Here is a 144,179-nt window from a genome sequence, read left to right as displayed (position 1 = left end):
AATTTATTAAGTGAATGATGCTAAATTTATTTTTTTTGTATGCTTTATATTTTAGGGAGTTTATATTTTAATGCTTATTTTTGTAATTTATTAAGTGAATGATGCTAAATCAGATTTTTTTTAATAAGCTTTAAATTTTAGAGTTTTGTATTTTAGATTTTAGAGTTTTGTATTTTAATCTTTAATTTTGGAATTTACTGAGTGAATGATGCTAAATCTGAAATTTTTGTGTTATGATTTAGATTTTAAGGATTTTGTATTTTAAACCTTATTTTCAAGTTATTGGGTGAATGATGCTAAATTTGATTTTTTATATATACTTTAGATTTTAAGAATTTTCTATTTTAATCTTTATTTTTTATAATTTATTCAGTGAATGATGCTAAACCTAATATTTTTTTTCAGTGTGCTTAGATTTTAAGAATTTTATATTTTGATCTTTAATTTTGTAATTTATTGAGTGAATGATACTAAATATGCTTTAAATTTTAAAGATTTTATATTTTAATTTTTTTTTTTATAATTTATTAAGTGAATGCATATTATCTGACCCATACTGTATATTTTTGTAAAAGTTTTTAGCAAAGATTAACTAGACACATGGACAGTAATGTTCTAATATAATCCCAAGTTACTGTGCATTTGTGTCCACCCTGACTTAAATTCCTGGCACACCCACTGCCTTATTATAGGCGTGCTAGCAAGGAGGTTGTTGAAGAATGCAGGAGTTACGATTGTCCTTGGAGTGGTCTGGGCTGACCCTGCTTCGACCAACAGAGCAACCACTGCAAGCACACAAATGAGCTCCTTTCAACTCCTCCATTTTGTATATTCTCCTCTCTTTGATGCTTGAACTCGTGTCCCAAACCCTGTATTTATAGGAGAGTAGGGCCACTGCTAGATAATGTCTTTTTTCTAGGAGTGTCAACGGGTTGGGTTGGGTTGGGTTTGGTTTGGACCGAGGTGGAACCAGACTTTGACCAGATTGCCCGCAGGAACAGAATGTCACGAGTTCAAAACCCATGGGTGTACCCCTTACCTCAAGGCTGAAGTTACAATTGTTGAACAAGATGGAATGAACTTTGTCCTCGTATCAAAGCAGAAGTTGAGTATATTTTTTCCTTTTTTTTTTATAAGCCAAATAAAAAACACCTCCATCACGGACCACATTGGTTGGCTTAAACTAGCTGAACGAACCGAACAGGGCATGTTCAGGCTTGGTTCGTTTACCATTGGATGGAGTTCCTAGAACAGCTCATATTCTCATTTAGGCGAGCCTAGCTCCAGCTGGTCTCTAAGTGAGATGAGCTGGATATGTAAAACCATTTTATGTTATTTATACATAGAATATATTTTTTATATATTACTTTTAAAATATATAAAAAAAAATTATATTATACTTAATAGTTCATGTTTCATGTTTATATATATATATATAGGTTTTGTTTAGTAGGAACAGCCTTATGAATAGCCAGAATCTAACATGTGGTGATCTAAAATCAATGGCTACCAGTTTTTTTTAGCTCAAAAAAACATGTTTTTTAAACAAAAAAAACATTATCCAAGAGTTGAATCCTGCTGGATCAAGTATATTAAACACATCTAACGATTCAGATCTATCATAAAACAATTACAACCTAAGCACCAATGAGCAGAACAAGAAATGGGGCCCTATATATATATATATATATATATATATATATATATATATATATATATATATATATATATATATAGAGAGAGAGAGAGAGAGAGAGAGAGAGAGAGAGAGAGAGAGAGAGTCAAATGTAGCTTGCATTGATGGGGAAGAAAGAAATTAAATTAACGCTAATAGACGAAGGGGATGACCCGCTTCCTGGAGGCTGGGTACTCCTCGGGGAACTTCTGCAGGTACCAGTCGTGGTTGCCGGCCGCCCGCGGCACCAGGTTCGCCGCGGTGTAGAGGAAGAACGCCAGCCCCGCCCACGACCACGTCATGACCGCCCACCCCATCCACTCCACCATCTCTCCCATGTAATTAGGGCAGCTCACCAGCTCAAACAGTCCCCCGCGCGGGATCCCGTACCCCCCGCCGCCGGCCGCCCTCTTCACCGCCACCAGCCTCCGGTCCGCCCAGACGTTCGCCGCCATCCCGGCGGCGAAAACGGCCGCCCCTGCCGCAAACCGCCTCGATCGTAGCCATCCCGGCGGGTAATCTCCGTAGTGGGAGACCCACCGCACCTGGAGGTAGGCATTCAGGAGGTTGAACGCGAATCCGGCGAGGGCAACCGTGAGAGGGAACCCTCCTCCGGCGCGGGGAGATCGGATGATTAGTGGGTAGATGAGGGTGCGGTGGGTGTAGTGGAAGAGATAGAAAGAGATGAGAGTGAGGGCGACGAGGTCGGACCGCCGGCGGCCGAACGGGAGGAGGAGGAGGGTGAACCAGAGGGTGGGGCTCTCCATGAGGAGCCAGGCGAGGGAGGTGGGAATGGTGGGGCCCCAGCCCTTGCGGGTGTGCCTTCCGTAGGGGGCGAGGAACTGGAGCTGTTGGAGCGGTAGGAAGGTGAGTGGACAGAGCAGGAACAGGGAAACAAGAGAGTAGGTGAAGAAGGCTTCGTCTCCGCTCTCTAGAAGGGAAGCCATCGCCGAAGGAACAGGTCGGACGGGACGGCCAATTTCTTTGCACCAAACTGAAAAGAAGTTGGCTTTTACTTTTTAGGAAGTGGAGAGAAAGAGAGGAGCCGGAAAGAAATATTTCAATAAAGGCCAATAAAGAAGCGTCAGTTATTTTTGGTCTGGTTAGGATTTGGGGTATCGGGAAAAAACGTTTTTTTCGGCAGGGTTAGTACCATACACAGTGACAAACGTTTTTTCGGCAAAATCTCGGTTATCAAAAACTCGCGAGAAATTTAAAAATTTTCATAAATATCGAATTTTTTCGGCAAAATATCGGCAATGATAAAATTAATTAAAAATAAAAAATATTTTTTATAATAAAATGTTAATAAAAAATATTTAAAAATAAAAATACATGATTTTTTCACTATAAATAGCCGTTTAAAACATAAATATCACGTTTAAATCATAATATTATGTTTTTTCATAATTCTCGCGATATTTTAAAATTTTCGCCAAAAATTGCTGTTTTAAACTTTCAGGCAAATTTTAGTAATTTCAGGCAAATTTTAGTATTAATTGGGCCTGGTTTACCCGGTCCCGACCCAAACCATATCCTATAGGGTTCGTGTACAGTGATAAATAAAAAGACTCGATTAAGATCCCGATCGAGACCTGAAGGTCCGATTAATACATAGACCTGGGTATAGTTTGTGAAATTTTTATACCAGACCGGGACCTCACCCGAGTTTTGATTAAGACCAGCAATTTTTCAATGTAAAAATGATAAAAAATATAGTTTTACTGGGTATGGTCCGGGTTTGGTTCATGTAGTTCTTATTAGGTTCGGGTATGATTTTTCTTATAGCGAACCCGATTAGACCCAGGTTCGGACCCAATACCCTACCCAAAAAATTGGTCCAAGTCGGGTTCCACCTGGGTCTGAACCAAACCCGACCCGTTGAGACACCCCCACATATGACATTAAAAAAAAGATTTAAAAAAAATTTACCTTATTAAAAAATATAAACAAAAATACTATGAATCAACCCTGAATCGGTCCTTTTGGAATCACCTTTGGGCCGATTTGACCAGTCGATTCTGACAATATTGGGTAGTACTGTTAAAAACAGAGTTATCAAAATCGGAATCCAATCGGCCCTTTTCCAATATCCTAGGCTGATTCAGGCTCGATTGAGCTGTATCAGCCCGGATTAGTTCGGCTTGCACAAATTCTTTTTTCTGTTTTTTAAATTAAATTTTTTATTTCTTTAAATAGAATAATTCAATTTTCATTCGATTTGGACCGATAAGCCAAAACCATATCCGATCATAATAGGATGCAAATATAGTTTTGATTTTTTGCTAGTGAATCCCAAAAATATCCAAATTTGATGGGTATCAAAATCCATTTACAAGTAAAAAAAAAACAGATCTAGTATGAGCTTTTCACCATCAAAATTTGAATCCATTTGACCAACATCCAATTAGTTGAATATGGTATTGGCCGCATCGGATCCAAATATGAATCATTTACATCTTTAACAGTGTTGCAAATGGTTCAGAAATGGGGATAGAGACTTTGCAAATTTTGGCTGTCCTGAATCCAAACCAAACCTACTCTCCAATGTATTATTTTATCCGAAATCCTAACAGTTTGCAACCCTAATCCTTAATTCCACTCCTATCCATTTCTTTCAAACTCCTTTCAAGTCATTGGCATTAGTTCCTCTCAATTATGAAAAAAAAAAAAACTTTTCTTCTATCTATCTATTTAAGGAATAAGAGAAGATTCCCTCTGGACCTGTTGTAAAAATGAAGGGGGCATACCAAAGCTGCCAGTATTTTCTTTATTAAAACAAAAAAGCGATTTGTTCATTAAATACCATTTCAAAAGAGTTTACAATATCGTCATTTATGAAAATAATGTATACAAATATCAATCACTGAACAAAACCCAAAAAGCCTAAAACAGCTCCGGATCCGTTGTCCAAACCCCGAGCTCAGTGAACCGATCCACCTAGACCGCACCTGAAACAACAACAACAACTACAACTACGCCTTCATCCCAAAACAATTGGGGTCGGCGATATGAACCAAAAAAGAAAATCATTCTGAGTCTTCCACATGAATCCTTCTCCTCCAATCATTTTTATCCAATGCCATGTTCTCGGTAAGGTTCAAAGCATTTATATTCTTTCTTATCACCTCCATTCAACCGATCCACCTAGGCCGCATCAGAAAAATATAAAAAAATTAAAGGATAACGCTACATGTCTATGTATGTCCCCCATAAACATAATTCCACTCTTATCATTAAGTCAGGCCCACAAGGTCAAAAACAACACAAATCAACCCACAAAACCTGTGGAGATAAGAAGCAAAGGACCAAACTGTCCAAAAATAAGTGCATAGTCATCCAGTGTATACATGATACATATGGCAAAGGTTGACCCTTTGGATTTGGCCTTGCAGGTCCATCAAAGAAAAGCACAATAACAAGGAAAATATTGACCCATCAGGTCACTCTCTAAAGAAAACACAACTCATTTAATTGTTTTTATTTTACATAATATATACTCGCACCAAAGGCGTAGCTAGGGGGGGGGGGGGGGGCAAGACTGGGCTGTAGCCCAGTCCTGCCTCAAGAAACAGTTAAAAAAAAAAAATTTAAAAGCCCAGCCCTAGCCCAGCCTTGATTCCATATGAAATAGATTTTTATCCATTTTTGTAACCCAGTCCAGTCCTAGCCCAGCCCTGACTGCAGCAAATAGTTTGATTTGTCCATATGAAATAGATTTTTATTAATAATTGTAGCCATTTTTTATTTTATCTCAAAAAAAAAAAAATTCGGGGGCGCTGCCCCCAACCCCGACTATTGCACAAATAATTTTTTTTTGCTACACCCATGTTTGCCCCCCCCCCCCCCCATGAATCCTAGCTACACCCCTGACTCGCACAACTTTAATTTTTCTTGCAATTACTCGCCACAACGGACACCAGCCTTATTGCTAACTATGAAAACCCCGGGCTACACAAGGAGGGTTCATTCAATCATACATGCTCATTTAACCCCAACTTTGGCCAATAGCTCCCTTATGAAAAAATTGAATTTGGAGTCTCAAGATCCTTTTTTTTCTATCTATTTAAGGAATAAGAGAAGGTTACTTTGGTGTCTCTGTTTCAAAACCAAGGGGTCTTAATTCCCCTAACTCCGTTAAGAAAAAATGAAAATTGGGGTCTCATGATCATTGTCCATATAATACTTTTTTTTATATTTACACGAAGAAACCGCACTCAAGATCATAGACCTAGCCATGCTGGCTCTGCCTGTTATACTTATGATCACTATTCTGGCCGTGCAAAACTCTGTGAGCATATCCCTTACCCCAAAAAGTCGTTCGGCTTGCAAGGAGTGATGGCCATAAAATTTGAATCTAGACTGCCTGCCTAGCAGCCAAAGGCTTCAATCCCACAAAGTCAAACCCCTTTGGGAACATTGTCCATATAATACTTTTTTTTATATTTAGACGAAGAAACCGCACTCAGGCAGTGCAAAACTCTGTGAGCTTACCCCAAAAAGTCGTTCGGCTTGCAAGGAGTGATGGCCATAAAATTTGAATCTAGACCGCCTGCCTAGCAGCCAAAGTCAAACCCCTTTGGGATCATTGTCCATATAATACTGTTTTTTCTTAATTCAATATTTTGTTGCAGCTAGCAGAAAGGGACCACAAAGGTAAGTGCCGATTTAAGAAGACTCACTTTCAATATCTTCAATCAATCTTTGGCGGTGCGTTATGTCACAAGCATATGCCTATGCCAAGCACATAATTCACTCAAGTTGGAAAAGTGTATTACATGCGATGGATTTTTTTTTAATAATGAATTATTTTTAATATTTTAATATTTTAATATTTTAATATTTTAATATTTTAATATTTTAATATTTTAATACATATTTTATTTAAATATTTTAAAATATTAAAAATTATTAAAAATACAAAAATCATCTCCTTACCAGCCAGAGTCATGTAAGCATGTCATAGTTTGCTTGAAACAGACAGTCAAAGCTATTCATTTTTTTATTTTTATAAATTATAATATGATGTCTATATATATTTTTTTGGCTTTTGGCTGGGTGAACGTGGTGATGGTCCCAGTGGGAATTGAACTTGAGGACCACCCCTTTCTGCCATTCCAGCCATCACTCAATGTCAAAAAAGCTGCTATCTGATTTTTGCCTGTTGGAATGGACTCAAATTGTTAAATGCTCCTCTTGATCCTCAGTCTTCTACTTAATATCCTATAGCATATTTTAGAGATGGGATCAGGTCAGAGTGCCTCTGATGGTAATAGCGTCAGAGCTACTTTGGATGCTATTGATCTCAAGATCAACGGCATTCAAATATGTATGAATGAGATGCCCATTTGGATGTAGGGATGCACACGAGCTGAGCTTGGGCTGGTTCAAACTTGGCTAGGTGCAAACTATATCTGTTGAAGCTCGGCTCGAGCTCGGAGATGAGCTTCAAGCCATTTAAAAAAAAATGTTTTTTTTAAATATTGTTGAAGGTGGTGCCCAAACCTCTCACAAGTTTCCCAAGTGACCCACATTTTAGTCATATACTCAAAGTACTCTATATTAACAGGATAAAAATCCATCAGCCTACCCTTTACATTAATATGACAAATAAAATTGCAAATATATTATCTATATATAAGGTCAAACTCAGCTTGGCTTGCCACAAGAACGAGCTCGGCTCGTTCAGCTTGTTAGCCAGCCCTAACCGAGGAACAAAAAATGAGGTCTATCCAAGCTTGAACATCTTACTTGCAGTGATTTGGATGCTATTCATTTTGAGATCAACGGCATCCAAGGGAGCTCTGATGGTATTTGTGGCCTCTGACCTGATCCAATCTCTTTTACATGGTTTCTTCTATGCATTCAACTGACACAACCTTGACTCGAGGGTTTAACCTAGTTGAAACGGGTCTTGGCTGTCGGGGTTTGATTCTCGCAGGGTGTTATCCCCCCTTGCATAAGCCGAAGCTAGTGGCTCCCTTGGATTGACCGGTGTGTTTGGGTTTACACTAGGGATGGCAGTGGACCGAGGGAAAATGGCCCCGCCCCGCCCCGCCCCATTTGGACCAGGGATGAAGGGCATGAAACATGAATGAAAGCAGGGATGAAAGTTAAAATCCATCCCCATGTAGGGATGGAGGCAGGGATGGACTTACGCTTTTCCCTGCCTGGCTTCGCCCCCGTTTGGACCGGGGATGGAGGACATGAAACAAGGATGGAGGCGGGGTGGAGGTTAAAATCCATCCCTAGCAGGGATGGAGGCGGCGACAGAGGTTCGGGTTTTGAGATGGGCGGGGGTGGAGACATTGTAACCTGCCCCACCTCCACCCCCACCCCCACCCCCACCCATTGCCATCCCTAGTTTACACCCCTTGGTGGGCAGTTTTCCTGTTTTTATTTAATAAAAAAAAAAAATAAAAGCTGGCACCAGCCTCTCACTTCCTACCAATTTATTTTGAATCCTGCAATGAGCAATAATTTATTGTCATATTAATTAATATAGCATTTTTTTACTGACGATATTGATGGGATCACAGTCTGGCGTTACTATAGAATAAAAGAATGATCGGTTCGTATTGAGTATAGCCATAAATTCTCGCAGAACAATCAACTTGGTGGACATGCACGTGGGCCCCACTCTCATGTGCCTAACGTCGAAGGCAGTGAATAGGGACGTCTACGGGTACGGGTCAGAAGTTATACAACATTTGACCGACACCAATTAGCCAGATTTTAGGGAGATCGAATCCAATTATGAATCCAATGTGGTTTAGTATTTATTAATTGAAGCTGACATATATACGGATATCCAAATCTAGTTACATACGTAATTAATTGAATTTTGTATTACGTTTTCTCCATTTGAATCAGAATTTAAAGCAAATTCCAATCAGGCAGTTGGATTTGGTATTAACCACATCTGACCTGAATTCAAACCACTCGTATCCCTAACTGTGAGAGTGCAAAAACACACTATGCCTAATGTTTTGGGGGAAAAAAGGAAATGACATTACTTGGCTGTGGCGCCTTTCCTCCTTAGGTATTGATGGATCGGCTCCAACAAGACCTTTGTATCATTGCTCCGTACCTCTTTTCAACATTTTGAAAATAAGAAAAGCGACGACAATGGTGCTAAACACCGTCTAAGCTAAAAAAAAATGCAAAAATATGAACAAAGTAGAACACTTAAGATAAAACCGAACTTATAGTTGTAAGGAAATGAAGTCCACAATTGAATGATGCTCACAACCAATTTCACAAAAGAACCACGAAGGTTCACAAATAGCGTACACTCACAAGAACTACTAGGGTTTATACACCAAACTCAAAAAGAGTGCAAAGCAAATGAAAATAAAAAAAACTTTAATTCAAGTGATGTTGGGAGAACGGCTCACTCTTCTTTGGTCAAAAAGCACAAAGGCTACCAAAAGTCTAAAAAAAAACTAAAAAACTATCTTAACCCTAACTAGACTATGTAACTAAAATAAAAAAAAATTACATATGAGGGATGTATTACATATGAGATAAGTTATGAGATTACAAATGAGATTATAAATGATAATTTTCTTTTAACACTTTTCCTCAAACTTGCGGTTGAATAATTGAAAGTTTGTCCAAGAGAAAGTAAAATCGAGGAGCCGCGAGAGGTTTGGTAAAGAAATCTGTCAGTTGATATTCTGAGGAGACGTATGAAAGATCAATGATGTCGTGTAAGAATTCCTCTCGTATGTAGTGACACTCCATCTCGATATGCTTAGTTCATTCATGGAATGTTCGGTTGCTGGCAATGTAAATAGAACTTTTGTTGTCGCAGCACAGTCGTGATGCTCCTGTACACATACACTACAAGAAAAACTGTAATTAGCGACGGAAATTGCCGACGGATTTTTTCCATCGCCAATTTGCGACGGATTAACTAGAGAAAACTATCTGTCGCTAACATTTGATTTATTTACGGTCTTAGCGACAAAAAAAACCCATCGAAAATACATCACGAATTAGCGACGGCAAAATTCTGTCACAACATTGCGACGGATCAGCATAAAAAAATTTCTGTCGCTACTCCGTCGCACATTTGCGACGAAATTTTGTCATCGCTAAATTTCTCGTAAATCCCTAATGTGAGCCCCTTTTCCCTTTTTATTTTGTCAATCGCCTGACCTCCGCCTGTCTGCCTCCTATCGCTTGGTTGTCGCCCGTTGTCCTGCCGTCGCCCGCCCGCCTCCAGGTGACCTGCCGTCGCCCGCCCGCCTCCAGGTGACCTCCCATCGCCCGCCAGACCGGCGACCTCCCGTTGCTCGCTCGACTGGCGCCCGATGACTTTCATTGGCTCGCCCGCCTGTTGCCCGTCGTCCTACCGTCACCCGCCCACCGACCTCCCATCGCCCGCCCGACCGGTGCCCGTCGACCTCCGTTTCCCCGACCGACCGGTGCCCGTTGACTTCTGTTGCTTCTTCTCGTTCTCTCTCTCTCTCTCTCTCGTTGCTCCCCCTCTGGATTTTTCGGCGAGCCCCATCTGGCTAGCCCCGAACACAGGTAAACATTCCCCTTTCCCTATGGTGTAGTCGCCCCCTTTCCCCTACAATTGTCGGAGGGCCAACAGAGGCCTGACAGCCTCTGTCGAGCCCTCCCCACCCCTGTGTAGTCGGCGGGGGGCTGGCAGAGGCCCCGATCGCCTCTTTTTCTCAGGCATGACAGGGGGCTTCACCCCTATCCTTTTGAATGCCGACAGCCCCCCCCCCCCTCTGTCATCTTGACTTTGCTGTCAGAGGGCCTTTGTCCTCTTGATCTTGCTGACAGACCCCCCCCCCCTTGTCCGCTGTCGGAGAATGATTGGCAGGGGGAGAAGCCCCCTGCCCTTTTGTTTTCTCTGGCAGGGGGTGGTTCGCCCCTCTCTCCTCGATAATTTTGATAGCGAATCCTCCTGCCATTTTGCCCGGCAGGGGGCGGATCTCCCTGCATGAAAATTTAGCCTCTGCAGGGGGCGAGACCCCCCTGCCTCATGATTGATACGAGAGGGGGCATGACCTCTTTGCCTTGACCTTACTGCCGATAGGGGCAGCGCCCCTGTCTGTCTCGCTTTCACCAGAGGGTTGTGTCTCTCTATCTGGTCTCGTTTTCGACAGGAGGCGTCACCCTCCTTGTTATCGGGTAATAAACTTCATTTTAACACAGTGTCACTTGCAGATTTCTCAACAGATCTCATTTGTGCCCCGCCACCCGTGGTAAGTGACAAAAGCAATGCAAATCGGGTAAATATCTGTGGTGAGTAAGTGATGCATGTGCATCACAGGTTATTTAATTTCTTGGATGCAACACTTTTTTGTTCACACACTCACTTAGTTATGGATATCTAAGACTGTTTTAATGGAGTTCGAAGATCATGTTGAGCATGATTTTAATGTATGAGAATAAAAATGTTCTTATTTTTGGAGTTCGAATTTCATACTAGTCATGGTAGTAGTTAGCGGGATATTGGAGTGTGTTTGTTGCAGGTACATGTTTGACATTGTTTTGATATGAATGATTTGAATGTATTGCAATGTTTGATGTAATTGTATCAATGCTTGCATGAAGTTACTTTTAATTTGATTATGACTTTCATGTGAAATAATATCATGAAACATGCTTCAAATGAATGTATCGTGTTATGAATAGTTTGCACATGAAAATATTAAGTTATCAATGCATACATTATAGTTCTTGTGATTGTATGACATTATATATATATATATATATATGTGTGTGTGTGTGTGTGTGTGTGAGAGAGAGAGAGAGATATCAAATCATTACATCTACCATGAATGCATGATAAATTTAATATTTTCTTCATCATAGCCTTCTGATAATTGTCTTTTAACTGGTTAGGATACTATTGGTAACATCATATGACAAAATGACTGCAAACCGTGAATGAATTTGTCGTAGGATAGTTGCCAATGAGGTATCACTTGAATATATGGATGGTGTTTAAAGTTTTATTGAATTTGCAACGGCAAGTGTCAGTACAGTAGATCCCACAGGTCGGATTAGGTGTCCCTGCAAGATTTGTAAGAACAATCGATTTGTAGAACCTCATGGTGTTAGACATCACCTATACAGGAAGGGTTTTGTGAGTGATTATCAAAATTTGATGTTTCGTGGTGAAGAATTTATGAACAATTTTGACGCACGGGTGGATGTGGTGCACGATAATCCTTATATGAATTTGATATTTGATGTCGCAGGACCAGAACTGGGTTCTGCTATAGGTCTTAGTGATGTAACAACTGGGGTAAAGAAAGAAGCATCAAACGATGTAGCTAGCAGATTGATAAATATGATATGCCTTCATGATGCATATATATGATACATGATAAAAATGATATGCTTTCATAAGATCTGATAAATGTAATATGCTTTCACATATGAAACTGAATTTGTTACATTATGACTGGATATGATGTGTTATGAATCTAACGTGTATTTGATGCAAGGATCTTTCACTTGAAGATAGTGAATGCTTTATATTCAAGTACAACATCCTGATGCAATCATACTCATGGATTGAAGAAAAAGCTTAATGAGCCAAAGAGGTGCATTAAAGACTATCCAAGATGATCGGCTACTTCAAGATATCTTTTTTCTTCTTTAGAGTCATATGTAACAGAATCTTCAGAAGCATGCATATTTCATATTAGATTATATGCTTTAAAATCATACAAGCTATTCATATATAAAAGACAAGCTTTCATAAAAAGAACGTTATATATATTATAGTATTTCAAAAATACCTTGCTTAGAGATGTTGATGAGCCACTTTGGAATGGTTGCGAGAGTCATACTATCTTGTTTGCAGTTCTTCAACTACTAAATTTGAAGTCCGAGTTTAATTTGAGACAATCATGTCCTAACCATTTGTGTTCTATTGTGAAGAGTATGTTGCCCAAAGATGAGAAATTGCCATAAAATTTCTATCGTGCGAAGGTTATGGTCAACACTCTAGGTATGAGGTATCAAAAGATTGATGCTTGTCCAAATCACTGCATGTTCTATTTCAAATATCAGAAAAATAGCAGATCATGCTCGTCATGTGGGCATCATCGGTTCAAGCTAAAGACAAGAGGCAATGGTAGCACGAGGTAAAAAAAAGTGTCATACAAGTCGCTCTGTTACTTCCCTCTCACCCATAGATTGCAACGATTGTATGTCTTCGAGAACAACTAAACACATGAGATGACATGCAAATAAAGTTTGACATGATGAAGACAAGATCACGCATCATGTTGATGCGAAAGCTTGGAAGCACTTTGATCATACTCATCAGAACTTTGCAATGAAAGTGAGAAATGTTAGGCTCGGTTTATGTACAGATGGATTTAATCCATTTGGGGGTAGATCAACTCCATACTCGTGTTGGCCAGTATTTGTAACTTCATCCAACTTTCTTCCAAGCTTGTGTATGAAGCGTCAAAATCTTTTTTTATCTCTATTGATCTCTGGTCTGACCTCTCTGGGTCAAAATCTTGATGTATATTTAAGGTCATTGATTGATGAACTGAAAGTACTGTGGGATGACGGCGTTCTCACGTACAATGCCCACAAAAAGCAAATTTTCAATATGAAGGTTGTTGCTCTATGGACAATCAGTGACTTCCCTGCATATGGTATGTAATCTGGTTCGAGCACACATGAGAGGTTGGCATGTCTGTACTGCTTGGAGGATACAAAATCATTTAGATTAACCCCTGGAAGGAAGCCATGCTGGTTTGAGTGTCACCGTCGATTTCTACACAGCGACCATCTGTTTTGACGACAAAAGAATATGTTTAGAGCAGGTATAACTGAAATGGAAGGTTCACCCACAAGATTGTCTGGCATATAGATTTTAAGAAGATTGTGATACTTTTCATATGGATTGACAAATGCCTGTAGCCCGACGCCCTTCCTTGGATTTGAGAAGAATCACAATTGGACAAAAAAATCTATATTTTGAGAACTACCATATTGGCCAACCTTATTGATACAACATAATTTGGATGTGATGCATGTGGAGAAAAATGTGTTTGATAATGTGTTCAATATAGTAATGAATGTTAAAAAAAAAATAAAGGATAATCTGAAGGCCCGTATGGATTTAAAAGTAATATGTAAAAGACCAGAATTGAAACTCAAAGAGTACAATAGCAAAGTATTGAAACCAAAGGCAAGGTACGTACTTGGACCAAATCAAATAAAGCAAGTATGTCAATGGTTAAGACAATTGAGATTTTCAGATGGATACGTCTCTAACATTGCTCGGGCTGTGAAGATAGACGAGAGACAATTATATGGGTTGAAGAGCCATGATTGTCATGTCTTTATGCAACCATTGATACCCCTAACATTCCATGATATGTTAGACAAACCTATATGAAGGGTATTATCTGAGTTGAGTAGATTTTTTAGAATATTGTGTGCATCGAAAGTCATAGTATCTGAGGTAAAGAATCTCGAGGATTCTGTCGTCACTACTATTTGTCAACTAGAGAAGATTTTTTGCCAGCATTTTTCGATGTTATGGAACATTTGATCATACATTTGCCATATGAACTAAGGGTTGGTGGTCCCGTGCAATATCGGTGGATGTACCCATTTGAAAGGTATATATTTTCTTATATTTGTCTCTTCAATGCTATTGAGAAATTTATTGTAATCCGAGATGTATATTTTTGACAGATGCATGTTTGACATAAAAAAAAGGTTCCGAATAAAGCAAGAGTAGAGGGCTCTATTTGTGAGGCATACACTTTAGAAGAGATTTCAAATTTCTCATCTATGTACTTTGAACCTCATATTCCAACACGTTACACATGCCCACCTCGTAACGATGATAAAGAACAATTTACTGTAGCTAACAAACTGTCGATATTTCAACCACTTGGGCATACCTTTGGCAGTTGCCGATCATGACTCTTGGAAGATCAAGAGCAAGATGCAACACAAATCTATATCCTTTTTAATTGCTCAGCGATCGACCCATACATCGAGTAAGTATATGTAGACGCAACACAAATCTATATCCTTTTATGTTCTATACATGCATACATGATTCAGTAATATAAGTATTTGATAAGTGCAAACGATTTGATCTGGAGTTGCGAAAAGAACTTTCATATCTCACTGATGCAGAAGTACAAAAAGAATGTGAAACTAAGTTTGTGGCATGGTAGAAAGAGTTGGTAAGGACAATGACATAAATTGTCTCTGTGTAAACAACAATAAGTTACTTAATTGGTCGTGATCACAATCATTGTTTATGTTTATAGGTCCGCCATGGTGATGTTAAAGATCAAGGAATATGTGATTTACAAAATGGTTCGACCAAAGTTGTGCAATGTTACAATGGGTACATCGTAGATGGTTATCGATTCCATACAAAAGACTACGGTGTAAACAAATCAATGATGAATAGTGACGTGTGTGTCAAGGGTAGCAGCTACGGTGAAAATGAACATGATTACTACGGTGTTATAGAAGAAATAATGGAGTTGACTTACTTAGACATAAATAATAGAGTAACTTTATTTAAGTGCCATTGGTTTGACCCACTGCAACAAGAGTCGACAAAGCCTTAGGCATTGTGGAGGTGAATCATAAATCAAGGTTTGGAACATATGAACCATTCATATTAGCCTCGCAAGCTCAACAAGTTTACTATACTTCATATCCGAGTACAAAAAAGTAAGATAGAAATGAATGGTGGGCAGTTTGCAAGGTGAAGTCCAAACTATACCCCGAGTATGATCAGTTACAGGAAGACAAGTTAACTGAAGAGAGTGATTATTATCAATCAGATGATATGTATGACTTCTCTTATGGTCACGATGTCGCGCATGGTATACATGTCATATCTTCATTGGTCGATGGAATATTCATGGAAGAATGTGATCCAAATGATATACCAAGTGGATGGGCAGACAAAAAAGAAGAAGAAGATGGAGAAGAAGAGGAGAAAGAAGAAGAATATGAAAGTCAAACAAGTGATGAGGAAGAATTCTCGAGCTAGTGAAATAAATCTTGCAATACAAACCTCTATTTGATGTGAATGATTTGAATGTATTGCAATGATTTGAAGGTATTGCAATGTTTAAATGTATTGCATGACATTTTTTATTCTTTGATTATGTATCTTCGATACATATAGAGTTATGATTTGAATGTATTGTAACATGTTTGAATTATTTGAATGCATTATAATATTTGATGTGAATGATTTAAATTATTTGAATGTATTAAAATATATTGCAATGATTTGAATGATTTGAACGTATTCCAATGTTTGAATGTATTGCATGACATTTTTTATTCTTTGATTACGTATCTTCGATACGTATAGAGTTATGATTTGAATGTATTGTAACATGTTTGAATGATTTGAATGTATTGCAATATTTGATGTGAATGATTTGAATTATTTAATTATATTGAAATGTATTGCAATGACTTGAATGATTTGAAGGTATTACAATGTTTGAATGTATTGCATGACTTTTTTTATTTGTTAGAATATATATTCGATACGTATAGAGTTATGATTTGAATGTATTGTAACATGTTTGAATGATTTGAATGTATTGCAATATTTGATGTGAATGATTTGAATTATTTGAATGTATTGACATGTATTGCAATGATTTGAAGGTATTACAATGTTTGAATGTATTGCATAACATTTTTTATTCTTTGATTATGTATCTTTGATACATATGTATCTTCGATACATATAGAGTTATGATTTGAATGTATTGTAACGTGTTTGAATGATTTGAATGTATTACAATATTTGATGTGAATGATTTGAATTATTTGAATGTGTTGAAATATATTGCAATGACTTGAATGATTTGAAGGTATTGCAATGTTTGAATGTATTGCATGACATTTTTTATTTGTTAGAATATGGTTCGTGGAGGTTACAGTGGTCGATCACCCAGTGGTAACCAGTCTCAACCTTTATCTTCACGGGCTGCTTCGATAGGTATATCATTTAACTAATTGTATACTTGATTAGTTTAAATGTGCGTTGTGTGAATTTTTAACTCATTTTTCTACAAATGATGTTTCGCATGCACATGACCTACTGATGTCTTCTTTTAAATCGTTGTAATTTTGAAAAGATTTTTATATGAAAAACATGTGAAAACCAGACATCAAATAATAAAAACCGGTTCTCACTAGTGGATGAGACCGGGTCGAACTCAGGGAACGGGAATATTTCGTATTCAAACACACAAGTCTAAACTATTCTTTATTGTCGAATTATTGAAATGTAAAGTGTTCAAGAAAAGTAAAAACAACTAACTATTACAACAAATGAATACCCTTCGCAGAGGGCGTAAAGTGCAATATTTACAAACCCAATTACATTCCTAAATCTAAACTAAAAAGTAAAAAAAAACTTTATTCTTCGTACTTCGTGTCACGTAATCGCTTCCGCTTCAGTCTGTGCTATCCTGCACAATTCAAAGGAACACGAGCAGTACCAGAGATAAAAGGAAAACTATACTAAACTAACTAAATGCTAAAAATACAAAAGAAATTAAGCAAGAAATCTAAATAACAAAATGCACTTGATTTCGAATTAAATCTAACTAACTAATTACCAACTAAGTACAAATGCTAATTATCTTATTTAACTAACAACTAACTAAGGCTCAATTAACTAATGTCTAACAGGAAAGTAAACTACTTACTAAAACAAAACAGAAACTTCATGTAATGAAATAAAGGCAAAACAAGAAATGAATATAAAGCAACAAGAAAATAATTGTGAATAAGAAATTTAGTGTATTGAAAACAAAAAATACATGAAACTAAAAATAGGAAATTAAGGATTAAAAAAAACTGGTAATCAGAATGTAAGAACAAAGAGGAAATTAGAGAAAACGAACAGAAAAAAAAAAAAAAACAGGAAATTATATTTGCAATTACTACAGACTATACTAAAAAAAAAAAACATAGATGCAGATCTATATTAACAATCAAAAACAAGAATTAAGGAGATTAAAACAAATGCTTTGAAATTAAAACATGAAATGCAACAAACAGGAAATCAATTAAAATGCTAAAAACAACAATAAGAAATCAGTAAAATGCAAAACAGGGAAAAGATGAATCAATTAGACAATTAAAAACATAAAATAAAAATAAAAACAAACTCTGGAAATGAACAAAACAGCAAAACAAGATTGAAACACAAACAGGAAAAACATCAAGTCATTAAAAAAATATGAAATCCAGGAAGAAATGCAACAAATGAAAACATGAAATAAAAAAAATGAAAATAGGAAAAAACTTACGCAACTTACCTGTTAACTAATGAATTAACAAAATTGCAAATGAAATCTAAAGAAAAACTTAACAAAATAACAGATCGACTGATGAAAAACAAAAACTAAAACACATCTATCGATTTTATTTCTTTTTTTGTTGTTCAGTTTTTCTTTTATTTTTTTTTAAATTTTTTTACTTTTACAGAAATAGCAACCAGCAACTAGAAGAATCACTGAAGAAGATCAATCGGAAGAAGAAGAAGAAGATGACTCAGCACTCACCGTGAACCTGAGGGATTAGAGAAGTTGGCCTCCACCGTCAACGCCGTCGGACTGAACATCTCCACCGAACTGAGGAAGAAGATAAAGAGGGAGAAGAGAAAGGCAAGGGAAAAGAGAGAGAGGGAAGAAAGGGAAGGGGAAATCCGGTGGAAGAAGGGGGAAAAGAGAGTGAACAGAGGGGAAAGAAGAAGGACTTGGCGTAAATGGGGAGACGCCCCCCTTCTCGTTTTTTCTGGGTTTTAAAAACAAGCAAACCGGTTTTGAACCGGTTTGCTGTTTGTTTTAACAAAATCCAAACCGGCTGGAACCGGTTTCCTTATTATAGTTTCAGTTTTCAGAAATGCAAACCGGTTCAAGCCGGTTTGTGTTATTTTTTTTCAGTTATTTTTCAATTTTCAAAAATTACAAACCATGTAATGGTTTGTTTTTATTAGTATTTTTTTTTCATTTTCAAAAATCAAGAAAACCGTATAAATCGGTTTATTATGAAAATTTTCAAAAACAAAACTATTTATTTATAAAGAAACTTCAAAAACTAATCTAACTATATATTTTTTTCTTTTCTAAAAAAAAACAAACACTTAAAATGAATATAAAACTATTTTCTCTATTTTTTTATTTTTTTATTTTTATTTTTAATTACAAACTAAAACTAAACTACTTATGAATATAACAAAAACTAAAATATGTATAAAAATGTAAAAATAAAACTATTTTTCATGCATTTTCTATTTTTAAATCATTTTAGCACATTTACTCGAAAACTAACATAAAATTGGGTTTTTGAAACATTATTTCATAAAATTATGCATATTTAAATGTTAATAAACTCTGAATTATATGCATGATCACCTACCTACACCAGTTGTTCATACAAGTCACGAGACAACGCTGGATGCAGGATCTTCTCAGTCTGACACAAGAAGACTCATTCAAATAGTGTATATCGATAATCAATCGTAAGTATTTCATTTTTACTTATCATATACTTATCTTATAAATATTGTATATTGATTGTTAATGTGTACCAATTCATGTGCAGCGAGAGGTTCGAGCCACAAGAAGTAATACGAGAGATTAGGAATTCACTAGTTCAATATCTACCAGGACCAGTCGCTCAATGAAAATAGTACCCGAAAGAGGTGTTGGACAGATTGTAGTCTTCATTCATGGTATACAATCGTTTCTCATAGTTAATGTGTTTTATATTTAATTTTTTGTTATAGTCATGTCTACTAACTTTCTGAAAATATTTGTAGGCTTCGAATCACTTTGCGACTACGATGGAGGAGCAGGATGCGAGGAAGGTGTGGCAGAAGGTGGCTGCCAATCGATTTGCAGACACGCTGCACAATATGAAGACTACAACAAGAAAAGCATCTAGCGGGATAGATGATCCACTGCAGTGGAAGGGCCATAGACCTTCTACTACCAGGTCAGATGTTTGGGATGCAATGTGCGACAAGTGGGCGAGGCATGAATTTGAAAACCGCTCAACGAAGGCTGCACAAAACTGAGCAAAATGCCTGATGCCCATCTACACACTGATGGATCTAGGACTTTTGGGAGCCACCTGAAGAAAATGGTAACTCATCAATTTATATATTGTCAATTTTATAAGTATTATTGCAAACCTGTTAAATAATTCTTATTATTTAACTTCGCAGGAAGCAGAAGAGGCATTGTGCCATACAAGGATGTGTTTGTTGAAACACATAAACGTAAAATCATGGGAGAGTTCGTATCAAAGAAGGCGAGAACGACAACGGTATGTATTTATTGTATTAATAAATATTATAATATACAAGTTATCATAAATATTGTAATTCTTAATTATTAATTCATACTGTAATCATTACTTTGTAGAAGTCATATGAGCAACAGATGGTAGAGCGATATGGCGATGACTCCACTCAGCATCCACCTTTTGATCCTACAGCATGGGTGACTGCAACAGGTGAACCCAAAAAGTGTTGTGTGTTCGGGTTTGGGAGTAATATGGACACCTCACCAGTCATTGCTTTCTCCAGTCACAGCTCACAGAGTTCTCCCGTTAGCATCAGCTACAAGCATCTGATTGACCCGCCTAATTTTTGGGATGGTGTATGCCAGCTCGTTAAGAACACAATGCGTGACTATTTACATGAAGCAATTTCTGATGTTGTTTGTAATTAGTTGTGCAGCTTTTTTTGGGACGGGGAAACTCCGTCTGCAGGTGCCTCTCAGGTATAAAAGTTTCATGTGATGTATTGCATGTTGTTAGATTTCATGTTACTTTGATTGCCTTAACTTAGGTGCATTGCATATAATTTATTTCATTATATTTTGTTTATCAATATAAACCTTTCTTTTCTCTTGTAGGTTGCTGGAGATAATCAACGTAGAGGAGCTGAAGGGGCAGATCAAGACAATGAAGAAGATGATGCCCAAAATCTTGGTGATGATTAAATTCATGTGTTGAATTTGTTGTACCTTCTTGTTGTTTCAAAAATGTAAATGTTCACTTGTAAATCAATAGAACTTGGCAAAAATTATAGTGGATCGATAAATTGTTTTAGTTGCTTTTTATATGTATTTTTTATGTGTACTTTATTTTTTATACACAGGAAATATAAATTGTATCACGAGAATTTTTTCTCAATATTTATGTTTTAAACAAATTTTTTTATTGTTTGTGATGGATTAACGACGGATATTTTCCGTTGCTATTTACTACTGGCATCCAATTTAGCAATGAATTAGGGACAAATATTAATCCGTCATAAATGTGAATCGGCCAATGTTTTTGCGATAGATTTTAATTCGTCGCTACAATAGCGACGAAATTAGCAACGAATTTTAATCCATCGCCAAACCAAAATCTTTGTATATTAGCGACGACCTTGCGACGAATCACAAAATTCGCTAATTCATCGCAAATTAGCGACAAAATTTGGGACAGATAGATTCTATCGCTAATTAGCGACTATAATTTTGAGATGGAAGCTATATGTCACTAAGCTGATGCTAATCCGTCGCTAAACTGTTTAGTGATGGATTGGCGATGGATTAGCGATGAATTTAGGTCATCGCTAATCCACAGATTTCTTGTAGTGATAACTCTCATGTCTTGAAGCAATCACCTTAGCCAAACTACTTTTATGGTGGTTATAGTCATGGCTCTATACTCGGCTTCTGTTGATGAAAGAGAGACCTTTTGTTGCTTCTTGCACCTCCATGAAATCAAAGATTCACCTAGAAACACATAAAAACCAATAGTTGAGTGTCGATCATTAGGATCACCTCCCCAATCTGCATTAGTATAAGCAGTTAATTCTAATGAGGAAGAAGCAGATAAAAAAAACTCCTCTAAAGATGAAAGTTTTAATGTATCTAATAATGCATAAAATAGCTCCCATATGAACAGTAGTAGGCGCATGCTGGAATTAACTTGCGGTGTGGACAGCATGCGCAATATCGGGTCTGGTAATAGACAGATAAGACAGTGCCCCGACAAGTTATCTGTAAGGTGTAGGATTTTTCAGTGGCTCTTCCTCATCAATCTTTATTTTGATGTTCACCACTTCAGGAGTGTCAACCTGGTTTTCATCAGAGATACCAGACCTGCCAATAATATCCAGGGCAAATTCAGACTGAGTTAACAAATAATCTCTAGAGGAATAAGCAACTTCTATACCAAGGAAAAATTTTTAAGAATCCCAAATCACTCATTTTAAAATGTGTTTTGAACATTTTTTTGATATTGTTAACTCTCTGTTTATCACTTCTTGTGATGATCATGTCGTCCTCATAAAGGAGAAGAATAATAATACATGCATCAGAATTCTTAACAAATAAAGTTGTGTCAGTAAGACAAGATTGAAAACCAAAATCAAGCATAACTTGACTGAATTTGTCATACCACGCCTTTGGGGCTTGCTTAAGGCCATACAAAGTATTATGTAAACGAAGAGCTTTCTCTTAAGGGATCTCAATGCCAGGAGGTGGTTTCATATATACTTCCTCGGCTAGGCTTTCATTGAGAAAAATATTCTTTACATCCATCTGGTATATATGCCATTTCTTTACAGATGCAAGAGCAATTAAGATCCTAATTGTGGTTATTCTGGCGACTGATGCGAAGATTTATTCATAGTCTATTCCATATTCTTGAGAATAACATTTGGCAATTAGTCGAGCTTTAAACCTCTCAAGAGTACCATCACTCTTGGTCTTAACTTTGTATACCCATCGGCATCCTATGAGCTTTTTACCTGACAAAATATCTTGAATAGACCATGTATTTGCCTTTTCTAATGCATTTAACTCTGCTGTCATAGCTTCGACCCATTCAGGGTGTTCTTTTGTTGTATCATAATTAGAAGGTTCTGTGTAGGAGTGTATTAAAGCGATGTAAGCTTGATGTTTTGGTGAGAAAGACTCATAGGATACAAATTTTCTGAGAACCTTTGACACCGTAAATGATCTTCTGGTTAATATTTGATCTTGTGCTTTAGTATATTTTTTTAGACCACAAGGTTGTTCAGAGTTGCCCCGTCTGAAGTATTGAATACAACTTTGATTATCATGAGATGATTCAGTACTTACTATGTCATTTTGATCTTTTAGATCAATATCACCTTCACTGATCTTTGGAGCTAAGTCCAATAGGAAAGAGTACTCATCTATTTCGCTAGAGTTCTTGACTTCAAAAAAACTTTCTTTTTTAAGAAAAGATACATTTCTTGATATATATAACTTTCTAGTTTTGAGATCAAAACATCTATAACCTTTTTTATGGTTTGCGTAGCCAAGAAACGCACACGGAATAGCACGAGGAGAGAGATTGTCATTTTTGTTAGAGAAAACAAAACATTTACACCCAAATACCTTTAATCTTGAATAATCTGGGATTTGTTTGAAAAGTTTTCAATAGGAGATATATTGTTTAGCGAAGATGATGGCATTCTATTAATGAGATATACTTCAGTTAGAGTAGCTTCGGCCCAAAAAAAAATTGGTACTTTGTGAGTAATGAGTAGAGTTCTTATTGTTTCTATAACATGTCTATGCTTTCTTTCTGCTAAACCATTTTGTTGTAGAGTATAGGGACATAACCTTTGATGTGTAATTTTATGTAAATTCAAATAGTCTTTAAATTCTTTTGATAAGTACTCTCCCCCTGAATCAGTGCGAAAAATAAAAATATCATCTTTAAACTGTATTTTAACTAAGTTGTGAAATATTTGAAACTGTAAGAAAACTTCAAACTTATGTTTGAGAAAATAAATCCAAGTATGCTTGTAAAGTCATCTACGAAAATGACATAATATGTAAAACCTCCTTCAAATATGACAGGTGCAGGGCCCCATACATCCGAATGAACTAACTCAAGTGGTTGAAAAGAGACAAAATTTCTTTCTTGAAAGAGTAATTTCTTTATTTTTCCAAGAATGCATTCTTCACATTTAAAGGTCTTAAAATTACAAAAATGCTTCATTTTTGAAAAAAAACTGAATCTTGGATATACTAGGATGGCCAAGCCTCTTGTGCCATAGATCCAAGTCCATTTTTTGAACATTACAACATAAATCATTCTTGGGAATTTCCAAAAATCCATGTAATATGAACCCTAGTGGTTCTTGTGAGTGTATGCTATTTGTGAACCTCCGTGGTTCTTTTACGAGATTGATTGTGAGCATCATTTGAAGATTCAATTGTAGACTTCATTTTCTTACATGGTATTAGAGCCATTGGAGCGATCAAGCTAAGGTTTCTTGGTGCATTGGGAAGTGTGTCATTCACAATTTCTTTTTTGAAAGAAAGAGGTGAAGTTCTTTACAAGTAGTGATCGTGTGAAAGCTTGGGAGATTAGAGGAATTCTTGTGCACATCATCCGTGGTGGAGTAACATTGCCTTTGGTCCTCTCTTTTTTCATATTCTTCTTTACTTTTCTCCTAGTCATTTCTTTTTCTCAATACTTATAAAATGGATGACAACAATAATGTCACCATTAAGCCCATCAAACTAAACGACTCAAACTATGTTACATGGGCTTCTATCATGAAGCATCTTATATGGGGAAAGGGCGTGTGAGGATTAGTGGATGGGATCGATTTGGAACTTACACTAATCCTCATAAAGATAGAAGGAGAGATAGAAATTCCTCTCACGGAAGTAAAAAAATTTAAAGTCATTGCGACTTACAAAAAAAATAGAAAGAATGGAGAATGGGACATGCCAAGATTATGTCTTAGCTTATATCTAGCGTGGACATCATGAAATGCTCAAGCCTTGCAAAATTTGAGCATGCCAATGATGCTTGAGATTATCTTAAGAGAATGTATTCTCTTAAAGATATTTCACATGTGTGCAACTTACAAATCAATGTTAAAAATATGGTTCAAGGAGACAAGAATATTAGAGAATACTATAATGGCTTATCGGAGTTATAGGAAGAGTTGACACTTCTTGAACCGAAGTGGCATTGCCCATAAGATATAGAACTCTGCCAAAACCAAATAAATGCAGAACACTTTTTTCAATTTATTAACGGATTAAGACCGAAGTTCAAATCTACTAAGTCTATTCTTCTTCATCGAGGGAAGGTGCCTTTGATAGAAGACACTATAGAAGAGCTAAGTATGGAAGAAAATAGACTCAAGAGTAGAATCACCAAGTGTGATGATGACTCGGTTCTTGCCGTATCCAGACCAGGAAATCATGTTCGAACATACAAACTCCCAAACTACGGAAGGACAAATGATGAAAGGCAAGAAACTAAATCTGAGAAAAGAAAAATTAATTGTTATTATTGTCGTGAACTAGGACATGTGAAAACTCATTGTTCAAAATTGAAGAGACCTTATGAGAAAAAGGTTGTCTCTGTTGGACCTCCACAAGAATCAAATGAATCTTCCATTGGAAGTGTGTCTTTAGCTCTGATACCATGTAAGAAAATGAAGTCCACAATTGAATCTTCAAATGATGCTGACAACTATAATCTCACAAAAGAACCACGAAGGTTCACAAATAGCATACACTCACAAGAACGACTAGGGTTCATACACCAAACTCAAAAAGAGTGCAAAGCAAATGAAAATAAAAAAGACCTTGATTCAAGTGGGAGAAAACCACACTCAAGAATACAAAATAAGGGGAGAATCCCCTATTTATAATACAAGAGAATGAGAGGGAAGAGGGAGTCATTGGGCTCTCAATGGCTCTATTAAGAGTTGTTGGGAGTCCAACGACTCACTCTTCTCTGTGCTTTTTGACTTTGGTCAAAAAGCACAAAAGCTACAAAAAGTCTAAAAAGAAACTAAAAAAGTAACTATCTTAACCCTAACTAGACTATGTAACTAAACTAAAAAAAGATTACATATGAGAAATGTATTATATATGAGATAAGCTATGAGATTACAAATGATAGTTTTCTTTTAACAATAGCAATAAACAAGACAAATAAGAAAAGTAAATGAAATAAAAGGAGGCGGTCACTACAAGCTTAGGTAGCCCTCCTCAATGACATGGCAAGCGCGGGGTAAATTCGGTAGAGCTTTCGCATGGCTGAGACTCTATAAACTTGGGTTGTGCAAAGTAGACCTAGTGGGCCAAGTGAGTTGATTTAGAACTAGTTGGATTGAGCTAGATGGTTCGACAAAGTATGGTTGACCTAAGCTAAGATGGGCTCACAATGCAATAGAGTCTCCTTAATCCAATTCTAAATGGCTAGAATAGGAAGAGAGACTCATATTTATAGAGTTCTAAATGGAATTTAAACATAGACAAATAAGATTTTGGATCAAGATATCCAGATTTAATTATTATGCGACAAACTGTTTATGATTTGGTGCAAAAGTGAGGTGGGATGCCATGATTGGTTGGGATTACATGACTTATCCTAAGGACTTCGCTTAGGGAAAAAGGAAAATGGTTTTGACATGATTACTAGGCTTATCCAAAATGGTAGGTTTAAAACATCTTTCACCATTTTTATCATATCTATCAAAATATAGCTGATATTAACATTTTACTTCATAAAATATTTGTTCTAATTAACATGCAAGAACAAAAGGTTCATCAGTGAAGCCAAACCCATCTTCTTTGATACCCTTACCTCGTGAGCTAAGACTAGCATACCACTCATATTTAAAGAAAACAAACTTCAAATCTTCGTGGTATTCTAATTCAATAATAGCAATTAGGATACCATAAAAAGTAACTTTGCCTATAACTGACCTATTATCTCTCGCGCTTGAATAGCTTAATGCTTTTGCAGTAACAACAACATGATAATGATGTCTTCTTTCATCTCTCTCTCGTGTAAAACCTAAAATCATTTATGGTAAAACTTTTGTTTTAATATCAAGGCCTAAAAATGTAATTTTTAGACCAAAATGTGTTCTAAGCGAGGCCTAACTAAAAATCAGGGTTTGTATTGGACATACTGTAGTTTTTTGTCCATAAATCCCTCCTAGGCATTTATTTTGACCAAATTTTGTTTTATTTAGAAATTAAGACATTTTAGAACATTTTTACTTATTGGTAAAAAGGTTGAAAATGTAATCTTGTAAGTCAAAATTATGTTCTAAGTCAATTATGTCATATTTTGGATCATAAACAACTTATTTGAGAGCCCAATCCAATATCCAATTTACCCAATATCCAAATAGGACAAAATTGGAGTGGCTACAGGGGTTCACTAGTTAGGAGCTATGTCTTCTTCCACCTCCTTCTTTTGCCTTGTTTACCATCTACCTCTGTCGAGTATGATCGACCTTCTTCCTTCTCTATTTTGGAGCAATATTGATGAATGAGCAGATCAACAAAAAATTAGGGTTCAATAGATCTATTTGGATTCAACTTTTATTTTAGGTTTTATTTAGATTTAATGGGTCTATCTTAGATAGAATTTGTGATTATGTTTTATATTATGCTCGTTATAATGATTTTGGTAGCAGACATCCCAGCTACCCCTTAGACCCCTCCATAGACTTAGATTAGTCTCTACCTATTTTTCAGATGTCGAAACTCGAAATTGCATTTTGCCGAGAACCTCGGCTTAACCATAAATCCATTTTGGCACCCCCTATGATGCTCTAATTTTTAAATTAAAAAAAATTATAAAACAATTATTGCTTTTAGGATGCAGTGGGAGACTCAGACTAATTTGAAAACTGATTTAAGGATTGGGCAGGTTATAATCTCAAACGCACACATACGAGACTAGAATCAATTTAATCAAACCATGCATTTAATTAATGACATATCAAATACTGAACTAGTCTCATAATCAATCAAAGTTTACATTTAAATAAAAAGTTTAAATCAAATAAAATTTTAATGGTAATCTAGAATTCACTATGAAACCTTGAAAAAAATTATGAATGATCTGGCACAACCCCGAGCTTCACGTCCTCACAAACCAACCTCACTGGTTACCTGCATGTAATATACGTCAAGTTGTTGAATGGCAATAAGGTTATACCAACTCATAAACATAAGGAGAAATCAATCACATAAGTTTTGCATTTTTTATAAGAAATCAAAGCATTCTAACACAAATTATCGCATAGCATAAGAATATACATATCAAGATTATAATATCTAGAATCACAATAGACATACCGACATTTACAAACCCCCCTTACTCACCAGTAATACATTAGTAATTAAGAGCACAAAAATCAATTATGCAAGATGAGATAATCAAGGCATGCAGACTCAACAAATATACATGGAATTCATATTAAGAACAAATAGAAACATAATGTTGTAAACCACCTTAACACATTATTACATTGTTCTTCTTTTTTTACCTGGAGGTACATTTTTAGGACTTTACTTCAACTCATCTATCGTAAGTGGTGTACATTTATGTGTGTGTCTTATTTCGCCAAGGATATGAAGGGTCTAAAATACCCAATATAGTAGCCTGTGGCCTTGAGAACCTCACAGTAGTCTATGCAAAATCTTGATTCCTACTCTCCAGAGCGATGAACTACCTACCTAGGCTTCTTTGGTAACCTGATTCCCTATAACTGACAACTAAGAACCAGGAGATGCTTTTGCTCTTCGAAAAACATGTGGTTAGTAGGTCATGTATACCGCCACCCTCTCCAAGGTAGGACTGTATTTAAATATGCTACTGAGTATTTATGACATTGGGCTCATTTTTAAACTCGGTGCATTAAGCACTGAGCTCTTAAGCCCTAGGTTTCACTCGCGGTAACCCATTATGATGTCTTACTAGACTTGAGCTCATTACCTCTATATCCGCTTGAAGGTATCATTAGCTAACTAAGATAGCCCATTTGAATATCTCATAGGTCACACTCCTACATCCACTCCAGGGCAACCCTAAGCTCTACCTCTTTAAGGCTCATATATAATACGCTTGAGCCCAATACCTCCGCATCCGCTCAAAGGTATCATTAGCTCACTAAAATAGCTCATTCAAATATTTCATAGGTCATGTCCCCACATTTGGTCTAGGGCGACCTCGAGTTCTACCTCTTTAAGGCTCATATGTATGTAATGAGTATTTTTACCCTTTTAAAATTACCAGATGTACTCTAACACCTGACCTAGATCAGCTATGAGTTGTGTATACATGCATTTCATAGCTTATTATACTATCACACTCTCGCACTTACACATCGTAATGCATGTAATCTAAACTCACATAACATGAACCACACACTTATGCAATCAACTCATTTATGCATTGCACCTACACGATTTATCTATTGCCTCTATCATGTAGACCAACATGCATTCATGCATAACTAAAACAAAATACTTACATGCCACATGAATATACATTTTACATCATAATCCAACCAATAAGAACATGCAAGCTAAATTTTACTTAAGTCTAAGCAAAAACATAAAACTTAGAACATGGTTTACATAACATTTGAGCTGTGTATGAAAGCATATCCATGTTGTCCACGACTTTGCAGCTTATTCTACAAAGCTCACACAAGTCCAACAAAATTTCAAGACATAACAAGGGATATCTGCTTTCATATCTAAGTGAAAGCTTGAAATAATTTCACCCCAACTGTCCATAAAAATTTTCAAGCTTTAGTGTATTTTTTTGTCCTGACCATACAAGTTAGAACACAATATTCAAAACAACTATTGAACAAATCATAATCCTACAAACAAAATCTATCACACATATTTTTTTATGATAGCTTGACTCAACAACATTCCAACGAATCAAATTTCATTGAAAAACTCATTGCCTTTTATTTTCTAGATTTTTCTAAACTAAAACCTATCTGAGCACAGTGCAGAATCCGAATTTGTGCAAAATCCAAAAAATCACCCAATTTGGGATAGCTTTTGGGCCTCACAGGTATGACATAAAATTTTTTATTTTATTTTTCTTTGATTTGCCTTCGAGTCGAGTAGACCTTATCCAAAATCAAACTCCTTTGAATTAAACATGATTTTATGGATTTTTCTCCATCCAATCTGCCCAAAATAGGTCTTGCGCATAGGACAACAAATCTTCTATCTATTGCATTATCTATTTGGGACACTTTTGAACACCAAATAGATTTTGTTTTTTTATCGCTCTTACATATTTGGGAAGTCTATAAATTTTATAATCGTCGGACGTCGTTTCTAATTTCTTTGATTTTTCCACCAATTTTGATCGGATAGAAAAATCATTATTGTATAAAACAACAAACAAGCACATTGCAAAATTAACACATTTCATGTTCAACATCATAAAACACATAAAAATCTTTAAGAAATTTATGCTCAAATATCCAATATTCATGTTTCCAGTATGATCAACATGCTTATAAGGTATGATAACAAAAATCAACTCTAAGCACACTCATTTGTATTTAGATCATGGCAAAATGTACCTCTTCCAAATAACATAAGTTTCATAAAAAAGAATAGGTTTTAACACTAACGCGTTTTTTGTCAAACTTTGAAAGTTACCATAACCAAGTACCATAAAACCTAGTCTTATTTTTTATAAAAAATCATATTCTAATCCATAAAAAATCTCTAAAAAGAGTGCTAATCTGATCCAACCTTAGATTTGATAAAACCCACTATGGAAAATGCATGATCTATGTGTTGAATCCCATATATATATATATATATATATATATATATATATATATATATATATATATATATATATATAAAGTAAGAAACCCTACCTCGTATCTACGTGTATAAGTTCTTACACCTTCGCCACTCATTGCAAAACTTCAAACCATGCAGCTCTAATGGATACACGCCTCCTCTATGTTGAACACGCGATAAAGAGAGATAAGAAAAAATGTCTAGGGAGTTTTCCTCCTTAAAAGAAGATAAGAGAGGGAAAAGATGAAAAGAATCCTCTTTTTAAGAAGAGGTGGTTTCCCAACCACCTTCCTCTCTCTAGTGTGAGGCCTACTACATAGGGGCGCCCAGCCCAATCCCCAAAAAAAGGGGAGAAGTGGTTTCCCAAACCACCTATAATCTCTATCCTTATGGACCCCACCAGGGGTCGACCCACCCAGTTTCCTTGGGATTTTTTTTACTTTTTTCTTCTAACCCCCACTAACTTAGTTAACCAAGTAACTACTCTAGTTAGCCTGTGAGGTTCACTATGGAGGGGGAAAATTCTCCAATTAAATGAATTAATTTGTTTATTTGAATTTCATTTACCTACTCAGTAAAAGAGAGAGTTACCAAACTTTATTTAGACAATCATTTCAAATTTCAAATGTTATGGGACCCACTTGAAAGCTCTCTATGTTGTGGGCTCCCACATTGACACGTGGTGCCCCACTGGGCTGGGCGTGATCCACTGGGCCCCATATGTCATCCTACAAGGACTCTAGATTGGGTCCAAAATATGGTCTAATCATTTTTCAAAACCGTTTTTTTTATCCAATCCAAGTTTTAAAAGAACCAAGATGGATGTTGGTCTATTTTGAAAATTTTATTTTTCTAATCCAACCAAAATCCAAAATTACTAATTTGGATCTCTTGCAAGATCCATGACCCATTTTGAATCTAAGTAGGGTCCAGATTCAATTTAACTTCTTAAATTTTGCTTGAGTTTAACTTGATTTTAACCTGAATTTAACCTAAATTTTGCTTGAATTTAAAAGTTAAATCAACCAAATTTTGCAGGTATTGCACCCCCTAAGGTCCAACAACCTTTTCTTCTATTCAACATGTGTCTCCAATCTTCTCGCATATCCCTAGACCTCCCTTGAGTCTCTAGACCAGGTCTTACGAGTTTTGGACCCTGAATCATATTAGATTAGCCAATTGAGTTCAAACTATCTTACCTAATTACTCATTTTGGCCCTGTCTTGCCCGTACCGTCTCGTTTGACACAATGAGAAGCCTTGAGACTTTTTTCAATTATGCTCATCCCCCAGCAGTCCCTTAGACCCTCGAAAACTGATCCCTCGTGCTTAATAAGCTTAAGCAACCAAATCCACTCACTTGGTTTCAAAAGTGTTTTGTTTTAGCCTACCAATTTACCTAGATGCCACCTGTACCCCACAAGTCTTGGGATCAATTTGTGTACCTAAAATTTGGGTTGCAGAATCGGTTAAAGGAAGTTCACATGAGGTATGTGCAAATTTTGGGACTGCCTCAATGAGCTAGAACCTTTCAATTAGAAAATATTGGCATAGGATTGTGAACCTCAAATGATGATTACATTTGATATGCCAAACTCTTTTGTTGGGATGAAAGTTAGCCATGTTTGCAATTTTTTTAATAAAAAGTTCACAAGGTCCACAAAATGATCATGTTTATTGAAAGGTTGTGACACCTATACAGGTTCGCTTGTGTCAAGAGTAAAAATGTCCTTAGAAAGTCAAGAATCAGAGATTTTGGAAATACGAAGGATTTTGGTAAATTAATAGGCATTTCGAGAAGAGCACCATTTTACAAAGATAGTACAATCATTTTTTGTTCTTAGAATTGGCAGCTACCATACCTCTACCTTGTGGTTGTTACCAAATCAATATTTCTCATAGTTGATTTTACATGGGACCCACATTGAGAATCAAGGCATCAAATATTGAAGATCAAAATAAGGGATTTTATGTTCAAATCTACAATGAGTAGGGATGCACATGAGCTGAGTTTGAACCGAGGCTGGGCTATTCAAACTCGGCTCAGTTCAAAATGACTTTGTCCAAGCTCGGCTCGAGCTCAAAGCCCAGCTTGTAAGGCATTGTCCGAACTCAACTCGGTTCCAAGCTTGAGCAGAGCTTCAACAAGATCTATTAAATTTTTTTGCAAAAGAGGGAGATAAAATAAGGGAATTTCATGTTCAAATCTACAGTGAGTAAGGATGCACACGAGCCGACTGTTCGAACTCGGTTTGGTTCAAAATGACTTTGTCCAAGCTCAGCTCAAGCTCGAAGCCGAGCTTGTAAGGCATTGTCCGAACTTGGCTCAGTTCTGAGCTCGAGCCGAGCTTCAACAAGATCTATTAAAAAAAATTATAAATGAGGGAATTGATCCCCTAGCCTCTCTAACAATAACCAAGTGACCCACCATTAAGCCAAAACATGTCTTTTTCATATTATTTTTGAAACAATTATATACATGAAGAAAAACTAACAATGCACTTGTAAAATTATTTGCAAAGATACTATACAGATTGAGTTTTATATCGGGCTTGACAAGTCGTTCAAGCTTGGCTCAATAGCTCGTCTGAGCTTCATACACTGGTTCAAGCTCTGCTCATTTACAAAGCGAATTAGCCCGACCCGGCTCTGTTCGGTGTGCATACCTAACAGTGAGTCTGCAAAGCTAAGTTTATCTATCATCCTCAGATCTCATGTTATTGTATGCTGGTCTGAGCAGGAATTTGCAGCGAGAACTTGAATTTCAGTAAAAATGTAGAGACACGCGATGACGTACAACTAGGGGTATCAATGGGTCGGGTTTGACCCAAACCCAACCCATACCAAACCCTATAAGGTCAGGGTTTGGTGATAAATAAGAAAGCCTGATTAAGATCTGTGTTGAACTCCAAGGGTCTGATTAATATATGGATCTGAGTATGGTTTATATGTGGGTCTGATTAGACCCGGGTCTGGTACCACAAGTTTGGGCATGATTCTACATGGGTCCAAATCAAACCTGACCCGTTGACACCCCCTACGTACGACCACTAAGAGGAGGTATTAGAACATGCAACAGCTGCTGCGGGAGCTTTAAACTTGATCTAAATGAAAGCAGTCACTGCTAAAAGTTAGAAATTGAAGAGTTTGGATATGCGAGGATTTCGGCAAATTGGTAGGCATTTGGCGGAGCTTGTTATTTTATAAGGACAATACAATTATTTTTCATTCTAAGAATTGGTAGCTTCTGCCACAGTAACAGTAGGGCTGGATGACTGGTTGCAGGTGATTTGTGGCCCGACCCAAACGGGTCAGTCTTGGACTTAGTTTTCAGAAGAAGGTCCGCCCTGAATCGGGCTTAAATCCAACATGGCAAAATTTAGGGTTGGGTCAAGTCAGCCCATGGGGTAACAAGCTGTCTGTGATATATATATATATATATGAAAACTGAAACCTAAAAAACTGGCACAATGCTTAATAAAACACGCTATTGGATGTTTGGTGTTTTTTTAATTTTCAACCCTATAGATGCATTTTGGATGAAAAAAATGGTATTTGAAGCTTCAAGAATTTATAAAAATTATAAGCGGTTGATTTTTGAAAACTTATAAAAGTCTATTCTTGCATTGAAATCAAATGCTTTAAGAAGTGATTCATATAAAAAAAACATATATATACCACATATGTATGGTCAGAATTTCAAAAAGAAAAAACACCAAAAATTCTATAGCATGTTTCCTTTAGCACCCTGCCCATTTTGTAGTTTTTTATTTCTCTCTCTCTCTCTCTCTCTCTCTCTCTCTCTCTCTCTCTCTCTATATATATATATATATATATATATATATATATATATATATATATATATATATATATATATATATATATTTGGTACTATTGAAGGCATGAAACTATTGAGCCTAAATCATTTTGTTTCATTTCTTTTTTGTAAATCGAACTTTATGGATATGATCTACAGGAATTTTTTAGTAAAAAAAATTAAATCATGTGATTGCGATGTGTTAGCAGGTTTTTTAAGGGATTCAAAAACCAACAACCCATAACGTGCTAAAATTTTATGTCTTAAAAAAACAAATGTTTGGATCAAAATGGCATGATCCGAGGTTTGATCCCTAGCAAACAAACCATGTTGAACACATCTTTGTGGTCAGATTGGGTCTTTAAAGCTTGAACCTGTGATTTCCAGTTCAATAGTTCAGGTATTCGAAAAATGGATTCATCTTGGATCTCATCTATTCTTTTACATTTTTAATTTTTTTGTTTAAAAAAAACTATAATTTTCAAGAAGGTGAATGAGAAATGTTGTGAATATACAATAACTTGCAACCCGACCTGATCTGAAGTAGGCCCATGAGCCTAATGGGCGGGTCATGGGTTTTGTATTAGATCTGGGCTCCACCTGGTTGGTCAACGGGTCGGGCTTAATTAGGCCCAGTCAAGTGAGTACACCTGGGCCACCAGCCCTCCCATTGTCCAGTCCTAGTTAGCAAAAGCTTCTTTTTACATGGGGAAGACGGCTTCTTTGAAGTGAGAAACTCCTAGCTTTCCTACAAATAAGGAAGCTATGTGAAATCCCCTCCCTAAATGTGAAAAACTTGCTTCTTTTAGTGGAAAGCCTGCTTCCCCTTCACTTCTCAAATCGATTCCCCTTGCTTTCCTTTAGGACCGGTTTGGAATCTCGGTGCTGGAATGGGCCTTTGGGCATTTGGTCATGGTGGTCTTGTTTCGAATCTCGGCGTTAGGATGGGTTTATGCATTTGGGATGGAAAGTGAGGCCCTTTTTTCCTTTGTATTTACACTAAATCATGAATTTAGCTGCCACTTCTTCAAATTCATAAACTCCATAAACGTCCATCCCAACTACATATTTCAAAAAGGCCCTAGAAAGACTTTTAGTTTACTTTACATCGCTTTCCACTCGCTCTCCCCTCACTTTGTAAGTTTTTCATATTAAAAAAAATGTTTTTTTAATAAGCTTTCATGTTGATTCTATATAGTTTTTTACTTATTTTCATGTAGTTTATTATATCCATAGTGACAAATATCGCGAGTTTTTTATAAATCTTGCAATAATATCGCAAGAAATTACTTGAAAGTTTAAAACAACAATTTCTTGTGAGATTTTCAAAATAATGCAAGATTTATGAACAAACATAAATACCATGATTTAAATGTGATATTTACGTTTTAAACGGCTATTTATAATGAAAAAACCATGTATTTTTATTTTTAAATAATTTTTATTACTATTTTTCTTATAAAAAATAATTTGTATATTTTTTAATTAAGTTTTTTATTGCCGAGATTTTGCCGAAAAAATGCGAGATTTATGAATTTTTTCTTCAAATTCTCACGAGTTTTTGTCGTTTTTAACGTTTGGCGCTATGGTTATATCGCTTTCTATTGCTTTATCGTGTGCTTCCTTAATCGCTTCACAACCGTATCACATTCATCAAGTCTCGGTGAAATCTCTCTCTCTCTCTCTCTATGATACTAATCATCACGTTAATGTTTGTAAGTTGGTCTCAAAGTGTAAATGGTAAACTTGATTCAAAAGCAGACACTCAATCCATCATATCTCGTCTCCTTATTGCACAAATGCAAGGACGCAAAGCAGCTGAGGTGCGTACATGCAAGATTAGTCATCAATGGAGTGGACAAAGAAAACGAAACCTTTCTTTGGAACTCCCTCATTAGAAGATACACACTTTGTTGCCATAGATCGCTGGAGCCTCTTTGTTTGTACCAGAAAATGATACGTAACAATGTAATTGCTGACAAGTTCACCTTCCCCTTCGTGCTCAAAGCGTGCACCAACCTTCGAGCAATCAAAGCAGGGCAGCAAATTCACTGCCAAGTCATCAAGAGTAGGCTTGTGTTGGACCGTTTTGTTCGAGGCTGCCTTGTTCATATGTATGCTAAGTGCGGTAGAATTGACGCTGCGCGCATTTGTTTTGATTCCATGCCTTACAAGAACTCTGTGTCTTGGAATTCCATGATTGATGGTTATGTCAAACATGGGGATGTTGATATTGCACGCCAATTGTTTGATAGAATGCCACAGGAGGAAAAGGATTTGTTTTCTTGGAATGTGATGATTGATGGTTATGCAAAAAATGGGCGGGTCGATTTGGCGCGCAAACTGTTTGATGAAATGCCTGAGAGAGATGTCGTGTCGTGGAACTCTATGATTGATGGGTATGCGAAGCGTGGTGATATGGCGGAAACGAGGGAGTTGTTTGATGCGATGCCATCGAGGGATGACGTATCGTGGGGGATCATGGTTTCTGGGTACGTGAATTGTGGTGACATTGAGATGGCTCGTCAGGTACTGGAGCTAATGCCGCGGAATAACTTGGCCTCCTGGAATGCTTTGATTGATGGATATGCTAGAAGCGGTAGTATCGACGTCATGCTACAATTGTTCGAGCAAATGCGAAGGAAAAACTTGGTCTCTTGGAATATTGTTCTCAATGCACTTGTGAAATGCAGAGATATGGAGATGGCGTGCCGAATGTTTGATAGGATGCCTGAAAGGGATATCATCTCTTGGAACACTATGATAGATGGGCATGCTAAATGTGGAAACACTGCAACTGCGCGCGAGTTGTTTGATGCCATGCCATTCAGGGATGTAGTATCCTGGAATTCAATAATTTCTGCATACAAAAACTTTGGTTGCCCTGAGGAAGCCATACGTCTCTTTCATAGCATGTTGGCATCAGGAACTACACCAGATTGCTCCACCCTTTCTGTTGTGCTTTCAGCAATTTCTGACTCAGGCATTCTTGCGGAAGGCAAATGGGTTCATGGTTATGTTGAGATGAACCAAGTACCATTGAGTGGTAATGTTGGTGTTGCACTTATAGACATGTACTCCAAGTGTGGGAATCTGGGGATTGCTACAGATATATTCTGGAGCATACCACAAAAGAGCATAGATCACTGGAATTCGATGATCGCTGGACATGCAGTTCATGGTTATGGCAGTTATGCCATTCGCTTGTTCAAAGAACTGCAACAATCAGCAATGGAGCCTGATGATATAAGCTTCATTGGTGTTTTGAGTGCATGTAGTCATGCCGGTTTAGTAGATGAGGGTCGTTATTACTTCAGCCTCATGAGTCTACAGTATGGGTTAGAACCAAGGATCCAACATTATGGTTGCATGGTCGACCTTCTAAGCCGTGCAGGGTGCCTAGAGGAGGCAAGTTTGCTGGTGAAGAACATGCCTATGAAGCCGAATGATGTTGTTTGGAGGGCCCTTCTTGGTGCCTGTAAGATACATGGGAACATAAACATTGGAGAGGATGCAGCCCAACAATTGATCGAATTGGAGCCTGATGATACTAGTTCTTACTCGCTTCTATCTGACATGTATAGTGCAGCAGGACGTTGGGATGATGCTTTGAAGACAAGGGAGGCGATGAAAGAGAAAGGAATCAAGAAACTGGCTCCTGGGTGTAGTTCCATTGAGTCTATTGTTACTTTTCGTGAGTCTGATGGTACTGTTTATGACTCCACAGTTGGAAACGTGTTGTGTCCTGAAAGACAGAATGCAGATGTTTTTTATGAGAGGAAGCTTGAGTTCTTCCTGGAAAGATACTACAAAGAGGAGACTCGTTTATGGTTTGACACTAAGGACTAGAGGGAAGTGATGGTTCGCCAATTGAAACATGAGAGACTGTCTAGGAATTGAATATGGTTTATTTTAGGGTGGACCGAACTTGGTCATTGAACAATTAAGTTCTCAAACATTGCATGTGAGATGCTTGTCAACTCCACTGCTGCCTATGAGGGAATTTTGGAGGGTACTCTTTGAAACAAGACAAGGTAAAACTTCATGGAAAGAAGTGTAAGAGTGAACAAGGTGGGGGAGCAGTCACCATATGTAAAACATCTGCTTCAGATTGATTTTAAGTAAATGGATGGCCCTCTTCTGAGTCTATGCTGCAATAACTTATCCGTGCCAAACCTTCATTGAGAAAAGTTTGATGTCAATTTGTGCTTGCAAATCTCTTCCAGTGGGATATAAATGGAACAGATGGGACAATATTGCTTCTATAATTTAAACAAAATGCAGAATTCATTCAACTTTCTGACTCTAAAGCTCAAGCATTTTCATAGATTCACCATATGATAGTATATGTCTAAGTTACAGTGATTAGCAGCAATAGGAAGAAGAGCAAAACCAAGCATAGAGATTGTTCCAAACGTTCACCAGATTCTTTAAGTACCTATAAATGGTTCTTTATTCTCCACTGGATTTGTGAGTCTGTAATGTATCTGCTCTTGAAGAATGGCAATTGGTGGCATGACTTTCATTTTTTCAGAGCTACAATGCAATGCATGAATGTGTAACCATTGTGTTTGGATTCATGTGAATTCTCAGAAAAGAGAATTCACATTTCTTAAAACATAGAGTTCTCATATTCGGATTGTATATTTATTTCAAGAAAGGGATTTCTAACCATTTAAAAATCTCACTCGTCCTCTTAGGGAGTACTTCACTCCCAATGCTTACACTCCTGCCTCCTGCATCACTAGACCTGATGTAGGAGCCATTCATTTTGAAATAAAGACCAGCATAATCCAAATGCTTTCATCTTTTTATGGCCTGAGCAACGAAGACCCCTATCGTCATCTCGATGAGTTTCTCGATATATGCTCCATTGCGCGGATCAACAATTTTGGGGATGACTCATTGAGGTTGAAGTTGTTATCGTTATCTCTTAAGGATAAAGCCAAGCACTGACTGAAGGCCCTCGATAATGTTCAGATTACCACTTGGCAACGCATGCAGTATGAGTTCCTCAAGAAGTATTTTTCAATTGGTAAGACAAACCAGTTTTGTAAAGTCATTACTAGTTTCTCTCAGATTGAGGGAGAACAGTTCCATGAAAGTTCTCACCAACAGGTGCCCCGTTGGCAACTGGTGCGATACTTTTACGATGGTCTGCCCGAGAAGGACATGCAAATGATTGATTCTTCGTGTGGGGGCACGTTCATGCTCAAGAGCGAGGACGAGACATGGGCCCTATTCGATACATTGAGTGAGAATGTCATGCATCATGATCTATCATCGCGTGTTGATAGGACCACAATTGTTCTTAGTGGTTCTAAGAAGTGAGAGATTTATGAAGTTGGGTCTGAACATGATCTGCAAACCAAAGTGGACCAGTTGACCAAGAAAGTTAATCAATTATTGGTCAAAAATCAAGTAGAAAAAGTGTGTGAGCTATGTGCTAGCCCTGCACACTTTGTTTATGAGTATTCGACAACACCACTCTATCCCGAATTCGTTTAGGAGCAAGTGAATATTGTCCAAGGTTTCGTCAGACCGATGCACGATCTTTATGCACCCACTTATAACCCGGGATGACGAAATCATCCCAACTTTGCGCAGAGAAATCCACAAGAGCCACCCTCACATGCCTCTCCAGACTAGACAGGATAACCTCCTACAAGGTTACCCGCGTCTCACATTTTCACACGTCCCTCCTCAACTTAGCTTGTCTTCTCTTCAGGAGCCCATATCAAACTCATCTTTTCAAGAAAAGCTGTTTGGGGCCTTTTCTAACATTAAGGTCAACCTCAGTTCTCACACATAGTCGATAGCGAAGCTAGAGACTCATATGGGACAGTTGGCAGAGGCCTTGAGTAGGAAAAGCGAGGAAAGCCTCTCGAGTCAGTCTGTCGTCAACCCGAAGGGTAAAAAACCCATGTATCATGGCCTGCACCTCATAGAGTCTCACAAAGAGCAGACAACCTCTGTTATGACCCTTCGAAGTGGGAAGGCATTTCACCATACTCGGGAGTCGACTGACAAGCCCACTGCCACACCTACTGACCAGTCGATCTCCTCCACCAGGCTCAAGGAGAACGGGCAGGGCCCATGGCCTATGCCTTCTTCGTATATTCTCAGAGCCCTTTTTCCTGAGGCCTTGACCAAACCACACAATTTTGGCAAGCAGGGGCGCGCATGCATGAGATGCTTGATATGTTCAAGTAGGTTCACATAAACATCTCTCTGCTTGACGCCATCCAACAGGTACCTGCCTATGCAAAGTTCCTCAAAGAACTTTGCACACAGAAGAGAAAATTGAGGTCATTGCTCAAGACGATCTTCTTGACTGAGCAAATGAGTTTCGTGTTTCGATACCAAGCCCCACACAAGCTCAAGGATCCTGGGGCACCGATTATCTCGGGTGTTATAGAGAACATGACTATTGAGAGTGCACTGCTCGATCTTGAGGCAAGTGTGAACACATTGCCGGGTTCCCTATACGACACTTTTGGGATTGGGAATTTGAAGCCCACAACTACTGTCTTGCAGTTGGCTGACAGATCTACCAAGCGTCCGCAAGAAATCTTGGAAGATGTGTTAGTTAAGGTCGAGGACTTCTACTTCCCTATCAATTTTCTTGTTCTGGACATGGAGGACACTGATGTCGCTCACCAGATCCCCATTATTCTAGGTAGACCGTTCTTGGCCACAACCCATTCTTGTATTGATTATTATACTGGGGAGATGGAGGTTTCTTTCAGCAACAAGCATATGCGATTACATATCTTTGATGTTGTTGCGAGAGCGACAAGACATGATGATTGCCTCCAGGTGACAGACGTCACAGGAAAGCAATTCGATCCACAGTTGGATGTGTGTCTTGCTCGTCATTCGGTTTATGACTCTCTATCTTTTGAGAATAGCCTTCATATGAAGACTAATCTCGTTCGTTTGACTAGTCTCGAGAGTCAACGTAGGGTCTATAGGGGTAGAGTCAAAGAAAACATAGTGCATAGTGTCACAAATAACACCATTTTTCTCAGAGCTCTGGATTGAGCATGACGTCACGTCCATTGATCTCATGGATGATGAAGGGTCTACAGAGATCCGTCGGGCTGAGGACGTAAAACCTAGCGCTTTATGGAAATCAACCCATATTTGTGATGTAAGCAATTTGCACCAATTGTCAACCGCTGGTTACTTAACCATGAGTCAACATTAACTCGCTGGTTGAAATGTCATTTTCACCTAATTCGTTGCCCTTATCTTCACACTTAATTTAAATTATTTTTTGTCCTTAATCCAAAATCCTTTCTTACTTTGATGCATTCTCCATAATTATGTTTGGTTTTTTTCTCGAGTTAGGCCGACCTAAGCGGTGAACCCCTACCAGAACAACAACCGCCCCATGTGGAAGAGGGATTCGATCATGGGCCTTTAGTTTGACACAGGACCCCACTTACAACATGGGATACCACCTCGGTGGTATTGTTGCACTATTTGCTTAGGATGAAAACGGGTCGATGTTTTGGCCCAGGTTCAAACTGGATTCAACTAACATTAACTGATCCAGATAGTGTATGTTTGAATCTATTTTAGATCTGGAATAGATAAAGTCAATCAGATATTGGTATGTGGATAGTTCTGGATCCTAGTGGGTTCAAACCTGACCCATTTATATTTTCCCTTTGAAATCAGTGTCTCCCTGGATCCAATAATATAGGGTTCAATTTTTGAACTGGATCCTGAACTTTATTGTAGGATTTAAGTTTCACACCCGCCTGGGTCACGACCTGAGTGAAGGTGCGGACCCCTTCCGGGGTTTGACTCCCACCGAATGTGCAAGTGCCTTTAACTGGTGGGTTTTGTAAGGGCTTGGGTGTCCTAGGGTTTTCTTCCCAGGGGAGCGGGAGCGGGAGCGGGGGCGGGAGCCGGTTCTCGGTGAGAGTTCCTTTTCAAAAAAAAAATGTTGGATTCAGATCTGAAACCTAACCCATCCTTCAAAGGTTGGAACCAATATCAGGTCTATAACATTCTAAAAATCAACCTCCTAAAATCTTTGCAAATTTTAGAGGCTCTAAATATTGTTTTGTTTATAAAAAACACATTATAAAAAAAATACTGGAAGAACAGAAAAACTCATTTAGCACGTATACAGAGATAACTAAGTGCTCTAATAATAAATTCTTTAATTTGAGAAAGGTTTATGGATAAAATGGTCATTCTAATTGATAAGTAACAGAAGTTATTAGAGGTAACTGACTTGCTTTCATTTGCTAAACCAGGCACAAACTTTGGCGGGAAGTTGAAAACTTCCAAACTTTTGGTGGTTACTTGAAATTCCCTAAAAATAATGTCCGTTGGAACTAGAGATGGTAATGGACCGGGGAAAACGGGGGCCCACCCCGCTAGACTCACCCCGTTTGGACCCGGGATGAAGGACATGAAACGGGGATCGAGGTGGGGATGAAGGTTAAAATCAAAACCGGTGGGGAGATAGACCTATGCTTTCTCCCGCCCCGCCCCGCCCCATCCCATCTAAGGGGTGACAATGGACCGAGAGGAAACAGGGATGGAGGACATGAAACGAGGATGGAGGCGGGGCAGGAGTGGTTAAAATTCAAACCCATGTGGGGATGGAGGTGGGAATGAAGGTCCAGATTTTGAGACGGGGCAGGAGTGGAGACCTTGTCCCCCCGCCCCGGTCCACTGCCATCTCTAGTTGGAACCCATCCCAACTTATTAGCTATTCTCGAAAGAGCTGCTTAATATTCACTTATTACATTCAACTTTCCTGATTTTCTAAATGCCGTTTCAGACATCAGCATGAGGTGCAAAAAGGATGCTTTGGCCTTTTTTTTTTCATAAAAACAGCTCCTCGTTTCTCATTTCTGTTTGGCTGAACAAAGGCAATGTCACAGTGACACGCCCTCTAGACAAAGCCTCATGGGGCCTATTGTGGTCACGTGTCGGACATGAACTGATGCGACTCTAACACAGCATGCATTATTTTAATATTTACAATTATTTTTAATACTTTTATTAATATAAATAAATAAAAATGTTCTTATATATTAGCACATAAAACTATTTTTTATTAATTAAAAAATTAAAAAGAGATGTGTCTTTATATCTTATTTTTCTAAAAATCCCGTACTAGCGTGTCCACTGGTACCGGTATCTTTGTGATATTCAATTGCAATGGTGAATTGAACGCTGTCACAATATTCTTCAATTGCCCTCGTATCGTGTCCCTTGGTACACTATTTTTAATAGTAAATTATACAAAATTAACTTTTTTCTCGTGTCATTTTACCCGTGTCCATGTGACATAGTCTTCTAATACCGTATTAAGAGGAAGAGTGTTTTTGAAAATTATAAAAAGAGTAGGCAGCCTAAGGTAATAACGGGGAAGCTAAATCGCCTCGTCGGACGCGAACCGGGCGCCTTGCTGTATTTGATGGCGGATTTCGGTTCCGGCGCTAAAACGGAATGAACGGGATTTGAAGGAAGATTTGGCGTCCGCCTCTCCTGAACTGAATCTCCGTACTTCTGATTTCCCCTTTTCCGTATGCGGAAGGAAACCCTAGCCTTTTCCCTCTCTCAGTGTTCGTGTTCGTGCTCGTTCTGAGATAGGTCGCCTGTAATCTCTTATCTGAGGGACCCCATCCTCGGATTGTTACGGTGATTATTCTATCATTTAGTTGATGAAATCGATTTTTCTCTTTTCTTTGTTGTTTAGATCCTGCTTGTTTTCCTCGATGGATGCGTTGATTCGAGGCTTCTCATGGCGAATAAACGAGTTTTTTTTCCTTGTATTTGTTATGCTCACTGGTTTTTCCGTCTTAGCTAGGGCGCGATTTCATTAATATATATTTTTGTCAGGTTGATTGATTTTTATGTCTTAGATAGGACGAGATTTCATAATATATTCATATGTTATTGTAGAAATTAGAATGAAAGGCTAGAGTATAAATTTTTTTGTACTTTTTTAGTTTGAGATAGAAAGTAACTTTTCTTACTCATCATTTTGGGTTTTCGTTGTGGTTTCGTTCATTCTGTGTCTGTGGTGCGAATGGGATTTTTGTTTTGTTTTTGGGTTTTAGTTTTTTCTTAACATTTTTTCTATTTTTTTGTTGCATTACTTAGGGCCGACTCGCGAATTCTGTTGTTTTGTTATTGCTAGATGATGATTCTTTTCTTGTATTTTCTTTTTAATTGTTTTTTTTTTTGTTGTTGATGACTTGTGTCGGTTATTAGAAGCTATTTTTACTCGTGTTTTTTTTATTCTTGTGGATGGTTACGTTAACGATGCGGAATTGAATGTCCTTATATTTTCCATGCATTATTTTCATATACGTTTCATTCAGGTGTATGTGCTAGTGTGTTATATAGGGTCAGTTACCAGAATCCATCCTTATTATTTGTAGAATGAGGAAAATGTGTTTATACTTATCTATTTTTTGTTATTTTCAGAATAGAAATGAATTTGTTACACATCTGTTTGTTTTCCATGTGAATGGTTGGATTTGGGGTTTATTTGTGTCGAAATTCATATTTTACCACAAGTTATTAAGATCTATCATATTTACACTAGAGAACGATTTCAGAGTGCTGTTCTTCCTTTCTGTAAAATGATGGATAATTGCCTTCATCTGTTTTGAGTTCGTTCCTATGAATGTGAGCAAGTTTCTTTCTTAAAATTCTGTCTTCAAACTTGCATATCAGAGATAAAGTGAGATAAGATTTATTTATTTTATTTGAAGAAAGGTTTTTTGCAGTAGTCTATCATGCCTTACATCCTCTTTCCTTTGTGCGTGTTAGATATGCTTTGGTTTGCTTCTTATCTGTCATATTGTTAACCTTGTCCCCTAATCGTTTTGCAGATGTCATACTCCAGAAGGGAGAGGTGCGTACATTTCTTTTATGTATGGAGTGGTTGATGTGTGCTTTTGCTTTTGCACTAGTTGGAGCCACATAGTCACAAAATGTCAGCTGAGATTTTCAATTTCTCACGAAAACAACACTAAAAATCAATTGATACAATTTTCACGGTTTTCCTTTTTTTTTCTGCGAGCATTTGAATGAAACACAAATTAAACGCCTCAATCAGAACTCAAATTTCAGAAATTTTCATTTCAAGACTGTTGTATCGTGAAGCAGGGCATCATGGGGCCTTTTGTAGGCGTGGAGTGTGGCAAGTGATTCGGGTTGTGGCCTGGTTCTCATCCAGCTGAAGATAACATGGGTGGATGCAGACCAATAAAACAAAATCTGTTTTAAAAACAATCCAAATCCGCAATCTTCTCTTGTGGATTCAGTTGGATCCGGATTGAAATCAGATAAATAAAAAATAAAACAGAATCCAATCCGACCCGAATGACTCCACAATCTACTTAATAAATGTTTCTCATTTCACATTCCAAATTAGGTAGATTGTGGAGTCATTTGGGTCAGATTGGATTCTGTTTTATTTTTTATTTATCTGATTTTGATCTGGATCCGACTGAATCCACAAGAGCATATTACGGATTTGGACTGTTTTTAAAACAGATCTTGTTTTATTGGTCCGCATCCACCCTATATATATAAGCAGATAACATATAACATTGACCCCATAACTTCTAGTTATTAGATTAGTTGCCAACTGCCCAAAGTATCTTAATTTGTGAAAGTGGGCGACTTTTGTTTTGCTAAGAGATCATTACAGAAATACCACCACTGTGTATATTTCGAGTAGGATTCCTGATCGGAACCGGACCCATGTCTACAAAAACGGTTCTAAGAGCATTTTTGCTCAGGTCGGACCCGTTTGCAACTGTACCTTTGAGTCTTTGAGCAGCTAAAGCTCAAACAATGTTCAACTCTCAAAATGCAACCCATGAAGGAGGCTGCAATTAGTGCTTAGAGCATGCTTTCCATTGTTGCCGGTCTACAACTCTGTTTGTCCCTCTGCAACTAGTTTATCTCTCTATGTGATATCCAATTGAGGGTCGAGCCCTCTCTCTCAAAAATGATAGGGGAATGAGGTCTGTAAAAATGATCATTGTTAAATCATTTTTAGTGTTTATAAGTGTAAAATACTATTCTATTTTCTCTACTTTTTGTTATTTTTACATCTTTTCTTTTTTATTTGCCAAGATCTTTCCAAGAAATCTCCCAGGATTTTTCCTTGCCGAGAAATTCCCTAGAATGATATTTGTGACTATGGTTGGAAGATGTGTGAGGATTTGAATGTGCGTACTTGAGACTAAATATTGTATGCTTGTGTTTGATTTCAGGTATTCTTCTCGTTCAGTTTCCCGTTCACCTTTACGATCAAGGTTGCGTTCACCCCATATGGATCATAGATCGCGAAGGTCCTTATCAAGGTCAAGGAGCCGCTCAAGGTAAATATTATAGCTTGTGATCATGTAGCATTTGGTCAAGTAGCTTGCTCTTATTTCATTCATGGTTTATATTCTATTGCGATTAGGGCTGAGATGAACAGGTTGTGGCTCGTCTTGTGTTCAGCTCGTAAAGAGCTTTATTGAACTCGTGAAATAGGCTCGGCAAGCCGGACTAAATGGGCTCGTTAACTAGTAATAAATATATTTTACATATATTTTATACCGTGAATAAGCTTAGAGTTCAAATTCCATTGCTTACAACTTTGAAATATTGCAGTTATTTTGTAAATGAGCCATGTTTAGAGTTTAAAATTATATTATGTTTATTTTAAAACTGTATATTATTTGTAAATGAACCTGCTGGAGCTCCGCTCAGCTCACCACAAAAACTGAGATTAGCTTGAATACACTCTGTTTGCTTTTTTGGGTATGCATTTCTAACCATACAATCATGGTGAATCTGCATATATTCAACTATGAAGGCTGTGCTTATGGTCTTTAAATGTAATTGAATGTTTAACAGGAGTAATGAATCAGGTGAAGCAGAGAATCCTGGAAATAATTTATATGTCACTGGGCTGTTCACTCGGATTACCAAGAAAGAGCTAGAAAAACATTTTTCTAGTGAAGGGGGCACGGTATGTAAATATACTTTTCTTACCATATGATATTTTCAGAGCTTGCATCACCTGCTGTGATCTCTCCCTTTCTCGTGTGTAACAAATGTAAACCAAAAAATAACTCGAGAATCATTGTTCTAGCAAAAAGTGCACGGGTATCCAAATTTCTTACTGTATGACAATGTACTGTTGGCCTAGTAGCAATTGCTGGATAGAAATTCATTGTTATCTTTATTTTTTTACATGATTCATCTTTCGCTCCTATTCCAACCTTGCATGAAATGATTCAGGTATAGGAGCTAGTTGCTCAGTGAATGTGAATTTTTTATTGGTTTCATTTTTTGGTTGTTTATATCACTTTCTTTCTCAAGCTACCATTTCCTTTCCCTTATGGGCAATGAGGTGCTGAAGGGACAATGAGCATTAGCCACAAACCAAGGTTTATTTATCTTGATGGAGTTAGATTTGTTAGTTGCTACTTTTGACTGTTGTGCGTCTTTAGGTTTGTGGTTTCTGCATTCTTTTTGCAACCCAGGAAGTGTCCTATGGTTTCCTCCGAATATTTCTATTTCCTTGAGAAAGGAAATCTAAACCCTGGTGGAGGTGGTTTCGAAACTATTTGGCATCTCAACTTGGCAGCACCCACATCACATGGATAGGGCTGAGGATATGGGGATACAGCCTTTTTTTATGAAGTTTCCAATGTAAGTTTTATATAAAGGGATATAGAATGATAGTCAAAGTGAATTATGCGAATCATTGGTAACAGCACTCTGAGCTGATTATACCTGCACCCCGTGTTGCCAAGTTCTCTTCCTTGTGATAGGCAAATTGTTCATGCTGATCACTGTTTCATGCATCACATTCATTATGCCAAACTGGCTAGTGCTTCATGTTCGAAGCTGATCAAATTTTGTACCATGCTGTACTAATGCTTGTTGGTGTTGGTTTGAGTTCAGATGCAAATGGAAATATCTGTGCCTTGTTTGCTTACTTGATTGCCTTCTTTACATCTGCTTTTCTTCAGGTGGTGGAGAGTCATCTGGTCGTGGATCCTCGTACTAGGGAATCTCGTGGGTTTGGGTTTGTAACTATGTCCTCTAATGTGGAAGCTGATCGGTGTGTAAAGTATCTGAATCGATCTGTTCTTGGAGGTCGAATAATCACTGTGGAGAAGGTATATTGCAGTGGCTTTAATGTTTTTCATCATGTGTGTATTGCTTTTGGGGTGGCATATTTAATGTTAAGTCAGATTATGAGTAGCAGCAAGAACACTTTATTTACACGTTGGTTGAAAGATCAGTTTGTTCCAGCAGGTTAGCTGTGTGTAGCAGCTCTACATCAAACATCAAATTCAAACTCAAACTCTCAAGCAAACTCAGACTATATAACCAGAGAGTTGTATGCCCTGCATTTTCTTTCTTTAAGCAATTAAGCATGCATGTTTCATGTGTCTTTGTAGCAGATGGTGTCTGTTGCTTGTGGTTTAAATTTTCAATTGCTCACTGTTTGTTTCCATATGTTGGGTGCCTGATTCTAAGTTCCACTTGTGTTTGACTTCATTAATTTCCAACTTCTGCAGGCAAGGCGAAGGCGAGGCCGAACGCCGACTCCTGGGCAGTATCTGGGTGCCAAGACTGTCAAAGGTAGGTGCTTAATGGGAGGTTGTTTATGTTGATGCATTTATATGGATCATTAATTGCTTTCTTTTTTTCTCTTATTTGAATTTTGCAGTGAGGCGCCGCTCCCCGAGCTACTCGCCTTATGGCCGTTCTGGATACTCTTCTGGGAGAGATCGATCATATTCTCCTTGTGGGAGTCGCAGGAGGGGGAGAGACAGATCGAGGTCTTATTCCCGTGACAGTCGCTCTCCGTATAGGTCACACCACCGATCCTATTCTCGGGGTAGTCGCTCACCTTATGGCAGGCAACACAGGTCGTATTCCCGTGATAGCAGATCTCCATATGAGAGCCATGATTATCGCTACAGGAGGGAGAGATCAAGGTCCTATTCACCTTCCTATAGGCGGGAGCGATCACGCTCTCCTCATGGTCGACAGCACCGCTCACCTTCACCATATGAAAGGCGTAGGAGGTCTGTTTCACGTTCAAGGGACCGTCACCGGAGTGCTTCACCAAGGCACGTCTCGCCAAGGAGCTGCAGCCGTAGCATGATCTCGCGTTCCAGATCTAAATCTGCATCAGGTTGACCTTGAAGAAAATGGTTATTACTCGTATTTGACTGCAAAGCTATACTATTGACTCTTTACTGGGCTGTGTGGAACGTTACATATTCGTTGCTTTTGTTTCCAACTCTTGAGAGGATGTTTGCATTTATATTTCCCGATTGCATTTTAGTGGTTTCGCCTTATCTTTGCTACCTTTTAAGGTCTGTTTGCGTGTCACGGCTCTTTCCTTTCCGCAGAAACAAAATCGGGCCACCCCCCACGGGAACCCTTTCCGCTGAATGAAAGTTGGGGGGGGGGGGGGGTATTGGGTGGTGGGGTCCCGTGTATTTTTGGGCTCCTTTTCTTTCCACAGTTTGTTTGGTCACGGTGGGGCCTGCACAAATGCACGCCCATCGATGCATTTTCATGGAAAGGCCCCACTTTCCGTGACAAACAAACGGGCCTTTAACATATGTGAGATGTTCCAATTACCAATGTATAACTGTCAATTCAAACAGTTCAGGCTCTGTTTGGGAGCCAGTGTTGGAGAGGAGAGAAGGGTTATGGGAGTGGAGATGAAAATGTAGTTGAAAATGGCTCATCTTGGCTCCCAGACGGTGTCTGTAGGTGGTATTAATTACACCTTCATTAAATATCATCTCTGGCTCCTAAACAGGGCCCTAGTGAATCACCCACCAACTGCCCACTAGGGGTCGGGATCGGGTGCAATATGATTGCGCACAAAATTGTGCATTAAGTACTCCATCGCCTTCCATTGGGTGCTGTGGGACTCAAGATGGAGGGTAATCAGGTGTTTAATGCACAAATATTTGTGCAATCATATTGCACCTGATTGAGCACAGTTATAAGAGATATTTTTGGTTTGAGGAAGACTGGGTCTGGACAGGATGAGCAAAACTGCTCTTTCTACATTCACAGGGAAGTGTGGGAAAGTATTTACCTTTCGTAGGCATTTTTTTTCACCAGAAGGGGTTGCCTGAATCTGTCTGATAACTATGTAAGGTTGCGAAGTAGGGTAAATGGGGAAAAATGGTGAAGATGAGAGATCTAAGTATGTTTTCTATTCCGTTATAGTCAGATGATTGATAAAAAAACAAAGCCGTGGAGTAGAGCTCATAATGGACGATCTGTTTTATGATATCAGATATAGATCTTGGTGAATCGTAACCACAAATCTCGTTCTAGGGGTTTGGGTTTTTCTGGGCAAAGGAAACTCTTGAGAGATTTTGAAAAAACTTTTCTCAGCAAGATTTCGGTTTATATAATATTTAGGACACATTAAAAAAAAAAAAAAAATGCGGGTGCCCTAAAATTTTTCATGTTTCATTTTCATGTCTAGCAAAAATAAACACTACAAGGTCCTCTACCGTGTTTTATCACTTCCCATAAGGATTTTAATCCCATCTTGTGATATGGCGAGTTCCCTATAAACATGTTATAAAAAGGACCCCACCTCCCTTTCCCTCAGACAGCAGGATAAAGCAAAATGGCAAAACTTTAGCCTTCTTTTTTGCCCGTCAAAATTACATTAGTCTTCTTACAAATTTAACACGATTTAAGGAAGATAAAAGTATGATAATTCAGAATGTGGTGATATAATGAAAATATAGCGTTGTGTTATGTTCAGTTCGTTATTGGGCTGTGAATTTATCTCAAAATATAACAATAAATTCAAAACATCACCATTGCATATAAAATAACATGCACATGACTTATGTTGGAGAGAGAGAGTACAAGCAAGTTCACGTTCCATGGAGGTGACCTGAAGGAAAGATAACCTAATGAAACCTGTAAGTTCATTGGCAGACTTAATTTCTGTGCGAGTTGGTGACTATAGACTGTCAGCAGCATCCATGCCACTTACAGAGTTCTGGTGAACATATGGAAACGACATAATCTCATATTATGCTTTAAGAAGTCTTGCATGACATGAAGTGAGGATGCCATAATTTTGATCAAGGCACAATGCACTCGTTAATGTTCCATATTTCCTTTGCATACTGCGATATCGTTCGGTCGCTGCTGAATTTTCCACAACCTGCAGTGCTCAGGATAGACATCTTCAACCATCTTTTCCGATCCCTGTGTCAAACATAGAAATATATAGCAAATGGGCATTAACTAGGAAAAATATGCTAGAAGACTCCTGCTAGCATCATTAAGCAGGAAGTATGAAAAACGAGGGTGGGGGGGGGGGAAACCAAAAAAAAGAAGAAACGTCTGTACTTGTACGCTTCGTCGACTCTGGCTTGAGTATCTATATAGCTTGGGAAGTCATGACCAACAAGAAAATAATCGCCGCGGCCATAACCAGAATTTCCTTCCAAGGAATCGAGAAGTGGACCGTAGTCATAGCTTCCAAAAGCACCACTCATGATGAATTGCTTTGCCTCCTCGAACCGGGGATCTGACTTGAACTGCAAAAATGCTAGACTTGTTTAGAATACATAAGCGGTATGATGCACACCTCACATGACTCCGGTGCTGTTTTCTTCGCAGCAATTACATACATTGGTTGACAACCTGCTAACATGCATGACTCAAGAAGTTTGAAGGATTGTGAATACAGCTTTGAAATTTACAACCAGCAATTTTAGCTGGTAATTCATTTGGAAGTATCTTGCAGTTTGGGTTTTTATAGTAAAACATTGTTCAATCAAAGGTGTGCATAAGAATTATTCTCAACTTTTTAACTGCATAAATTGGTTTCTTTTGTTGGCAATGGTTGCTACATTTATTCTTACAGACGAGAGAAAAAGAATCTTGACCTTGTATTTCCTTAAAAATCAAGCTAGGCTTTTGTTTGCAGCCTACTTAGGGAAATCCAAAGTCAAATTAGACATCATTATGAGGGGGCGTTTGACTGCACATCATGGAGTCATGTGGGATGCTCGCTCAGTCGAATGCGGATGCAATTTTTTCGCTCTGACCCCGAAGGGGGGGGGGGAACGGTATTCAAAAATAAAATAAAATAAGATAAGAGGGGGTATCAGGACAGTGTATCTTGGACAAGAACACTGTCCTGTCTGTGCTGGACAGCATTTTCTGTCTAAGCTTCAACAATCAGTCAAATGCCCTCTGAAGGAACACCATCTTTTGTCCATTGAAGGAACACAGTTTAGGAAAACAATATGGATACCCATCAATTTCATAAAGAAGGGAAATGGAGCTAATCGCTGTCTTACCATCCCATCTTCCCTCTCCTTGCGCAATTTGGCAACATCCTCAGCTTTGGCACCGAATAAAAAGAAATTTTCTGCTCCAATTTCTTCCCTAATCTCCACATTGGCACCATCCAGAGTTCCAATTATAAGGCACCCGTTAAGAGCAAATTTCATGTTGCTAGTACCACTTGCTTCCATGCCAGCTGTGCTGATGTGTTGAGAAAGCTCGCTACCTGGAATCAGAATTTCTGCCACAGATACATTGTAGTTTGGGACAAAGACCACCTGGAAGGTCATCAGGATGCACAAAATAAAAGGTTAAGGAAACAATGAGGTACAAAAACTTGAGATTATTCAATTTCATAAATATATTCTTTTAAATGGATCTAGAAATGAATTTACCAACACTGACTAGCAGCACCATGAGATTTTAGCAGTATGAAACTGTGAATTCTTAATATTATCTCAGAAAGACAACAATATGTTCCAACTACATCAGACAAAGCATTTTTACAAATTCTGAATCAATAAAAAACATTGTTTTTCTTTTTATCAGTTCAGAGGTCCAGACTAATATCTTCGTTTGAACTAAACAATTGAGATCGCCTATGTGATATCACACAGGCAGGCTGTCACGGGCTTATTTTGGAAGCCCCGTGCGGCACCTGGCAACCCAACCAGGTCAGCCTTCCTAGTTCAGAAAGCACGCAAACACCCCTCACAAGGGTGTCTAATCACATCCGAGCATACACAATCTCAAAGAGGGCAGCAAAGAGAGAGAGAGAGAGATAGCAGCATAGGCAACGAAAGCAACTTCCATTCATAAGTTGGCAATTACAAAAGGGGGGGGGAGAGCAAGAGAGAGAGAGAGGGGGGAGGGACCCGTTACTTTTCTTGGTTAACGGGGGATCTTAGGCCAAAGGCCATTTATAGAGCACTCGCAGGGGTCCAAAGAGGTATTTACATCAAGTAAGCAGGAATCAACATGGCAGGGTGGAACACACTCCCCCACCCAAACTGGCGCCGTCCTCGGCGCCATCTTTTTTCTGATAGTCTTCGATTGCTTGCTGAAACTGACGAATATTTCGTGGAGTCTCCCAACTGGCATCACTCACTGGTAGACCTTTCCATTTCACTAGATACTTCTTCACTTCTCCAAGATAGTTATGAACATGATCAATGATAAAATCAACTTCTCGTGAGGCTGGCACTGTTGTAGAGGGGGCTCGTTGAGGAATAGGAGCTCGTTGAGGCAGACTGCGACTCAGATCTTCTTCATCTTCGTGGAATGGCTTCAGATTGCATACATGAAAGACAGGATGTACCTGAAAGCTGGGAGGGAGGTCTAGTCTATAAGCTAGCTTGCCGATTCTCTGGACGATGGGGAAGGGTCCATCATACTTTCGAATGAGTCCCCGATGGTGCCCCCGAAATATAGCTGTCCTCTCAGGGTATAATTTGACCAACACTTTCTCTCCAACTTGAAATTCAACGGCCCGTCGTCCCTGATCTGCCCACTTCTTCATTCGCTTAGCTGCTTTGTGTAAGAATGCCTTTGCTAGTTCTGTCTGATCATGCCAGTTCTTAACAAAATTATAGGCAAATGGCGCCTTTCCTCGACCTCGAGCAGCTAAGGAGTGCGGTGTCTGAGGCTGCTGTCCTATCACAATCTCGAAGGGACTATGCCCTGATGATTCACTCTTTTGAAGATTATAGCAGAACTGAGCTATATCGAGTAGATCCTTCCAATTCTTCTGATTAGCGTTCACAAAGTGTCTCAAGTAGTCCTCCAACATCCCGTTAATGCGTTCTGTCTGGCCATCAGTTTGGGGATGAAAACTGGTAGAGAAGTGCAATTCGGATCCCAACAACCGAAAGACTTCTCTCCAAAACTTACCTGTGAACCGAGCATCTCGATCACTAATAATGCTCTCTGGAATTCCCCAATACTTCACAACGTGCTTCACAAAGAGTTGAGCCGTGTCCTCTGCCGAACAATGATTTGGGCCTGGCACGAATGTTGCATATTTTGAAAATCTATCAACCACGACAAAGATGATACTGCATCCCTCAACTGTTGGTAAGCTGACGATGAAATCCATCGAGATACTTTCCCAAGGTCGACTCGGCACAGGTAGTGGCTCCAACAATCCTGCTGTCTTCTGATTCATGGCCTTGTCCTGCTGACAGACCAAGCAGGTACGCACGTACCCATCTATGTCATCGCGCATCTGCGGCCAGTAGTAAACTCGCTCTATCAAGGCAAAGGTCCTCTCTTGGCCTGGGTGACCAGCCCATAGGGAGTCATGGCACTCCTTCAATATTTCTCGTCGTAGTGCCCCCCACCGGGGAACATAAACTCGACCCCCAACTGTCATCAACAATCTATCTTGTTCCCAAAATCGCCTGGTTTTCCCCTCTTTCACCAGAGAAAGCAGCTGTCGCGCCATGGGATCCTTCCGTAAGCCCTCCCGAATTCTATCGAGGAGGTCACTTCGAGGTCCAGTACTTCTACTAGCATCTTCCAACAAGGCCGCCAGTCCAACCTTCCTACTCAAGGCATCCGCCACTACATTAGTTCTTCCAGGTTTATACTCTAAAACCATGTCAAATTCTGCTAGAAACTCCTGCCACCGAGCTTGTTTTGGACTGAGCTTTTTCTGAGTTTGGAAGTAGCTCGTGGCTACATTGTCGGTGTAGGTAATGAATGTCGACCCCAATAAGTAGTGCCTCCAGGCACGTAAGCAATGGACTATGGCAGTCATTTCCCGTTCATGCACTGTATATCGCTGCTCCGCACTGTTCAACTTTCGACTCTCGAAAGCTATTGGGTGACCATTTTGCATTAGTACACCTCCAATTGCAAAATCCGACGCATCTGTATAGACTTCGAATGGTTTTCCTTGGTCCGGTAATTGCAACACTGGTTCCTTGGCCATGACGTCTTTTAGACCTTCGAAGGCTTGCTGACACTCTCCTGTCCACTCCCACTTTTTGTCTTTCTTCAATAATTCAGTTAGCGGCGCCGCGATAGCTGAATATCCTTCGATAAAGCGCCGATAGTAGTTTGCCAGACCTAAGAAGGATCGAAGCTCCGGAACCTTGGTTGGACTTCCCCAATCCTGAATAGCTCTTATCTTCTGGCTATCCATCCTTAAGCAGCCTTTCCCGATCACGTGGCCCAAGAAACTTATCTCATCCTGGCCGAACATACACTTTTCTCTTTTTACACATAACTCATTGTCTCTTAAAATCTTGAACACTATGCGCAGGTGTCGCATGTGTTCTTCCATATCCTGGCTATACACCACAATGTCATCGAGGTATACAACCACAAAACGATCCAAGTGAGGATAGAATATCTGATTCATCAGTGTAGAGAACGTTGCAGGAGCATTCGTCAAGCCAAACGGCATCACCAAAAACTCGAAAGCACCATACCTCGTCACACAAGTGGTTTTGGCTTCGTCTCCTTCGGCAATTCTGACTTGCCAATACCCCGAACGCAAGTCCAATTTCGAGAACACCCGGGCTTCCCCTAATTGGTCAAACAAATCAGCGATCAGTGGCAGGGGATATTTGTTCTTGACAGTCAGTTTGTTCAGTGCCCGATAGTCCACACAGAGCCTTTTGGACCCATCATGCTTGGTTTGGAATAAGACAGGGGCTCCAAAAGGGGCTTTTGAAGGGCGAATGATTCCGGCAGCCAACATTTCGTCTAACTGTCTTCTGAGTTCAACCAGCTCGGGTGGGGCCATTCTGTAAGGCACCATGGCAGGGGGTCGTGCACCTGGCACCAACTCAATCTGATGATCTACTTCTCTTCGCGGTGGCAACTGTCTCGGCAACTCCTCGGGCATTACTTCTTGAAATTCTTCCAATATTGCGGCTATAGGTGGTGGCACCTCCGTAGGAAGTTTCTCACTGGTTTCCTCTCTCATTGTCACTAGAAATGTTTGATCACCTCGTTGGAGGCCCTTCTTGATTTGCAGGGCGGAAACCAAACGAACATTTGGTGCCCCCAACGTCGAGGCAGGAATCATACATGGTGATTCTTCACTCATAAAGCTGACAACATCCAAGTGAGGCATAGGCACAGCCTTGCTTGCTCGTAAAAATTCCATCCCCAAAATGACTTTGAAGTCATCCAACGGAACAATAGAGAAGTCTGTTCTGCCAACCCACTGACCAGCCCCAACTGTCACATTTCGAGAGACTCCCAGAATAGGTTGTGCTGCGGAGTTCACAGCCTTTATGCGACTAACTTTTTGTTCCCATTGTAGGCCCAACCTTCGGGCCTCATCTTCGGCCATGAAATTATGAGTAGCCCCCGTATCGACCATTGCCTTCGTAGCTCTTCCGTTGATGGACATCGCTAGGTACATTAGTTCCTTCTTAACCGTGGGGGCTGCAGAAGAAGATTCTCCTAGCGCATTCACCCTTTGTACCGCCCCCATCCTGACGTCCTCCTCTACCGGGGCTTCCTCCATCTCAATGGCATTAGCCGCCCTTCTTCCTGCATTCCCCGCATTTTGATTAGGGCAATTTCGAGCAAAGTGATTTCCGCTGCAATACCAACACCGAAGATTTGGGTGAATCGGCCTGTTCCCTAGAATTCCCTCTTGACGTGCTTGTTGCTGATTTCTCTGATCTCTAGGGGGAGGTCGATACTGGTTCCTGGCTTGACCTCCGGCACCATTGCCTTGATTTGGCCGTCCCTGAGCGGCCCCGCGATTTGGGTTCTCAACTATCTGTTCCGCTATAGTCATTGCACTTATCAGGTCTGTCGGTCTCATACGAGTTAATTCCTGTTGAGCCCAGAACTGTAGGCCCTTTTTGAAGCAATACATGCGATCCATTTCTGACATATCTTCTATGTCAAGCATCATTGTGGAGAATGCCGCTACATATTCCGAAATACTTCCTGTATGCCTTAAGGCCATCAATTTGTCACGAGCAAGCTCCTCAGCGTTATGTGGAAGGAAATACCCCCTGAGTTCCCTTTTAAAGTCATCCCATAATGCAATAGGGACCCTTCCACGTTCCATGCCACGATATTGCGTCCTCCACCATACAGCGGCGTTCTCAATCAAATACCTGGTTGCCGTGCGTATTCGATCAGCATCGATGTCAATCTCTGCTTGATCGAAGAATTGTTCTACGTCCCATAGCCAGTTCTCCACGATTCTGGCATCCCTTTCACCTTTGAATTTTGTCGGTTCCACTGGTTTCAATTTCGGTCGTTCATGATGAACCACCACGGCATTACCCCCGCGATTCCCAGCATTGGCCACACCACCAATTCCATTTCCCAGTAGTCTTTCTAAGACTCCATATCGTTCCCGAAGTTCCCGCATGTCAGTTTCCTGAGCCACCAACCGATCAGATAGTTCCTGGACTGTGGCCCTCAACTCTTCGGCCTCCGCTCTCACATCCTCATTCAACTTTTCAAAATCTTCATGTGCACCTTCTAGCGCAGCTGAGCAACCACGAACATCACTTGTCAAATCTGTCATCTTTTTCTCCATCTTGGTCACTCTTTTATCTAGAGGACCAACCGTTTCTTCAAGGCGAGACATCTCTGTCGACTCTACAACAGATTTTTCCTTGTCTGCCTTTTTCGCTTTGTGAACTTTTCCGACGAGTTCACCAAACTCAGTATCCATTCTTGAACGTCACGAGGGTTTCAACAAGTACCCCTCCTTTCTACTTCCCAAATTCTCAACTAGGCTCTGGTACCAGTTGTCACGGGCTTATTTTGGAAGCCCCGTGCGGCACCTGGCAACCCAACCAGGTCAGCCTTCCTAGTTCAGAAAGCACGCAAACACCCCTCACAAGGGTGTCTAATCACATCCGAGCATACACAATCTCAAAGAGGGCAGCAAAGAGAGAGAGAGAGAGATAGCAGCATAGGCAACGAAAGCAACTTCCATTCATAAGTTGGCAATTACAAAAGGGGGGGGGAGAGCAAGAGAGAGAGAGAGGGGGGAGGGACCCGTTACTTTTCTTGGTTAACGGGGGATCTTAGGCCAAAGGCCATTTATAGAGCACTCGCAGGGGTCCAAAGAGGTATTTACATCAAGTAAGCAGGAATCAACATGGCAGGGTGGAACACAGGCAGTCTCTTGATTTTGGGGCACACAGAAGATATCCTATATTATCAGCACAGCTAAACCATAATACATAGTTTTTGTGACAGGCGTGTAAGACTGAAACCCTTTATTAGAAGAAAGTTAGAATATATATATATATATATATATATATATATAGAGAGAGAGAGAGAGAGAGTAGACGGTGGTTCCGTACCATGATACCATATGGTGGTACACACTCTTGTCTGTATTGATCTGGCCACCAAATGGTAGATCTAACCGTATAGATGTGTTTAGCATGGTTTATTTTGTTAGAAGGTTTTATCATGTCTAATACGTCATAAGATCCTATTTTTGAGATAGTGAAAATCAACGGCTCACAATTCATGAAAATAAGGGTGGTCTAGAAATGGTATAAAACATCATATTTCAGTCAACCTTGATACATGAATATAGTAAATAAAACATGTTAAACATGATCCAAAGGTTAGATTTTGCATTTGGAGCTTAGATCTATGTAAATAAGTCTGTACAACCTTAAGTTATGGTGGTATGGTATGGTACCATCATAGAAGCACCCTATATATATATATATATATATATAAAGAGAGAGAGAGAGAGTGATTGGTAGTTGCTCAATCCATAGGTGCTCAACCCGAGCTCAAGCACGCTTACCGTCTGTCGTGCACGTGATGGCAGTCAACACACAGAAACAAAAAAATAGCGCAAAATATGCAAAAATGGGCAAAAAGAGGCCTTTAGCTGTGCTTTAAAAGCACCACTAAAGGGTAAAAACACAAAAAAACGTGTTTTTGCGCTTTTTTTTCCTCATTTTTGTGCGCTGACCATCCATCGTTATGGTCAGCACGATTGAGTGCGAGTTGAGCACCTATGGATTGAGCAGCTACCAATTTCTCTCTCTCTCTCTCTCTCTCTCTCTCTCTCTCTCTCTCTATATATATATATATATATATATATATATATATATATATATATATATATATATATATGCGTGTGTGTGTGTGTGTGTGTGTGTGTGTTTTAGTTATGACTTGTAGTATGGCTTTCTAATATATATATCTGTGTGTGTGTGTGTTATGACTTGTATGGCTTTCCTGTCATACACAGAACATCTGAATCTAGTCTTAGCTTTTCAAAAGGAGAAACAACCAGGGAACCAGCCTTTTTGTCTTCTTAGAATCAGAAGCTATGTACTGAGAAGCATTTTAGATCATCATACCTTCAGATACTTGTTGACCTCAGGGTCATTATTCACAACAGCACCAACATCATTCACCAGCCTAACGATTCTTTTAGCATTTGTGTACGTAGCAAAAGCCTTCCCTCCAACCATGATGGTCCTTGGTGTTGTATTCTGACGCTCTTCAGGGTTCATCTCCTACAGTACTTAAATTTCCCAATGTTAGAATAAAAATTAGACGATTCTATGAACAAGATGAGTCATCCAAAAGTTCACCCAGAGCATGTCCATTCAATTGCACAGTCTCTTTCAGTAAAATACATTATGCATACACACATCACCACGGTGTTTTGGTGCCACGGCGAGGGTCGCCCCCATGGCCAGCTGGGGGTTGTGAAGGTGTTGAGTTGAAGATCCCAGATCAAACCCTGCTGGTGCACGGGTGTGTTTGTAGCTTTCAGAGGTGGGCCACACAAGGCAAAGTGGTCATCGGGGCCCACCTGGGGTTTTCCCTCACTTTAGTGAGGGTTCCTTGTTATAAAAAAAAAAACACCACACCACGGTGTTTTGGTTGAACTGAACCTTTGGATATATCTACTCAATGAAAATCTGTATCTAACCCTTGGGATATGTTTGAAATTATCTATCTACGACTACAAGCTTCATCACAGCAAATAAGCTGCAAGATTTATTTTTGAAGGGAGAAAAATTAAAGCCCTATACGGTCATAAAATATCAGGATAAATAAATAGTCCCAGTTGACAAACTCAACCTATACAAAAAAACAGTAAAAAGGCCATGTTGAACATATCCCAAGGCTTACTTACATTTGGCAACATGATCTATCTAACCAAAGATATATGGAACAGTACCTTAATGATGTGTGTGTGTGTGTGTATTCATCATCATCAGTATGATGTGATATGGTGTTACTGGGCTCATATATGGAGAGAGAGAGGTGTGGGTTGGTGGGTGGCAGGGACGGGAGGAGGGCTATCTTAATATGCTCTGAAAATAATAATAAGCAAAATAATCAAGAAACATTAAACTCTCACTAAGATGAAAGCAGTATATCATGAGGTAGCACAAACCAATAATAAACATGACAAATCATGGACTGATTGGTACTACACAACAAGCAGGTTATCCGTAATCGAGGTAAGGATGACTCAATCAACTAAAATGTTCAGTGAATATAATATAATGGAAGCATGAAAAAAGACAGATTTTTCGTACCTTCAATTTCTTATACCGGAATACTGCACCCAGAATATTTAGCAACTGCCTCTTGTACTCATGAATCCGCTTAACTTGTATGTCGAAGATGCTCATGGGATCAATGCTTATGCCTGTCACTCGTTGAACATAGTCTGCCAGGCGATATTTGTTGGCCATCTTTGCTGATGCCCACTCAGCATGCAGCTCTTCATTGTCTGCAAACTATTGAATAGGAATTGCAATGGGAATATATTAGGGCAACACTAATGGATGGATAAACAAAGATGAAGACAAAAATAATGCCTAAGCAGCAGGAGGAAGCACATGATGCAGGAAATAGGACAACCAGAAAAGCTGTCTCCCTTGCTGGTCAAGGAGTATCAAGATAATCGATAAATAGACCACTGGATTTTCAAGCTGAAATTAATAGTTGATATCATGTTTATGTCCTCCCAATGAATGACAATATATGGACATTCTACCATTGTCAGAGTACAAGGCAGCCTTTGAACACAAAAAGAATCACAAAAATGGTAGCACTTACTTGACGAAGACCTGAGAGAAGTTCAAGATTAGTAATCCATTTGTCTGTTTTCAACCACTTAGTGATTATGTCACTCAATCCAGGGTTGCAAAAACAGAGCCATCTTCGAGGAGTAATACCATTTGTTTTGTTCTGAAATTTGTTGGGCCATATAGAGACATAATCTGCAAATAATTCTGACTTTAGGATGTCGCTGTGCAACTCAGCAACACCATTTACCTGGAGATGAAAAATTCCAGCTGTCATAAAACTTTCTATCAGTTGCAGCCAACAGTACTTCAGAAAAAACCCATAAAGGATGCATGTAAATTATGAACAAAATAATAACCATAGGTGCTCCAACTATCTGAAGGATCTTTATTCTGTTTCACATGCTATATAAATTTGATGTTTTTGTGAAACCAAAAGATTTCACTTTCTCCACAATTTATTTTAAAAACTTCATCCTCACCCAAACATACTTGTATGTGCTCACGCAATTGCTAAATTTATGATTAACAGAGACTTTATAGCTGTAGCTATTACTAGGTTCTCATTGGAACTTGGGGAAGTGATATGTGGCATAGAAATGGAGAAATGGTATATAGAGTACAATCCTGTTCTCATAGCAGTTCAATTTTGCAGCATATTGATTCTAACAAAATTAAGTTACTGTAATTTGCAAAACACGAAGAGAACAGAAATATAAAGAGAACAGTAGTTACATGGTAGTTAATGAACTCATAAAGGACATGAAGTAGTACATCCATGTGCTCAAATTGATCAAAGCCTTTAGATTTGAGGTTGTCTAACCGTATGAGAGGACACCACACATAAATTTGCCATGCGTACAACGGGCTTCTGAGGATTGGAACCATCCAAGATGCGCATGCTCTGGAGCTTGCTCTCTAAGTCTGGCCGAGTGGAATGTATGAAGGCTAAAAACTGCATGATATTTTGGATACAGTGAACTCATTGGCTGACATGGATAAATGATATCAAGAATAGAAAAATCAGATCACAGCGAAGTACATGCCCGTTTATCAATTTCTTCTATAATTTCCATGTGGCGTGGGATAAGCTTTCTCATCGCATCCTGCGACCACTTCTCCAAAGCTTCAGGAAGTACGGTATGATTGGTGTAAGCAATTGTCCTGAATCAATAAAAGAATCTCATGTAGCCACATATGGCATTGGAAATCAGTCTTGTATTGTGTGCAACCTAATTTTTAGCTGTATTTGAGATAACATGAAAAAGAGTACTTCAAGCAAGACCAAAAATCCTGGGATGGCAAACCTTCATGAACAACAAAGGAAGGTACCTTGTGGTAATATCCCATGCTTCATCCCAGCCTAACCCTTCACCATCCATCAAAATTCGCATTAACTCAGGAATTGCAAGAGTTGGATGAGTATCATTCAGCTGAACTGCAACTTTGTTGGGAAATTCATTCCAACAGATTGATCCATTCCCGGCTCTTCTTTCTTTGAACCTGTAAATGATATCCTAGAAATAGTACAGTGGTAATTAGAGAGAGAACAGAACATAGGAAGAGAGTTAGCTTGTCATTGTCATACACCTGAACATGCATCTGTACACATGAATCACTAAATTAAAGAAAAACTGTGACAAATGCAGCTTTGAAGACCTTCACAGTTTAAGGCACGCATAATAGGCACAATTCTCACTTCATTCATTAGTTGGCAAGACAAGCAAGTAGCTTATGAATATATGTGAATCATCAGCCAGTAAGAAGATAGACCTCAACAAATACTAAGTTTAGTAATTTTATTTTTATTTTGTCATGATGTTTCTCAATTCAATGATGAAATTGTACAATCTCAAAGACAAATACATTGAGTAAAATTCACTGTGAAGATGTAACTTAGAAATGCCACCTTTCCATGAAATAAAAATTAAAAAGTCATCCAATTATAAGATCTGAAGATCCCAGTCTAGGTGGATTTACATCATTTCTTAAACTCAATTTGACACAGTAAGTGGAAACAAAAATATCTATGACAAGAGAAGGGAAAACAAAAAATATAGACACTCACCAGAAAAGCTTGTTCCTTCTGAGATTTTTTTTTCCAGTTACCAACCTAAAAGGTTCATCCAACTAATGAACCAGACACTAATGACTTTGTTAGCAGATTTATGTCCACTTATTTCATGTTATACCTATGCATCGCTTAGAACTGAACTGGTTTTGTTCATTTCATCAAATAGTTCTTTACAAAGGGACCAGGCTTTCGTAGTTGGAGCATAGGGCTATCCACAGGTTGAAACAAGTGCATATCCAAATCCAAAAATTGAGAACTTCATAAGCAAAGGTCACATCCATTCAGATCCTAGTTTTACAATAAAGTTATGAACTTAGTACTAACCAATAATTAGTTTCCATTTCAGGTCACCAGCATACCATGACCCAACATCCTAAAGTGTATGCCTCGAGCAATCCACTTCTCCATATAAAATGAATCATGCATGCCATTCAAAGGCAGTTGAAGTGATTTACGAAGATAACAATAGCACAGAAGATTCTACCCAAAAAGGCATGCAAATTTCATCTTTGACACCCACCTGCAAAGAGGCACTGCAAAGAAAAAATTGCTGTTTCAGCCGTAAAAGCTTTCCACTCTCTGTAGCATCTCCAGGATAGAGTACTGCACATATCTGCAAGAATAAGTAACTTAACTATATAAGCAGAAATAATTACAAGACTGACAAACAATTATGCGATATGATTGAATACAAATAAATAACATCATTATAGGCATGTTAATACAGGAGGGACCCAATTGCATGTATTAGAACATGTATGGAGAAACAACTAATGAAGTTCTTCAACTGGTGGCTTGTGCATGTGATATGAGAGATTAAGAAGCTTAGATTCAACCCTTTCAGTTTCAATTGAGCTGAGTTACCTGCTGAGCTTTAGAATGAAGATGCAGGGAAGATTCATGTTGTCCCTCATTGAACAGGAATAAGTTGAAATCCTCTGGCCCAGCTTTGGCTTCCCAAAGACGAAGACTGATAGTATTTTTTGTTTTGTATCCAGGAATAGGCACATCATAAGCCAATGCTTGAAGCACCTCTCCTCCAACCCATTTTCGACTGTCATGCAAATGTAGTGTCAAAGAAATCAAACAAGGAGGCTCATTCAGCAATTAAAGAGAAAAAAGCCTAATGACAATTTTTTTTTTAGAAGAAACCTAATGACAAAATCAACCAATCACAAATTGTGAATCCCAGAATTAGAATCCTTAAAAGAGTATTCGGGAAGCAATACAGAATATCATAGATAAATGCTTTCTTACACGTGGTTAATTGTCAACATGGTATCAAATATCCCTGATTTTGAATATTCTGAACTTAAAAAATAAAAACTTCAAGGATACTGAAAGATTTCAAAATGCCATGTTAACCAAAATAAATTCACATTACTTTCAATATCCAAATTAGAAGAAATAAAAAGTGAAAAGTATTTTGAATATCAATTTTGACTTTCTTTTTGTTCTTTCATCCTAAACTCCGAGGTCTTCCCATCATGTGAACATCTGTATTTAAATTTTCTCCCCAACAAATCCTGGAGACAAGACATCTTACTATAATAGCCAAAAGTAACTACCTTACATTGTTATTGATTTTGATTTATATTTTATTTCATCTAACCATAACTGTACAGATAGATCATGCATACATGTGTGTGTGTGTATGTGTGTGTGTGCATAGTCACAAATATCGCCAAGACAAATTTTGGATCATGCTGCCAATATCTTGAACTGAATCTTGAATTGGATTATGAAATATATTATCTGACCCTACCAGAATATAATTACACTTGCTCCAATTAGATTAAAACTGATGCTGATGTAACCCATTTAACAAGGATATCTATAATTGTTGCAACAGGGTTTATTATTAGGGTTTAAAGGATACTTACGATCCATCACTACAAATTTCAACATGACCAAAGAATCTGATAGGAAAGACGACATCATGTCTAACAATTTCCCATGGGCTGAATTTCTACAAGGTGCAGAAGGATATGAATTAGGACAAGGTCAGTAACAGATAAAAAATCTCCAGAGTACCATATCCAGAAACACAAGCAGTTTTGAAATTACACCTCAAGCCAATCTTCAGCTACTTCTTCCTGGCCTTCCCTGGCAATCTTCTGCTTGAATAGTCCATATCTATATCGTAGGCCATAACCCCAAGCAGGCAGATTCAATGATGCCATGGAATCTAGAAAACAAGAAGCAAGTCTTCCCAAACCTCCATTTCCTAAAGCTGCATCCTTTTCCTATAGCATCATCATCATCCAATGAGCTTCGAAAAATCAGAAAACGAATCACAACCAATTCTATTAGGCTTTCATAGAATATGATAAGGCAATAACCATCACCCATGTCACACAGGTACAGGTGAGGACATGCAGCATATATGACATGAGAATTTCTAAAAGCATGGATAAGAGAGTACAACTATACACACACATACATACAGGGAATAAATTTGGTATAAATCCTTTTGTATGTATAAATGACTTAGAATTCCTTTTCCTTTTTTAATTTCTTTACTTTTTTGGTAAATCTGACCCTGAAATCAGCATTTGGCTCACAGTTTCTGATGCGTGAACAGCTTTTCCCAGCTATCCAAAAATAGACAGTCATAACACTTCAAAATTTTACAGCTTAAAAAAACATATTTCCCATTGAAAAAACATGATCCAAGAGTCGGTTCCAAATAAATCAATTATGCTGAACACATCCATGGTGTCAGATTGAGTCAAGACTCAAAACAGCATGCATCATGAAATCCCAAGTTATATATATATATATATATATGAGAAATGAAAACCTACCCAATGGAAACTAACCTACCCACCACATGTTTTATTAGATTTTTGGTGCTTTTTTCAAAATTCTGACCGTACAAATGTGATATATGTTGAGAATAGGTGGTTTTAAGTTTAAGCCTTATTAAATTAGAGGTTATTTGAAATTTTATTAAATAATGGACTTAGATGTAATTTCTTCTTTTTGGCTTATCTCTATTTAACATAGAGAGTAGCTGCCCTAATGAAATAAGAAGTTTACTTTCTGTGAAGCCCTCTCTACCCAAGGTTCGGTGCTTCTCATCCATCCTTCAACATGGTATCAGAGCAGTCGATCGTGGGACCGTGATCGATCGTGAACAATCTACGGTTGATCTACACCTTCGAAAAAATTATATATTCAAATCAGGTCAGTTTTCTTTTAAGATGTGTCATCAGATCTAAGGGAGCATCGTGGGAGTGTGGCTTCAGATCTGGCAGTCGTAACCCTTGAGCCATGCCGTGATTTCTGCTGGGTCGTGAAATTTTTTTTCTCATGCTGTCGTGAGTTACAACATATATCTATATGATTTCAGCAGCAACTGTCATGATTTACAACTGTCGTAAGTTCAACTTTTGTCGTGATTTCAGCACCTGTCGTGATTACCTGCTGGGTCGTAATTTTTTTTTGTCGTGATTTTTTTTTTAAAGCTAAGTTAGGCAAACCCTCACCAGTTTTTATTCAGCGTACCACTGAGTTTTGAACCTGCTATGTATCACCACAAGGAGACTGCATTGACAGCTCCTACCAACCATGCTGTCGTGATTTTTTTTTTGTGAAAGAAACATGTTAGTTTCGGTTGTGCTCATGTCGTGGAAGCAGCAAGCGTGAGTCTCTGCTGTGTTGAAATCAGGTCTGATTGTAATTCCCTGTGTCGTTTGTGGGTGTCGAAAACAAAAAGGGGCAGTTGCTGATCTGTGTGTCGTGGTGAAGATCAAACTCAGTTGTTGATCTACATATTGGGTGCTGAAAAAAAAAGGGGGGGGGGGGGAGAAAGAATCAGATCTGACTGATTTCAGATCTGATTATTTAGTGGATCGTGGGAGTAGTCTTGAACTATGCTATTGCTATTGTACATTCTTGGGAACGTGTGAAGGCAAAGCTCGTGAAAGGTTGATCGCGTGAAGGTGATTTCTGGATTTCCTTTTGGACAAATCGTCTCTAGAAGATTGGATCTACAAGTCGTGATGAATCCATGGGTTCCTGATCTGGTAAGTGGTATGGATGTTGCGCAGACGTCGTGAAGCAGAGTAACAGTTTTTTTGTGGACCTGCATAGTGTGGAGTTTTTTTTGTCGTGGTGGAGACAAATTAGTGTCATCAATCTGAGGACCTGTTCGTTTTTTAACTCATTCTTTTCTTTATGGCTCAAGTGGTTAAATCCGATGCGGATTGCTCCAATGATTATATAACTCTTAGCCGGGCTGAATATAACAAGCTTCTTGCTTTATGCTCATCCTCTTCGAAGTCTTATGTTGCTAAGGTTGCGTGCTTGGCAGGTGATGGCCTATCTGGCCAAGGTGGTAAGTGGATCATTGATTCTGGAGCATCCAGACATTTGTGCGGAAATTCGAGTAACTTTTTAAGTTTAAATCCTGTAACCGATCAAAAAAGGATAGTCCTTGCTGATGGCAGTTCTTCCCCAATTGTAGGACAGGGAAACATGTCTATTTCCCCTACCCTTCAACTGTCAAATGTTCTTCATGCTCCTTCTTTTCCACAAAATCTATTATCTGTCAGTAGAATGACAAAAGAGCTGAATTGTAGGGTAATTTTTGATCCTATGGGTTGCACTTTTCAGGACTTGCTTACGGGGAAGAGGATCGGTGGCGGCTACGAGGAAGGTGGTGTGTATTATCTACATCAACCAGTGGGTTCTGTCTATTCTGTTGTTACGTCTTCCTCGAGTCCTTTGTTATGGCATCATCGTCTGGGTCATCTTCCAGTGTCAAAACTTCGTCGAGTCATTTCTCATATACCTCCCTCAGTTTCTTTTCAATGCGAAACATGTCAATTGGGAAAACATTGCCGAAGCTCTTTTCCCTCTAGTCAAAGTCCATCGAGTCAAAGATTGTTTGATCTTCTTCATGTCGATGTATGGGGTCCGAGTAGGATTCCTAGTAGGTCTCAGTGTCGTTATTATTTGGTCATTGTTGATGACTTCTCAAGGTTATCATGGGTGTTCTTGTTGAAAGATCGGTCTCAAGGCATTCTTAAATCTTTGATTGTTGAAATAAAAACTCAATTTGACATGTGTGTTAGAATTGTTCGCACTGATAATGCTCTTGAGTTCAAATCCAAAGACTTGCTTCAATTCTATTCTGATAAAGGGATTCAACCTCAATTTACATGTCTTCATACATCCCAACAAAATGGTGTGGCTGAGAGGAAACATAGACAAATTCTCAATGTTGCTCGGTGCCTAATGATTCAATCCAATATGCCTGCATCATACTGGGGAGATGCAGTTTTGACTGTTGATTTTCTTATAAACCGCATGCCTTCAAGTTCTGTAGAAGAACATATCCCAATCCAAATTCTCCATCCTGAGGTTCATCTTTTTCCTATCCCCCCTAAAGTTTTTGGATGTGTGTGTTTTGTGCATAAGCTGGGTCCTGATCGAGATAAACTTGCTGCGCAGTCTATTAAATGTGTTTTCCTTGGGTATCCTAAGAATCAAAAAGGATATCGTTGCTATGATCCTATATCTCATAAAGAGTATGTCAGTGCGGACGTTACCTTCTTTGAGTCTATTCCTTATTTTTCGAGTACTACTCCAAGGTTACAAGAGAGTCAGGGTGATGTTTTTCCTCTGCCAATTCCCCCTTTTCCTTTAGAGTCGTTCACTCCAAAGCCTGTGGCTCCATCCTCTGGGGAGTCTCGATACAGAAACCCTCCTATAGTGTATACTCACAGGTTACCACCTACCTCCATGCCTCCATTATCTCCTTCTCCTGAAGCAAGTATATCTGAGCATACTGAAGTTTCTGCTCTTGATAAGGATCTTCCTATTGCTCTGCGAAAAGGAAAAAGACAGTGTACCCTTCATCCCATTTCTCAGTTTGTTTATGAAGTTAATCTTGGGGCATCCATGAAGAATTTTATCTCGGCTTTGTCTGCCTCTTCTGTTCCGCTTCATCACAGTCAGGCTCTATTCGACCCCAAATGGATGTAGGCTATGCAGGATGAGATGAATGCCCTATGTTCTAGGGGCACTTGGGACTTGGTTGATCCTCCAACTGATGCAAATATTGTTGGCTGCAAATGGGTATATACCATTAAATATAACTCGGATGGGTCAATTGAACGGTACAGAGCCCAGTTGGTTGCAAAAGGCTATACTCAGACTTATGGTGTTGACTTTTTTGAAACTTTTTCCCCAGTCGCTCGTCTTGGAACTATTCGTCTTGTTCTCTCTGTTGCAGTGCACTATGGATGGCCCTTGTCTCAGTTGGATGTCAAGAATGCCTTTTTGTATGGAGATTTACATGAAATAGTCTATATGCAACAACCTCCAGGCTTTGAGGTTCAGGGGGAGTGTCAGAAAGTGTGCAAGTTGAAGAAGGCTATTTATGGCCTGAAGCAGAGTCCTCGGGCATGGTTTCAAAAATTATTTGAGGTAATGTCGGAGTTTGGATTTGTCAGGTCAGCCTCAGACCACTCCTTGTTTATCAAGCAAACTAGTGTTGGAATTGTTGTTATGGTGGTATATGTCGATGACATCATATTAACAGGAAGCAGTGCCCAAGATATTTCCGCAACAAAGGATCATCTTCAGAAACACTTTGTTACTAAAGATCTTGGTTCCATTCGATATTTTTTGGGTATTGAGGCTGCAAGAAACAAAGAGGGCTTAGTTTTGTCACAAAGAAAGTATGTGATGGACCTATTAAAAGAGACTGGAATGCTAGAAGCGAAGCCAGCTAACATTCCTATGGATCCCAAAACTCATATGGTTGATGAGAAATCTGAATATGTGGATAGTACTAGTTTTAGATCCTTGGTGGGTAAGTTGTTATATGTGACCGTTACTAGACCTGACATTTCATTAGCCGTGAGTAAAATTAGTCAATTCATGGATAAACCTACCAAAGCTCACTGGGATGCAGCTATGATGGTTCTCAGGTACTTAAAATCATCTCCTGGTAAAGGACTGTTGTTTAAACAAAATCCTTCCTTGGACGTTGTTGCTTACACTGACGCAGATTATGCGGGGTCTATCGAAGATAGAAAATCAACAACTGGATTTTGTGTTTTTGTGGGAGGAAATCTTGTTACCTGGAGGAGTAAGAAACAAATTGTTGTAGCCAGGTCGAGTGCTGAATCAGAATACAGAGCTATGGCTCAAACCGCAGCTGAGATCATGTGGGTAAAATCAGTTTTGACTGAACTTCAGTTGAAAGTATCCCTACCTATGATGATGGTGTGTGACAATAGGGCTGCTACATATATTGCCTGTTGAAGATGTACCTACCACTCAGATCGAGAGAGAAGAGAGAGAGAGAGAGAGAGAGAGAGAGAGAGATGGCTGCACAAAGGAAAAGGAGAACACGTTAATTCAATTAGGGCTAATCTCTATATTAAATAGAGATAGTCCAAAGAGCAAAATTACACCCAGGTCCCTCATTAAAGAATAAGTTTCAAATAACCTCTAGTTTAAAAAAACTTATTTACTAAAAACATCTTAGTCTCAACACTCCCCCTCAAGCTGGAGCATAGATATCAATCATGCTTAGCTTGTCACAACACTTTGAGAAATTTGGTCTTGCCAGGGCTTTGGTAAAAACATCAGCTACTTGATCTTCGGAAGATACATGATCGGTGCAGATATACCCAGCCTGAACCAAGTCGCGAACATAGTGACAGTCAACTTCAATATGTTTAGTTCTTTCATGAAACACTGGATTGTTGGCAATATATGTAGCCGCCCTATTGTCACACATCATCAACATAGGTAGGGATACTTTCTCCTGAAGCTCGGTCAAGATTGATTTTACCCACATAATCTCAGCTGCAGTCTGGGCCATTGCTCGGTATTCAGATTCAGCACTTGACCTGGCTACAACGGTTTGTTTCTTACTCCTCCAGGTAACAAGATTTCCTCCCACAAACACACAAAATCCATATGTTGACTTCCTATCTTCAACAGATCCTGCATAATCTGCGTCAGTGTAAGCAACAATGTCCAAAGATGGATTTCGTTTAAACAACAGACCTTTACCAGGAGATGCCTTTAAGTACCGGAGAACCATCATAGCTGCATCCCAGTGAACTTTTGTAGGTTTGTCCATGAACTGACTGATTTTACTCACAGCTAATGAAATGTCAGGTCTAGTAACAGTCACATATAGCAACTTACCCACCAAGGATCTAAAGCTGGCACTGTCCACATACTCAGACTTCTCATCGAACATGTGAGTTTTGGGATCCATTGGAATATTAGCTGGCTTGGCTCCTAGCATTCCAGTCTCTTTTAATAAGTCCAACACATACTTTCTTTGAGACAACACTAAGCCCTCTTTGTTTCTTACAACTTCGATACCCAGAAAATATCGAAGGTGACCAAGATCTTTGGTAACAAAGTGTTTCTGAAAATGATCTTTTGTGGCAGAAATATCTTGGGCATTGCTCCCTATTAATATGATGTCATCGACATATACCACCATAACCACTATTCCAACATTGGTTTTCTTGATAAACAAGGAGTGATCTGAGGCTGACCTGACAAAACCAAAACTCGACATTACCTCAAATAATTTGTGAAACCATGCCCTTGGACTCTGCTTCAGGCCATAAATAGCCTTCTTCAACTTGCACACCTTCTTACACTCCCCCTGAACCTCGAAGCCTGGGGGTTGTTGCATGTAGACAGTCTCATGCAAATCCCCATACAAAAAGGCATTCTTGACATCCAACTGAAACAAGGGCCATCCATGGTGCACAGCAACAGAAAGAACAAGACGAATAGTGCCAAGTCGAGCAACTGGAGAGAAAGTTTCAAAAAAGTCAACACCATAAGTCTGAGTATATCCTTTTGCAACCAACCGGGCTTTGTACCGTTCAATTGACCCATCCGAGTTATATTTAATGGTATATACCCATTTGCAGCCAACAATATCTGCATCAGTTGGAGGATCAACCAAATCCCAAGTGCCCCTAGAACATAGGGCATCCATCTCATCCTGCATAGCCTGCATCCATTTGGGGTCGAATCGAGCCTGACTGTGATGAAGCGGAACAGAGGAGCAGACAAAGCCGAAATAAAATTCTTCATAGAAGCCCCAAGATTATCTTCAGAAACAAACTGAGAAATGGGATGAAGGGTGCACTGTCTTTTCCCTTTTCGCAGAGCAATAGGAAGATCCTCATCAATAGCAGAAATTTCAGGATCCTCAGAGTTACTTGCCTCAGGAGAAGTAGATAATGGGGGCATGGAGGTAGGTGGTAACCTGTGAGTATACACTATAGGAGGGTTTCTGTATCGAGATTCCCCAGAGGATGGAGCCACAGGCTTTGGAGTGAACGACTCTAAAGGAAAAGGGGGAATTGGCAGAGGAAAAACATCACCCTGACTCTCTTGTAACCTTGGAGTAGTACTCGAAAAATAAGGAATAGACTCAAAGAAGGTAACGTCCGCACTGACATACTCTTTATGAGATATAGGATCATAGCAACGATATCCTTTTTGATTCTTAGGATACCCAAGGAAAACACATTTAATAGACTGCGCAGCAAGTTTATCTCGATCAGGACCCAGCTTATGCACAAAACACACACATCCAAAAACTTTAGGGGGAATAGGAAAGAGAGGAGTCTCTGGACGGAGAATTTGAATTGGGATCTGGTCTTCTACAGAACTTGACGGCATGAGATTTACAAGAAACCCGGCTGTCAAAACCGCATCGCCCCAGTATGTAGCAGGCATATTGGATTGAATCATAAGGCACCGAGCAACATTAAGGATTTGTCTATGTTTCCTCTCAGCCACCCCATTTTGCTGGGAGGTATGGGGACATGTAAATTGAGGTTGAATCCCATTAACAGAATAGAATTGAAGTAAGTCTTTGGATTTGAACTCAAGAGCATTATCAGTGCGAACAGTTTTAACACATATATCAAATTGAGTTTTTATCTCTGCAATTAAAGATTTAAGAATGACAGGACCTTGAGACCGATCTTTTAACAAGAACACCCACGATAGTCTCGAGAAGTCATCAACAATAACTAGATAATAACGACACTGAGACCTATTCGGAATCCTACTCGGACCCCACACATCTACATGAAGAAGATCAAACAGTCCTTGACTTGATGGACTCTGACTGGAAGGAAAAGAGCTTCGACAATGTTTTCCTAATTGACATGTTTCACACTGAAAAGAAACTGAAGAAGGTACATGAGGGATGACACGACGAAGTTTTGTCACTGGAAGGTGACCCAAACGATGATGCCACAATAGAGGACTTGAGGATGATGTAACAGCAGAATAGGCCGAAACTTCTGGTTGGTGTAGGTAATACAGACCACCTTCCTCATAGCCACCACCAATCCTTCTCCCCGTCAACAAGTCCTGAAAGGTGCATCCCATAGGATCAAAAATCACTCTACAATTCAACTCTTTTGTCATTCGACTGACTGATAATAAATTCTGTGGAAACGAAGGAGCATGAAGAACATATGACAATTGAAGAGTAGGGGTAATAGACATATTTCCCTGCCCTACAATTGGGGAAGAACTACCATCAGCAAGACGTACCCCTTTTTGACCTGTCACAGGTTTTAAACTCAAAAAATTGCTCGAGTTTCCGCACAAGTGACCAGAGGCTCCAGAATCAATGACCCACCTACCACCTTGAGTCGATTGGCCATTACCTGCCGAGCACACAACTTCCGCAACAGAAGACTTCGAATTGGATGATCGTAAAGAAAGGAGTTCGTCATATTCAACCCTGCTAAGAGTTACACAATCATTGGAGGAATCTACATCTGATTTAACCATTTGAGCCATAATATAAACTGATGTGCTTGATTCACAAAATGCAGGAGCAACCACGACCGCGCATACCCACAATCAACTGTAAGCCCGACTATATCAAATTTTGACTTCACCAATGAAATCTCAACCAAGGATGGCACCAGGTTGCAAATCAAGATCACACATCCAACACAACCTAGTGTGTTTTACCATCACACCTCAGCCTCTACGACAACCAGTAGCAATACCCAACACAGAATCCCACTCCAAAAGACAAGGTTCCCGCAAAAAGAATAAATATTTTTTCTTCAACACCGCAGGGAATCACGCCTGCTGATTAAAAAAAATTTATTAACATGTTGTTTAAAAGAAAACAACTGAGTTAAATGGATCACGACACAGCACCCAGCTGCTTGCTGAGTCAAAAGAATCACGATAGCTGCTCACTAAATAGAATCTGAGCACAACCAGTGATAACATAAAAAAATTTTAACTCCCGACCATCTCCCAGCCATATACATCATGACAGCAAAAAGCAATCAGATTCACGACTTTTAAATAGAGCACACAGAGTACAGAATCACCAACAGCAATCCACTTCCAGCGTAGGTAGTCACGAAAACTCACTGCGAAATGACAACCAATCATTTTCAGAATCACCAACAGCAACCACACTTTTGAAGGATCACGGCAGGACAATCATTTTTCAGAATCACCAACATCAACCAAACTTTTTAAGGATCACGGCAGGAACTACCAACTCGGCAGTAGGTAATCACAAAAAAAAAACAGCACCAAGGGGCTACGAAACCCACAACTAGCATCCACGACCAGATCTGTCATCAGATCTTAAAAAAAAATTTAATCACTGACCTGATTGAAAAATATTCATTGAATCAACGTTTTTTTTTTTTCACGATCACGAAAGCCTCCACGATCGACTGTGCTTTGATCACACTCGATCACGCTCCCACGATCGGCTATGGCTCTGATACCATGTTGAAGATGTACCTACCACTCAGATCGAGAGAGAAGAGAGAGAGAGAGAGAGAGAGAGAGAGAGAGAGATGGCTGCACAAAGGAAAAGGAGAACACGTTAATTCAATTAGGGCTAATCTCTATATTAAATAGAGATAGTCCAAAGAGCAAAATTACACCCAGGTCCCTCATTAAAGAATAAGTTTCAAATAACCTCTAGTTTAAAAAAACTTATTTACTAAAAACATCTTAGTCTCAACATTGCCAACAACTCAGTTTTTCATGAAAGGACTAAACATATTGAAGTTGACTGTCACTATGTACGTGACTTGATTCAGACTGGTTATATTTGCACAGATCATGTATCTTCCGAAGATCAAGTTGCTGATGTCTTTACCAAGGCCCTTGCGAGGCCTAGTTTCTTCCATTGTTGTGACAAGCTGAGCATGATCGATATCTATGCTCCAGCTTGAGGGGGAGTGTTGAGAATAGGTGGTTTTAAGTTTAAGCCTTATTAAATTAGAGGTTACTTGAAATTTTATTAAATAATGGACTTAGATGTAATTTCTTCTTTTTGGCTTATCTCTATTTAACATAGAGAGTAGCTGACCTAATGAAATAAGAAGTTTACTTTCTGTGCAGCCGTCTCTCTCTCTCTCTCCTCTCTCTCTCTCTCTCCTCTCTCTCTTTCTCTACCCAAGGTTCGGTGCTTCTCATCCATCCTTCAACAATATATATGCTTGTTTTTATAGGAATTAGTTCTTGGAGCATTTGATTGGGATGCATGGATAAGTTTTTATAAGTTTCAAAAATCAATGGCATACAATTTTCATAAATTTTTGAGGCTCTGAATACCATCTTTTCTATCCAAAATTCATGATCCAAGTGTTGATTTCTAGTAAATCAATCATGTTGAACACATCTGTACGTCAGAATTTTGAAAAAAAAAACAAAAATTTTCCATTGGGTAGGTTTGGGACTGTTTTCATTGGAGAGGTTTTCATTCCTCACACATACACACACATATATATGGGGGTTTATCTAACATTAAACTAGTTGTGCTCAGCATTAGCTACATTCAAACATATTAAAATGACTAAAATACCCTTAAAGGAATGGCATTTTTTAAAATGAATGGTTACATTTTGGGGCATTATAGGTCTTTTGAACTTCGGGGGAAATGAAAAGTCAAACACCTTTTCCCAAAAAGTAACTTTATGAATCTATCAAAGTTATTTTTTTTACCTCAAAAAGTAACCATGTATTTTAAAAAATGTCACTCTTTTAAGTGTATTTTGGTTATTTTAGTAAGGTTGAATCCACTTAATGTCAAATATAACTAGTTTAATGTTAGATTAACCATATCTATATATATATGGAAAATTTACATATAATTGCCTAACTTATGGAGAAATTATGTTTAACTGCTTGCCTTTTCAAACTTTTCATATGGGTGCCTAACCTTTCCAAAAATTGCTCACATTGGTGCTTTGCTTACTTTCCGTCTAACCTGTAGACGGAAACCATTAATTTAAAGAGAAATTACCTAGTTACCCTGTGGGAAACGACTTATTGTCCTTTCATGTGCTTTCTTTTACCCCCAACTTCAGGTAGGGCTCCTGTGACTGCTGTGACTCTAAGAGTTCTTCCACTGTGCAGTCCAACTCAGCTAGGGATTCAAGAGGGGTATTGTTGCAAGGACTCTTGCAGATAGAGTTGAGGGCAAGGGTCTCTCTCTCTCTCTCTCTCTCTCTCTCTCTCTCTCTCTCTCTCTCTCTTTGTACTCCCAAAAATCTATTGATGCCATCTTTGTTATTCTTATGCATATTGATCAAGTAGCTGTTTCACACAAATTGTGTATGATTTTTTTATTTTTCTTTGAAGGGTATATTTATATATGTTGCATTATATTTGTAGAAATTAATGATGCTTTTTGTTGGTTGATTTTAGACCTTAAAACGGTCACCTTCACTCATCTTCTGCCTGCCTTTTAAGGCTGTTCCTAGCACTTCTGTGGCACATTCTTTTAGGCTTCTGTGTAACCATTTGCTTGGATAAAGGATCTTGATTTGTCATTTGAAATGCTTTTGTGGATGTTGCAGGTGGAGGATCTGTACACACATTCACAGAATTACCACCGACACAAGCATAACTGAGCATCCAGTAAACAAAACCAATTCCCATATCTTTAACTGAAATAATCACCTGATTAAAAATGTTAAGAGTCTAAACCTGAGGTTGGGTGTGGACGTTTCTAGCAAGTAGGAAAGTTCCAAGAAAAAGACTTCCATTGAAGAATCTAATAATTTAGAGAAAAGGGAAGGGTGAAAATGTCATTTCCTATACTTAGCCAGCAAGACTAAAGGGTTAACTATAGTTAATTGGGTTGAGAATGACGGAAGCGGCTATATGAGCAATTTGGTAATACATTAGGCGCCTATCTAAAAAGTCTGAAAAGGCAGGCAGTTAAATGCAACTTCTTAATACGTCAGGTGGCTATAAGTAAATTTCCATATATATATATATATATATATATATATATATATATACATAGTAATGATAGGGTGCTCCCGGAGTACCTACTCCCTAATCACAGCCATAGGATCTATTATGATTCAATGGTTGTGATAATTTATTTATTACAGGATACTAAAAAAAATCGAAGTAAAATAAGAATCATTTATTACATTTAACATGGGTTTGTAAACTTCTCTCTCTCTCTCTCTCTCTCTCTCTCTCTCTCTCTCTCTCTCTCTCTCTCTCTCTCTCTCTCTCTCTCTCTCTCTCTCTGCGTGTGACAAACTTAAATAGGGTGCATTAATTGCATTCAGTGGGGTGTTTGAAATTATTATAGTATAACTTCCTTACGTGGCTATGGTCTCTCTCTCTCTCTCGGCCTAGTGACCAATATCACCATTTTTAAAAAAAAATTACTTGAGAAATTGGTTGGGGTTGGTCGATATTTTCTGATAAAAATGTCAGAAATAATTTTTTGATTATTTAAAAAAAATCTTTGTGAATAATAATTAAAATTGTTTTTATTTTAAAATAAAAATAAAAAAATTCTATTATCATGGGAATTTGGTTGTTGATATTCACGGAAAAAAACATTATGTGTTGGATCCTAAACAAATACAACCACAACTCACAAGTTTCAAATCTGAGTTGAACCAACAAACTATCTGAAGCATTCTCCTTGTTATTACAAAATTTTATCTTTTCATAACTTTTTAAATGATAATTATTCATAAAATAAAACACACACATTTTATAACCCACAATCTTTTTTTCTCATGTTGAGAGAGAGAGCATAGCCACTTAGAGATATTAAATGCTATATTGAGATATCAAATACAATTAATGCTCATTAATTTACTTTAGTTTCCTTTTGAGAGAGAGAGAGAGACGTAAAGAAATGTTTTATAGAAGTTAGAAAAGTCTTATTAAATGCCTTTAATATTGCATATTGAGTTTGTTTATTTTTAAGCAACCATACTAAATGGCTTATCACAGCCATTGGATTGTAAAAGATCCAATGGCTGTTATTAAGGAGTAGGTGCACCAGGAGCACCCTATCATTACTAATATATATATAAAGAAAGTATTTGGTTCACTTGTGGGTAAGGAACCCCTTAGTTGGAAACTTGGAACTCATAGTGGGAGGGGTTGTTTTAACCAAATCTAACCCTATGGATGGATGTGTTCATCATGGTCAAAATAGTAAGAATCGACTCTTGAATCATATTTTTTTGACATAAAAATACGATTTTATGAGGGTTGAAAATCTGGTACATTGTAGGCCGTTGACTTTCAACCATGCAAAATCTTCCATACACATTGGAATAACATGATCCAAGCACTGATATCTACAAACCCAAACATGTAGATCAAATCTGGAGGGTCAAATGTGCAAAAACATTAAAATAAAAAAGATTTGCAGTTTTCTACTAGGGGTTCCTTACCCATGAGGATAGCAAACATATATATATATATATATATATATATATATATATATATATATATATATATATATTCAAAGAGAGAGTGAGAGAGAGAACGTTTGCTACCCAGATGGCTTCCAAGTCCTTAAATTTAAAACTTTATTTTTTTTCTTTTTGGCACATCTAACCCTCCAGATTAGATCTACATGTTGGGTTTAGTAGAAAACCAGCCCTTGGATCATGTTTCTCCAATGCGTATGTCAGATTTTATGGGGGTTGAAAAATCAACGGCTTATAGTGCCGAATTTTCAACCCTCAAAAACCATATTGTTACATCAAAAGAATAAGATCCAATGGACAATTCCTAGTATTTTGACCATGCTGAACAAATCCATGAGGCCAGATCTGCACTAGTGAGCTTCAACTAGGGGGTTTGGAACCCTTGTGGGAAAGGAGCCCCCTAGTTAGAACTCATAGAGGGGAAGTGTTTTGACCAAATCTGACCTCATGAATGTTTTCAGCATGGTCAAAACAGTAGGAATAGACCCTTGGATCATAGCGTTTCGATGTTAAAATATGTTTTTTTTGAGGTTAGAAAATTATGTGCATTGTAGGCTGTTGATTTTTCAACCCTTGTAAAATCTGACATATACATCAGAAAAACATGATCCAATGGTCAGTTTCTACTAAACTTAATATGTAGATCACATCTGAAGGGTCAATGGACAAAAAAAATATAACACTTTTTCATTAGGGGCCTCCTTACCCACAAAGGTAGCAAACATTACCCCTAATATATATATATATATATATATATATATATATATATATATATATATATATATATATATATATATATATACACACTAAGCGATGACAGACACACCATAAATGGAGTTAATACCAGAGTTACCGGAAGCTTCTTAGCTAGGTGGGAAGCGTGCTTCCCAGAAACTTACTTCGAAAGCGCAATACTCCTCTATTCCGAAACTTCATGGGAATCTCGATTCCCTCACGCTTCTTCTATGCTTCCCACATGCATGGTCTATGCTTCCTATATGCTTTTCTCACGTTTCTTTTCATGTTTTTCATTTATTTTTTCACGCTTCCACTCACTTCCCATGTACTTTCTCTAAATTGGTAACCATCATTGCTAGATTTTAACAAAAAATTAACTCTTTTACTGAAACATCATGAAATATAAGAATAATCAATTTTATTTTAGTTTTTATTTGCTTCTTGTTTGATTCCTACTCAGTTACCATATTGCTTCATTCTTTATTCCTATTTCATTTTCAAATTGATATTTTGCTTTCCGCTTTCTATAAATTTTAAAATGTCTCGCTTCCGCTTCTCATATTGTTTCTCGGTTCCGCTTCCTAGTTTGACAACCTTGGTTAATACTGAATAATAATGCAGAAATCAACATATTGATATCACTAGTTTGCATATGAAATAAGAGAGAAAACTTCAAAGCTTCCAGAAGTCTATAATCAAATATCACAATTCAAATTTTATATCAAAACCTTCTAGAAAGCCTCCATTTTTTTTATATTTGTGAAACTAACAAAGTTTTTGGTGTATAGCATACCATAGTTACCTAACAAAAACTGACATATTCTAAAGCGTGAAAAAATTAGGACATGGATGAAAGGAAAAAATTTGTGGAATAGATAGATTAGATGTGAATTTGCAGCTAATGGCTAATCTTTTCAGTGTTGGTTATCACACTTTTTTAACAAGCACTCATCAACCAATGTATATTTTGTCTGACAAGCTGTCACACAGACTCTTCTAACAGGGCACCGCACCCAAGCGGGTGCGACACTTGGACACAGCTTCCTTTGTGTTAGGTGAAGTCAACCACACTGAGGTCCATTTCTATCCAAAAGTAGATTTAGTTAACCCTAATCAAGTTCATATATATATATATATATATATATACATAAATGCACACACATACACGTAGTGTTAACTTAAAACTGTTAATATATATATATACCCTCCCCGCACCCCTGCAACCAAGTTTTTTTAAAGTGCCGCACCCGCACCTGCACCTATGTGACATAGCTGACAAGATATAACTTCTTTGTAATGGAAATTACAATCAAATGTTTTTCTTTAAAAAAAATACAATCAAATGAATTCCAATTTTCATGGTAAAGGAAGCATACCTGCTCAGAAATGCTCTCAAGATCACAACCCAACTTCCGCAAGGCATCAGCATAAACATCAAGAATATTCAAGTTCCCAATTGCATTAGTAAGCGTTCGGCCTTGGAGGTACTCCATGGATAAGTAATAAGTTTGTTTAGGATCAACTTTGTGAAAACAGAAATAAGTATCATTCCAATGCTGAAAAAGTCAACAGGATATAACTTAACTTTACAAAAGTATACTTGTCATAAAACAATCATCCAAAGTTCATGTACAATGCAGCAAACAAATGTCAGCCAAAGCAACTATTTCGAAATTAATACTAATCTAAAATGTTTGCTTCATTTAGAGAATGGAAATTTTGAAAAGATTACTTGAATCAGTGAATCACGAACACTTTCTGCAGTTGCATGGTATGCTTGCTCTGGCTCAAACTTGAAAGGAGAAAAGTGAGGACTGTATTGGGCATGGTATTTGATATTTGAAGCCACTTCAGATGATCCCTCTGGAGACGGATAAGCTACAGCTGGGACTTTCACAGAACCCTGGTGAATAGGATCACCATTCACCTCAATGGATGTAGCCATTTTGGTTTATCTTCAGGTTCCCTATGTCTTTGGGAAGAACGAAAAAGATTATTCAGTCGGGGACTTGGGGCACTTCAAATAAATTAATACAGATCACACCAAAACTGCAGCATACAAACACCATTTTCAAACTTACTTTCTTCTGTAAATATTATTAAAGATAGTTACATAAATGACATCATTTAACCATAATACGATTCTGCACATCAGTTATTAATTCTGCCCACTGAAACTCAAGCTTTTCCAGAAAAAAAAAAGTAAAATGCCACTTTAAATCAAGGAAAATAGAGATGACAGAAAATACAACTAAATGATGCAGCCACAACTATATTCTATAGGCACCAAATTCACACATAATAATGTAAGGCAAGAAATTATTGGGATGGCATAGTGATGCAGAGCAGGACTGGGTCCAGTCTACACCAAGTGACCCAGGCAGGGAACCGGGTCTGCGCGAGGGGTTGAAGATCGGACCCATGCAGCAGATCTGATCCAGATAAATTCAAGACTGTAAATTATGCAACTAATTATATAAAGCAAGGAAACCTCTCTCAAAACCGTCTAGAGAGAGTGTGTATTTTATGGACATAGGTCACATATTGACCGAACCACGTAAAATTTAGTGTGTTATAGTGTGTGTTTGATTCTGCTAAAATCGTGTTTGTCGTTTCTTTAAGAATAACATATAATTTTCTTTTCGATTTCCCAAAAAAAATATATAATTTTCTTCTCAATTTTCTAAAGAAAAGGAGATAATTTTCTTCTCAATTTCCCAAAGAATAATAGATAATTTTCTTCTCAATTTACCAAAGAAAAACAAATAATTTTCTTCTCAATTTCCAAAAGAACAACAGATAAATTTCTTCTCAATTTTCCAAATAAAAACAGATAAATTTCTTCTCGATTTTCCAAAGAAAAACAGATAAATTTCTTCTCGATTTCCCAAAGAAAAACAGATAAATTTCTTCTTGATTCCCCAAAGAAAAATAGATAAATTTCTTCTTGATTTCCCAAAGAATAACAGATAATTTCTTCTCAATTTGCCAAAGAAAAACAATTCATTTTCTTCTCAATTTCCCAAAGGAAAACAGATAATTTTCTTCTCAATTTCCCAAAGAAAACAGATAATTTTCTTCTCAATTTCCCAAAGAAAAACAGATAATTTTCTTCTCGATTTCCTAAAGAAAAACAGATAAATTTCTTCTCGATTTACCAAATAAAAACAGATAATTTTCTTCTTAATTTCCCAAAGAAAACAGATAATTTTCTTCTTAATTTCCCAAAGAAAACAGACAATTTCTTCTCAATTTCCCAAAGAAAAACAGATAATTTTCTTCTCGATTTAAACAAAAAAAACAGATAAATTTCTTCTCGATTTCCAAAAGAAAAAAAGTTAAATTTCTTCTCAATTTCCCAAAGAATAACAGCCATTTGTGAAATTACTCAATTTCCTTTTTAGAGGAAAAATGTCATAATTCGTATAAGAGGAGCGAGCAAAAAGTGGGATAAATTGAAAGAAAAAGGAACCATACAGCATAGCCCTCTGTATAGAGATCACCAAATAGAAACGGAAACTACTATTAAGAATTAAAACCTAGCGGGAAAATTAAGTGCGTGCTAGCACCGGCTATCAATTAAGCAATAAATGAAGCTGAAAGTTCAAAAACAATAAACTACTGCTAATAAGAAATCGATGATGAAGCTACTTACCCAACTACCGCCGGATGCAATAATGAGCAATATTCCACTAAATTTCACGAGTTAGTGAAGACGTTCACCGAATTCCTTGATTTCCACCCGTTCTTCAAAAGAATACGCGACCTTGCACATGATCGGCAGAAAAAAAGCAATTAACGTGTGTGTGAGAGAGAGAGAGAGCACTGTTACACGAAGTTGCCAGAAAGTGAAGTTGAAACGGGAAACGAGGTTTTCAGGCGCATGTGAAACGGGAAACGAACCGGAAAACGCATGAGAAATGTTTAAGAAAAAGTAGTATAATAAATTAATGAAACAAAAAATGAAAAACATGTATACTACAAAAAGAAAACGCTTGAGAAACGCACGGGAAATGCATGAGAATCGCGTTTCCCATGATTTTTTCGCGTTTCCCAAACGTTTCGGAAACGGTTTCCCGAGAAACGCGTTTCCGGTACAACGAACTACGATGACAACCAGAACGGACCGAAAATCACTACCGCGTACGAAAACACACTCCTTTCTCTACGAACCGCGAAGACACCAAAAGCAAGCGAGATCTTCCAATAAGGATGAAAAAACTAACCATAACTCACCCTAAAACAAAGCTAAAAAACCGGAAAAAAAAGGAACGGGCTTCCTTACTACGAGAACAATCCGCGTAAGGGAAGAACAGTCACGAAATTACCTCCATGACGCTCTAAACGCGCGATTCTCTTCCCGATCGCTGGAGATGAGGCAGATCAACTCATCGCGCTCATCGATCTTCTTTCATTCCGCGATCTTCCACGTGAAAGAGGGGGAGGAGGTCATAGAAAAGCAAGGGAAATCGTTATCGCTAAAAGCGGGACGTCGATTTCCCAAAAGGCAAGGCATCACGAGCCAAGCCACGAACATATATAGAAGAGAGAGAGAAGGCCGATCTGGTAGCCGACAAAAGGCTGTCTCTTAGCGAGGGAGTGTAGAAGAGACGAAAGAGATTTTCTGTGATGGCCGAGGCGAGCCAATACTCCCATTCCCTGCTCTCTCTCTCTCTCTCTCTCTCTCTCTCTCTCTCTCCGAATTTTTTGGCTTGCAAAACCCTTTTGGGAAAAATTCATTAAACTCCTTTAGCCGCCTAATTTATAAATGATATTTCAAAATTTTTTTTTTTTTTTTTTTGCAAAATAATGTCCACCTTATTGACACTTTGCAAAATAGTTCTTAGATTTTCCAAATTGGTTTCCACCTTTTTTTGACGTGCAAAATAGTCCTTTTGGCATCATGCTAACCGTGGTTAGACATTGATCATTATATATATATATATATATATATATATATATATATATATATATATATATATATATATATATATATATGCACGCGCGTGCGCTTCCCACATATATCGGGCGCTTCTTGCTGCATGGAAAAGCTCGCTTTTAGGAAAATTTGCTTAGAAAGTGAAAAACTGTTTGGCAAACAACAACAACTACGGCTTCATCCCAAAACAATTGGGGTCGGCGATATGAACCAACAAAGAAAATCATTATGGGTCTTCCACATGAATCTTTCTCCTCCGTTCATTTATATCAAATGCCATGTCCTCGGTGAGGTTCAAAGCATTCATATCTTTTTTTATCACCTTCATCCATGTCTTCCTAGGCCTACCCCGACCTCTTTTAACTAATATATTTTCCCATTTCTCCATCCTTCTAACTGGAGCATCATTAGGCCTTCGTCGAATATGTCCAAACCACCATAAACGATTCTCTCTCATCTTATTTTCAATGAGTGCAACGCCTACCTTCTTACGTATCTCCTCGTTCCCAATCTTATCTTTTATTGTATTTCCACACATCCATCTCAGCATACGCATCTCAGCTACACTCATTTTTTGAATATGATGTCTCTTGGCAGCCCAACATTCCGTACTATATAGTAAAGCAGGCCTAATAGTCGTCTTATAAAACTTTCCCTTCAACCGCAATGGCATTCTACGATCGCACAACACTCCAGTTGCACTCTTCCATTTCATTCACCCAACCTTTATCCTATGATTTACATCTCCATCAATTTCTCCATACTTTTGAATGATAGATCTCAAATATTTGAAAGAATCATCCACCGGTATTACGTGCTCACCAAGCTTCACTACACTCCCATCACTACTTCGTTGCTTACTAAATCGACATTCCATGTATTATGTCTGACTCTTACTCAACTTAAAACCTCTTGCTTCCAATGTCTGTCTCCATAATTCTAACTTAGCATTAACCACATCTTTAGACTCATCAATCAAAACAATATCATCAGAAAACAACATACACCAGGGCACATTTTCTTGAATTGATCTCGTAAGCTCATCCATCACTATAGCAAATAGGAAAGGACTTAAAGCAGATCCTTGATGTAACCCAACCGTTATAGGAAAATTGGTTGTCACCCCTCCACAAGTGCGGACATTGGTTACTACTCCATACATATCTTTAATTATACTGTTTGGCAAACCTGCTTAAAAAATATGAAAAACTTTTACCTCACGCTTCTTGTTACTTTCTTCTTGCTTTCTCCTCATTTTTTGTGTTTTTATATTAAAAATAATAAATTTTTTATAACAAGCTTGCATGATTTTTATACTTGTGTATATATTATTTCTTATTTGCTTTTTATGTGTGTTCTTTTTATTTTTCATGGTGCTTGCATAATCGCTTCATAATCTTATCTCACTTCTAGGTTATATTATTGTTAACTCCTGTTTTCCCGTTTTCACTTAAAGCACTGTTTTTCGTATTAGTTTTGTAAATATGGTACTCCTTTGCAAATTTGTCTTTGTTTCTTTTTTGCAAAATGGTCCTCGACGAAGCAGAACAATCATTTTTACTTTTGCAAATTAGTCCCTGTCTTGTTTATTTTTGGTAAAATGAACCTCCTATAAAGGCAAAACTGTCTATTTGCCCGACCTTAAACCGTTGCAAGCCTCAAGGATTAATTTGCAAGGATTAATAAAAATGCAAAAACTAAAAGGACTAATTTGTAATTCACCTATGACTATTTTGCAAAAAAAAAAACTTTTAAAATATATCGAATTTTTTTTATACAGGTCACATAGAGACCACGAGTGAAACTTCCTTAAAAACTGAATAAAGAGTGTAAATGGAATACCTAAACCAGTGAAATATGTAAATTGGTATGCACTGATATTTTCATAGTTTTTTTTTTCTAAAATTTTGCAGTATTAATATGATCTAGATGCTTGGTTTTATAAAAATATACTCTTAGACGAACTGATTATGATGCATAAGAAAAATCTTTTAAGGCTTGAAAATCCAAAGCTCAATTTTTTTGTAAATATTCAAGCATATAAATTCACGTATCTTTATCCGAAATTTAATAATCAATTCCAAGCAAATGGACCACTCCCAATGCATATGTGGGGTTAAATTTACAAAAAAAACTATGAAAATCTAGATTCATACTAGTTTACATATTTTGCTGGTTTACCGACAGGATCCGCCTGTTTGGTAAGAACGGATAATGCTAGTCACCTTGTGTTGCGACATTGCAAGTTCAAATTTCAATGATATCATTTTATAAGTGTTAGGGTCTGCCTAACCTTAGCTTGACTTTCAAAAATATATATATTTTACTAACTTATATATATTCCAGTTTAAAAGTGTATGAACTTAAATAAACTTTTATATTCAGGTTAGCAGCAAAAACGATCTTTGGAATAAATAGAAATGAGGTAAGAAGCAGTGAAGGGCTTTTTTATATTTTAGTATATTAACTTTGGTTAAGTGACTTGAATTTAACCCTAAGTTACTAGGGATGGTAGTAGACCTGGGTGGGGGATAAGGTCTCCACCCCTGCCCCGCCTCAAAATCCTACCCTCCATCCTCGCCTCTATCCCTGCACGGGTTTTGATTTTAACCACCATCTCAGCCTTGTGTTTCATGTCCTCTACTCCCAGTCCAAATATGGCCAGGTGGGACGGGGTGAGGTTTTTGCTTGATCCACTGCCATCCCTAAATAAGGATTGGAGACTGGACAGAATGGGGCGGGGCAAGGTGGGGATCGGAACAGGCATGGGGCAGGGTGAGGGAAAGCGTAAGTCCATCCCGACACGGGTTTTGATTTTAACTTTCATCCCCGCCTCCATCCTTGTTTCATCTCCTCCATCCCGGGTCCACACCGGGCAAGGCGGGGTGGGGCCTGGTTTCCCCTGGTCCACTGCCATCCCTATAAGTTACAACGGGTTCCTTTTTTTTTACTATTGTCTGGAAATAGTATTTAGCAGGAATTTCAAAAAATATGGTCACTAACATGAAATATCAGGTAAAATGTGGATAATAACAAAACATCCGAAGATATTTCACAACTCACTTTTAAACTGAAATTGGTGCTACAAAGATACGCGTTAAAAAATGCGTGGACAAAGTGGTTTTAATTTTAATAATTAAAAATCCCTTTATGTTATTTTAATATATAAAATATATTTTTGATGCAATATTATTGAAAAATATGAAAAACTTCCTCTTAAAAAAAGTATTAAAAGCTAAGAAATATATTGAGAGATTATTCGTACGTATCAGCTAGCATGCCCGAAGAGCATCACACATGACATGCCATTGTGACAGATTAAATTTGTCAAATGGAAACTTAAAGTTAATTAAATGGTTAAGATTTTTTCTCTTCATATATAATAAAAAAAACACCAAATTACAAGCTCATATGTGTACAAATTTGAGGTCCTCCTTATCCCTTAGGGAGCATGCCTTATTTCTGCCTCATGGCAAGGAATGCTCGTGGGTTTTGAACTTGTGATGTCCCTTCCATAGTGACAAAAGTTTTTATCAGTAATTTCTCGTTTTTCAAAAGCGCGTGAGAAATTGAAAAAAAATCATAAATCTCGTGTTTTTTTGGCAAAATCTCGGCAATAAAAAATTAATTAGAAATATAAAAAATATTTTTATAAGAAAATATTAATAAAAAGTATTTAAAAATAAAAATACACAATTTTGTTCACAATAAATAGCCGTTTAAAACATAAATATCACGTTTAAATTATGGTATTTATGTTTTTGTTTAAATCTCGCAAGAAATTGCCGTTTTAAACATTCAGGCAATTTCTCGTTATATTATCGCAAGATTTTTCTCGTGATATTATCGCAAGATTTTCATAAACTCGTGATATTTGTCACTATGGTCCCTTCACGTTGGTGGCATTCACTAGTAGCCCTATCAAATGAATTCTTGGAGCACTCATGAACACATTGTTATAATTCATGTGAATATCATTTTTAACCTTTAGCTTGAAAAGGGGTTTGGCATAGTGAGATGTGTCTGGGTTCAAATCCCATGGGTGTCACCCCTTGTGCAAGCCCAAGCGACTCACTAGGGACAAAGGGTAAGCCAACAAAATTTTATGATTCCAGGATAATGATTATAAGCACGGTAGGCAGAGCTAGCGCAGCTAGGTCTTTGATCCTGAAGGCTATTTCTAAAAAAAACTTTCTCTTGAAAATACATTTTTTGCCACTTTGTTTAGGAAAACTTATGTTTAACTGCTTACATTATAAAAGTTTTGGAATAAGCAGATTATCTTTTAAAGAGATTGAAATAAGTAATTTTGACGAAAACTCTTTTTATCACATCACTTTAGCTGGCTCTTAAAAATGACTCTTTAACTATATATATATATATATATATATATATATATATATATATATATATATATATATATATATATATATATATATATATATATATATATATATATATATATATATAGTAATGTGTTTTTTAAGCCCTTTTTTTGTTAGGTCTAGTTAAGCTCTTTCAAAAATCATAGTTTTAAGTATTTTTTTTCATATCTAATACTGTAGATGTGATCTATAGGTTTTGTTTAGTGGGAACAGACTTTTGGATCGCCCCAATCTGATCTATATACAGGTTTTTGTTGTGATCCGAAATCAATGGCTATAAAGGTATTAGTTTTTTCTAGCTCATAAAAATATATATTTTTTTGCAGTAAAAACATGATCAAAGAATCAATTCCCACTAAATCGAGCATGCTAAACACATTTAACGGGTACACTTCTCATATATATATATAACAAACTTAGTCACTTTTTGTAGTTGCACTACTGTGAAGGCCAAATAAGTAATTTCTGAAAAAAGTGACATTAACGGTTATTATAGCAATATGTTGACAAGGCGACAAAACATAAATTTTCCTTTTGTTTGTTATCCAATAGAGGCAGTTTAGTAATTTTGTTATACAAATTGACAGTTAACCTTAGTTTCACTAATACTTAACACTCATCAATTTCAATTGGTGAAATTTATAAAAGAAGATGAGGAATCAAGAAAAGGAGATGGCTACTAACCTTTATTTAATTCAATTAAGAAATCTATTTAATCATTTACTTAAATGCCCTATAAAAAAAGCATGTAACGGAACTCTTTTAAGATGTTAGGCAAAAAGGTTGGACTCTAAATGGTAATTTACCACACCTTTTTGTGATTGTGAGGTACCTAGCGATTACGTATGAAGGTTGTTAAATGCGATGAGGCGAAGCGAGGCGTTGAGCCTGCGCTTCACCTCTGAGGCGTACGCTTCTCACAACTGGACTGGAAGTGAAGCGGTGGGAGGGGAGGCAGTAGGAGAAGGACCACGCGCCCAGCTGGTACGGAAGCGAGGGGGGGCCGCGTCCGATGGTCGGAGAAGACTGAGTAGACAATGGCGAAGTTCACCACCACGGAATTTGTAACCGGGGAACTGTGATGAGGGGCAATTTGCGCATCACAGCAACGCCTCAGTACCTTGAGCGTGCGCCTCACCTCTGAAGCGTACGCCTCTCACAACACTGTTACGTATGGTTTTCAAAGACCCAAATTGGATTGCAAGGAAGCATAAAGTAGCACATGTGCCACCTATCAAAAATGAAAAGAATCAAACCCAAGGGGTTTGGCGTAGTGGGATGGGGGGCCTAGAGCGGCAGTCTAAGTTCAAATCCCATGAGCGGAAGCTTGGCGATAGGGATGGCAGTGAAACGGGGGAAAGCGGGGCCCCGCCCCGCCTCACCCCGTTTGGACCGGGGATGAAGGGTATGAAACGGGGATGGAGGCGGGGACGAAGGTTAAAATCCATCCCCGTTCGGGGATGGACGCACCCTTTTCCCCGCCCTGCTCCGCCCCACCCCGTCCTCACCACGATCCTCGCCCCGTCCCTACCACTTTTCCCCGCCCCGCCCCGCCTCATCCCCGTTTGATGGCAAGAAAAACCCAACTTGCATTTCTTAGCCTTGTTGGCAAGAAAACCCGAACTTTTAAAAATGGCACACCTAACCAATGTTGTCAATATCGTATTGGGGCCTTGTCGCTTTGAAAACAATTCAGGCCGATTCGGATTCAGAGCTGAATCGAATTGAATCGGCCAACTTTCAACCGGAAAATGATGTCACAAAAATAGTAAAATAATATTTTAAAGTATTTAAAAATACTTTTAACCATTTTTTTGAATTCTTTTAGAAATTAAGCCGAACAAATCTTGTACCATATCTATTTCTGGCCAATACGGATATACGAATTGGCCGATTCAATTCACACCGATACTGCTAACATTACACCGAACTTTTGAAAGGAGATCCAGTGATCCGATTGAGTACATTGCAAGGTACTCGGTCCAATCAACGGATGCCATGCATCCATCCATTCACTGTAAAACGGGCCACCGCGGGTTTGATTAGATATCTTCCGAAATTGTTGATCAATTTTATCATTTTTAACTCGTATTTAAAATGTATTAATCTTCATATAGGGATTGCAGTGGACTAGGGAAAAATAGGGCCCCGCTTGGCCCCGCTTTCTTTGGACCGGGGATGGAGGTTAAATTCAAAACCCATGTGGGGATGGACTTACGCTGCCCCGTCCTCGAATGGCAGTGGACCGAGGAGAAACGGGCCCGCTCCACCTCACCCCGTTTGGACCGGGGATGGAGGACATGAAACGAGGATGGGGATTAAAATCAAAACCCGTGAGAGGACGGAGGCGGAGATAGAGGGCAGAATTTTGAGACGGGCGGAGGTGGAGACCTTGTCCCCCGCCCCTGCCCCGGTCCACTGCCATCCCTATCTTCAGATCATGCATGATCATCCCCTGCTTAACAAATTGGGTGAACTTATAGAAAATAGAGTTTGAAGTTTGGAGAAGAGAAAAAATGTACCAACATATTTCTAAAGGTCATACTTTAGATTACGCCATAAATTTAATGTCAAATAAGTCAATGGTTTTTTTTATTAACCATAACGACATTTAGTTGTGCCTTTGAATTATTTTGAAAGCTTAGATGCCAATTTGGAAATCACCCAAAAAAATTAAAGAAAGAAAAATTATTGGGCGCATATTTTCTGATATAAATGGATGATAACACGTTAGATGTTAAACATTTGCTTATAACAAATTGGTTTTAAAGGAAATTTGAATAACAATGGTTATTGGTTACGCAAGTGCTGGCAACTGGGTGTCGACGGGTCGGGTTTGGTTCGGACCCAGGTTGAACCAGAGCTGGCCCCAAATTTCGGGTATGGTATTGGTCCAAACCCGAGTCTAATCGGACCTATCCTAAGATAAACCATACCCAGACCGGATAATAACTATATGAACCAGACCGGGTAAAACAATATTTTTTTATCATTTTTACTTTGAAAATTCTAGATCTTAATTGGAACTCGTGTCAGGCCCAGGTCTGGTATAAAATTTCACAAACTATACCCGGGTCCATGTATTAATCAGACCTTTGTGTCTGGACCCGGGTCTTAATGGGGTCTTCTTATTTATCACCATACCGGGACCCTAGGGTTTGGTGCGGGTCGGGTCCGGGTAAACCCGACCCATTGACACCCCTACTGGCAACAGGTGTTTTATGTAGTGGTTTTTCAGGAACCAACTACGATGCATGAACCAATGGCGGCTCCGCTTGTCTGGCAGGAGCAGTTAGTGCATATCACCTTGTGTTGGGATGTTGCAAGTTCAAATCGGGATGGTATATGGTTGTATAACTGGTACGGGTCTACCTAACCCCAGCTTTCTCAGTGGAAAAAAAAAAAAAAACTACGGCCTGCGAAGGTTCGATAAGCATTCACTTTGGATGCTTTGTTGTGAAAATTTCCAGAAGTTGCAATGGACCCAAGAAGAGGCAGGATACATCAACATATGGGTGAGTTTTGGTATTATCCCACACCGGTGGCCCCTCAGCAGGGATCAAGGAAATCTCCCCTTTCATCCAGAGCTGCCATAACTTGGGCTCATCATGCTATACTCGCGGGGAAGGAAAAGCTTTGGGATATTTAGAGCCGTTAGCACCGTCCATCGCAATTTCCAGCAACAACCGGAGATGGCGATCTCAGCTGCATCATATTTGTAAACGGCTCTAGAAGGGTGCATTGCATGAAGCTTACCCTGTGTCATCTGAGTTTATCCTCAGGTGCTCTATTACCGACAGTAATCCTAGTGTTCCAGACCGCCATGTTTTCACCTTTTTGTTTATATCGCGGGGGCCTTCGCTTCTAAGCCCGTGACACCTAGTCTTTCTGCTTGTAATCAGTTGTTATTGATCCCTAAGCAGAGGCCACCTGAAGATATTTTCAAAAAACTTCATTTGTAACAGGGAGGGGCCTTAATTCCCTCAAAGAAAAGAAAAGAAAGAAGATTAAATGATATCGTCCATTTTAATTTTAGCATCAATTGCACTGCAAGTTATGGATGTTCATACTATCTTTATTCGACCCCCCACCCCCAACTTGTCAGCAATTTACAAAGAACCACCCAGCTTACTGTTTTATTACATTTAATCACCGGTATTTATTTTATTCTTTTACAAAAGATCAGAGAAGAACAAAGATGACTTAGGCCAGCAGTTAAAATGCATTAAACAGAAAAGTAGTTGAATGTCATAACCTATAAGTTGAGCAGGTCTTCTTAATACCTGATGACTTGGGCAGCCTTTTTCGATTTACCCAAAACATCACATTCCATTTTTTTGTTGGCACCGAGCAATGTTGTCAGTATCGAGTGCAAATCGGCCGATTTATGATACTAACCTGATTCGGTTAATTTTTAATAAATGTATAAAATAGCTTAAAATTATTTTTTTAATATTGATTTAATGTTTTAACACGTGCCACGTTCTGAGTGACACGTAATATTTTTTAACTATTTCTTGGCAGATTCAGAACGATTCACTTGAGAATCAGTGTTTGGCCGATTCACCTGAATCGTTGGCCAAACGATACAGGTTCGATTCCGATACTGACAACATTGGCAGCCAGGAAGACCACGAGAAGACAGAAAAAACTGCTCTGCAAATAGACTCCATGAGTGTTAAATTTTAAATCAAATTTATTTCATCGATCACCTAACATTAGAATCTCTGATTCCCATATATTTCAAGCTCTTGAAAAACATTGATATTTCTTTTAATCCCTAAATTAACAAGTAACCTTTTACATTTCCAGAATGCTTCCATGATTCACAGAAGCCTTGACAAGAACGCAAACATGCATTATTTCACAACCTAGCAAACACACCGAGATTCACAGTCTAACCAGCTAAATCAAAATGTTCATATGTGACATTATCCTTGTGGTCACTTACAGTTACATATGCCAAGAGCATTTTATTTTATCAAAAGCATAGACAGTCTATGAAGCTAGAATCAGCAATTCTGGCAATAAAATAGATACGCGACAAATATGGTTTTACGCCTCTACCGTATTAAATCAATTTGTTACAAAAACCCTGGCAGGCAGAAGACTCAATGGTGGATCATGCTCCTTTCCGGGTTACGCCGTGTTCGGAAACTTTGAAGCATCAGTACTCACATTTGCTTATGGGATGTACTAGTAAATGTATTACAAGTTGTAGCTACACTTAGGTGCTGAAGGATTTCTGGATCTGGGCCATTGCCTACCTGGCTTGTAGCTCATTATGCTCAGATTAGGCCACCTAATGCAGAATGGTTACATGATGCTAGAGCAGGTTGCTAATTTTGCTTATTGAAGAGGTTGCAAGACTTTTCATGTTCTCTTTTAGTGGCTTTAATTTGCAGCATGACTAGAACCAGATTAAGAGGCAGTATGGAACCAAACAGGCAGGAAGTTCATGGAGCAAAGGCACCTCAGTAATGGTGGATCAATCGCCCATTGACGGAGAATATGGTTAGAGAGAATTCGCAAGACCTGTTAGCTATGTCACATAGGTGCGGATGCGGTGATGCAGCACTTTAAAAAAGGTTGGGTGCGGGGAGGGTATATATATATATAATGTGTGTGTGTGTGCGCACTTATGTATTTATATATATAATATTAGGTAAAACTGGACTTAGTTAGGGTTAACCAAATCTACTTTTGGGACAAAAATAGACCTGGGTGTGGTTGATTTCACCTGACACAAAGGAAGCCGTGTTCAAGTGTCGCACCCGCATGGGTGCGGGTGCATTGCCCTGTTAGAAGAGTCCGTGTTACATAGCCTGTCAGGGTTTGACCTACCTCATGAATCACGTGTGTGTAAGAGAGAGTTTTCAACTTGGAGAACTTTTTCTTTCATTTTCTTTTTGGCATATAGTCAATTATAGCAATATTGTGATCTAATTCAGTCTCGATTACCGTCATATAAAGCATTTACACAAGGAAATAAAGAACACATGATCTGTAAAGCATTAAACAGCATTACATGGTGATTTGGTAAATTAGTATGGCAACCTAGAGAGGAAATATATAACAAACAGACTTCAATTCAAGCGCAACTACAACTTGTAATATGCTCGCTAACCTGCTCTGACAAGTATACAAGAACCCTGTACTGAGTGGTTGACTGTGAGATAAAAGCCAAGAGGTCAATGGCCAAATTTAGAAATACCATCAGCACCTAAACTAATAGAATTCAGTCTATAGGGAGAGACTTTTACCAACAATTCACTCTTGATCGAATTCAAAACATGACATCATGATTCCACCACTTAACTAACACACAACATAACTCCCAATAGTGTAGACCATGTACGGAATGACAGATATGACATTCCTCAGGTGCACAGACACCAATCTGCAAGAAGCAAACATCAGGTCCCAAAAGTTTCAGCAAAATTAACTAACATCAACCTTGCTATCCATGTTTGTGTCAATGCCTATAAAGACTATTCCCACTTCCCCAACTAAAAAATAGCATTTTCCATAAGTATGGACTATGGACCAAACCTCCAAGCTCTCATCACAGTACAAGGTATTGCATTCAAATGTTGATCCGAGATTGTGATCAACACAAACGAAACGTCTTCAGGAGATCTATAAACAACATATCAGACTGTATTTCTTATAACCCTTCAAGGGGCAAGACAAGGATTCAAATGTGATGATGTCTTTCTCATGACCCTATTTGCATTATATACCTTAAGTTTACGATCTTTCTAAGGAGCTAATCTTCCCAAAGGTCTGAATGACAAACAAAACTATGTATTCATCACTAAAAGTTGGCATTTGGGGACAACCATCTTCTCGATTCGCTCGCATATAACTTCCTGGTAAAATTAAATAACTAAGACCACACAGCTCATCCATAACTAAGGATCGCTGAAGCAAGCCGCATAATCCCAATATATAAAGGCAAAGATCTACCACCAACTATCCAGTTTCATCAATAATGACCAAATTCAATGTCATCATGAAGCCCTCATCATTATGAAGCTTCAGAGCCCAGCAACAATCAGGTGAGAGGCTGAGGCGCTACCAGCTATGATCCTTGATAAATACCAGTAAATACCTGCTAACGAGGCTCACAGCATAATTTCCACACAGGAACTTGAATTTCCATGAGAAATTTCAATCACAACAAATAGAGAAAAAACGATGGAAGGGAATGATTGCAGAACACAATAACAGTAAAAAAACAAAGATCATTAACCAAACAGTTTGGCATTAGTGCACTAATACAACCAAATCCGTACGCGGGTTTTACAATTCTGATCCTTTTAGAAGTCATCAATATCAACCGAGTGGAAAACAAAACGTCGTCTTTAGCAAAGAAACCAAACAAATAGAGGCATAATTGCCAAACAGTGTCATATAAACTATGTACATTGCAGAAACACCATGTTCTCTGCAAGACAGAGAATTTACCTCCTTCTCCACCTCTAAAACCCGGATCAGTAACTGCCACGGTATTCCGAGCACGCGCTACTCGCAGCTACATCCTTCTCGAAACGCTTCGCGGCCTTCTCCTCCTCGTACTTGATCCCTTCCTCCAGAGAGATCCCACCAACTGCGCCGGCGACCGCCCCAATCGCCATCCCCGCTCCCAACCCCGACTTTCCTCCGTTCCCTCTTCGAGCCGAGCTTCCGTAGTACGAGGAGGAAGGCGGCGAGGAATCGAAGGGGGCGGAAGGGCCGGAATCGTACCCGATACGATTGTAATAGTGGGTCGCCACAGGAGGGAGCGGCGGCAGGGACGAAGAAGGGGGCAGAGGTTTGGGTTGGGAGAAGCGATTGGAGTAGAAATTAGGGCGCGGAGAAGCGAGATCGGTGCACTGATACGATGAGTAGTTGTCGCAATCCTTCAATTGGGAGAGGGGCGGGGGGAAGTAACCGGATGGCTGCAGCAGGGCCGGGGGAGGCAAGTTTCCGGCGCAATCCGGCCGCTCCCGGACGGCGATCTTAAGCTTGAGCTTGCCCTGCGGGCGGCCAGAAGGGCGGCGGAGCTCGAGGGTTTGGAGGCGAGGGGAGTCTGCGAGGGCGTCGGCGAGGGGGAGGCGGGCGGAGCCGACGACGAGGGGATCGGAGGAGGAGGAGGAAGGGTGGTGGTCGTTGTCGGAGTGGAGGACGTCGAGGGTGAGGGAGGAGAGGGAGAGGGGGAGGGGGAGAGAGAGGGAGAGGGAGAAGCGGTGGTTCCAGACGGGGTTGGTGCCACCAAAGGGGTCGACGGCGGTGGGGAGGCAGAAGGAAGGGTCGATCCAGGCGACGGCGTAGGGCCTGAGGTGGCCGCGCCGCCAATTGACGTTCTTGAGGTGCTTGGCGGAGACGATCGTCAGGTCGACGTCCAGGAGGAGCTTTGACGCTGGCGGCGACGCCATCTCGGAGAGAGAGAGAGAGAGAGAGAGAGAGAGAGAGAAACTGTAGCAACGTCTCCTTTTCTGCTCGGATTTACGGCTTCTCAGCCCTCGGCCACAAATATCGCCGATATTTTGAAAATCCGTTACAAACCTTACGATACCAAACCGGCATATCCGCGATATTTTTTTAAATATCTCCATTTGGAAATATGACGTTAATTTCTAAGATATTTTATACTTATTTTGGCAATTTTTATATTTTTAGATGTATCCATATTTTCTCCAAAAAAAATCAGTTTTTTTTTTAAAACACCGTGATATTTTGACGAGAACCGCGTTCGTGGCGTTTACTTTGACTATTTTTATTTTTTCGCTGACATTAGCAACAAACCATGGAATTTCTCTTTCATTTTCCTACTAGCAGACCCTTTTTGGATAATTTAGTCTCATAAACTCCCCCTTCTTATGTTTGTAGAAAAAAAAATGATTGGAAAAAAGAATTTCATTTGATTTATGAAAAATTTTAATGCAACATAAATATTTGTTTTTAACGCTTTCTTTTTTAGATAAGAGTACTTGTATAGTTGATATACCTCTCAAACATGCAATGAGAGAGAGGTTTTTTGGAAAAAACCAACAAACAAACACGAATAATTTAATTAATTTCAACATGACCTGATCTGCTTCCATCACGGTGAGGTCTCAGTCTCATCCGCGGAAGAAGAGCAGATCAAATGATCTGTCAAATCACTCTAAGAAAGTGATCCGACATCCTGACCGATCGTTGCTTTGATCGTACAGTCCTTGTGCAAGTTGTGGGGCCACCAAAAAGGTAAAGGTGACCATTGATCACCTCAATGGACGATCAGGATGTCAAATCACTTTTCCAAAGTGATTTGGCAGGTCACCTGATCTGCTCTCGCTGGGGGGGGGGGGGGGGGGGGGGGGGGGTGTTACTGGATCTTTGGAATTTCGATATGCTTTTGAACAGCTTAAGGGCCTGTTTGGAATCTCGGCGTTGGGATGGGCGTTTATGCATTTGGTGCTCCCGAGGCAAAATCTTGGTCAAACGCCATCGTTTGGAATCTCGGCGTTAGGACTCGGTGCTAGGATGGGCGTTTATGCATTTGGGATGGGAAGTGAGGCCCTTTCTCCTTTGTATTTACACTGAAGGATGGATTCTGAACACTGGAACGAGCAGTTCTTTCAAGGTGTAGCTCATTTGTTTCATGGTAATCTTTAAACATTGGCGCTTGCACTCGTTAGATGGAGCGTTTAGAGTACACTCATTTTCAGGTGGAGCTGCCTCTTAATTTTAAACCTGCTTCATAAAGGTGGTCATAGAGCATGGTCGCTCATTTTTCCAGGATATCAACTGTGAGGGCTGGTTCAGAGTTTGTACAATATGTGGTTCAATGGGACACTCAAGACTGGTATTGCCCTTCTCGACCCTCCTCACCTTAATCTTCATCTCAAACTCAAACCTGTTCCATATGATAGCTGGAAACATGTAAAGGTTCCTCAGTATCCTCAACCTAAAGCTCCTGCTATGAGAACAAAAGCTTATACTAATTACGGATGGCAGTGGACCGAAGCGGGGGACAAGGTCTCCACCCCCGCCTCGTATCAAAAGTTCTGCCCTCCATCCCGGTCTCCATCCCCGCACGGGTTTTGATTTTTATCTCCATCCTCGTTTCATATCCTCCATCCCCGGTCAAAACGGGACGAGGCGGGGCAGAGTCTGGTTCCCCCTCAGTCCATTGTCATCCCTAAAGAAAGATTGGGGATGGGGTAAGGTAGGGATCGGAATGGGGACTGAGTGGGGGAAAGCGTAAGTCCATCCCCGCACGGGTTTTGATCTTAACAAGAACCACCACTTGATTTCACCAGTAGTCTCTGCAAGAGCACTAACCATCCATGAAATGATGAAACCGACTGGCATCTCGAACGATGATTTCTCTCTTGACAATCTTGGAAATCCATTTGATAGCAAGATGGCAATCATCTCAGACACGGAGGTTCTTCATAACCCTGATTGGAGAATCAACTGGCACATTCAAAAGCCCAAACACAATTTCAAGCTTCTCATTGTGGTGTGCCAAGCATTATTCCTTCTCTTCAATGTCCATGTCATGCAAAACTGAACTTGTATCAGGCACATACCCAGATGCCTTCATCTCAACCATTAGTTTCTTCATATACTCGTCAATCTCTCGCCATTGAGGATTCATTCTATCCTCCATACAAAACTGATAAACTTGGTTCTTCATTTCCAGCCAGCTTATTCCAGGCTCTTTCTTCACATTTGATTCCCTCATGGCTTTCCTAACATTGGTAACATCCTCCCATCTCTTTGCAGCTGCATGAATGTTTGAAAGCAAAACATATGGAGCAGAATCTTGAAGATCCAGCTGAAGAACAACATCTGCAACTCGCTTTTCGACCTCTGTATTCCTATGAATCTTACAAGCAGATAATAAAGTCTTCCAAATGACTATCAGCCTTTACAGGCATAGATCGAATCAATATCTTAGCCTCATCCAAATCACCCGATCGGCCAAGAAGATCAACCATACAAGTGTAGTGTTCCAATCTTGACACCAACCCATACTTCTCTTCATCAATTTCAAGTACTCCTACGCTTCCACCTTCAGTCCACTGTGGATACAGGCATAGAGGAGATTCAGGAAAGTTACATCATTAGGCTCCATCGCTTCCTTCTCCATCTTGTTAAACAACTCATTTGCATCTCTTCCACGTCCATGGAATCCAAATGTAGCAATCATCGAGCTCCACAAAACCACATCAGCATTCGCAAACCCAAAAAACAATTTGATCGAATGGTCCAAACACCCACATTTCGAATACATGCTGACTAGTGAACTTCTCACCAACACATCCAAATCTGCACCAACCTTGATCACGTGGGCATGAACCTGTTGTCCTTATCCAAGCGTTGCAAGCTCAAAACAAGAACTGATAACGCTCACAAAGGTGACACGGTCAGGTTTGAACCCTTTACTCCTCATCCAATTGTAGTGTTCAAATGCTTTCTCGGCATACCCACTCTGTGTCTGTCCTGCTATAACCGTGTTGCAGAAAACCACATTATGCACAAGCATCTCTCCAACAACCAACTCTCCCCCGTAAACACATCCGCATTTGATGTACATATGGGTGAGTGAGCTCCCAACGCAAACATCCCATTGAAATCCGCTTTTAATCACAACAACATGAATCTGCTCCTCCTACCTCAGCTCTAGCAGTTCAGCGCACCCTTTAAGAACGCTTCCAAGTGTGAATTGATCAGACATCATACCCATCTTCCACATCGTCACAAAAAGCAACAAGCCCTCTTCGTGACACTCATACTACACCAGCCCGGTGACCATCGCGTTCCACGAAGCCAAGTTTCTCTCAGGCATTTTGTTGAATGCTTCCTGCGCAAGATCCAAGCTGTCGTTCTGCAAGTACGCACCTAACATTATATTGAAAGACATGATATTTGGACGAGGCATAACGTTGAACAATTGGCGCGCTTGTTGTATTCCGCCGCATTTGGAGTACATGCTGAGAAGATGGTTGCTGAGAAATTGATCGGAGGAGAGGCCCCTCGTGATTATGAGGGAGTGCAATTGCATACCCTTCAAGAGGGAATGATTGGGCACGCACCCTTGAAGAAGGTGGGAAACCAACCTCGGGTCTGCCCATATCTCAAGTTCTGCCAGCTCCAATGCCTCCTTTAACCTCCCTTGATGACAGAGCTCAATGAATTCTTCTCTACTCTTGATGGATTTGGGGGGGGGGGGGGGTCGAGTGAAGAGGGACTGATCGAGGGCGGCGTTCAGATTCTTGTATTTGGAGAGAAGGCTCCGCACCATCAGAGGAAGTTTACTAGAAGAAAAATCAACATAACAGTCAAAAGACACAGATGAATGGATTTGTCTGTACACTAAGGGTGCAACCCATTGAAAAGGGTGTTTCTCCAAGTGACATGATACCTCTCCAACCCCTCTCATGGTCTATATAAATACATTCTAGGAAAACACATACATAGAGAATTGGTAATGATAGTAGAGGTTGTAGGAAAACTCTGTCCTTGGTGATTCCCAGAGTAATTGTGCACTCTCTTTCCTCTACTTGGGTCTGCCCTTGCGTTTCCTACAGTGGTATTAGAACCCATGCGATCTTCTAAGCATGTGCTTGATTAACGTGTTAGAGATGAAACAACTAATAACACAAAAAACAGAGAAAATGGAGATCAAACTAAACATACGGGTGTTCTATTTTTATTACTTAATACAAAAGCAAATGTAACTATATATAGGCTTACAAACAAACTGAATGTTAGGACCACTAAGTCACTAACGTAAACCCACTACAATAACTTGTAATAGTAACTACTCCACTATCTCAGCCCACTACAGAATTTGATTTTTGAATCATTCTTCAGCACTCCTCCTTATTCAAAGTTACAAACTCCAAAGAAATCTTTAAAATGCAAAAACTTTTCTTTTGACAAAGGCTTTGTTAGTATATCAGCCAGTTGCTTCTGGGTGTTACAGTACTTCAAAAATATCTCCTCCTTCGCAACCAAATTACGAATGAAATAAAAATGAATATCAATATACTTTGTTCTATTATGAAATGTTGGATTTTTTGTCATAGAGATGGTTGCTTTGTTGTTACAAAATATCTTTGTTGCTCCTTCTTGCCTTTGTTGAAGTTCTGCTAACATTCTTCTTAACCATATGGTTTGACAAGTTGTTGATGATGACAATGTTGTTGTGGCTTGTTTCTTTGAGCTCCAAGAGATTACTCCTGATCCAAGAGTAAAAACATTTGATTATATTAATAAAGGTATGGTTATTCCTGTTTGTGACTTTATTTATTCTCTATTGTATTGCTGATTGATTATATTAATAAAGGCTCTTGATACCCTCCTCATAAATGTAAGCAATTTCATTGAATCACGTAAATTCCTCTTATCATAGTCATTAATTTTTTGTTGGTTTTATTATGATTGTATGTATTTTCTAATCGCATCAATATCAGATCTGATCTAGTGTAATCTTGGGCACGAGCTCCAAATCAAACAAGTAGTATCAGAGCTATTGTTTTTATGAAAGATCATATATGGCCTCAAAGGTAATGAATATTAAGTCTGAGGTGGAGAAATTTGATGGCAAAAGAAACTTTGCATTATGACAAAGAAAGGTTAAAGATTTATTGATTCAATAGGGAGTGTAGAAGGCATTATTTAGTAGGCTGAGTAAACTGGTGGCATCAGCTAGTAATAAGGCAACATCTAGTGGTATAAGTGCCTCATAAATGTATTAAAAGGTAAAAATCCTAAGCACTTGAGATGCTAAGTGGCATAGACAATATTCAATAATAAGCGAACACTAGAAATGAATATATGATATAAAAAAGAAATAAGATAAAGTATATCTATATTCGTTATAGGTTTTTCTATTGCTTCACCCCTATGTTTATTGGTTATAGGACCATCAACCATCAATATGTTAATTTCTTAATACTATCATGATTATCTCCTTTATGATATCATCTCTTGAATCGTCGACTAATTAGGAATGTAGTAGTCAGGACAACTGCAATATCTTATTCTTTAAAGGATAGTTTTGAAGAAAAATATGTGCTTGAGTTGAAGAAAAAAATGCAACTACTAATGGGTTTGGACCTTGATGGGGACCCTATGGTGGGTCGACCCATAAAGAATGAGATTTGGATCAACTTAGAAGGAGAACCAAATATGAGGCTTATGGGGTTAGTCAGAAAAATAAAGTAGAAGTAGTGAAGTTAGATGAGGGAAAAGGCAAGAAGAGAGTGACATGTGGCAAGGAGGGAAGCTTGGAGAAGCTTTATCTCCTCTAGTGGAGGGTTGTGGTGGGGACCACTCAATTAGGGCAACCAAGAGAGGAAATGTGGAGAAGCTTTTCATACCCTTCTCAACCCTAGCCACCACCCCTACTCTCCTCATCTCTCTCTTTCAAGAAAAAATGATTTTCTCGTTTTAAAAACCCTAACTCTAACTAACTTGGCTATTTCTAGCCTTCCATCTTCCATCTTCCATCTCACATCTCATCACCACCTCACCCTTGAACTCTTATTCTCATTTTCGAATTTGAGGTCTCTACCTTTTTGAAAGAAACCCTAAGCTCTCTATCTTTTCTCTATACCCTCATTGTGAAGAAAAAATGCCTCTCTTTATTTTTTTTAAAGAAGCATTCAAAATTGAAGGAGATGTATCAACATTGGAGTGTGAAGGAGCTTCCCCAATTTTGATTTTTAAAAGAGATTTCTCATCCAATTTTTGGTTTTTGGAGTATCTCTTTACCTCTCTCATTTTTTGGTTTGGAAAAGGAGTCTCCCCTCACTCATACAATTTTTTGAGAAGGAGATCTCCTCCATTTTAATTTTTTGAGAAGGTTCATTCAAGAAGGAGGCTCTTACTCCTACACGATCTTGAAGAGATTTCTTATTGAAGTTGTATTTCTACAATTGAGGTAGGGGGCATTATAATCTTATGTTGTTGTATAGGCTAGAATATACATGATATATGGTAGATTTATATCTATGCATAGGTAATTTTAGAAATTTGAATATGTACATCTATGCATGGGTAATTTTAAAAATCTGGACATGTATATTTATGCATGAGTAATTTTAAAAATTTAGACATTTATATCTATGCATGGATAATTTTAGAAATCTGGACATGTATATCTATGCATGAGTAATTTTATAAATCTAGACATGTATATCTAATTATGGTTAATGTTAGAAATCTGAACATGTATATCTATTTATGGTTAATTTGAGAAATCTAGACATGTATATCTATGCATGGTTAATTTTAAAAATCTGAATATGTATATGCATACATGGTTAATTTTAGAAATCTGAATATATATATATATATATATATATATATATATATATATATATATATATATATATGTTAAATTTTGAAATATGGGCATGGTTGGTTTTAAAAATCTAAATATGTATATGCATGTATGGTTGATTTTAGAAATCTAGACATGGTTATTGTTAAAAATTTAGAATTAATTGTAAATCTGGTTTCAGAAATTAGTTATAAATTTGATTTCTAAAATTAGTTAGACATCTCATTTCTGAAATTAGTTGGAAATCTGATTTCTAGAATAGCTATAAATCTAATTTATAGAATTAGCTATAAATGTGATTTTTGGAAATAGTTATAAATTTGATTTCTGGAATTAGTTATAAATTTAATTTCTAGAATTAGTTGTAAATCTGATTTTCAGATTAGTGATAAATCTGATTATGCCTATGAATTTGAATTTTAAATTATGTATATGAATCTGGCTATGCTACCAATTCGGTTTTCAGATTATATTTATGAATTTGATCATCTATGTGAGCTCTTTAAATCATATTTATAATAAGTGATTAGTGAGCACTTAAAATAAGATTTGTGGTAAGTGATTGATGCTATGTAGTGCACTTAAAAATCAGATTTGATGAATGATGTTGTGTCATGTTCATGTGCACTAAAATTATATATGAAGGTATTATTATGTCATGTGTATGTTGAAAACATCTGATTTTAGCATCATGCTTGGAATGAATGTATATTGAGCATGATGATTATATACAATTATGATATTAAATATGATATTAAATATGATATTAAATGCTATCATGATATGTTAAAATATTGCATGATGATATTACATGTTGATTCATAGTGCTATAAGACATATAATGTATGCATGCACTATTTGATGTTCATATTAGTGCATGTGTGGTGCTTTAATCCTTATTCGTATTTTTGGCATAAGATGTGTGAAGCATGCATGTACATGTTTTCTCTCTTGAATGAGTTGGGGTTGATAAGAACCCGAGAGGTATGAAGAATGCACCATATTATGAATAATACATACACACATAAATTATCTGATTTACCTTCATGAATGAGATGCCCCAATTGGTTAAAGGCACCAGAGCACGCTGAATGGGTTATGAACATGTTGAAATAATGAATCATGTATATACCTAAAATGGGTAGTGTGTGTGACCTATTAATATGAGGCACACTTGTTGGAATATAAACTTGTAACAAAAATGTCCTAATAACCCATTTAGTCTTACTGTCTACCTCAAAGAGGGTAGGTGGTATGAGCCCTGAGTGACCACAATATATGGGTTAATCCATATATCTTTATTATCTTTGTGAGTGAAATTATCTCACTTGGTCTCCAGTCCTCAAGAGGTAGGGAGCCTGAATCTACCAAATTATTTTTCCTTGGTTGGTAGTTTTTCACGGTTGCTACAATAGTTTATGATGCATCTTTATTTGTATGATACCTCTGTGAGGGTTCTCTCTGATTACTGGTTGCCCACATTGGTTTTCGATTACATTAGACACTCAAAAAAGATAAAATACATAACACAATAAACACTTGATGATTTATCTCTTTTATCGCGAGTAGTTTCATGAGTGCCCGATAGAACAAGTAATAAAGAAAAACAAAGACCTTATACATTTATCAGTTTCTTTTTTGCTAAACTAAAAACATGCCCTAATAATGCAAACACTTAAGATTTGATATTTGCATATTTGTATATTTGAAAATGCTACATGTTATTAGATATTCTTATGAGTTGATTTATGAAATCATGAGTTAACATTGATTTGAGATATTGTCGCATTTTTATATGAATTGAACCTGAATGATTGGAAATATGAATGGTGAATTATATTTTATGATTATGAATTTACCCTGTAAATGAATGCTATGTTTTAGATGGTTATGACTTTATACAATTGAATGGATGTACGCTCATTGTGTATATTTTAATTCTGTACAATGATATGAGGTTATTGTTAACCTACGTCTTATATTTTAACATTTTTAGGTGATGAGTAGATATTGGGGGCGATATGGCTGGATGGGGTGATGGAGTCAAATAACCATATCGCTATGTTTTCATTTTTCTAGACTTGTCATTAGGATGAATGTTTAATTTCTTTTAGTTTTTCGAGAATGTCAATTCTATACATTGATACTTATAATTCAATTAAGGTTTGAACATGGTTTGAGAATGAATGATTGTTTCGATATCGAATTCGTGATTGAAATCGACATGTAGGCTTGGACCCAAGTTTAATAGGATTTGGATCTAGTCTTTTTGGATGTATGTCTACCCGTAACCTGCCCAAGATTTGTTAACCTAAAACTAAAATAAATGTTTTTCGGTGTTTACTCCATTACAAAAAAAATATTACACATATTTTTGGGTTAAGAATTTGGTAGTGCTATAACTATTATGAGCTAGATTGCTTCAGACCTAGGGACAGGGGGTATTTAAAGAGAGTTAGTTTGAGAGCATTCAAACAAATATGGAGAATGTTGATTGTGGCTTGAATGGGTCCAAGTGAGACCCATATGTACCACATAAGAGTCATTTTTGAAATTTTCTTCTTTGTCTTTTATGATAACCTATATAAAATAAAATTCATGTAAGACTTGAGAAAATGTATGAGAGGTTTCATTTTCTTTTTGGTGGTTAAGTTTTTATATTGGGTTATTTGGGTGTTAAATTAAAAGAGAGAGAGAGAGAAAAAAAATGGCCATTTTAAGGTTTAGAGATTTTGGCCTTTGATGGTTGATGGAGAAAGATTGTGGTTTTGCTTTTTTGGATGGTTTATTGTGTTTGAGGCTTCTCTTAGGTTTTGAGAGGAGTGTGAGAGAAAAGGTGACAATTTATCTTGGCGATGAAAAGGAAAATCTTGGGTTGCATGCATCGATCATTTAGGTGGGTTGAACAACAGGTATGGTTGTTTCTGTTTGTAGCTTTATTTATTCTCTTTTTGTATCAATGATTGATTATATTAATAAAGACTCTTGGTACTCTTCTCGTATATGCAGGTTATTTTGCTGAACTACATAAAATTCTCTTGTCTTGTACTTATTTGCTTATTTATTGATTTTATTGTGATTGTCTGTGTTCTCTAATCGCATCAATAACATATCTGATCTAGTATAATCCTAGACATGGGCCCGACCCTTCTCATTTGAGGAGCCAACGCTCTTCGATCATTCTCCTCTCATTTGTGTGATCGACTCTACATTGCAACACATAAAAATTCAAAGGTACAATCACATCTTAAGAGACTTTTAATGGATATGTGCTTCATATCTAAACCTGAAAGGGTCAATACACAGATTAATACAAATTAATATACAATATACTACATCAACAATGCTAAATAATGTTTGAGTATAAATCAACAATTAATGTATAATGAAAGAATAAGTAACTCTTACACCACCAACATGCCAATGATATTTTTTTTCTACGTCTCATGTTACTCAATCTTACATATAGGTGTGCAAGTGAAGTTGCTCCTAATGTGTATTAATCGATGCAATTCAGATCTTGCAATAGTTGCATGTACAATCCATGGATCGATTTTCCACCAGTGTCGATGAATATGCATGGGCCAAAAAAGTATAACAAAAATGCTCTCACTACATTATCTACCCTTCCCTCAAACACATAATAGCTTCTCCTTCATTGTCCTCATCATGCTGGAGTCAATGGTTCTTCAATCATGATAACTTTAGTAGCCTACTACCTTCAAATACATCCTCCTTCGCTATCAAATAAAGATCACGCATGCGCTTGAAATTTCTTCACCGATGTGCACTTAAATCTGACAAATTGTATCACATTTTTCAACATGATGGTTATCTCAATATCTCCAAACTGGAATGTGTTGGTTACCGAATTTCAAAATTGCACAATATTCTAAGATACTGTGAATGATGTTCCATGGTGTGACCTCCCAGAATTTTTTAAAATGCATCTAATTCAATTATTCATTCATTTTCTCTGTTAGTGTTAAGAACCACTCGTATGCTTGAAACCAGTAGAACTAGTGTATGCGAGATGTTGGATCTTCTAAATCTTTGGGTTGTGAATTCTGCAAGCATAATTAATTTTGTTGAAATAAGTCAAATATCATATTTTAATTATTGAATATAATATTACATTTAAAATAACACACATATGACAAATTAATCATTGAATTACAATATTCAAAGAACTTGTATTACAAACATACTTACAAAGACAAATCTAACATTTTAAAGATGAAATTATAAGAATAATTTTAGTTATTCTAAAAATAAATTTCACACATGTATGATAAACTAATTAATCAATTGCAAGAATCAAACTAGTTATCCTAAAAATATGTTTTATACATACATGCAAAAATAATCAATCAATTGCAAAAATCAAACTAGTTATCCTAAAAACATGCTTCACACACACACACACACACATATATATATATATATATATATATATACTAATTTAATGAATGTATATATTTAAATTAACTATCCCAAAAACATGCCTCAAATATATATAAATATATATATGATAATTTAATTAATGAATTGAAATACTCAATATAGTTATCTTACAAACATGCTTCAGACACACATACATGTAGCATTTTAAATATTAAACTACAATAATCAAACTAATTTTTCTAAAAACATTCTTCACATACACATACACATAATATATATATATATATATATATATATATATATATATATATATATATATATATATATATATGTGTGTGTGTGTGTGTGTGTGTGTGTGTGTGACAATTTAATGAAGATATATATTCAAACTAGTTATTATAAAAAATATATTTCAAATATACATACACACACAAATATATATATATATATATATATATATATATATATATATATATATATATATATATATATGATAATTTAATTAATGAAATGTAATACTCAACATAGTTATCTTACAAGCATGTTTTAGACACACATATATGTAATATTTTAAATATTGAACTGCAAGAATCCAACTAGTTAACATTATACTTCAAATGATTTAATGTAAAATTGATAATGATTGCAAATATCTTACAAACATATATATGCAAAATAACAAATAAAGAAAGTATATGTCCATTAGCATTTAAAAATAAATTATTCTAACATTTAGTTTAACTTACCATTTTTGGGCTAACTAATTAGCTATTATTTATCGATTATATTTAATTAATAAATTAAATAATTTATTTAAGAATTTAAGAATTTAAGAGTTTAAGAGAGAGGATCTAAATTATCCAACTATTGATTTGAATTTACAAGATCGAAAGAGATATTTAGGTTTGGATCTTAGTAAAGATTCGATCAAAACCCACCTACGAAATTTTGAATTTAGAATATTCAATTGGAACATGTCGGATTTAATATATCCAAAAGTCATTTTGGTTTGGATCTTAATGGATCCACGAGTCAACCCACCTGAAATAGTTTTTTTTAACCCGATGTGTTTGGATCCTTATTTGGATCTAAGAGATCCAAATGGATCGACACAGTTGATTTGAATTGGATCCACTTGGTGGATCCAATCCAAATAAAAATGAATTATGTTTAGATCTCTATTTAGGTCTAGGAAATAAAATAGGTGATTAGGTTTGGATTCAAGGACCCAAAACTATCGCATCACTTATTTCTAATCACTTAAATCTCGCAACAAACTCTATCATAATTCTTTAAATTTTTCACCAAACAATCTCTTAAATCTCTCATCTACCTCTCTTATATATCACTCTCACCACTGTGTATTTCACTCTATAAACACAACCACTTGTTAACTCTCTTTCTCACTCTCATGTTCTCTATCACTCTCATTCTTTTCACAATTTTGGGAGTGACCTCTAATTCGACTCTTTTTAAATCCATAAAATTGAGGTAGTTCTCAAGTGTGGGAGCTTGCTATTGAAGAAGTTTATATTATTTTTAGTATTTTTTGCTCCTTGTAAAATTGCATGGATTTCGAGGTTGGATAAATTTATACTAACTTTAGTATTTGTGAGATTCTAGTGCATGATTTAAATTAGGTAAAATAGATATTCACATGCATTGTTTTATGATTAATATATATATATATATATGTTTGCATGCGTGGTTTTATGAATATAGGTGTATAATCGCATGTGTTAAGGTTTAGGTGTCTCGTATTGTGAAATACATATGTTTGAAATTAAATACACATATTTGGAATTATATATGCATGTTGTAAAATGTAATTGGTTCGACATGTTGAATGTGTATTGTTTGGATTTTTTGTGCATGCTTCGAGGTTCAATTTAAGAACAAATGAATATTATGAAATGTGATGTGCTGGTGGCTATGTTATGATATTAATACATGTGATAAGATGCTTCTATATGATTGAAATGTCACATGATGAGAAGTTATGAATGCATGCGATAAATGTTTAAGCACATGATTGAGCTATGGTTCATGGAACCCTATTGGTTATGCTAAATGATGATGGTATGACTTAAAATGCCATATGATATGATATATGATGTGATGCATGTTGAATGTATACATGCTTGTGATCAAATTGGTGACCATCGACCCTATGAGCGATCAAATGTTTTAATGCATGTATGCAGTATAATTCACTTGATAAAATAACTCATTGAATAACGGTTGCCAAGAGGATGATCTTATGAGGTTTTACATATCCAAGACTGGTTAGTTCAACTAGGATGAGCCTATTAGGATGTACATGTCCAACACCAGTAGTTCGGCAGAAACGAGCGTGTGAGGGTGTACAAGTTCAATACTAATTGTTTGACTAGTACAATTTTATGAGGGTATATTGGTTCAATATCAGGTAGTCCAGAAATGACAAGCATGTGAGGATGTATGTTTTCAAGACTAGGTAATCTAACGGGAAACTTGTTTCAATATGCGATAAATCTTGTTGACTGTGAATAGGTTAAATATATTAATTGTGATGATTAAATGATTTGGTTGAAATAGTTATTTGTAAATATATGAATTTAGTTGTACTCCAATTATTATAGCATGACTATTGTGTTGGCTTTGTAATACTCTGTTCTTTTAAAATTAAAGTATTTTAAATGAGTTATATATGTTATCTGTATTTAGATTTGATATAATCATGTTTGTGTGAAATATAACCCGTATGAAGTTTTGAACCAAAGTTAAAAAATGTTTCAGCTGATGATTATTTAATAAAAGAAAAAGTTTAAATTTGTATGTGTTTTACAAATGGTTAAAAATATCAGAGCATTACACCCTAGACATCAATCTCCACCTCAGCATCTTCAACTTTTTTTATTCTCCATCATCACCTCAACATCAAACTTTGCATCCTCCTCTTGCTGAGGTACCTCCACCCTTTTATCAGTTCCTTCCCCTTTATTCTATGCACTCTCTATATCCATCTCACCACTACCACTACAGGTAGTCATGTCTCCGGCTTCCTCTAGTCAAGCATTAAGGTTAGCAACAACATCAGACTAAGCCAATGACTCAAACTTTTTCACCACCAACTGCATATGTTTTCAGGATAGGAGACATGAATGTGGTTATAAACTCCTCAACATTTTTTTCAGCTTCAGTCGTAGATTTGGGCAATATTGAAGGTGTTAGTTGTTGCTTATTGTAGAGCAGATTTTTGGGTTTCAGCTTATTGAGGTTGCATTTTTTGTGAAAAATGTCAGACACCTAGGCTTTTGGATCTCTTTCTATGTAATTGTCAAGCCTATTCCATACTTTATAATAGCAAGTATCAACCGATGTGTGATTTTTCTTCTTTGGTTTTTACTGTTGTGTTTCAACAATAGCACATGGTGTAGGGAATGTGGCTACAAACTCTTTAACCTTTTTTTAGCTTCAATAATAGATTTGGGCAACATTAAAGGTGTTAGTTATTGCAAATTTTTGTGTTTCATTTTAATCTTATTGAGGCTACATTTTTTTGTGAAAAATGTTAGACACCCAGGTTTTTGGCGACGGAGTAGGGTCTCTCTACGTACTTGTCAAGCCTACTTCATACTTCATAATTGGAAGTATCACCCAATGTGTACATTTTCTTCTTTTATTTTTCCTGTTGTATTCCAACAGTGGCACATGGTGTGGGTGTGAGCCCCTCTGTGACAATCTCTTTAATCTTCTTTTTGTAATAAACAAGTTCAAAATTTCCTACAATTACAAAATGAAAAATATGAGTAAATAGGTAAGCAATAGAGAAAATGAATAAGCTATTGAAAAAGCATTACAAAAAATAAACAAAATACACTATTGAAAATGCAAAAAAGAAAACTAAAAAATAATGCAAGTGTTCTCCACTCATGTTTACAATATGGGATACGCAATAAATAAACAACTAAATTCGATGATAGAGGCATAGCAATCGTTCAGTAAACAAAGCAACAAATCGACACTCATTGGCAAATAATTTAAACAAAGAAAAAAATGAAATACACTATTGAACATGTAAAGATAACCTAAAAATTATGTAATTCTTCTACAAAATAATTGACTCACGTCAATATTTTAGTTATTTACTTATTCATACCATTTTAAAAAATAATGGCTTCAACCATTAAAAATGTGCTTACTGAAAAAACTCATTGTCGATCATTCAAAAAAGTCATCAATGAAGTGTCATTGCCGACGAATCACCGAAAATATTTGTCAAAAAAATCACCAAAATTTTTTCTCAGGATACAAACGTTGGGGACCACAAAAAATCCTAGTTTATGTGAAAATAACCCTGAAATGTGAACCATCATTTTTATATTGATGATCATCACATTTAATTTTCATACGAACATTTGCAAAAGCTAAGGAAATTCGCAAGCAAGTCATTCATCAAATTTGTGAATGTTCAAGAACTCCGTAAATGAGTCAGAACTTCTGCTTATACAGAGCAAATTCATAATGACAAAATGTGAATGTCAAGGACATTCACAAAAATTGTATGTGAATGTCGTCATAAATTTGCAAACCTCTTTGCGGATCATTTACTTAAAGGAGATTTGCATGGTAGCTCACGAATGTTGTACTATATATGCGAGGTAGTACCTTATTTAAAGAGCGACCTGAGTGCGAAGGTCGAGAACATTCGCAAACATTAATATACGAATGTCGTCACACATTTATGGGCCTCCTTGAGGTTTAGTTACTTAAAGGAGATTCACATGGTAGCTCGTGAATGTAGGTACACATTTATGGACCTCCTTGAGGTTCAGTTGCTTAAAGGAGATTCACACGGTAGCTCATGAATGTAGGGACACATTTATGGACCTCCTTAGGATCAGTTGCTTAAAAGAGATTCACATGGTAGCTCACGAATGTAAGTACACATTTATGGACCTCATTGAAGATCAATTACTAAAAGGAGATTCACATGATAGCTCGTGAATGTCGCCTATATATGTGAATCGCACAATGTTTGCGAAGGTATGGAAATTTTAGTTACAGGAAGTTCACAAATTTGATTGTGAGAACTTCGTGAGGTCTATGAAATAATTGTGTAAATGTATTTTTTTAATGAGAGGTTGCAAGATCGACACAACATACCTATATATCACATGAACCTTAGGAGGTTCGAGTGTGCGAAAGGTCCTACAAAGTCAGGCATTTATGAATTTGCACATGGGGTGGATTTTGAAAATTGTATGACATTTCTAAAAACATTTCATTTTTCTCACACAGTACAGTCATTTTTTATTCTATTAATTTACATATTTTTTATTAATGAGAAATTAGGTCTAGAATGCCAATCATATCAAGACTCGAGTTGAAACCCAAACCCGTTAAGACCTGAACCTGTTAACCTTTATGGGTCTACTGTTTTAAGTCACCTGAACCCGACCCGAATCAAAATGGGTCTATTAAAGACCCAACCCGACATATACCCGTTAACCCATATGGGTCCACTGTTTCTAGCTATACTTGAACCCAAACCGGAATTAAATTGGGTCTTACTTTTAGACCTGATTGAGAATCGGGGGTCTGATAAGACCCGAGCTAGTTACACCCCTGTTTAATTCAATGTACTTTTAATTTCAAAACTTACATGGCTGCCATGTAACATTCTATTTTGAAAAAAAATCAACCAATGCCCAAACAAATTTATATTTTCATTCTTTAGACACATAACAAACTTGTCACTTAGGAAAAAAGTTATAAAGAGTCACATTTTTTGCCTCAACTGCCCTTGCTTCTGCTTTTATAAGGTTTATGATAGTTATTAAGCTTTAGATTTGTTAGCTTGCAATTTTAATAAATAGTTTTTATAGTAAAAAAAGGATGAATTTTAATAAATACTTGATGTCATTAATTTACATATTTTTTAATTGGCAAGTAATTATAGGTCTAGAATACCAATCTTATGAAGACCCCCAACTGAAACCCAAAACGATAATACCTGAACCCGTTAACCTATATGGGTCTACTTTTTTAAACATGCCCAAACCCGACATGAATCAAAATGGGTCTATTAAAAACTCAACCTGATGCATAGCCAAACCCGTTAACCCATATGGGTCCATAATTTCTAGGTGTACCTGAACCCCAATAAGATTGGGTCAGGTTTGGGTCTTACTTTTAAACCCGATTAAAATTTGGGTCCGATACCACCCGGCCCCATTACACCCCTAGTTTTCAGCATGGCTCTGGGTTGGGCTGGCCCAATGTCCAGGAAGATTGGCTTAAAAGAAATAAACTTTATTAATAATTCAAGAACCTTGCTAAAGGGCCCAAAGGAACAGGGACACCAAAGGCAAGTTTGATTGTTTTGCGTCTCTGAGGTGATAAAAATAGAGGGGCAAAAACGGATGCTTCCATTCAAATATTTCCCAGCTGCACGACAGCGTCTATCATACAAACAGAATAACTGAGGGGGAGATCACGAATAATCTATTTTGGAGAATTTCTGCCAGCTTTTGCACTAATCTAATTTTGGAGATCTACATCCAAAAAAGCTACAAACTCCGGTAATCGATCACTGTGACTTCATCTTCCGGGGCATCAAGATCTTGGTAACTGCATCAACAAGAAGAGAAATGGGTTATACAATTTCCTATGTGCATAAAAAATCCAAAACTTAACACCAAGCTAGAAGGAACAGGTAAATTTTCCGCCTTAAAGGCACCCTACTCACCTCCTGATGCGTCGAGGATCCTGCCTGAAAGCTGGAGGGACAGCAATAATGGGAGCTGGACCTACAGCAGAGGGCCCTGAACGCCCTTTCCTACCTCGTGGACCACCGTTTCCTTCGTAAGGACCTGGACCACTTTGATCTCCCAACATCCGCATAGCAACTTCGGGTGGGGCAGGAACAAATGGACCAAGAGGTCTGCAAAAGTGTCCCATACATGAGATTAGCATGAGAAACAAATTTTGGATACTCCTCACAAAGAGAAATGCAAAAAAGTAGAAACAGCAAGCATACCCAGCACCCGGTACTGGCATTAAGACAGACGGTGGGGGCAGCATATCAGAGTTAAAGGGGGCGGAACCGCGCATCCCAGGGCCCCCGTAAGCATCATACCGTGGAGAATCAGGATTTCCCTCATCTGGTCCACCAGACGTATAATCACGAGATGGCGAGTTCTCAGCTCTATCGTACCTTTCTCTTCTATCAGCACTGCCATGTTCCTTCCTACTGCCACGATCATCTCTTGGACGGCCCATCCCATCTAAACCAGGCTTCCGTCTTTGTGGCTTGTCTTTCTGCAGAAGCAGGGGCATACAGGCAAAACAAAATCATAACTTGCAAAGGAGAGCTGAAAGTGTTTATTGCATTAATCGTCATGCCGAATGAATGAAATCCACATAAGCAAAATAGCCAAAGAATAGGTCAGAACAAAACAAATTAACATCAATAGATGAACTAATAATTTTTACAATAAGGACGGAATTGATCTTAAAAAATCCTCTCTCTCTCTCTCTCTCTCTCTCTCTCTCTCTCTCTCTATATATATATATATATATATATATATATATATATATATATATATATATATATATATATATATATATATATATATATATATATATATATATATATATATATATGCACCTTTTACCACAAAAGCAATGTACAAATGTTTGAAAAAACTAATGTCAGAGATGGGAATAAAATGAAGCACTACAATCCACACCTTAATGTCATTAGTTACTAATACAAGGTGCTAAAGCATTATTTTAGCATGTGTTTCTCACAAAACATGCCACCAAGTTCCATTACAATCTTCCTACATGACTCGTTAAAGATGAAAATCGGTCATCAATTGTTTACAATATTCAATTAATTGTAGTCCTTGATACCTTTCTGTATCGTATCTGAGGCAAGAGGAAAATGCCATTGTAAAATTTCTAGATATATTCACCATGATCAAAGATTTGGAACTAGAAGACAGAAATTCAACACTCAAGGTTCATTACGAAGTCTAAAAATCCATCAAGCATTGGAATTTGGAAAGGCGCATGTATGACAATGGCGAGCTACTGAGCTGGCATATTCATAAGATGGCCACCACAGCCAGGTAAGTGCAAAAATGCACTAGTCTGAAAACTGCCCCTTCTCAGAAGCAACGAAGAATCATAGTTGATTACTTTGATCAGAACATGCATGTGCACAAACTGCCAATATCCAGACTATATGGACATGAAAAATGTGCTAAAAGTGTGTCAAATTGTGAACGACAAGATAATATTCATCATACGTCCTACCGGTTCAGATTGTTGAAGAACAGGCGCGCCACCAGGTGCATCGGGATCGCTGCAATGCCAAACACGGTCACCGTTCAGTCTCCTAAAACTTGACAATGGATCTTTACAGACACTAAATGAGGACAAACTCAAACAGCAACTTACTTCATGTAGTTCTGAAAATAGAGATCCTCACGAACTTTAGAAGTGAGTTCCATTACATTCTCAGGGTGCTTCAATTTTATATGCTTATGCACAAACTCTGCAGCATGGAAGAGTTTGGTGCAGCCTTTGGCTCCACATCCATATTTCCACCCATATTTCTCATCTCTGATTTTTCTGATGAAAGGATCCAAGGCTTCAATAGTAGCAGCATCAATCTTATCTTTTGCTGTCATTATTTCCAATGGATCATTCCCTTGTAATCTTCCTTGCCAGAAAGTGTCAAGCTTCTTCTCCCACTCTATCCCTGATGATGCATTTGTTCCATTATAGCTTTTGCTCTCTGCCCTCACATGCCGCAGGCACTTAGGCTCACTAGTTTCAGTCATACCATAGTAATCCAAACCGTGGACTCTCCATATATAAGTAAGAAGGGTATCCAATAGCTCGATGCCTTCTAAGCCCTTGACCGTTGATAAACCGCGTATAATTACAATAGGTCCCATGGATCCACCATGAGATTTTTCAACTTCCAGCTTGTCCTGATCCACGCTACTAAGGACATTGTCTTCGATTCCTTTTTCAGCATCAAGCTTCCGTACAAGTGCCTGTGCTTGTTCAACATCAGTTTGAATTCTTCTTGGTTCAGCACTAACTGGATGAGCCTTCGGGGCAGCTGAAAGAAGCTCATTTTCTTTGACAGGACCTCTACCATGGCGCCTTCTTTTGCCAGTGGCATCTGCTTCATCTTCTGAATTTGGCTCACTTCCTGGTCCAGATTTATTTGATAAAGCAGTGACACCTGGACCACTGATACAATAACAACAAAAAGTCAGAAAAGGTAGGAATGCGGTAATTTACCCTGAAAAATGAAAAGCCCAATGACAAAGTAGATGTCTTACAGGTCCGCTGTTCCACTCTGCAAATCCAACAAAAATTCCTTTGCAATAGCCCTTGCATTTTCATTTCTCCTGATAACAAAAGATGAAACACTTTCAGAACTAGACCATAATACTTAAAAAAAATTGACACATTTTGTCATTGGAAAATAAAAGCCACATAAGTGTTATATAATATACATATTGAGCTAAAGTCCAATATAACTTGTATTGAACTTTAGCTCAATATGGTTTCATCATAACAGAAGCAGAACGCTGACCAAGGATGCTTAATGCTGCAATTAGATTAATTTTCTACTAGAAAATAGACCTGGAGATAACAGTTCAAGGTCTTAAAAAAAATTATAAGCATAACACATCTCCATAAATAATTTTTCATAAAGGTTTTAAACTCGTCCATTTTTTTACTAAATCCTAAGATTATCATGTCCAAATGCTGTTACAAAAGAGACAAGAAAGCCATTGTTCCTAAAACAAAGCATTCCAAGAATATAAGAAGAAAAGCGGACCTTTCAATAACTGTGAGTAAGTTTGTTGGATGATATTTGTCTCTCAACCTACATTTTGACAAAACAATAAACATAAGAATGCAGAATGCATACAACGGACAAAATGCTACTCTGGTGCATGAAGAAGTACCATTCTTCATCCTTGTGAGCATAAAAAAATGAACGCTTTTGAGTTGAGATATACTCTGACCGGTATTCTTCATACCTAGTTGATGACAATAAATCTTTATATCAATTTTGCTATAGCAGAATTAGAAAATAATCATAATAATAATAACAATAATAATAACAATAATAATAACAAAGGTTATTACAGTATTCCATATACGCAAAATGTAATCAATGGCTCAATACCTCCTCTCTGCTTCAGCAGGTAGGATATCATCTTCAAGCTCTTGAATAAACTGCTTATAAGACATCAAACCTTCCCTGAAAATGGCATTAAATTAACATCGCATGCTATAAAAACAAATTTGCAATCCAAAATGCAAAGACCTATCTCTACTAAGTGAACCAACATAAATATGATCTCGACCTTTCCCAATAAACAATAAGGAGAACAAGATCCTATCAATACATCATCAAGCTTTTTTTTTCTTTTCCCCTAATAAAGCTGAAGAACATGAAAACACAGGGCTTCAGATATGAGGGGAAAAGAAAAAAAACAAAAGCTCATCAATCATCATCAATCGCAAAAGAAATATTAAAAAAAGAAACTTTACCTCACACTAAACAAGCTCTAAAGAAGTACAACAGATTCAGATTAGAAAATTTATCATGTATTGCTTGCCTTATTCTAATTCTCAATCCATAAACCATTAAAGCACGTTCCATGTGGTACACAAGCCAAACTTCATTACTTATTTTAAACATTCAAGAAGCACAATGAATTCAATAATCGCTGCATGCAACATAGAAATCATATGCAGAGATTTCATCAACCAACTGAATTATAAGTGGAAAACGAGCAACATATATTATGCAAGTAGAAATTTAACTTAAACCAGCTGATAATGTGTTTGGTAGATCATATGCTGTCACATGGGTGCGGGTACGGGGGTGCGGCAAAAAAAAATATGTGTGTATATATATATATATATATATATAGTCCAAAAGTTGGACATAAATGACCCTGGATGTGTTGACTGCACCCAGTGTCAGGTTGACCGCATCGGGTGCGGGTGCGATGCGGGTGCGGCACCTAGTTGAAGAGTCCCTGTGACATAGATCATATGCTACAGTGAGATTTAGATGGTATTTTTTGGCATTCCTATAATAACCGAAAACCTCCTCAAGTCACTAATGTTTGACTGACAAGACAGACTTTCATGCGAGCTACTAGCCTTTTCCCTTCATGTTGCTAAAACTCCCTCCATTTTTAAGCTAGTGCTCTGTAAACAGGTCACAACTCTGCATATAATTTCCATGAAGGTCCACAAATTAATTGATTCAGCAGCTTTATTTACTATTATATGCACCAGGAAACTAATGTATTATGGTAGCCAAAGATCTCTACTAATCATCAAAAACTGATTCAGAAGAATAAGTTTTCTCAAAATCCATATGAGCTGATAAATTGGAAATTGGCAGCAAAAGGTCATCTTTCCAACAAATGCCAGAGTTTTTAGAATTAGCAATCATAAAAGAGTAGTGAATATATTCCCATATGGTTCTAGTAACACTGCCTAATAATTTTTTTAGTTTTTACATCATTAATAAAGTGCATTGTGTTCAATTTCTTCCATCAAAGAACTTCATGAAATACTCTGAACTGTTTCAAATAAATCCTTGGTTTAACAAGTGTTATAATAGTATGTCCAGCTCCAGCATATAAGATAGCCTACAAAAATAGGCCTAGAAAGTGCATCCCGTTCTAGGCTGAAAACAAATCCAATACATAGGCCTTACTATGATGACCAGGCCTAAGTCTATAAGCCCAGTGTACAAAGCCTGGGCCCGAGCAATCAGAAAAAGACATAGTTATCTTGCAATTTATTTTGAGTAGCAACCTGTATCCTACAATGCAGAGTAAAATATGCTCATCCTCTATAATTCAAGAGATCCTACCCTCATGTACCTGGTTTTCTGTGCACTTGGCAACATGCAATCTGCAACCCATGAACCAAAGGCCCAGCCTACCACAATGTGGGCTGACAGAGTTTATGGGCCTGACCAATTTAAGGTTAGGTCCATGCCTGTCAGGGTCATTTACTTAACAGGCTGGACTTTGAGAACCTTTGCCCAGCCTGCCCAAAAACATGTCTGCTTGCAACATAGAAATGGGCAATTTAACCTATGCATGACCAATTATTCTTAAAGATGGGGCATGTATGTAGACATGGGAAAGATATTAATGATCTAATACTGAGCCATTTATAAAAGATAGGCAAATGCTAGGCTATCCTTAAGCAGCAAGGATGCATATTTAACAAGCACCAGATCAAGCATCTTGTGATTCACCCAGAGTAGCACAAGTAAAGGCTAGTACACCTATGAAAAGGCACTCAACGAACTTTATAATTAATCTCAGCCTTAGCTCATCAAGTGAGATACTAAAATCAGAGAAGGAACAGAGTTGCAAATCAGCTCGGAATACAGATAGCCTGCCAGGCCCATAACTGAAACACCTAAAGATTAAACATAACTCAATACCCAGCTTAAGATCATCAAAAAACAAGTCTCAACTAAAAAGGGCCCAAATACTAAAACAGTTGGAGATCCCCTGTTGGGAAATATTTTTTTATGCATTCCTATCCTGGAAAAATGCTAGCCATCAGAACATGATGAATCTTCCAGACACCACATCAAATTTTATGGAAGATTCGAAGTGCTGGCATTCTTATTATAAATTAGACTGGTCATGTATTCAGGGATTTTGGGAGAATTCACTGTGAATCAGAAACCAAAAAACAAAAAATAGAAGTTATGGCAGGTGCTGATGGGTTGAAGCCAGAAATCCTAAGATCGACAAATTCAAATGAAGACACTGATTTTTAGACAAGAAAAGTCAATTACAGAAAACCATATAGTTCAAAGGCATATTGGCCAACAACATTCTTAAAATTGTTGATTTTCTTGAATAATCCACTGAGAACTGAAAAAAAAGGAAAACAAAAACAAGAAAAGAAAAAAGATACTCCATAGAGGGTCAAACAAAAAATGCAATAGTTTATCAAAATGTGAAAACGTTAAAATTGTCAATGATGTCCTGAGATATCCAAAGGTGAATATAAAATTTGTGCAGGCAATCCTGAATCTGAAAGAAAACACATATATAACCAGATACGTAAATTAACAATAATTCTGAAAGAAAACACATACATAACCAGGGCACGAGTCAGCCCCAGGGGGTTTGCTGCAGTGGAGGGGGCCTTGGCCACTAGACAGGTGGTCAGGGTTCCATTCCCATGAGTGTCAAACCCCTTGCATTAATGAGGGCAAGGGATAAGCCATTGCTCAGCCAAAGCTGGGCAACTCCCTGGGGGCAAGGGGTGTGCCACGGGTTTACACGATCGGGAAAGCAACCGTAAGTACAGCAGGCTTAGCCAGCGCAACTAGGTCTCTGATCCCGAGGGTGGTTTCCCCGTCCTTCATGGAAAAAAACCAGGGCACAAGTCAAATTTCCATCCAAGCAAGAAATTAACTATAATTCAAAGCACCCAGTGAATTTGACAAAAATAAAGACTATGATACAAAAGATATAGTCTTAAGAAATGAAGCAGAAAGAAATATTCTGATGGGAATGGAAAAAAAATATTGCAAGTTAGACCAGCACATGTCACAATGTTGTAAGTATCGTATCGTATCGTTACTGTTGGGTTTTGTGATACGATACACACTTATATCACGATACGAGTGTGTATCGTATGATACACCCTTGTATTGTGCCGTATTGTACGAGTGTATATCGTACACCTTCGGTGCACTTTAAAAAAAACGAAAGTTATTTTTTCATTTTGGGTTTTAGATACTCTCTATTAGTCTAGAGGCCATTAGAAGTGCATTTCCACCGTTTTTTCACTCAAAGAAGTGGGTTAAGGTAAAAAAATGCATTTTCACCATTTTTTCACTCAAGAAAATGGGTTAAGGTAAAAAATATTTATTATGAGTAAAATTACAAAGCTACTCCAAAAAAATTTTGCTTCGAGGGTCGCAGCCCACCTACAACTCCCCCCCCCCCCCCACCAATTTACCCGAAGTTGGATCCACAAAAAATTAAATTATTAAAGATTTATATCAAGGTAGAAATCAGGCTCCACACTCCTCCAACAAAGATGATCTGGCATGACAATGGGGCACTCAAGTAATGAGTGAAAACTGATTGAAAATCGAGTGCAACTATTGTCATAATATTTTCGTTTATGTAGTATAAAAGTATGAGTCTTGTGATATGTTCTTAAGTGCAAGATATTTAATATTTTGCATTGTTCTTGTGAGATATGCATGCAGTATTATCTATGATTCTATATTAGTTGATGTTTGATGATGTTTTATGCGGCTTATAGAGACATAAATGCTTCATATGTGGTTGTATTTTATGCAATTCATCTTTGTTTCATGTGATATGATTTTTTTTAAAATTTTCTAATTTTTTCTGATTTTTCTTTATTTTTGTTGGATTTTTTGAAAAAAATTTATTAAAAATTTACGATACGATACGATGTTACTTTGGGCCCGACTGATACGGTTAACGATACGATACTTACAACCTTGGCACATGTTATCCATTCCATTGGAGAACAAGGGAATCCAAACCTCTGTGTAGCACCCATAATGTTTGAGCCGTCACCAAAGTGTGAATCAGACCAATCTACATAAAAGTAATTCAATAAATAAATAAATAAATGTTTACAACAACAACAAAAACCATTCTTAACATTACTAGTTCAAGAAAATCAAAACATGTATTTGCAAATTTTGGATACAGCAATCCAACTTGAACAATCATCAATATGGTTAAATATTGATTATACTATCTTGATAACCTGATCGATTTGCATGTCGTCCATGAGCCCTTTCATCATGATACCTGGGTCTTCCTCCCACTGCACCTCTATCATAACCTCCCATATAATCATAACCAAACCTGCAATGAAATTCAAGATAAATTAAATTTGTGTAAAAGGAAAAAAAGGAGTATGCCATGATATGTATCCTTGATGCTGGATACAAAACACTGTCCCATCCATTACAATAACAACCAGAAGGCAGAATCCACCATTCACTGAAAGCAGTGTACAGTTTATTAAAAAATTAGCAAAAAACACAGTTCTTAAACAGTGCTCAGAATTCATGAAGTGACTAGGCAAGTTGATCTAGCCATAAAAGGATTTGATTACTGCAGTCTTTAGCTGTTGCATTCAAAACCTCTTGCCACCACAAGATTCTTTAAATAAGGATAGGCCATTTAAGTTGACATGAAAGGCAATTCTGAGTACAGCACATCCATTAGCATGTAAAAACTATTCCATATGGAGAGAATAAATAGGTGATGATCTATGTCACATGGGTGCGGGTGCGGGGGTGCGGCAAAAAAAATAAAATAAAATATATATATATATATATATATATATATATATATATATATATATATATATATATATATATATATATATATAGTCTAAAAGTTGGGCATAAATGACCCCGGGTGCATTGACCGCACCCAGGGTCAGGTTGACCACACCGGGTGCCGCACCCGCACTGCGTCGCATCGACACGGGTGCGACACCTAGTTGGCCGAGTCCCTGTGACATAGGTGATGATAAAGAAAACATTAGCGGACACCTTAGTAAACAAATATTATCTAGACTTTCAAAGAATTAGGTTACAATGTCAGCCATGGAAAACTATCCCGTCTTACAGATACACCAACATCTACCAATTACACATACCCCTATGCATCAGAAGTTGGCGATCACTTTACTTCCCTCAAGAAGAGTAGAATACCATTTTTTTCTGTGATGTCCTATCCTTCAACTTGCTTGGTCCATGCAATTTGATGAAAACATACCAAGATCTCTCAAAAAAATAATAGTAATAAAAATAAAAAATCCCACGCCAGTTATATGAAACCCTCCACAAGTAATATATATATATATGGCTGTCTGATCATCCAAACTTTTTTGTAGGCCCCTTATGTCCAACTCTATGTCTACAAGCAACAACCAGCGTCTTGGATCACTATAGTTCACAAATTGTATAAGCTATCACTCAAACAAGGCTTTTGCACTAAAACTGGCAAAAATGTTTTCTTTCTTCTTCTGGTTATTCCAAATAATCAGCTCACTGCTAGCAATAAAGCTAACAGCAAGACCATGAATACCTATATAAAAGCAACAATTTACACGGCCTTGGTATCCATAGAAAATTTAGATAGATGGGAGTAGAAACTCGTCAACAAAGCACACTGATCCTTGTTATTTCTACATCAATTCATTTCTCTACGTATAATGATATCCTTTCATCCACATTATTTGCTATTTACTTGTTTATTTTCCTTTTTTCTCTTGACAGACCACATGGGTATGCCAAATGCCTACATAGGCACAAATAGGCCATTGCCAAGGATTACTCTATTTCTTGAAACTTGTTTGTCTTTTCTTCCCAGGATGTTGTTTCTTTGGCAATTCTTAAATTATTGGTCCATGCATTTCCATTTCCTAAGCCTTTTAACTTACCACAAAGAAACTATGCATCACTAAAAATGGATTCAATAGTAGTATTTACAATTGTAACTCGACATATGACTTGAAAATGCCCCATTTTCTCTCTTTTTTTCTCAACAGTTTGCTACTCCACAAGAAAAAGGGTACTGTTCTAATTAAGCCCTCATAGAACAAGTACAGTGCAACGCTTCAAAGTGCTTATTCCTGTGTGCTGCCAGATTTTTTTTTAGTCAGTGGGAGACAAAGATGAATGGTGGGTACCAACAGGATTGGAAACTGAATGTTGCAAAATCTTCAGCTATTTTTTTTTTAAAGTGTAAGCCATCACAGATTTCAATCAAATGCTTTGATTCAATTGGGCTAGAGCCAGCATCAGTAGGTTCGTCCACAAACCAGGTCAAACATGGAAAGCGTTATTATCTAAAAAAAAAAGTAAAATGGGGGTGGCCAAATTCCACTGCCTAGTTTTATATCTTATACGTTTCTAACAGTGAAGATAAAGCAACCAGCTTCCCAATTTTATATCGTATATGTCCATATTATGATGCTCACAGATATCCGCGTCTCGATAAAACCAGAATAAATAAATAAATGTGAATGCCTAACGTAAACGAAATGTAAACAATATGCCATAACCTGCAAAAACAGGATCAATAAACAAAAGGAAATCAGAGGAACATCACTTTGCAAGCTATCGCGGCATTGATCGACATGAAATCAGGCATAAATCTTTAATCAAACAGACGAATTCGAGAAAAATCTTACCTACGGTCATCAGCACCAAAACCTCCCCTAGGGCTACTCCGGCGATGATCGTATCCATCATCCCTCCGCGTCCGCTTAAACGGCCTGTACTCCCGATCCCGGTCCCTCGTCGAGGCACCGGCAGCCGCCGACGGCGACCGGCTCCGCTCATAGTGATCACCTCGCCGGTTAGGGAAGCGTTCGTCCCGCTCATCCCTCCTCTCCCTGGAGTCCCTATCCCTCTTCCTCGGAGGCTCTTCCGAAGTCTTCTCCCTCCGCTCCGGCTGCCGCTCCGGCCTCTGATCTAGGATTTCGGGAGTCATTTCCATCACCTTCGCCATTGAAACAACTTCTACAGAATATCTGGACGCGCAGCAATAGTTTACAAATCCAGAAAGAAGACGAAAATCGGAGATCGAAAGGAGAGAAATCGATGAGGGGAATGAACCATAAAGGCCGACGCTGCGAGTTCCCTACTTCGATCAAAATGATAAGAACGCTTCCTTCGCTAGGGTTTCGGATGCCTTCCCTCTTCTTCTTCTTCTTCTTCTTCTTTTCTCTCTCTCTCTCTCGACCACACACCCAAAATGACATAAATGGCCTTTCAAGTTCGGGTCGGATGTAGGGAGTATTGAATCTGATACAAACGGATCTGAATTAATCGGAATTCGGATACGGGTTGGGAGAACCCTACAAATGAATCTGATCCATTTAACTGATCGGAGTTGGAAAGTTTAATTGAATCCGGGAAATGGTAATTGGGTGGTGGGATATGCGAACGAAACATGACCAGTGAGTTGACATCCCTACGAGGGGTGTAAACGGGGCCGAACTCGGGTCTGATCTAGGCATTACCGGGTCCGACTCAGTCGGCTTTGACCTAATTGGATTCATATTCAGATTCGGATTTGGAGTCTGATGGAATCAGATAAAATGAATCTGAATCCGATTAACTTAAAACCCGATATGATTCGGGTTTGATGCAAAACACAATACTGAACCTGAATCTGAGAAATTTGGCTACCAAATCTGACTAATCGGATTCTATCCCTACTCCATTCAACGTCAGGTTTGGGGTCGTTTTATTCACTTTTCATGCGAGTTTGAATCACATTGTCTGATCCGGAATCCCATGATTTCATATCACATGGGATAAATACATTCGGGAGTCGAATCCAAAACTGTCAAAATTTTCAAAACCCGATCCATTTGCATCCCTATGCATGATTTCATGTCACATGAGATAATATCGCAAACCAAACCTGACTCCACTAATCGGATCTTTATAAATCCAACCGTTATCGGATTGGATCTATGTTGGTAGGCGTAGATCCTAACTCTACCAGGTCTAGTTGGTAAGGCCGGACCCATATCCACAGCCCAGTCAGGTTCTCATTAGCGAGTCATTCTGGACTGAGTTGGGCGTACCAACCCGATACGGAACTTAATCCGAAAAAAAAAACGGTAGCCTCACTCCCAGCGCGTTAGACCCCTGCGCCTATAAAAGCCGAAGTCTTCCGACAGTCTGAGGTCCGAGAGAGAGAGAGGGAGAGAGAAGGTCAAGAATGGCCAGCCAACCTTCTGCTTCCAAATCTCCTAAGAAGGCTAACCTCAAAGATCCTCACGCCGTCAAGCACCTCCTCGATGAAACCGTCTCGGAGGTAACCTAATCTCGTCATCTTTTTTTTCCGTCAAAGTTTCGATTTCTAGGGTTTTATTTTTGCGTCAGTAGATCGTCATTTTCCCTTCGATCCCTTTACTGATCAAGATTTCTCGTTGCGAGATTTATTGTTTGGTGTGATTCTATGGTTCTAGAGATCATCTAGGGCGCTATTTTGCGCGAGCAAACTAAGAAATTCCGGTTTGGAATCTTTGTAGATCGTGACGAGCCAAGGGTACGCCGAGGACGTGACCCTCAGCAACATCAGGCTGTTCATCGGCGTGATCATCATAGCCATTGCCCTCGCCGCTCAGTTCTTCCCCAAAAAGTTCCCCGCCAATCGGGATTTTCTCATCGTTTGCATCGTATTATATCCTTTTTCTGTTGTTGTCGTTGTTGTTCTCTTTTTTCGTTTTATTTTTCCTATTGCGTACATGTAGCGAAAGATCGGTTGAGAATTAGGTGTTGTTGTGCTTGACTCTGGCAAGTATGTGATCTTCAACGGGCTGTTGCAACTGATCATTTACACCAAGGAGAAAAATGCGTTTCTTTTTACTTATCCACCCACGGTAAGTGTTTCTTAGACTTCTCTGTTCTATCAGAGACTAGGGACTGATAGCTTGCTTGGTTTTTTGGGAATGGACAAGTAACTTTACATTTCATCCCCAGCAGATCTATTGAGTGAACGGTACCAGTCTGCAAAGTTATACTGTGTTTGCACAACAATTATATATATATATAAATAAAATAAATAAATAATTTAAATCCATGTGCAAGGGTGTCAAAATTATCAAATTTACACTCATTTATACATGATAAGATAAATATGCAGGTTATGGTAAACCTCTTTAACCATCCTTGCTGGTTACGGTAAAAGAGTGTAACCTGGTTATGGTAAATGAGGGTAACCTGTGCTGGTTATAATAAAGGAGGGTAATTTGTGCTAGTTACACTAAAATAGGGTCATCTGTGTTGGTTATGGTAAAAAAGGGTAACTTGTGTTGGTTGAGGTAATGGAGGGTAATATGTGCTAGTTACGGTAAAAGAGAATAACCTTGCGGGTTACAGTAAATGATGGTAACTTGTGCTGGTTGCAGTAAATCAATCACGTATCACCCTGACTCCCAAACATCTACTCATGTCGTGGCTGGTACCCATAAAGTAGGAAGGCAACGAGCATGGGAGTGGTTACAAGTACAGCTGACATCCATTTAGCAAAAACAGTATCTATGATGGAATAACTTAAGGGAACAATTCTATAAAAGAGAGAAGTTACTTAAATCTAATAGAGAAAAAAAGCGGGATAGAGAAAAGAAAAAAGAAAATTCAAGGAAGCCCAAGATGACACGCGGATCCGATCGACATCACAAGCCCTCATCTTCTTCTCCCTTTATCTTTCTTTTTTCTTTTTCTTCTCACTTGTATTCTAAATTCTGGGAATCAGAAGCTTATTGTTAAGGTAAAGAGATCCTGAAATAAAGTTTCAAGTTTTCATATCTCAATTTGAGTGTTAAAAAATCAACGCTCCATTATGTCATTAGTATTACTGGGAGATGAGATTGTTGCTACAGATGTGCAGGAAATCCTATTAAATACAAGGAGTTTGTCTCTCTTCTGTCTTGTTTGTTTTTGGTTCGCAGATGCTGGAGCTTGGCTCTCCCGAGAGACCAGATCCATTTTGTTTAGTGTGTAGACTCGTAATTGTTCTTCATGGAGAGTTATTTGGAATATTATGAAGTTTCTTGTCTGTAATATGTACATGATAGTCATAGATATCTTAAAATATTTAGAAACTAAAACTTATTAAGAAAAACACAAAAGGTACCAGCAAAAAGTTCTTCAAAAATACATGCACAGTGTACAAGTGTGAAAGCATGTCATGGGACATGTCGCTGTGCTGTTTAGTGACCCCTAGATACAGAACCCATTTTGATGTTCCTCTGTGACATAGGTCACAAGCCAAGTACCTGGTGGTCGATCAGTACTCAGCACAATTACCACCTCTGCCTCTAAATAGAGAGTCCTGGGAGATCATTGGTTGATGGGGCTTCTTTCTGGTGAAACTCTTTTCTGTGTGAGAATTGAGTTACCGGGCTGTTTGTTTCCTAGGCAAAATTTTATGTTGGTGCCTATGAAGGTAATGGAGGAATTGGCTAGAGGTAAGGGTTTGCGCATTTTTCATTATTTTTGCCTTTTTGGGTTACCATCAGTCAAGGAGTTCACGTCAGTTTACTATCTTTTTTCCATTATTCCATGTAGAGACATCATGTTGTGGGTCTTATTTGTTGTGGAAATGGGAGGCTGGATAATGATGAATTTGTTGGAATATAGAAGTCAAAATAGTGAATGGTAACAGCTAGGCCCTTTTTGAATGACATATTTAAAAAGTTAGTTTTGTATAAAAATGATTGTCATAGCTTACATTTTTTAAACAACTCATTCTAGCATGATGATTGTATTGGTGTTTGGATGATAGTTTACTTTTTTTAATTAAATAACCTCTCTCTCTCTCTTATTGTCATCACAATCAGTATCAATACCTTTGTGATAATGATCATAATCAATGCAAACATCATAAATTATCCCACAATCATCATGGTGACCTTGCTAATGATGATCACCATCATCACTATTTTTATTATCATTACACACATTACTTTTTCTTCTTCATATCATTATTTTCAATAGACTCAATACCATTTTCGCTTATCGTACCATCACAAACATCATCTTTTTCTCCTCTTCCTTTTCACCGCTACCATTACCTTCACTATTTTCATCATCATCATCATGATCACATCCAACATCATCAAACACATATGAAAATCATAATTTCCACCACCATGATCATTAGTCAACACCATTACAGCTATTAGTGCTACTTGTATCATCAACACCATCAATTATTATTTAACATCACAACTAGGTCCATTACCACCATCTCCACAACCACTTCTCCATTTCTTTTTAACAACTGTAAAAACAATCCATTTTGTTTTCTGACATTCAGCCTGACTCATAAGATCTAATTGGTAGGCGTGGGATTGGATGGGGAAGCATTTTGATTGGTTTTGGTGGGTTTGTGATGGCTAACTGCCCTGGGGATGATATTGGTAGGTTTGGAGCATCTGAATTATGTCAACCTAGACTATTGTCACCAAAAGTTTCTTAGAACCTTGTAAATCTCTGTATAAGCTCTTTGAAAGTATTAATCTACACTTTAAAAATTATGATCTCGAATTGCTTATTTTATATTTACTTGTGTACTTTTAAAAAATTTGTTGTTGACTATATTACATTTCAACTTTCAACTTTGATTTATTACTAAATGTTTTCAATCATAATAAATTAATAATTTGGAATTGTTGCTCAAGAATGTTCATTTCAAGATGATGTGTATGTGTTATTGCTTTGGTTTGCCTTGACTTCATGTCCTAGTTTCATAAAACTCGTTTATCGTACCACGCACGACCATGTCGTGTTCCATACCTGTCTTTGTGTCTATGGGACGGTGTATAGGTTATTCATGCATAACAGATTATGTGATGGTTGTATGAGAAATTGAAGGAGCTTATTTTAGTGGTGGCTTTGGCTTGAAACAAACGTGAGAACTTTTTGTGTCCAGTTGTCTAAGGTCTATGACTTTTAGTAGGAGATAAAAGTGATAGTGGGTTATTAATGTTTGCAGCAGAAACCAGAGGATATTGGTTTTGTGGCTGTTTGAGATTAGACGCATCTTCTACTACTTGATTGATGGTCTATTTATTGTTTCCTTTGTTCCTGCTTGTAGTTTTCAGCTTGGTTGCAGGTTGTTGATATTAGGATTTATTATTTTTGGAAAAGTCTCTAGCTATTTTAATTCTGAATAGCTCAAAGACAGATGCATCTAAGATTTATTTACTGTATTTATAATAAAGGCCAAAAAGGGCTTGGTGTATTGTCCTAGTTTGTGTATGCATCTTTCTTGTAACCTTGAGGTTGTCAACCTTTCAGAATATTTCTTTGCATGGAAGTCCATTGTGTAATAGTTGTGTTCAGCTTCACAATAACGTTAAGGAAGTGAAGCTTCCATTCCTAAGCTCGATCATAACAATGGTTAAAGAAGATAGTGGAAAGCTTGGAAAAGTTTCCGTGCATGATTATTAAACCCAAATGTAGGGTGTTGAAGAAAGGCACTTGATTTTCTTTTTGGCTTCATCAAATGTATCTTAAAACAATATTGATAGAAGACAAAACTTAGCATGTAGAGGGCCGATTCACCATAATCACTGGTTGACAGATCCAGGCATCCCAATAATACTGTTTCAGAACAGAAACATCTGAATTTTCCTAAAGTTTACTTGTATGAGAAAAGGCAGACTGTGATATGTTCCATGGAATCCCTTGTGATTCACTGCCCCATGGATATCCTTCTTACTCATCCTTCCTACATCCTTAGTAATTTTGTGTCTGCTATTTTGCATCAGAATTTGGGGAGAGAACATGAAACTTGAGTAGCAGTATTGTTTTTTTTGCTCTGGCTCATTAATACGATATAAACCCATGTGCATTTCTTCTAGAAACAGCAAATTCCGTAGATGGTGTACTTAGTTAGAAAGTGAATATTGGTACCGAAGGTGCAATAAGAGTTGCTGAGAAAAAGTTCACAATTTTAGCGACTACTATGGATTTTCAATCTCTTTTTTAAATCATATTTAAACAACGGATGCCTTTGAGATTCTGTTCTGTTCATTAACATTGTTCGTGCCTTTTTCTGTACTTGGATGTCTTGATGCGTTTGGCATTCCAATAACTCGGTGCATTATATGCAAAAGTTAACTTTAAAATAATACTCACGTTTTTCATGCCTAATTTTATGCTCAGGGATCTTTCAACAGCACCGGCTTAGTAATCTCCTCCAAATTGCAAAGATTTTCTGATATGTATACATTGACAGTAGCCAGTTCAGATCCCAAATCTGTTTCTGCTCATGCCCCAGTCCAGCTCACCAAGAGTGTGACTCAATGGTATGCCTTCTCTCCTCCTTCCGTGTGCTTGTGTGTGAAATGAAATGGGGATCTTCGAAACACGAGCTTTGATTAACAAGAGCAAGTGTCAAGAATGACACTAAAGCATAACCCTTAAAAAGGGTATAACTGGAAACAAAATAAAAATAAAAAATGTATTCTTTATTGATATGAAAAACCAATTGCTTAAGAAGCATTGGAGTAAAATACAAGAGGGGCTGCACCCCTTTATATACACAGCTGAAAGAGGACTCAATAGAGCTGTTGGGCACAGTCCAACAGCTCTATTTAGAGCTGTTGGAATGTGTCAGTCCAACAGCTCTATTAAGAGCTGTTGGACTGTGTCAGTCCAACAGCTCTATTGCTAGTCAAGTCTGGACAGGACTTGACTAGCAACAGTCATTCTAGTTCAAACTGAACTAGATGACATAAAAACAAAAAATAAAAATAAAGGAAAAAAAATACAGAAAAGAAAGAAATTAAAAATGTATTTATATATATATATAATAATATAATATTATTATATATACATATATGTACAGTTTTACATTTTAACACTCCCCCTCAAACTTACGGTACAATGAGCGAAAGTTTGTCTAAGAGAAAGTGAAATCGGGGAGCAGCGAGAGGCTTTGTAAAGAAGTCTGCTAACTGATATTCTGAAGTGACATATGGCAGATCAATTATCCCGTGTAGATATTCCTCTCTGACGTAGTGACAATCCATTTCGATGTGTTTGGTGCGTTCGTGGAATGTTCTGTTACTGGCAATGTAGATCGCACTTTTGTTGTCACAACACATTTGTGAAGCCTTTGTTGCTTCAACTCCCATGTCAGCAAGCAGTCGTCGGAGCCAAACTACTTCCATGGTCGTGGATGCCATGGCTCTGTATTCAGCTTCGGTGGATGAGAGAGATACCTTCTGCTGCTTTTTACACCTCCACGAGATTAATGATTCCCCTAAAAAGACACAAAAGCCAGTGGTTGAGTGTCTGTTATTGGGATCACCTCCCCAATCAGCATCAGTATATGCAATTAAATCAAGAGAAGAGGAGGAAGATAAGAAAAGTCCTCGTGAAAGAGAGGACTTGATGTATCTGATAATACGCATGACTGCTCCCATATGAACAGAAGTAGGAGCATGTTGAAATTGACTTGCTGTATGAACAGCATGTGCTATATCTGGTCTGGTAATGGATAGATAGGAAAGTGCCCCGACAAGCTGTCTGTAAGGAGTAGGGTCTGCAAGAAGTTCTCCATCATCAATCTTCATTTTAACATTAACAACTTCTGGAGTGTCAACTTTCTTATCATCAGTAATACCATACCTGAAAACAATATCAAAAGCAAATTTAGTCTGAGATAATAAATATCCTCTAGGAGAATAAGCAACTTCAATGCCTAAAAAATATCTCAACAAGCCCAAATCAGTCATTTCAAAATGAGATTTAAGAAGTGTTTTGATTGTTGCAACTCCCTGTTTATCGCTTCCGGTGATGATCATATCATCCACATAGAGAAGAAGCACAATGATCCCTGCATCAGAATTCTTAATAAACAAAGCAGTGTCAGTTAAACAGAATTGAAAACCAATATCAATCATAACACGACTAAACCTATCATACCAAGCTTTTGGTGCTTGTTTAAGTCCATAAAGAGCTTTTTCTAAGCGAAGGACTTTACCCTTAGGAATACTTAGACCAGGAGGGGGTTCCATATATACTTCTTCAACTAGCTTTCCATTTAAAAAAGCATTTTTGACATCCATTTGAAAAATAGACCATTTTTTGATAGAAGCTAAGGCAATTAAGGTTCGGACAGTAGTCATACGAGCCACCGGAGCAAAGGTTTCTTCATAATCAATCCCATATTCTTGGGCATAACCTTTGGCTACTAAACGGGCTTTATATCTTTCAAGAGTACCATCACTCTTGGTTTTAATTTTATAAACCCATCGACATCCTATAGTTTTCTTCCCTGGAGGAAGATCTTGAATATTCCATGTAGAAGCCTTTTCAAGTGCATCTAATTCAGCTTTCATGGCTTCTATCCATTTGATATCATTTTTTGCTTGAAAATATGTGGATGGTTCTTCATATGAGTGAATTAATGCAATAACTGCCCTATATGTGGGTGAGAAAGACTCGTATGATACAAACTTTTCTGGAGGCCTCGAGATTCGGGATGATTGTCTAGTTGGAATGTTAGAATATTTCTCAAGTGCACATGGAGTATTAGACTCTTGTCGCCTGGAATATTGAATACTAGTATCTCTATGAACTTCTTCATTTTCAACATTAAGATCAATAATTCTGTGATCATCATCAAAGTTACAATCAAGGTCATATTCATCAGATGTTGATGTTAGATCTAGCAAAAAGGAGTACTCAGTGACGTCTTTTAATTTTCTAAAATCAAAGAAGCTCTCCTTTTCAAGAAAGGAAACATTTCTAGACACATATAGTTTATTATTTTTGAAGTCAAAACATCTATAACCTTTCTGGTTTTCAGCATATCCTAAAAAGGCACAGGGAATCGCACGAGGGGAAAGTTTATCATTTTTGTCAGTAAATATGAAACATTTGCACCCAAATATTCTTAATCTAGAGTAGTCTGGAGAAATGTTCATAAGTTTTTCAATGGGAGTGATATTTTGTAACGAAGAAGATGGCATCCTATTAATGAGATAGGTGGCAGTTAAGGCAGCTTCTGCCCAAAAGTCTTTAGGGACTTGATTTGCTATTAATAAAGTTCTAGTGGTTTCTATAATATGGCGATGTTTTCGTTCTGCCAGTCCATTTTGTTGAGGTGTATAAGGACAAGATCTTTGATGTGTGATGCCATGCAATTTAAGATAATTTTGAAAATCTGTGGATAAAAACTCTCCCCCTGAATCTGTGCGAAAAATAGTAATATCATTTTGAAACTTGTTTTTAACCATATTATGAAAAGTTTGAAAGTATGAAAATACTTCAGACTTATGTTTGAGAAAGTACATCCACGTATGTCGGGAGAAATCATCGACAAAAATAACATAGTAAACAAATCCTCCTTTAGAAATTACTGGTGCAGGACCCCAAACATCCGAGTGTATTAATTCAAGTGGTCTTGAAGAGAAAAAGGTTCTGTTCTGAAATGGTAATTTTTTCATTTTGCCGAGAATACAATCTTTACAATCAAATGATTCAGAGTTACAAAATTTCCCTAGATTTGGAAAATGTTGGATTTTGGCTATATGTGGGTGACCAAGTCTCTTATGCCACAGTTCCAACTCTATTTTTTGAATATTATAACAAAAAGCTTTCTTCGGCATTTCCAAAAAATCCATGTAATAGAGCCCTCCTTCTCTATGGCCTTCCCCAATCAGCTTGCCTGACTGGCGATCCTGTACCCAACAACCATGAGAAGAAAAAGAAATATTACACCCATAATCAGAAATTTGAGATACAGATAAAAGATTTAAATTTAATTTGGGAACATGTCTAATTTCTGGAATAAAAAAAATTTTTGTTTTATAAATTTTTTCAAAATTTCCTATTCCTTCTATTTCAAGAGAAGTCCCATCAGCAGTAAAGACCTTTGACACACTTGTTTTATTTTTAACACATTTGGATAGACTTTGATTATTTGGGGTCATATGAAAAGATGCACCAGAGTCAAGAAGCCAAGAAATTTTACCTAAATCAGAAAAAGATGAGGCTGCTGCGCCGGTTGAAGCTTCAGATGAGGAAGAGGCACCTTTGATGAGAGGCTGAAGAATCTCCATTAGTTGGGCCAGGGAAACTGGTGCATCCTGATCTTTAGGCTCCGATCCAGCAATTGCAGCTCTTTTTTCTCTCAGTTCCTTAAGTTTGGGACATTGTGGCCTGTAGTGTCCCGGTTCATGACAGTGATGACAAATAACTTTCTTCTTATCATAGTCACCATTTTGTCGGTTAAAGTGAGGAGGCCTATATGATCGAACATGATTCCCTGGTCTAGACACGGCTAAAACAGAATCATCTTCAATTTTTAAAGAACCTTTCCGGAGACGATTTTCTTCCATTGTTAACTCTTCAATAGTTTCAACAATAGAAGGAATTTTTCCCCTGTGAAGTAGGGCCGATTTAGTGGTTTCAAATTCCGGCCTTAATCCAGTGATAAACTGGTAAAAATGTTCAGCATCGAGTTGTTTCTGACGAAGCTCGATGTCTTCGGCACAATGCCACTTTGGTTCTAAAAGGGAAAGTTCTTCCCAAAGTTCGGACAACCCATTGTAATATTCACCAATAGTTTTGTCTCCTTGTGTCATCATTCGAACTTTTTCTTGGAGGTTGCACACGTGTGCAATATCTTTAAGGGAATACATATTCTTAAGGTATTCCCATGCCTTATCGGCATGATCAAATTTGGCAAGACTTGAGCATTTTTTAATGTCAACGCTATTGATAAGCCATGACATTATCTTCGCATGAGATATTCTCCATTCTTTCCATTTCTTCTCGTATGGGGCAATAGCCTTGATTTTCTCTTCTTCCGATAGAGGGACCTCTTTATCTCCCTCCTTTTTAGTAAGAGATAGCTTAGGTTCCGAATCGGAACCATCCACAATCCCCCATAAGCCTTTTCCCCATATATGGTGCTTCATGATTGAAGCCCATGTTACATAGTTCGTATCGCTTAGTTTCATAGGCATGATGGTGACTTTATCATTGTCATCCATCGATTACAAGGAGAGAAAGAATAGGGATAGAAGAGAAACAAGAAGAAAAATGAGAAAGAAAGAAAAAAAAAAAAAACAATACAACAAGATGTGAAATCTTCTCCAATGAAGTGATAAAACACTTCTCTTCAAGTGGCGAACACTTTTGCAAACGGGCACGGAAACCGAGGCAGCTTTTCCTCAAGATTTAGTACTTCCGCGGCTCTGATACCATGAAATGAAATGGGGATCTTCGAAACACGAGCTTTGATTAACAAGAGCAAGTGTCAAGAATGACACTAAAGCATAACCCTTAAAAAGGGTATAACTGGAAACAAAATAAAAATAAAAAATGTATTCTTTATTGATATGAAAAACCAATTGCTTAAGAAGCATTGGAGTAAAATACAAGAGGGGCTGCACCCCTTTATATACACAGCTGAAAGAGGACTCAATAGAGCTGTTGGGCACAGTCCAACAGCTCTATTTAGAGCTGTTGGAATGTGTCAGTCCAACAGCTCTATTAAGAGCTGTTGGACTGTGTCAGTCCAACAGCTCTATTGCTAGTCAAGTCTGGACAGGACTTGACTAGCAACAGTCATTCTAGTTCAAACTGAACTAGATGACATAAAAACAAAAAATAAAAATAAAGGAAAAAAAATACAGAAAAGAAAGAAATTAAAAATGTATTTATATATATATATATAATAATATAATATTATTATATATACATATATGTACAGTTTTACATTTTAACACTCCCCCTCAAACTTACGGTACAATGAGCGAAAGTTTGTCTAAGAGAAAGTGAAATCGGGGAGCAGCGAGAGGCTTTGTAAAGAAGTCTGCTAACTGATATTCTGAAGTGACATATGGCAGATCAATTATCCCGTGTAGATATTCCTCTCTGACGTAGTGACAATCCATTTCGATGTGTTTGGTGCGTTCGTGGAATGTTCTGTTACTGGCAATGTAGATCGCACTTTTGTTGTCACAACACATTTGTGAAGCCTTTGTTGCTTCAACTCCCATGTCAGCAAGCAGTCGTCGGAGCCAAACTACTTCCATGGTCGTGGATGCCATGGCTCTGTATTCAGCTTCGGTGGATGAGAGAGATACCTTCTGCTGCTTTTTACACCTCCACGAGATTAATGATTCCCCTAAAAAGACACAAAAGCCAGTGGTTGAGTGTCTGTTATTGGGATCACCTCCCCAATCAGCATCAGTATATGCAATTAAATCAAGAGAAGAGGAGGAAGATAAGAAAAGTCCTCGTGAAAGAGAGGACTTGATGTATCTGATAATACGCATGACTGCTCCCATATGAACAGAAGTAGGAGCATGTTGAAATTGACTTGCTGTATGAACAGCATGTGCTATATCTGGTCTGGTAATGGATAGATAGGAAAGTGCCCCGACAAGCTGTCTGTAAGGAGTAGGGTCTGCAAGAAGTTCTCCATCATCAATCTTCATTTTAACATTAACAACTTCTGGAGTGTCAACTTTCTTATCATCAGTAATACCATACCTGAAAACAATATCAAAAGCAAATTTAGTCTGAGATAATAAATATCCTCTAGGAGAATAAGCAACTTCAATGCCTAAAAAATATCTCAACAAGCCCAAATCAGTCATTTCAAAATGAGATTTAAGAAGTGTTTTGATTGTTGCAACTCCCTGTTTATCGCTTCCGGTGATGATCATATCATCCACATAGAGAAGAAGCACAATGATCCCTGCATCAGAATTCTTAATAAACAAAGCAGTGTCAGTTAAACAGAATTGAAAACCAATATCAATCATAACACGACTAAACCTATCATACCAAGCTTTTGGTGCTTGTTTAAGTCCATAAAGAGCTTTTTCTAAGCGAAGGACTTTACCCTTAGGAATACTTAGACCAGGAGGGGGTTCCATATATACTTCTTCAACTAGCTTTCCATTTAAAAAAGCATTTTTGACATCCATTTGAAAAATAGACCATTTTTTGATAGAAGCTAAGGCAATTAAGGTTCGGACAGTAGTCATACGAGCCACCGGAGCAAAGGTTTCTTCATAATCAATCCCATATTCTTGGGCATAACCTTTGGCTACTAAACGGGCTTTATATCTTTCAAGAGTACCATCACTCTTGGTTTTAATTTTATAAACCCATCGACATCCTATAGTTTTCTTCCCTGGAGGAAGATCTTGAATATTCCATGTAGAAGCCTTTTCAAGTGCATCTAATTCAGCTTTCATGGCTTCTATCCATTTGATATCATTTTTTGCTTGAAAATATGTGGATGGTTCTTCATATGAGTGAATTAATGCAATAACTGCCCTATATGTGGGTGAGAAAGACTCGTATGATACAAACTTTTCTGGAGGCCTCGAGATTCGGGATGATTGTCTAGTTGGAATGTTAGAATATTTCTCAAGTGCACATGGAGTATTAGACTCTTGTCGCCTGGAATATTGAATACTAGTATCTCTATGAACTTCTTCATTTTCAACATTAAGATCAATAATTCTGTGATCATCATCAAAGTTACAATCAAGGTCATATTCATCAGATGTTGATGTTAGATCTAGCAAAAAGGAGTACTCAGTGACGTCTTTTAATTTTCTAAAATCAAAGAAGCTCTCCTTTTCAAGAAAGGAAACATTTCTAGACACATATAGTTTATTATTTTTGAAGTCAAAACATCTATAACCTTTCTGGTTTTCAGCATATCCTAAAAAGGCACAGGGAATCGCACGAGGGGAAAGTTTATCATTTTTGTCAGTAAATATGAAACATTTGCACCCAAATATTCTTAATCTAGAGTAGTCTGGAGAAATGTTCATAAGTTTTTCAATGGGAGTGATATTTTGTAACGAAGAAGATGGCATCCTATTAATGAGATAGGTGGCAGTTAAGGCAGCTTCTGCCCAAAAGTCTTTAGGGACTTGATTTGCTATTAATAAAGTTCTAGTGGTTTCTATAATATGGCGATGTTTTCGTTCTGCCAGTCCATTTTGTTGAGGTGTATAAGGACAAGATCTTTGATGTGTGATGCCATGCAATTTAAGATAATTTTGAAAATCTGTGGATAAAAACTCTCCCCCTGAATCTGTGCGAAAAATAGTAATATCATTTTGAAACTTGTTTTTAACCATATTATGAAAAGTTTGAAAGTATGAAAATACTTCAGACTTATGTTTGAGAAAGTACATCCACGTATGTCGGGAGAAATCATCGACAAAAATAACATAGTAAACAAATCCTCCTTTAGAAATTACTGGTGCAGGACCCCAAACATCCGAGTGTATTAATTCAAGTGGTCTTGAAGAGAAAAAGGTTCTGTTCTGAAATGGTAATTTTTTCATTTTGCCGAGAATACAATCTTTACAATCAAATGATTCAGAGTTACAAAATTTCCCTAGATTTGGAAAATGTTGGATTTTGGCTATATGTGGGTGACCAAGTCTCTTATGCCACAGTTCCAACTCTATTTTTTGAATATTATAACAAAAAGCTTTCTTCGGCATTTCCAAAAAATCCATGTAATAGAGCCCTCCTTCTCTATGGCCTTCCCCAATCAGCTTGCCTGACTGGCGATCCTGTACCCAACAACCATGAGAAGAAAAAGAAATATTACACCCATAATCAGAAATTTGAGATACAGATAAAAGATTTAAATTTAATTTGGGAACATGTCTAATTTCTGGAATAAAAAAAATTTTTGTTTTATAAATTTTTTCAAAATTTCCTATTCCTTCTATTTCAAGAGAAGTCCCATCAGCAGTAAAGACCTTTGACACACTTGTTTTATTTTTAACACATTTGGATAGACTTTGATTATTTGGGGTCATATGAAAAGATGCACCAGAGTCAAGAAGCCAAGAAATTTTACCTAAATCAGAAAAAGATGAGGCTGCTGCGCCGGTTGAAGCTTCAGATGAGGAAGAGGCACCTTTGATGAGAGGCTGAAGAATCTCCATTAGTTGGGCCAGGGAAACTGGTGCATCCTGATCTTTAGGCTCCGATCCAGCAATTGCAGCTCTTTTTTCTCTCAGTTCCTTAAGTTTGGGACATTGTGGCCTGTAGTGTCCCGGTTCATGACAGTGATGACAAATAACTTTCTTCTTATCATAGTCACCATTTTGTCGGTTAAAGTGAGGAGGCCTATATGATCGAACATGATTCCCTGGTCTAGACACGGCTAAAACAGAATCATCTTCAATTTTTAAAGAACCTTTCCGGAGACGATTTTCTTCCATTGTTAACTCTTCAATAGTTTCAACAATAGAAGGAATTTTTCCCCTGTGAAGTAGGGCCGATTTAGTGGTTTCAAATTCCGGCCTTAATCCAGTGATAAACTGGTAAAAATGTTCAGCATCGAGTTGTTTCTGACGAAGCTCGATGTCTTCGGCACAATGCCACTTTGGTTCTAAAAGGGAAAGTTCTTCCCAAAGTTCGGACAACCCATTGTAATATTCACCAATAGTTTTGTCTCCTTGTGTCATCATTCGAACTTTTTCTTGGAGGTTGCACACGTGTGCAATATCTTTAAGGGAATACATATTCTTAAGGTATTCCCATGCCTTATCGGCATGATCAAATTTGGCAAGACTTGAGCATTTTTTAATGTCAACGCTATTGATAAGCCATGACATTATCTTCGCATGAGATATTCTCCATTCTTTCCATTTCTTCTCGTATGGGGCAATAGCCTTGATTTTCTCTTCTTCCGATAGAGGGACCTCTTTATCTCCCTCCTTTTTAGTAAGAGATAGCTTAGGTTCCGAATCGGAACCATCCACAATCCCCCATAAGCCTTTTCCCCATATATGGTGCTTCATGATTGAAGCCCATGTTACATAGTTCGTATCGCTTAGTTTCATAGGCATGATGGTGACTTTATCATTGTCATCCATCGATTACAAGGAGAGAAAGAATAGGGATAGAAGAGAAACAAGAAGAAAAATGAGAAAGAAAGAAAAAAAAAAAAACAATACAACAAGATGTGAAATCTTCTCCAATGAAGTGATAAAACACTTCTCTTCAAGTGGCGAACACTTTTGCAAACGGGCACGGAAACCGAGGCAGCTTTTCCTCAAGATTTAGTACTTCCGCGGCTCTGATACCATGAAATGAAATGGGGATCTTCGAAACACGAGCTTTGATTAACAAGAGCAAGTGTCAAGAATGACACTAAAGCATAACCCTTAAAAAGGGTATAACTGGAAACAAAATAAAAATAAAAAATGTATTCTTTATTGATATGAAAAACCAATTGCTTAAGAAGCATTGGAGTAAAATACAAGAGGGGCTGCACCCCTTTATATACACAGCTGAAAGAGGACTCAATAGAGCTGTTGGGCACAGTCCAACAGCTCTATTTAGAGCTGTTGGAATGTGTCAGTCCAACAGCTCTATTAAGAGCTGTTGGACTGTGTCAGTCCAACAGCTCTATTGCTAGTCAAGTCTGGACAGGACTTGACTAGCAACAGTCATTCTAGTTCAAACTGAACTAGATGACATAAAAACAAAAAATAAAAATAAAGGAAAAAAAATACAGAAAAGAAAGAAATTAAAAATGTATTTATATATATATATAATAATATAATATTATTATATATACATATATGTACAGTTTTACATTTTAACAGTGTGCTCACATGTGGCTTCACTGAATTGGTGAGACGTGTCGCAGGCTCACCAGAGATGGGGTCCTAGTGGAAGGCTACTTCTGGAAAGATGTGGTGGATCTGATTAATGATTACACAAATGATGGACGAAAGACCAAGTGATTTCAAGCATCTGGAAGACCGCCCTTACCCGATTTATAGCTTCATTTTTTGTGGGTGCCTAAATGATAACAGGTTGTGTGGAACCTTTTATATTTTTAGAAGTACATTTTGCTAGGTGGAGGAGAAGAAAATGATGTTGAGGGTCCACTTCATTTTTTTTTCTGGTGCAGATTTTACTGGATAGACTTTTAAGGCTAGCTAAGCATATTTTCCTTCCAGATGTTACACTTCTCTTGCTGCTAAGATTATCAATTTTGCTTTGTCTCCCCTATCATGCACAGGTGCGCTTCTGTTTAAATGTAAGGTTCGTTTAAAATCGGTATGGGTAAGAACAGGTTTTGGTGTTCATAGGTTCGGGTTTCTTAGCAATTTGGGTTTAACTTCCAGTTTTCTCTCTCTCTCTCTCACACACACACATGCACCTGTTTGATTGTGTTTTGTTCTCCTTTTTGTTCTTATTTTCTTATCCTGTTCATCAAATAAGAGCTAGTCATAAGGGTGATCTTGTTTCAGCCGTGTGTTGCTCTAAGATATGCTGGCTTAGATGAGAAATGTGGGAATAGTAACGTTATGCAGATTCTAGATGCATATTGGTTTTTTTTTTT

General features: G+C 37.9%; 7 protein-coding genes and 1 pseudogene across 11 annotated transcripts; 3 read left to right on the top strand and 5 right to left on the bottom strand.

Annotated features, from left to right (window-relative positions):
- Window positions 1-1,568: 1,568 nt before the first annotated feature.
- DET2 (3-oxo-5-alpha-steroid 4-dehydrogenase family protein) lies at window positions 1,569-2,716 on the bottom strand. Its single transcript, XM_090018712.1, has one exon. The coding sequence runs from the start codon at window positions 2,620-2,622 to the stop codon at window positions 1,828-1,830; it is 795 nt and encodes a 264-aa protein (XP_089874838.1). The 5' UTR covers window positions 2,623-2,716; the 3' UTR covers window positions 1,569-1,827.
- Window positions 2,717-35,844: 33,128 nt separating this feature from the next.
- Window positions 35,845-38,315, top strand: LOC149823190 (uncharacterized). The gene has a single exon (XM_090019977.1). The coding sequence runs from the start codon at window positions 35,908-35,910 to the stop codon at window positions 38,017-38,019; it is 2,112 nt and encodes a 703-aa protein (XP_089876103.1). The 5' UTR covers window positions 35,845-35,907; the 3' UTR covers window positions 38,020-38,315.
- Window positions 38,316-43,642: 5,327 nt separating this feature from the next.
- Window positions 43,643-49,549, top strand: LOC149823189 (uncharacterized). Its single transcript, XM_090019976.1, has 7 exons — window positions 43,643-43,842; window positions 45,045-45,067; window positions 46,440-46,547; window positions 47,071-47,185; window positions 48,195-48,344; window positions 48,750-48,813; window positions 48,902-49,549. Exons 2-7 carry the CDS (start codon window positions 45,045-45,047, stop codon window positions 49,375-49,377), a joined length of 936 nt encoding a protein of 311 aa, XP_089876102.1. The 5' UTR covers window positions 43,643-43,842; the 3' UTR covers window positions 49,378-49,549.
- A 1,467-nt stretch (window positions 49,550-51,016) lies between these two features.
- PHS2 (alpha-glucan phosphorylase 2) lies at window positions 51,017-84,873 on the bottom strand. Of its 3 annotated transcripts, XM_090018709.1 has the most exons (17): window positions 84,458-84,873; window positions 83,785-83,895; window positions 81,862-82,101; window positions 81,506-81,685; window positions 65,688-65,864; window positions 65,502-65,587; window positions 64,483-64,672; window positions 64,139-64,231; window positions 62,877-63,061; window positions 62,591-62,708; window positions 62,368-62,499; window positions 61,576-61,794; window positions 61,050-61,253; window positions 59,853-60,011; window positions 52,542-52,805; window positions 51,583-51,773; window positions 51,017-51,438 (listed from the first exon to the last, which is right to left on the bottom strand). In XM_090018709.1, the coding sequence occupies exons 3-17, from the start codon at window positions 82,072-82,074 to the stop codon at window positions 51,312-51,314; spliced, it is 2,538 nt and encodes an 845-aa protein (XP_089874835.1). In that variant the 5' UTR covers window positions 82,075-82,101; window positions 83,785-83,895; window positions 84,458-84,873; the 3' UTR covers window positions 51,017-51,311. The 3 variants fall into 3 exon arrangements, with proteins under 3 accessions (XP_089874835.1, XP_089874836.1, XP_089874837.1); XM_090018710.1 differs by lacking the exon at window positions 81,506-81,685 and having other exon boundaries at window positions 84,458-84,843; XM_090018711.1 differs by lacking the exons at window positions 83,785-83,895; window positions 84,458-84,873 and having other exon boundaries at window positions 81,506-81,651; window positions 81,862-81,928.
- An 11,830-nt stretch (window positions 84,874-96,703) lies between these two features.
- Window positions 96,704-97,893, bottom strand: LOC149823187 (uncharacterized). Its single transcript, XM_090019975.1, has one exon. It carries the CDS (start codon window positions 97,871-97,873, stop codon window positions 96,950-96,952), a length of 924 nt encoding a protein of 307 aa, XP_089876101.1. The 5' UTR covers window positions 97,874-97,893; the 3' UTR covers window positions 96,704-96,949.
- A 2,064-nt stretch (window positions 97,894-99,957) lies between these two features.
- LOC149823186 (pentatricopeptide repeat-containing protein At2g41080 pseudogene) lies at window positions 99,958-100,974 on the bottom strand (annotated as a pseudogene).
- A 14,603-nt stretch (window positions 100,975-115,577) lies between these two features.
- LOC149823185 (serrate RNA effector molecule-like) lies at window positions 115,578-127,026 on the bottom strand. Of its 3 annotated transcripts, none has more exons than XM_090018706.1 (13): window positions 126,928-127,026; window positions 126,472-126,813; window positions 124,027-124,127; window positions 123,797-123,851; window positions 119,396-119,470; window positions 119,172-119,246; window positions 119,042-119,089; window positions 118,536-118,604; window positions 117,637-118,443; window positions 117,493-117,541; window positions 116,210-116,490; window positions 115,919-116,113; window positions 115,578-115,800 (listed from the first exon to the last, which is right to left on the bottom strand). In XM_090018706.1, the coding sequence occupies exons 2-13, from the start codon at window positions 126,789-126,791 to the stop codon at window positions 115,740-115,742; spliced, it is 2,136 nt and encodes a 711-aa protein (XP_089874832.1). In that variant the 5' UTR covers window positions 126,792-126,813; window positions 126,928-127,026; the 3' UTR covers window positions 115,578-115,739. The 3 variants fall into 3 exon arrangements, with proteins under 3 accessions (XP_089874832.1, XP_089874833.1, XP_089874834.1); XM_090018707.1 differs by having other exon boundaries at window positions 126,899-127,022; XM_090018708.1 differs by having other exon boundaries at window positions 116,309-116,490; window positions 126,472-127,022.
- A 957-nt stretch (window positions 127,027-127,983) lies between these two features.
- LOC149823184 (signal peptidase complex subunit 2-like) lies at window positions 127,984-143,843 on the top strand. The gene is made up of 5 exons (XM_090018705.1): window positions 127,984-128,111; window positions 128,329-128,480; window positions 128,598-128,679; window positions 132,974-133,116; window positions 143,478-143,843. The coding sequence occupies exons 1-5, from the start codon at window positions 128,016-128,018 to the stop codon at window positions 143,572-143,574; spliced, it is 570 nt and encodes a 189-aa protein (XP_089874831.1). The 5' UTR covers window positions 127,984-128,015; the 3' UTR covers window positions 143,575-143,843.
- The last annotated feature ends 336 nt before the right edge of the window (window positions 143,844-144,179 follow it).

The sequence above is a fragment of the Nuphar pumila genome, chromosome 10, assembly GCF_984573655.1.
Source record: "Nuphar pumila chromosome 10, dmNupPumi1.hap1.1, whole genome shotgun sequence".
Taxonomy (NCBI): Eukaryota; Viridiplantae; Streptophyta; class Magnoliopsida; order Nymphaeales; family Nymphaeaceae; genus Nuphar; species Nuphar pumila.
This window is presented reverse-complemented; position numbering and strand designations above follow the sequence as displayed.

Coding starts and splice junctions, on each gene's coding strand:
- LOC149823185 (XM_090018706.1), bottom strand. CDS start 126,791: ATGGCGAAGGTGATGGAAATGACTCCCGAAATCCTAGATCAGAGGCCG. Junction 119,090..119,171: donor GCTCACAAGGATGAAGAATG/GTACTTCTTCAT, acceptor GTCAAAATGTAG/GTTGAGAGACAAATATCATC. Junction 115,801..115,918: donor GATCCTCGACGCATCAGGAG/GTGAGTAGGGTG, acceptor TTGTTGATGCAG/TTACCAAGATCTTGATGCCC.
- PHS2 (XM_090018709.1), bottom strand. CDS start 82,074: ATGGCTACATCCATTGAGGTGAATGGTGATCCTATTCACCAGGGTTCT. Junction 81,686..81,861: donor TTCGTGATTCACTGATTCAA/GTAATCTTTTCA, acceptor TGACTTTTTCAG/CATTGGAATGATACTTATTT. Junction 65,588..65,687: donor TAGCTGAAGATTGGCTTGAG/GTGTAATTTCAA, acceptor TGCACCTTGTAG/AAATTCAGCCCATGGGAAAT.
- LOC149823190 (XM_090019977.1), top strand. CDS start 35,908: ATGGTAAACTTGATTCAAAAGCAGACACTCAATCCATCATATCTCGTC.
- DET2 (XM_090018712.1), bottom strand. CDS start 2,622: ATGGCTTCCCTTCTAGAGAGCGGAGACGAAGCCTTCTTCACCTACTCT.
- LOC149823184 (XM_090018705.1), top strand. CDS start 128,016: ATGGCCAGCCAACCTTCTGCTTCCAAATCTCCTAAGAAGGCTAACCTC. Junction 128,481..128,597: donor CTCATCGTTTGCATCGTATT/ATATCCTTTTTC, acceptor TGACTCTGGCAA/GTATGTGATCTTCAACGGGC. Junction 133,117..143,477: donor ACCAAGAGTGTGACTCAATG/GTATGCCTTCTC, acceptor GACGTGTCGCAG/GCTCACCAGAGATGGGGTCC.
- LOC149823187 (XM_090019975.1), bottom strand. CDS start 97,873: ATGGCGTCGCCGCCAGCGTCAAAGCTCCTCCTGGACGTCGACCTGACG.
- LOC149823189 (XM_090019976.1), top strand. CDS start 45,045: ATGTCATACTCCAGAAGGGAGAG. Junction 45,068..46,439: donor TCATACTCCAGAAGGGAGAG/GTGCGTACATTT, acceptor GTTTGATTTCAG/GTATTCTTCTCGTTCAGTTT. Junction 48,345..48,749: donor GAATAATCACTGTGGAGAAG/GTATATTGCAGT, acceptor CAACTTCTGCAG/GCAAGGCGAAGGCGAGGCCG.